The sequence below is a fragment of the Musca autumnalis genome, unplaced genomic scaffold (assembly GCF_047663935.1).
Source record: "Musca autumnalis isolate F117 unplaced genomic scaffold, ASM4766393v1 scaffold_5, whole genome shotgun sequence".
NCBI classification, from domain to species: Eukaryota; Metazoa; Arthropoda; class Insecta; order Diptera; family Muscidae; genus Musca; species Musca autumnalis.
In genome coordinates, this window is record NW_027412088.1 from 211,105,660 (window position 1) to 211,245,203 (window position 139,544).

At 34.4% G+C, this 139,544-nt stretch overlaps 2 protein-coding genes across 3 annotated transcripts; one reads left to right on the plus strand and one right to left on the minus strand.

The window, feature by feature from the left end:
- Window positions 1-19,876: 19,876 nt before the first annotated feature.
- Window positions 19,877-62,744, plus strand: gsb-n (paired box protein gooseberry-neuro). Its single transcript, XM_073955054.1, has 5 exons — window positions 19,877-20,628; window positions 28,497-28,810; window positions 39,916-40,027; window positions 61,152-61,736; window positions 61,809-62,744. The coding sequence occupies exons 1-5, from the start codon at window positions 20,565-20,567 to the stop codon at window positions 62,129-62,131; spliced, it is 1,398 nt and encodes a 465-aa protein (XP_073811155.1). The 5' UTR covers window positions 19,877-20,564; the 3' UTR covers window positions 62,132-62,744.
- An 8,977-nt stretch (window positions 62,745-71,721) lies between these two features.
- Window positions 71,722-100,606, minus strand: Nplp1 (Neuropeptide-like precursor 1). Of its 2 annotated transcripts, none has more exons than XM_073989348.1 (6): window positions 100,482-100,606; window positions 99,951-100,249; window positions 81,868-81,981; window positions 80,873-81,530; window positions 80,302-80,633; window positions 71,722-73,270 (listed from the first exon to the last, which is right to left on the minus strand). In XM_073989348.1, the coding sequence occupies exons 2-6, from the start codon at window positions 100,050-100,052 to the stop codon at window positions 72,953-72,955; spliced, it is 1,524 nt and encodes a 507-aa protein (XP_073845449.1). In that variant the 5' UTR covers window positions 100,053-100,249; window positions 100,482-100,606; the 3' UTR covers window positions 71,722-72,952. The 2 variants fall into 2 exon arrangements, with proteins under 2 accessions (XP_073845449.1, XP_073845450.1); XM_073989349.1 differs by having other exon boundaries at window positions 72,825-73,270; window positions 80,296-80,633.
- Between the last annotated feature and the right edge of the window lie 38,938 nt (window positions 100,607-139,544).

Below are 139,544 nucleotides of genomic sequence, written 5' to 3' on the forward strand. Positions count from 1 at the left end.
GTAGTCTTCCCTCTCTTGGCTTGGAGGAGCAACAGCAATAGCATTTGAGGGTAGTATAACTAATGCCACCATTGACGATGTGCCGAATGCATTGTTGACACAAATGTTGTTATTTATGAAAATGTTGAAAAATTATTGAAACTTTGTCCAAAAGTGATTAATAGAATTTGGCAATCTGTGTGTATTTCGGAACTACTGCAAATCAGACAAAATGGCAATTACCAATAGCAACCCTATGAAAAAGAAAGGTATGGATCAAGCCATTATCAGCTGCTTAAAAAATTTAATTTTACATAGCAATGGAGGTACAGGAAAAGCGACCAGCAAAATTTGACTTGAAGATGGGCATGGTCTGTTAGACGATGGACATTGTATTTCAGTTGTAACATTTATTACATTTTTCGTTTTTCAATATACATACATATATGTAGATTTATTAGGGTTCTGACTGTTTGGCCCTTTTTCTCAAAAATGATTCATTCCATTTAAGTATTAAAAACGGTTACGCACAAACTACTTTCAATTTGTATATTTTCGAAAGGAATTTTCATTAAATGAATTTTATAAAGTACTCAATTAACTTCCTTGTTATAAGGAAATGGAAAATTTTCGAAAATCGTAATATGCACTTTAATTGAAATACATATGTATATATTTATGGTGTAATAACTTCTGCAATCATACATACATATGTTCTAATTTTTTGTAAGTATGTATATATTTGACCACTTGTCATTGTCAAAATGATTACATGTGCATGTGTGGCTCATTGTATACAAATGTATGTACATTAGGGTTATAAATTTTCTGCATTTTTTGTAATTATCAAAAATACCACCACATAGCCGTATGGAGCATGGACAAATTTAAGAAATGCATTATAATTTTTCCACTACCGGAAACCTTTTACCGCACCGATTGAATGGAAGTTTGTCATTGCAGTTTTTTCTTATATGTTTTCCATTATAATAGCATATCGTTATTAAATAAGCTATTTATTTATTGAAATTAAATATAATCTTCAATATCGCAAAATTCTATATACGTCCAATACATCAATTTCGTCAAATCGTGTTAATTTTAAGGTAAATGTTTTTTAAACAAACATTTATTTATATACATATGCTTATATAAATAAATGTTTGTTCAAAAAACTAAAATCAAAATTTTTCTTTATAAAAATTTTCAAAAAGCATTTAGAAATCTTAGTCAATGCGGAAACTTTTTTTACCGAATCGAAATAAAACACGCGTTTTCGTTATCAGGACAATATTCCGCACTTGTACTGGCGTGGTATTATTTTGGTTATAGCCCTAATGTACATACATACATTGTATATAGTATTTGAATTGAATAATGCCAATATACATATGTATGAATGTATGTTTACAAATATTCCAAAAATACCTCTCCTTAAATAAATTTGTTTGTGTGTTTCATTTCCAAGTCTATCACTATCGCTCTATTTAAAAACACATTTAGAAGTTTTACCATCATAATTATTGTGCGGAAATGTATTAAGTCAAGCAAAACCGAAGCCCGAAATGCGAATGAAATACCGAAATACCATGTTCTCAAATGACATGATCGCCACAAAGACGAAGCTTTTAATGGAACATTTCCAACAGCAGGCTCGGCAATAAAACATTCAAATTACTCAACACACAGTGACGCCAATTTCATTGTTTAAATCGCTGTGTTTAACGAAGTGGCGGCTCTAAGAAGGGCTCTTGGCATTTATATTTTGAATAGACTTAGTGTGAATGTTTCGTGTGGACCAAACAAGGAGTGGGATTGCCATGTGTGGGAAAACAGTGTATGGACAAATAAAAAAGTTGGTAAAAATACTGTATGTTTAGAAAAAGTTGAAATATACATACATGTATTTAAATGAATTTTGGTTTCTTCCAGAACATGCAGAATTTAAAAGTTATAGAATTTTTACAGGTTTTTCTTTATAAATTTAAAAAGGTTTACAAATTTGTGCGTACGGTAACTTAGACATCTATTTTTTTATTTTTTAAATACGTTACAAACCGATTCACTAGTCTTCCCAGAAATATACTATTAAAGTAATAATTCACATTTTAGATTCTAGCTTAGAAAACTCATTGGCAACTCTGTCGCACAGCGACATGATGTCTGCAAAAGTCGTTCTCATAGGAATTCCCCATATTCGTAAATAATCGAAGATGAGAAAAGAATGCCGGCACAAACATTTGTGAAAGACATTTTTTATAACTTTTAAAGTTCATAAAAATCATCCAGAGAATATTTTCGCATTTGTGTTTATTTATGTATGTCGTGTGAACATGCCGCATGTGCCACCACAGACTGTAGAAGACTGAAAGCAATTATACCCTGATCCAATATAACATGTAACGAAATCTTAATGTGAGAACTTAACAAATGAAAGGGTAAAGTTCGAAACAGTAAATGTTATTACACTGCGAAAAATATTGTTCTATCTAAATTTTTTTCTCGATGGAGGCTGTTCTCGGGGGATGCTGTAACCCCTAGACTGCGCGTCGCAAGTGGCGGATGGTGAATGCTTCCCATATGGGTGGTAGGATGGAAATCAATATGTATTATCTAGTCAGCAGCCCTGGCAACAGAATAGGGTGCTGTGGCCTAATCTGCTGCTCATCTTAAACTACTATAATTGATGAAACCATATTGTTTAAAGGAATGAAATTTATGATCAGACTGAAATTTATGATCAGACTTTTAAATTGGTCATTAATCATGATCAAATATGATGTATTTATAACATAGAAGGAACCTAGCAGACATCAGGTGTAACCAGGAACTCTACATTATCTTTATTCTTCTTTATTTCCAATTAACTCCTTGGGGAGCATAGGGCCTTTACAAAGTTTTTTCAAGTTATTCTATCATTCGCAATAAGTTTAATTTCATTCCAGCTATTGCCGCTGTTCTCCAGGCTTCATCTCCAAGTGGTCTTTGGCCGACCCTTCCTTCTGTGCCCCTGGGGGTTCCAATCTAGGGCTTGGCTACATATCTCATCTTGTTCTTTTCGCAATGTGTGGCCAATCCATTGCCACTTCCTTCTTTTTATTATTACGGGAATAGGTTCTATATCATACTATATCTACATTAAAATATTGTTAATATCGTCTGAAACTCAGCCTCAAGCGTAATATATATTTTACACAATATTTAAACATTAAAGACCATCAGAACCGTACTATTCGTCCGATCATATGGTCAATATTTTTTTATTTTTAAAATATTGGCCTTAAAACATAACTTGCGTGGAAGCTGTGCCTACATATATAATAATAATAATTGTTCCACAAACATCTCATACGGGACGAGGGAGACTTCTCTCATATCAATCAGTGTACCCGATTCATATTAGCTCAATGATATGGGACCTACAGTTTATCGCCAAGTCTGAACGGCGTGTCTAAGAAACCACTTCGTAGAGAAGTTTTACATGGCTGAAATACTCAGGAAATATCGCCAACATTACTGAGGGTATTTTGCCACCGTTGAAAAGTGTTTTGATGTTGCCTGGCCGGGGAATCGAACCCACGACCTTATGTGTGCAAGGCGGGTGTGCATACCCTTGTAACACGGTGGCACCCAAGCTGTGCCTATATTTATGTTAAAAAAGGTGTAAAAATTGGTTGAAGCCAACGTGTCTTTTGTTGCTTTCTCTCGATTTTTCTGTCAAAGTAAAAGTAGAAGCCAACTAAATAAGGATCATATCACTAATGTATAACTTTTCAAAAATTAAACTGCGTCTACCATTAGATTATGCTGACGGATTTTTAGTGTTTTTATCTTTTCTTCTACGTTCATTCCGCAAACTAGTTTTTTTAAAAAATTATGTGTTATTTCATATATGTATGTGTCGTGAATGTAGCCTACACAGCTTCACAGAAATCTGTATCCAAGTACATACATGTTTCTAAAAATCAAATTTTTCGGGCCTAATTTTTACAATTGTTATTCGATTTTCTCGTACTTTATTGCAAATTTTTATTTTTTCGTTCCGTATCTAATAAGTCCTTTTTCGTGAAAATCCATCTATAAAGACGCGAGATATGAGAAATTACCAAGTAGGAAAATCACCTATCATTGTTCTTGAAATTGTCGCGGTTTCTGCGGTTCGTTTCCACTGCAATGAAAAAAAACTAGTACAACATCTTCGTTTTTGCGGAAACAGAGATTTAAAAACTTCGCAGATAAGCTACATTCATTTTAAACCAAAAATAGTAGGTAATGCTACATCCACTGTTCTTGATTGATCGCCTTGAAATAGATATATATCGATGTAGATTTTCATGGTGACACTGAAACCGGATGCGGACAAATATTGTATGCAATTTTCGCAAATTAGCGATGTTTCCCAATGCTACATCTTAGCGTACAAATTATATTTCGAAAAATTGTGTATATATTTTTAAAAGATATGGTCTTGCTGTACAAGAAAATCACACGCGGAGAAAATGATTTTGATAATTACCCCAATTACACATATTTTTATAATGTATATAACTTAAGCGGTTTATTTGAACTCTAGTTCCGTTTAAGAAGCATACTGTTTTACCTCTTCAATCCAATAACTTTCCTTAATTGGAAACCTTCTACGTGAATGCAAATAAAGCAAAATCCGCACATTTTCTTGGGAGTTTCAAGTTGTTCCAATACCTTGATCTCTAGAATGCATGTGAAAACAATTTTTGCAAACCAAAATTATTTTTTGTTACCCAAATATGAGCTTATTTTGGCTAAAACATCCTAACTATATATAATTGTTCCACAAACATCCCAGGTGGGACAGGGGAGACTTCTCTAATATCAATGAGTGCACCCCGATTCATATTAGCTCAATGATATGGGACCTACTGTTTATCGCAGAGTCCGAACGGTGTGTCTAAGACACCACTTGTAGAGAAGTTGTACAAGGCTGAAATACTCAGAAAATGTCGCCAACATTACTGAGGGGTATTTTGCCACCATTGAAAAGTGTTTGATGTTGACTGGCCGGGGAATCGAACCCACCACCTTTAGCGTGCAAGGCGGGTGTGCATACCATTGCATCACGGTGGCACCCAAAAAACAAAACATCCTAACTATTATCCCGATTATTATAATTTTGGTCTCATTTAACTCCCCGTCAAATTTGGATTTAAAACTAATTTTTTTGTAATTTTTGGCGGGTAAGTGGACCTATTTTTAAACAAAAAAATTCGGTTTATATTTAAAATTTTGTCCATTTTTTGAAAATTCTGCGAATACTGAGTAACATTTCACAAATATTATGCAATCTACTATCTGACGTCCCTTCGACAATCTGAATACACTGTGCAAAATTTTCAATGCAATTTTGTGCAAACAACTTCTACAGCGGATTTTATGAAGGTACAGACCCAATCGCCAAAAACCCTATTTGGGATTTATGTTGTTAGATCGGGTTTAGATTTTAGGGCTAAGTATTGACTAAGTATTGACTTTTTAGAGTAAATCGAGGCAATATCTCTGAAACCAATTCGAATCATGTTTAAACCTCTGAAGCAAACTTGTAGATAAGATAATGAAGGAAATATTTGGAGAAATAATCACCTCGAAAAACTGCATTGGTTGCCTCAAAATGCAAAATATATCTAAAAATTCCTTTATTTCGCATATCTCGCACCATATCTTCAAAACTGCTAAATTTTTCCTTCACTTTTCTTTGAAAGAAATATCCGCTTAAGTATAATTCACAACACTTCAGAACATTCCATTCTTGTAAAAAGCCTCTATCATGCTTTTCCTGGCACATTTTTCAAAGGAAATTTGATAAATATATGAACAATGCATTAATATCTCAAATATGAAAATAAACAGGTATTGTGAACATTGTTCGAAATATGAAATTATGATATGAAGTCCAGCCTAAACTACATAAAGTAAGTATTTCAGCGTTTCAGAATGTTCTGAAGAATTGCTGAACACATTGTTTGGAAAAAATTTACGAAAGGTTACTTGGTTCAACTCCCAATAGTTTAGCTGCTATTGCCCATAATTCCATTAATTATGTAAACTTGCATATATTTTATAGATTTTGATGCGATAAATGTAGTTTTTCCTAGTTCTTCTTGACACGTAAGTTCTCCTACTTTAGGACTACAATATTGCTGAATACCGCGAAGTAAAACTTTATTAGTTTCTGAGATAAAGCCCCGATCAGTTGAAAAAGGGGTCATTTTACTCCGTTTTGGATGAGGCTAAAATCCAAACCCGATATAACAACACGAAACCCAACTAGGGTTTTTGCAGTCTCTGTGTCTACTTACATTAGAATGTCCATTAGAAGTTGTTTGCATTTTCAGTGTTGCACAGTGATATGTTAACACGTGCCACTGGGGCCTCAATGTTTCCATAGTAATTTGTATGTGACCAAAGGTGAATTTTCAATTTTCCAATCGATGAGAAAATTTTACCAGTTCATTGCTGCGGCTAGAAAACGAATTATACAAATCATTATTTTCATAGTAACCTGTATGGGGCCAAAGGCGAATTTTCACCAACTCGCTCTACAGGCCACATGTATTGTCTAATCAATGAAAAAATGTTGTGGCTAAAAAAAATTACCTAAAATTGGCCAGATATCGTATTGGAGCAATATGAAAATTTTACCCAATTTTCATAAATTTTTGTAGCATTGGTTTTTTAGCCACGACAATAACCTGGTAAAATTTTCTCATCGATTGGGCAATAAATATGGTCTGTAGAGCGCATTCGTGAAAATTCGCCTTTGGTCCCATACAAATTACTAAGAAAACTTTGAGGTCCCAGTGCACGTGTTAACATATTCCGATTATCCTCAAATTTTGGCAATTTTAAAATCTAACAAAACTAAACATTTTTTAAAACCACCCTAGTACATACATACACATGTGTATGTATGTAACAAGGGATATTTATTCTCTGTTCCAGAGCCTGCAAGAATCTACACATTTTTACTACAATAACAATTTTTCCTTCATGTTAACGAAAAAATAGTAAAAATTAGTAGATTCTTGCGGTGCTGGAACAGACCATTAATTTCTATTGGCAAATGAAAAAACAAAAGGAACGTATTGGTTAAAAAATTGTTATTCCTGCAACTCTGACAATGCCTTGAGAGGCTCGTAAAAATGTCATTTCAAAGAGACATCCCAGTCCAACGAATGATGAATTTAAAATTAAAGGAACACAACTCTAAAATCCCAATGACACGTGTACGGTCAGTCGAAGTTAGCCAGCCTACTCTTAGTGGACCATCGAGTTCGTCACTTCTTCCACAAATACGAATTGGGAAAAGAAATGAAATTAACAAAACAATAAAGCGACGTAAACAACAATAAGTTTTGTGTTCGCCAAACAAAGATCAAACGGCATGTGCCGCCATTTCATTGCAAAGATGAAGACCAGCTATTGCCAAACCTTGGATAAGGCTTATTAACTGTTTTGCATGCTGTTGGTCTCACAGTCGACAGAAAGCCAACACATCTCATCGTACTTCACAGATCAGCATAGCCAAAAACGAACGAATAACCAATACATCAACCAGGCAATGTGCAATGATTGTGTCTGAGGGTTTCTATCATTCCATTCCATTTCATCTTCGTCATCACAACAATAATGAGATTTCAAAGATAAGTGATCTGCAGAGATATGAACGTATCAACCAAGTACGCATTTGCCACCCAACTCCAAAGGGGTAGAGGTGAGACCAGAAGACACCCTATTTTTTACGTCGACTTGCCATTAGTTGCAAATAAATTGAGTTTTTGGTACTTAATTTAAGCGAAACAGTCATTACATTTGTTTCCTAAAAAAGAAGCATAAAAACGCCATGGCGGAATTTTTCAAATGGCATTTTTGTGTGAGATCTCAACTGAAATGAAATGAAACAAGGCGGTGTCATCAAAGTTGGCGGCACAACATTTACGACCAATAATTGTGAGAAAACAGCACTTAAACGCCGTCTACGCTTTGTATTCAAATCGAATTCATAGTTGTTCTATTTAGACAGCTACGCTTGTTAACAGCTTTCTTCTGGATGGCAATTGTAGAAGGAAAAGTAATGAGAGAGATTGATTTGTTATCCATTTTAAGATAGAATATTTAAATTGTAGAAGGACAATTTAATTTATGATTTACATACATATGTGTGTACATTGTACATATTTAATAACTGCAGATCAATTAAGACTAAGCAAGGTTCGAAGCAGTGTTCGCACCACTCAATTCCATTGAGTGAGGTTAGTTTCTATGCCGTTCACTGGAAAGGAATGCCCAACACACTATTCCTCGATCGTTGCATAAAATAAACCACACTTCACTTGCTTGCCCAGGAACCCTTGCCTTGACGGGAATTATAAAATTCCGAATAAGAAATATAAAATCCGTTAATGCCATCAATCGCTTGTCAACAAGTAGCCAGATTCCCGTAACTGTCATTCTTTAAAAAATCAAAACAATCGCCCCACTGCAAAAGAAACTAGTAGCTGGAATTAACAGTTCCCAAACAAAGATGTTTATTCAAAATACTTGTCGTTAGACAATCCTCATTCATCGTTTCCCCTTAAATTTGTCCACTGAGCCGCAATTGCCAGGGGACAAATGTACAGCCGAAGGAGTGAAGCAACAATACTCGCACATATGACTGATGGGTCTCTGTAGATTAGAAATTAACACGAATGCAAAATAAAATATTTTCACTCCTTCATGGTAAAATATTTTAATCAGCCCAAGAGGAAGTCTCAAAGGACCTGTGCGTCCAGTGAATGAATGGACATTTGACAAGAACAATGACTGACCACAGGGGTGCCAGTGACAGTCAAAGGGCACTAGTGATAGCAATAAACTACAATAAAAACATGTCCATCAAGTACAACAACTACTCTACCCATATACATAAGTAGTCTGCCATGTCCTCACTGTTTCTCCTGACCATTCAGTAGTCATAAATATAACATTTTACTTGTAACAACAAAATCCAGCTCTCGTTAAACGACAATAAACCCCACGATATTACACTTCAGTGACAAGCATTTCGCACGTTGATGCTCTTCCTACCAACTCTTCTTCTCAGAAATATTTGTCAATGTGTCGAAATTTTCGATTGCTTTATGGTGGTGCTAAAGAGTTCGTCAATGCATCCTCTGAAATGTAATATTTCGTAGTCGATTTTATGACTGTCCTTTGTGGAGGCAGAAAGGTTTCGTCTCCAATTACATAGCTTTATTCCATAAAATTTATCACCGCACTAAATCACTGGCACATCCCCGCTGAAGGCTGGACACTTTGTGTCGGCATTTTTGCTTGAGAAACCAGCCAACAAGTCATTCATGATGAACCCAAAAGTGAAGCACATTCCCACTCACATACGTACGTATGTATGAATGCGAAAAGTGTGATTTTGATTTTCTTGCCCTCAACATAATGAACCTGCTTAGCACTTCATTCACAGTTTTTCCAAGTTTATAGAATTCTATTATCGATGATTATCAGGGGATCAAGTCGTTCTCTTTAATGTTACACAATATGCTGAACTTTATTGAAGTCCTTTCCGATGAAACAACAAAAGAAATACAGGCGTATTAAAAGAGCCTTCACAGCGTACAAACATATCTACGATAAAGCAACACATTGCTAATATGTATATGCGGATTCTAAGTGATTCAAAAGTACTACACCATAAATTTTGTCATTTCAATACTGAAGTTGGGCATTTAGTTGTTCGATGTTTACTTATTTTCATCGGTCTAATCTTAACGAGATTATAGAGAAATGAGATGCTATTGTTTAACCCGTTGGACACCGATATTGTTTGTCACATTCGTAATACATGAGTCTGGGCAGACCCATATAATTATTTATATTTTTTAGTAAACTTAATTAACATTTTCGTATAAAAAGTTACAGAATATGTTTAAAGGATCCTAGCCTTACATAAATAATCCTTATTTGTCAAAAAACATACCGAAAAACAATAAATTTAATTAATTTCATCAAGATAGTAAAAACGGACATATGTATGCCTATGATGTAGCGATTCGTATTTTTCTTATCTATGCTCGAAAATCCTATTTATATATAATTTTGATGCACTATATTTTATTTTGGGGTATTATTCAGAATGAATAGTGTCTATTTTATAAGTTTACAGCTTATTGATGTGTAACAACGATAATATCAATAGGTAAATGAAGGCATATGTATATCCATCCTAAGGATTTTCTTCTAATTCATATGGAGAATTCTATATTTGAACCATTCCACAAAAAGAGCATAAAGGCTATGTAATGGGTTTCATTTGTCCAGTTATGTGTATAATTATCTGAAATAAATGTGTAACCCTATTTGCAAGGGATTTTTTAGGTTGTGGTACATTCAATGATTTCAAACCCATCTCCTATTTTTGCGACCTTTTATGTGCAATTTTGAAGACATGGCAGGGAGAAATGCGACAAATTTCATAAAAGGGTATTCATGTTGTCCAATAATGAAGAAAACATCCAATTTTAAGAAAAGTTTCGGAAATTTTTAATAAAAATAAATTTGGGTCTGGCCAGACTCAAAATAAATAGTAGGAGAATCTCAAGTTCCGTTGTATGCCCTACAGTTATGCTGACCTACCGGCCTTTTAGCAGTATTGGGCATGTTTCTCGGGTCCCTAGTGTCTAATATAGTACTAACGTCTAATTAACTACAATTAACTGATCAATTTAGTAGTGTTTCATTCCTAAGTAAAGCAAACTCAGGTTTTCAGAAGATTTTTGCACAATCGATGCGATATAAAAACATTGAAAGCTCTGTATTCAAATTTTCAAAAAGCTGTCATATTCTACTGTAGTGGTAGAGTATCACTGTAGGACTTACAACGGAACTTGAGGTTGTCCTACTATTTATTTTTGGTGGGAATATGAAATGGACCATAATTTGTGAGAATATTTACTCAAAAGTAAAGTCCTTAAATGTAAGGCTAAAGGATTATTACATGTTTCAAAAGGTCTATAGTCCCAAAAATAAGGATTCCTTCATGAAATTCCGGCTTATCAAACAGGACAAGTTGAAACTCGATCAAGATCGCCCCACGTTAAAACTTTAGAGCTTTTTGAGCATTTCATGGGTTCAGAATTCATAAACACGACATAACACCAGGATTTTTGTCGCTACAGTAGTTGTATTTATAGATGACCAATTATTTTGGGTTTTACGATCCAGTGCACGGTGGATTTGTCACTATAAGAAATATAACTGCCATTAAAACTAATTAATATCCTCTTGAGGATCTTAAATACAGTTTAAGTTACATATTGTTCAAAAATATCAAGAATTTTTTACACTGTTCCACAAGGGTTCTCCTTTGCATACTTACTTTTGCTATATAAAATTTTGACTTTTTTGGATTGGAACCGAACATTTTCTTATGTATGTAAATACTTCACATTGCCTTCGTGTCTATCAAATAAAGCTAAGTGTGTGTTGTTTTCAGCAGGTTATCATGCATTTCATCCCTACTACATTTCGGTTTCAATGCTGCATACTAACTTTTGCGACAGACTGTACCCTTTCTAACCTAAAGGCTGAGGGTATAAACAAGTGAGCCGGGGGCCGACTATGTGATACCCTACACCACTACCCCTGTGTATATGCTTTCCGCGGTAAACTTTTTTTGGGAGATACTAAAGGTATCAGCCAACCGAGGCTTTTATACCAGACGAATTAGCCCTAACTGAACCAAAATAATTACATAACTCTCTAAATCGAGGTATTTTCATAAATGTACATCGATTACTTCAAAGATATACACAGTCATTTTACTCAAATGCACAATTTTTGGGTGTAAATTGCAAGATATTGTTTTATATTTTTATATGAGAATGTAGATCCGACTAAAGACTACCCACATATTGTCATTAACCAGAATAAACATCTTAAAAAATTATAGTTTTTGCAATTTTTTCGTCTATACTTTCTTTTGTCTATGGTCCTATAGAAAATTCGAAGAACTGAGTCAATAACATCGTCGAAATCTATATTAATTTAAAGATGAAAGGGAGCACTCTGAAAAGTATGAGTAGAAAAGAAGTTGCACGAAATTTAAAGTTGTTGTTATTGTTTCATGTTTAATGTTTTTCTTCGACGGTCTACTATAATTATCCGGTTCTCCTCATAGGAATAGACCAACAGAAGCGGAGATATCCACCATAGAAATAAAATTCCACAAATTGGGATACGTGAGCGTCTTCTTCTATACCTCTCGTATTTGGGAGCAATTTAAAGCTCAGAATGTCTTCTGTAATATTGGTTAGTTTCGTTGATATGCGCCCAACCAAAGCTGGGTTACAGTTGTTGCAGTTTTTACAATTTAAAGCAAGAAATATTATGTATAACCGACATTTGCGATATCTCCCTTGTTTGACCACCTACACCAACCTACTTTGCATCAAGGTGAGACATTCTACTTTTCTACTAGAGGCGGATATATTCGCATAAAAATAAAACGTTGAATTTTTCTCCAAAGATTTTTTTGTCCATTCCAACCTCTGAATATTATCCGACAATCACGAAAATCCATAGACTTTTTCCCGATCAATATTGCGACCTGTAGCGAGATTACAAGGTTTAGAAGGACAGACAGACAGATATATAAATATAGGTCTACGACCATTATTTCGATGTGTTACAAACTTTTGGGTCAAAACAAATTTATAATGATGTAAATATTGTTTACTAGTATGTGCCCGCTGCTTCGTCCACCAAATTTGGTACTTTTAGTACCCATAAGTACGAATTTTCAAAACTACCTTAATCCTAAACTCACTCCAACAGTAATCGATCACCTAAATCCAAGTTGTCCATAGCAAATGTAACAAGCCATTTTCTGACTCATTTTAAATGGAATGCCAAATTGTATCTTCATCCGCTTTGTTCAAAATTTACGTAACAACTTGAAATATTTGTCCTCAAGATTTTGATGACTAGGAATCTTTAACATATGTACATGTTCATGAAACATGTTAACATGTTTTCTGTAGGTTCACCGATACTTTATTTTGAAATTTGTTATCGATTGATAGTTTTTTCTATCGACGAGACTAAAGTCCAGTTTAAGTCACGCTCGAGGAGTTTTCAGCAGATTAATCACATATTGCTCTGATTGAAACGATTTATTTTTATACCCTCAGCATTTATGCTAACGAGGGTTATACACATTCATACGGGCAAAATTTTCTTCATCGAAATAATGGTTTTAGACCCCAAGTATGTTTGGACGAAATGTGTTTCAGACAATTTGGAGTTGATTTAGCAATGTCCGTCCGTCTGTCTGTCTGGCTGGAGCGCACGATAACTCTCGAACGGATCAAACGATTCCGTCCGAAATTTAGCTTCCGGTACGTCCCCCACAAAAGTTCGGAAATGTTCGGAAACTGTGTGCGCACGATAACTCTTGAAGGAAGTAACCGATTTGGTCTATACTTTGTACATCGTGAAATTTCTACCAGGCTTAGATGAGGTTCCAATATGGACTCAATCGGTCCACTCCTTCGGATACCTCCGACACAAAATTTCGAAGTTCGAAGGTAAGCCATATCGGTCCACTCCTTCAGGTACCTCCCCCACAAAAGTTCAAAAATGTTCGGAAAAATTGTGCGCAAAATTGTGATGGGAGTTACCGATTTGGTCCATACTTTACACATCCTAAAATATATACCAGATATAGAGCAGGTTCAAATATGGACTATATTTGTCCACTCCTTCGGGTACCTCAAACACAAAATTTTGGATAAATTCACTTTAAGACCTACTTTCGAATCACTTTGATTTTGGTTGAAGCAACTTGCATTCGCTGACTCAATTACGGCAGGAAAAGTCCATTCTTATTGAGAAAACAGCCCGAAATTTTTAAAAGCCCCTATGGCACCATATTTAGTGGCTGGAGGGCTCGAATCGAATACTGCATACGTTCACACTTTGGATATTGCAATATTTCTTCGAATATTAGATGAAATTCGAAGGTGGTGCTTATAGGTCCACTCCTTCCGGTACCTCCCCCACAAAAGTTCGAAAATATTCGGTAAAATGGTACGAGCGATTTATCATAGACGTAGCAACCGATTTGGTCCAAACTTTGGATCTCTAAATATTGTCGAAACATAGTTTATGTTCAAATTTGGGCCGTATCTGTCCAATCCTTGTGGTACTACCCACACAAATGTTCAAAATTTTTGTGTGGTTCGAGGATCCTTTGGACATTTTTACCGAAGGTTTTCCTAGTGGCCCTGTATACAGCGATATTATGTTTTTTGTGGACCTACTGTTTATCGCCGAGTCCGAAGACACCACTTTGTAGAGAAGTTTTACATGGCTGAAATACTCAGGAAATGTCGCCAACATTACTGAGGTGTATTTTGCCACCGTTGAAAATTAGATGTTGCCTGGCCGGGGAATCGAACCCACGACCTTCTTCGTGCAAGACGGGTGTGCATACCATTGCACCACGGTGGCACCCACGGTGACAATGAATGATAATCATTAGACAGCGGAATTTTATGCAACCCCTATTTTTGGTTCGTTTCATGTCAAATGTTGGGACTGGGCATATTTTTGGCTTCTGATTACTTTGCAATCGAAACATATGACATATGCAAAATTTATGCATTTTACATATCTTCTTATGAAACAAATATTTCAATAATAGGTACAAAAATGTTTGTGTGTACAATTTTTCTGTTTAAAATTCTCTTCAGGCAAGTCAATAAAATAGAGAAATGTATAACCACACCCACAACCTTCAAAATACCGAAAATCGGGAGTTATCGTTCTATGGGGGCTATATGAAGGCCTGAACCTAAGCCGACAAATTTTAGGTGGAAAGTTTTTTACTCCCAAGGAAGACTTAATACCAAATTTCAGCCATTTCGAAGGGATATTGAGGGCACAACCTTCAAAATACCGAAAATCGGGAGGTACCATTCTATGGGGGCTATATGAAGACGTGGACCTATACCGATAAATTTCAGTTGAAGTGTTTTATACCTACAACGAAGACAAAATGCCAAATTTCAGTCATTTCGGTGGGATATTGAGGCCACAACCTTCAAAATACCAAAAATCGGGAGGTACCATTCTATGGAGGCTATATGAAGACGTGGACCTATACCGATAAATTTCAGGTGGAAAGTTTTATACTTCCAACGAAGACTTACTACCAAATTTCAGCCATTTCGGAGGGATATTGTGGGCACAACCTTCAAAATAGCAGAAATCGGGAGGTACCGTTCTATAGGGGCTATATGAAGACGTGTATCTATTTTATTTGATTGGTAGCTTTGGATGCATTCATGGCATAGGTTAACTTTAAAAAAGTGTTGATGTGTGCATAAAATGTATTCCGACAAATTTCATGTGGAAAGTTTTATACCCACAACGAACACAAAATGCCAAATCTCAGTCATTTCGGTGGGATATTGAGGCCACAACCTTCAAAATACCGAATATCGGTACACGCAGAAAAAAACGGCCTCTCTAACATATGTCCCAAACATATGTTGCAGCAAACAAATACATGTTTGCAACAGTCCCAAACATAACGTATGTTTGGGTCCTGCAACCAAATATATGTTTGGGTGTAAACAAATTATATGTTTGGGTGCAAACAAATTTATGTTTGGGTGCAAACAAATTATATGTTTGGGTGCAAACAATTTAAATGTTTGGGTGCAAACAATTTAAATGTTTGGGTGCAAACAAATACAAACCCAAAAGCCACAAAAAAAAAAAAACACATGCACCAGTGGGCCATTACTGAGAGCAAGGGAGCGTAAATTTCAATGTAAAACACTTTGAAATGTATTCTCTGTTGCTCTCAGTAAGAGCTCACTTGATATCTCCATAATATACACACAAATGGTGGTGTTTTTGTTTATTGAAAGGCACAACACATACCCAATAGAAAATCGAGTCTTCGATGAGATTTTCATCGACGATTCGTTGACGAATGTTCCGAAATTGTCATGTACGACAACTTGCATGACCATGTCTTGCATTGTGTCTTGGCAACAAGCCGAAAAATGTTCAAAGTGTGCTTTGAAACAATTGTATATATATTTATTCAGATATACAATTTTTGATTTGTAATAAATATAAAATTATAAAGTCACAAAATTAGGAAACCGCCTTACCGATTAAACAATTTTTATTTATACAACCTGAATTATGTAGAAAACGGTAAGTTGGAATAAATAGAATTAAATACTTTAAAATTAATTGTAGTTATTTATTGAATAGGTGCATTTAGGTTGAAGAACATTGAAAATTCCAACGAAGCAATTGACCATGTACCTTTTTTCATGTGATACGTGAAAAATGTTGCAACTTTTGATACTTTTTTAGGAAAAAAACAGAGTTGTATGTTTCGCTGATATCACGAAATGAGATGACTTCATTTTTGTATGCGAAATCATGATCAATTTTGCTTGATTCCGCGAAATCATGAAACGACGCCGAATATAAACCAAGCATTAGTTAGACATTACAGTATTTATTTAACATTTTTTTTTTTTTTAATTTTGTGCCAAAAATCAAAACACACGTTTTTTATCTCATGCTGACTTCTGACAAACTTTACATTTCGTTGTACCTAAAGTCGGCATGAGCAAAATAGCCGACTTTTTTTCTATCTGTTCTTTTGAATATTCCCTACCATCAAAACAAAAATTTTATTGAAAATTTGTTCATTTTAATATAATTACAGACATTAGATATGTTCAATAACTTCGCAAGTAGAAAGTATTTGCAAGTTCTTGCAACTACTTCTCATTTATATTTTATTGAACAAGTTTGTTATCGAACAGCATTTTGTAAAAGTTTGTACAAACTTTTGTGTTATCGAACAGACCTATTATTGTGTTGACGTATTCACAATTGTTTTCTTAAGAGACAAGCCTTTTTGTTTGTGTTGAAAAACCCCTACCAACAAAAAGTTAAATCCCGATATAATAAATAAATAAATGGACTTTCCTCAATGAAATTTTAGACAGAGTTTGTAGACAATATTGCTGAATCATTTTTAAGCTTACCTTCATATTTTGTTGTAGTAATTTTTAGTTATTTCCATTCAAATACGGAAAATGCCGACTACTGGCACATGCCGGACTTAGGAGAATTTGCCCTATGAAGTGTTTGACGATATTATAAATAAATTATAAGGGCGAAACCTATTTTCAAATTGAAAACAACAACAAATACATGTATTTTGTTTTTGTATTTTTGAACGCACACGCAACACGCAGAGCTATAGGTTTCGCCCTAATATAAATTTAAAATTAAAGACAAATGAGCTTTACTTAACCCTGCGTTTACACATGACAGGACAGTAGAGTTCATGTATTGATTGTCAAAAACCCAAAACTTGCCTGTGTTAACCCGACTGTCTATGACAAAATGATGGATAGCTGGAAGACAGCCGACAAATGTATGTAGGTATGTGTTAGTAAATCAGAGTTGTATTTGAAGACAAATTGTCTAGTGTAAACGCCTAGTAAGTCTAAAACTTGATATTTTTCTCTAATGTTGTAGTGGGAGCTTTGGATGCATTCATGGCATGGGAGCTTTGGATGCATTCATGGTTAGGTTAATTTTAAAAAAGTGTTGATGTGTGTCGAGGGATATCTGGGGCTCAATTCTGTTTCTATGAAAATGTGAAATGAAAACTTTTATAAAGGAGAAAACTGTCAAATAAAAAAAATTATAAAGGAAATAATAAAATTTTTCATTTCAAATTTTCATAGAACAAGAATCCAGCCCCTGGTCAGACTTCCACCACATGAATTCCGATTATGTTCCAATATGTTGAAAATACCGTTTGCCGAGGAAGGTCCAATGAAAACAAATTATCCACACTATATTACCTCTTGAATATTAAGAATATTTGGGTTACATTGTATCTATAAATGATCTTAGCTATTAATGCTCGTTGATTGAATACCTATGTATAGTATCTTGTAATTTGAAACGCTTCGTAAACATGTTGACAAAAAACAATTCTGTGATGGGACACTCTACTGTACAAATAGACAACAGACCAAACACGCCAGCTTCTTAAATCTATAAATGGGTCCAATAAAAAAGTTCGCCTTAGTATGACTGAAGGTTTAAAACATGGTAGGGTAAGTGCACCAGTAGTCGGCACTTTAAGGATTCTCGTATCTTCAGCCGTATGTCATTCCGAGTCTAAATATCCAATCAAATTAAATTTAAGTTGTTATGATTCGTTATTTTGTGTAGTTTTAGATTATATAAACAATTTTTTTGATTATTTCTGTTCAACATGCAAAAAATACAATTTTAGTGAAATACTGCTTTTTCACCAGTAGTCGGCACCATTCTCCAATAGTCGGCATGATATGATCCAGTAGTCGGCATGTTATATTTAAATAAAGAAAAAATGCATACTTTACATTTTTTCTTAAATATTTGAAAGAACTATAGCTTAAGCATTAGTTATTTATACATTTCTAGACGTTTCTATTGATTTTACTTGAAAAAATAAGGAAATTTAAACATATTGTTTAAATAAGTTAGTTCGTACCAGTAGTCGGCACCTATTACCCAATTGTCGGCACCCCACAACGTACGTACTTCAAATCATGGCTAATATTGCTTAAAATCGCTAAAGTTCCTTTCAAATTGAAACTATTTTTTTTATTAATTAGCCTTTAAAGTATTTCTTTAGCATTTTTTATAATTTTTAGCTAAAAGTAATCGATAAAAATCAATGTTTATAACCCCATGCCGACTTCAGGCAAATTTTATATTTTTTTGTCCCTAAAGTCGGCATCAGCAAAAATTGCACAATTATAAATATTTTTTAAAAATTTCTTTTTCTGAAGTGTTCTTTTAACTGTTCTCTACCTATATAACAAAAATGTTGTGGAAAATTTCTTCATTTTAAAATAATTACAGAGCTTATAAGGTTAACATCTCCACAATTTTTTTCTTAAGAAACATGCATTTTCGGTTGAGGTGAAAAACCCTCACTGACAAAAACTTAAATTTCGATATAATAATTGGTCCTAGCTCAATGAAATTTTATATAAAGTTAGCTGACAATATTGTTGAAGAATTTTTAAGATGATTTTCCTATTTTGTTTTCTTAATTTTTAGTTATTTGAGTTCAAATTCAAAAGGTGCCGACTACTGGTACATGCCGACATTAGGTGCACTTACCCTACGTACGTTCGTAAAATGTGCACTGCCTACACACGATGTATTTACAAAGATAGATAAGCATTACAAACATACTTACATATGTATGTACATATGCAAGTATGTTTCACTAAACATACATACATCAAGTTGGCAGCTATTGTTGTAATACAATGGGGACCCAAATAGCAAGGACGGCAGCCCAGTTCCTGACAGCTGCTTCGTTAGCATTCGCATTTTTATGTTGATCTTTAATAGAAAAAACGTACTCCAGTTGATGACGATGATGAGGATGGATGTACGCAGACGGACAATTTCACGACGGCAAAAGAAGAAATAACAGTGGTGTGAAATAGTTGCAGTGGTTCACCACAGCACTACAGCTCGATAAAACATACCAAAAAGGCTAATAAAACACCCTTTCCAAACAGACCAATCAGAAATCGTTCCGTGATCCACACACACTGCACTGGATGCACACAAAAACTCACTCACCCCATAAATGCACCGTAATCAATAAAGTGTAGGAAACCCCAAAGGTATGAGTGAGATAGAAGATCCCAAGAGTATAGTGTAACTCTTCGCTGCTGGGAGAGAAAGACAAGCTTTGATCGTTGCCATTGCTCGCAACCACCACAACTCAGAAAAAATAAAAGCACAAACGGGTTTGATATCAAATGACGCCCCTTTTCTGAGCTCCGAGAGAGTATTACTGCAGCTCCACGCTCTACTTCGCACAGCGGGTAATCTCGCGTATTCAGTACTCCCAGCGATTTCGTGGCTTCCAATCAAACATTTTAACCAGTTTGTATAGTGGCTATTGTGATCTTGCCGCATCTTTATTAATTCGTGCTCGCGCGCTCTTTAGTTGATAACCAAGTGTCGTGCTGTTTTGATTGAACTAAATTGTCGCGTTTTAACGATAAGAAAACATCCAAACGGAAACAGGAAAATATACCCCGAACATATGAAGTATACGAAGAACAAACGATTTATGGATATCGATTAATTTTATTAGTGGTGTAACAACCGTCGGTACGCGCAACCGAATAAGCTTGTGTCAAAGCAGATTGCGTTTCCGTAAATGCAAACATACATATAAAAAAGCAGGAATAGGCTACCGACAAAAGTGTTTGAAAAAAATATATATTTTTTTAATAAACTAAAAAAAAAAATAAAAAGTTCAACTCTCATTTTTGTTCTATGTGATAAAGTGCAATATTTCAAATTTTAGCTTAAGAAACAAACAAAAATTTCTCGATTGTCGATTTCTGTCAACGGTTATTGCATAGTTTCCTTCCTGTCAGACATCGACCCAATTCCGGGGGCACACACATTTTAATATGGATATGACTGGTGCGAATTCTCTTAATATGAGGCCGCTATTTGCTGGCTATCCTTTTCAAGGTAAGAAGTCTCAACAACATTATAACATTTCCTGTAGCAAGAATGAATGAACTATTGCCTATTAATGACTAAAATAACGTTTATTCTATTTACAATGTTTTTATACCCTCCACCATAATATAGAGGGTATAATTAAATTTGTCATTCTGTTTGTAACACATCGAAATATTCATCGGAGACCCTATAAAGTATATATACTCTTGATCAGGGTAAAATTCTTAGTCGATATAACCGTCCGTCCGTCCGTCTGTTGAAATCAAGATACAGCTCGCAACTTTTAAGATAGGGCTTTGTAATTTGGTATGGAAGTTTCTATTACTCCTAGGATGTTTGGTATTGCAAATGGGCTATATCGGTCCACGTTTTCATATAGCCCCCATAGAACGGTACCACCCGATTTTCGGTATTTTGAAGGTTAATTATCACACCAAAATGGCTGAAATTTGGTACTTAGTCTTCGTTGGGGGTATAAAACTTTCCCACGGAAACTTGTCGGTATAGGTCCAAGCCTTCATATAGCCCCCATAGAATGGCACCTCCCGATTTTCGGTATTTCAAAGGTTGTGGCCACAATATTCCACCGAAATGGCTGAAATTTGGTACATAGTCTCCGTTGAAGGTACAAAACCTTCCTATAAAAATATAAAATAACGTTATTAAAATGTATTCACAATATTACTATAAAAGCTTTAAATAAGATTAATTATATACCTATGTTATATGAGTTCCCTTTTTAAGGGCTATATAATATTTGTACATATTAGTAAAACTTTTTTGGTTTATTTATAGTTTGTAAATATTGTATATAAAATGAAGAAAACTAAACTACTACAAAAAAGTACAAAACCTACCTTCAGAAATTTGTAGGGTCCACGCCTTCATATAGCCCCCATAGAACGTTACCTCCCGATATTCGGTATTTTGAAGGTTGTGGCCACAATAATTCACCGAAATAGCTGAAATTTGGTACTAAGTCTTCTTTTGGGGGTATAAAACTTTCCCCCAGAAATTTGTCGGTATAGGTGCACGCCTTCATATAGCCTCCATAGAACGGTACCTCCCGATTTTCGGTCTTTTGAAGGTTGTGGCCACAATAATCCACCGAAATGGCTGAAATTTGGTATTTCGTCTTCATTTGGGATATAAAACTTTCCATGTGAAATTCGTCGGCATAAGGGGTTATTCAACTTTCTCCTCTTAATTTGTCGGAATAGGTCCATGGCTTCATATAGCCCCTATAGAACGGTACCTCCCAATTTTCGGGATTTTGAAGGTTGTGGCCTCAATAATCCACCGAAATAGCAGAAATTTGGTATTTAGTCTTCGTTAGTGGTATAAAACTTTCCCCCAGAAATTTGTCGGTACAGGTCCATGTCTTAATATAGCCCCCAATACAACTCGTGGTGGACGGTATAACAAGTCCGGCCCGGTCGAACTTAACGCCGTTCTTACTTGTTTAAGTATAAAAATGTCATGCACAAACCACTTTGAAAAAAATTAAAAAATACTATGCAATGAAAAAAAAAATTCTCAAAAATTATTAAATTGACATGATACATACAGTCCCGGCCAAAACTAAAGCACACCTCAGTACAGTTTTAAATTTTCTTAAAAATATATATCATTTAAAAATGTACTTAGGGGGTGCTTTAGTTTTGGCCGACACTGTATATTAAATGAAATTATATATGATATATATATGTTGTTGTTGTTGTTGTAGCAGCATATAATGCTGGGTTGGCAGCCGCTGGCCGAAACACTTTTGGTTTCGGGTCAATCCGGTACGTAAGAACCCGCTGCCGTGGGATTGTATGATATATATGTAATTATATGATGATAAATTTAGTGAGAAACATTTGCTCCGTTCCAGAACCTGCAAGAAGCTCCTAATTTTTACTACGATAATATTTTTCCTTAATGTTATGGAACAAAATAATAAAAATTAGTGGATTTTTGCAGTTCTGGAACAGACCAATTAGGTGTGTGCCTAATGTATATACATTAGGGTTATGACCTTTTTACAACCTCGTATCCCTGTATAATATTTTGGTGAAGTATTTCCTAAGATTACATAAAATCTTAATTATAAAGTGAATATAGAGTGAATCGATAAAAAATCCCACACTATGGACAGTCATTTGAAAACTTTTCTATATGAGTTTTTTTTTGACCAACTTTTACAGTCACTATAAGCTGATATATAACTGAAAATTAGCTTTGGAGCCACACGGCATAACCGGTATATCCTTTTGGTTCATATAAATATATACATTACAATACAATCTCGATAATACGGGCAATGCGATAATCCGGACTCTAGATTTTTTGCATTGTAGATTCTGTAATCCGGGCATCACATATTTTTCTTACCTCGATAATCCGGACATATAATATTTTTTTACTGTCTATAGCATTAGATTCTTATTCATTTCATTGACGTTTTTGTTGTTAACAACAGCAATTGGAGTATAAATACGAAAAATTAAGTTTTTCAGAGTTTTCGGTTCAAATTTCGACTTTCGAGCTAGCTAGCAACTGTTGACTCAGTTATACAGTCGATATGAAACTAACTATCTGAATCTCTTTAATGATTTTCTACCATTCAAACATTGATGGCTTACTAGACTAGTTTGCTGAAAAGCCGATATTGCGTGATCCTTTCCTCTAAAGGAAATAGTTAATTAGCCCTCCGATTTGTAAGAAAGTCCCTAGGGATCATGTAATGTATTCCAAGGATATTTTACCTAGAAATGTTAAAAACATTTAAAGTGTTGGGATTTTTATTGGGATTTAAATCTGAACAAGGAAACGAGTAGAGACCTTGCATAGAAATTCCAATAAATTATTAACAAATCGTATAGCTCCTTTATATTCTTTCTTTGATATTCAAAATCGCCAGTAACTACGGATTGTTGTATTGCATTCTCGTAATTATGCAACCAATAGGTTTAAATTCCATTTTTCTTATTCGTAGTTCAAACGCAAGTCTATAATATTTTTAGTAAAAATATCTCTTTTTGGTTTCGACGACTAGGTGAAGTCATTTGCTGATGTACATAGAACTGGTTAGAATATACATATTTATGATCATGAAATAAGTGAATTTGAATTCGCAATAGAACGAGTCGTAGGAGGCTCAAGTTCCATAGACACGGGAAATGAATATATGTATATACATAGGCAACGAAGTTTATATCCTTAACAAAACACAGTGAATAAATATACACCAATTGTGGAGTTTTGTATTTAAAAAGAGAATTCTATGAAGTATTATTGAAGCCTTTTTCTTATCTAGACAGGACACTAGGTTGTCTTGATAAGAAAACGGATTCAAAAATAGTTCATTCATATCTGCAATAATGTTTGTATAAATAGAAGTTATCAAACTCAGCCTTTGTCTTCTAGCCATTCACATCCGATATGCCTGATGAGCTGAATTAAACCATCAGCGAAACGATCGTAGCATATTGGTTTGGTGTGTGGGACTTCGCTAGAATTCAATTTTTCTATACAAAACTCCTTGACTCGATTAATTAAATTAATCGTGTTGTGTCCGAATTATCGAGATTGTACTGCATATCATTTTATATAATATATAATTTTATTTCATATATCATATCAATTAAGAGTGTTTTGTGCGGGAACTTTTTCAATATTTCACAGGAAATGATTTTTTTTAGAAAAAAGGTCAAGAAGTCATAGTCCTAATATACCCCTACATACATTAGGGTGTCCCAAAAAAAAACAAATTTTCATTTATTATATTATACCCTCCATAGTAATTTGTATACATAGGCCAGTAGCGAATTTTCACAATATATTTGTACAGGTCACATTTATTGCCCAATCGATTTCAACATTTTACCAGTTCATAATTGTGCCAATCGAATCTTATACCAAGTTTACACTTGCGCTCCAAAATCCACTGGATTTCACGAAATCCTGAAATACACCCCGGTGTTTACACTTATTTTTTGTTAATTTCAAACATATTAAAATAATCAAGGTAGATGCATATGCGCAGCTGATCGAACATGAACTTCCAAACAATTTCTTGTAAATTGAATTAGACATCAAAAATATACGACAATATAGAACTTTACTGCTTTATTTCGAAAATTATCTATATATCGTATTAATTTTGTATAGTACTAACAAATGAAAAAATAATTTTATCGTTGAGACATCTTAATAATAAATTTTAATAGATAAAATTTGTGTTCAGAACTTGCAATATATTACTACTTGCAGCTTTAGTGCTCAAAATGCGTTCCCGTACTCCGAAATCTAGCAAGACTTGCACTTCTCTTTAAACAAAAATAGGGCCGAATAACACCCTCTTCTCCTGTTTTCTGCCATACAATTTTGGCCTAGTAGACACTTGCAGCATGTTCATTGGCATTTAATACGATAACTGATAGGTTAATTTTTATATTTCTGCTGGAGTTTTTGCAATTTCCACCATTTTTCCGTTCTCGTAATTTTTAAGAAATTTGTATTGGCAAGCAATTTTTCATAATTCGCACTTTTTTCTAACATTACCATTAAAAAAGTAAGGGAACACAATGAAAAATAGCATTGTAAAAAAATAATTTAATATTTTTCCTCATTGTTTACAAATGTTTATACTAAAATTTTTTGTTGCAGCAATTACAAAATAACCAGATATTTCGCGCGACATGCCCTTGTTAAAATAAGGGGGGGGAAAGGAGGTTTGTAATGAGGATTTTTGCTGGGATATTCTATTCTAACTGTACTTTAAAATTAGCCAATAAAAAAATTCCGATTTTGTAAAATTTGTATGTGGCCATAACCTCTTAATTGATGAAAAATGAGAGATAATTGTGATGAAAATTTCTGTTTTTTTTTTAATTTGTCGGTCGACCTATTTAAGACAATATTGGATGTATAAAGAAGGAAGTAGTCCACGTAGTACAACAGTAATAACCAAAACCTATAACTACATGCAATGCAAGTTGTCAAATAAATGTTTTCGAAATGTAATAGAGACTCCAAAATCCAATTCAATCTTTCGGTAAATACTTGAAAATCATGACACTTTATGACATTTATCCTTAATAAGGATTAAGTACTAACAAGGGTTACCATATGGACCAATGTAGACAGTGTATTATAGATTTCAAACCTGGAATTTCTGAAAAAGTAAAACGTTTTATGAGTTTTTAGTACACGGGGATGGACTGCCATTAATTACAATAAATATTACGTACAGAATAACTCTATCGGTAGGGTTGTCAGATCGACAAACAATTCTGTTTCTATGAAAATGTGAAATGAAAACTTTTATAAAGGAGAAAACTGTCAAATCAAAAAAATGAATTCTTTTTCATTTCAAATTTTCATAGATCAAGAATCCAGCCCCAGGCCCCAGAAATTCCCGGTTTGAATAGCATTCTGTTTACATCTAATAGGATGTGGTACTCGGTATTCGATACCTAATATTGTTGATACTTGTTAGTAGTTAATCCTTATTAAGAAAAAAATCATTATAGGTAATTCACTATAGGTAATTTGCCCTGTTTTTGATGCAAAAATTAATAAAGGCGGAATTGAAGGATTTTTTAACTTTTTAAATTATATATGTGTAAAAGTGAGATAAAACAAAGATTTCTACAGATAATTTCGAATATAACGAACAACGGTTATACACGCAGAGAAAAAATATTTTTCGCTTTTGTTGGAACAAAAATATATGTTTTGGTTCCAAAAATGTATTTGTTTTGTTCAAACATTGTAATCCAAATCCAAAAATACCATCTTTTGTTCCAAACATAGAAAACAAAAACAACTTTCGAATTTCCGCAATATTGTTAAAATCGTTAACAATACCGATTGTAGGAACTATCATAATCTAATTTTGTTTACAAAAAGTATTGTCAATACAGAAAACCAGCCCAGAAATTTTTGATTTGAGTGCATATACTTCTCATATACACTTTTCGCATAACTTGGATATAAATGTCGCGTATAATATTGCAATCATTGATGAACACAATACATGGTTTGCTGCATTGGCTGACAACAAAGACAAGAAAAAGCCACAAGAACCCACCACAACATAAGGAATAATTAAACACCATAACAAACATGAAAAGGAAAGAAGAATGAAACAAAACAGAAACAAATAAAAACAAGAGTCTCACAAGTACATACACACAAAAACAAAGGTAAAGACAGCATGTCATACAAACACACCACAACTCACCAAAATTGTTTTTTCAACACGGCATCGAATAGCGAGAGAAGAGAAACAAATTTTCGAAGAAAAGAGAGAAATATTGTTCAGTTGACACAAACTATTTTTGGATTTACAATACTACATGAGGAATCCAACAATATGTTAACAATACATATTTTGCTCTTGGAATATTGTTGGATCAAACATATTTTTTTCTCTGCGTGTAAGCAACCACGTATATTACGAACAAAGCTATTCCTTCCAAAGCCATTTTCACTAGTTTTCTTATACACAACAAACTGTTGAAAACAATCACGGTAGTAAGTAACGAAAATGTTCTCCCCGCGAGTAGATTTTCAAAGGAATTTTTATTAAAATTTTGTATATTTTTTCCGAATATATGTTAATAAAGACGAGTTTAGTACTCCTTTAAATCGTATCAATGATTAATATGTAAAGAGAGGAAAAATAAAGCTTACTACTGCCGCGCCGTTTATAGATAACGGCGGATATAACGAACAGTTTGTCGCCATTACTTATTTTACTTGCAATGACATTTTAAATAACAGTATTTTTATATTAATTATTTATTTCCTCAAACCAAACTTCTACAATTTTAAGACTTTTTATTGAGAAGTAACCTAACTACATCTGATAAATATTAAAAAACGGGAAAAATCGGGTTTTGAAACCTAGTAATACCAATGCAGAAGACTTTCAAACACGGTCAATTTAGTAATTGAGTTTAAGAAAAATAAAATATTTATTTCTGACTTTTTATATTTTTTGATCGCTACGCAAAATGTTTAAGCTATTTTATGTATTAAATAAATTCCACTCGCTATTGCCAATATATTCCATTTTACATATATTTTTATTTGGTTATTTTTCTGCGGTTTTAAACACATTGAAATATGTCTTTTAATTTATTTATTTTTAGTTTTTCCTCGAAATTCTCATTTTGACTGCAATTTAAGTCGCGATAATAGCGCTATTTTGAAAAATATCATTCATACTAATACATGTTGACATGTTCTTTTTTAATGCCAACTAAAAATTATTATTATTATTATTAAAAGTTGCAGAATCGAGGTTTTGCCTCAAAAACTGGGCAAATTATGTATTGAAAAATTGGGTTATTTTGAAGCCTCCATTACATCTGAGAACACACCCACCATTTTGCTGGTTTTGTGTTGTTACTGTAAGTAACATACAAATATGGCCTAAATTTTGAATATCATAGTCCCTGGTTTTATGTAAAGATTCAGATATTGGTACATATATTTCTTAGTTCTTAATTGTGTACATATATATGTATGTATGTAAGGACTTTGGCGAATTTCTTAGCTCCACATACATATTTGTAAATATACCTATATCTGAATTTCAACAGAATTTTTTAAATGGCACAGACTACACTATATACACTATTGATTAGTAATGAACATGCATACATAATATGTATATATTATATTCATGCTCCTTTGTACGAGTTATAATCGCATATGCGTGCATCGATCGTAGTGCAACGATTGTAGTTTACCCGCCTTCCACATATTCTTATGTGCGAAACAATACAGCCACAGGCGTTACAAGTCATTAAATTCACTTCTTCGATATCGTTTTTGATCATAAACAATATATATCTTTTTTTTTTGTACTTTTTCAGGTCAGGGCCGCGTGAATCAGCTTGGAGGAGTTTTTATCAATGGCCGACCTCTCCCCAACCACATACGATTAAAAATTGTCGAAATGGCTGGCAGTGGAATTCGACCATGTGTTATTTCTAGGCAGTTAAGAGTATCCCATGGCTGTGTCTCAAAGATTCTGAATCGATATCAAGAGACAGGTTCTATTAGACCCGGAGTAATAGGTGGTTCCAAACCCAAAGTGACATCACCTGAAATTGAAGCGCGTATTAAAGAAATGTGCAAAGCAAACCCCGGCCTTTTTAGTTGGGAGATAAGAGAGAAACTAATAAAGGTGAGTACAAGAAAAACAAACGCAAGACTGAATGGGTGTTCCATTCTGTCGCACCAACAACAAACGCATCAACGAAACTCTTTGTTGTCCATTGTCAACTTCCGATTTCCTAAAAGTCACGTGTTACCACCTAACATGGATAACTTCCGTTTATTGTTACCCATACACCCCCCATGGACTTTGTTTACAATGTTAGGGTCAAAACTGCACCTTTTTGCAGTTGGAAATTCAAATCAAAATGCATTTAATTGACAATAGAATTCAGACACAATTTGGTCGGAAAGATAAATAAATGAGAGAGTGATTCGCCACCCAAACCGTTAAGAAAGCGATTATGAATGGCGACAAGGTGCAACTCCAAATGTCACATTAGAACGCTAAGCATAACTTCCGCCTTGGCACGATCTTTTCTTTTAACTGTTCCGATCGTGCTCTCTACTCTCTTTTTTGCAGTCATTGATTTCATTGCATCTTCTTCTGTCTCTGCGTGCATGTCCAATGCTGTTTATTGTTGTTGACACCTTGAAATACATAGCTGACCATGAGCAAGATATTACAATGTGGTGTATCCGTACATAGGAACAAACCCTCATTTTGTAACAACAAATCTGTAGCATAGATTCATTCATAAATGTTTAGTGTGTCATCCTTTCGTATTGTCATCGATTCGATGTTAGCTTATTTCGGTTTGTTGTGTGTGTAACATGTCGTTGGCCCGAGAGATATAAGAAACTTGCCGCCTTATTTTGATTTGGTTTCCTAAATAAGCGTGTCTTTGGCATTGTTGTTTGCTTTATATGTTGAATTTTCCATAGCCAGACTCTTCGACGCCCAAGAAAGCTGAAACGATACGAGGTTGGTATATTAATGATAGATCATTCATTAAAGTTTATGTTTGCACGGGGACTGTGTAGTCCATCCTTTTCAACTCTAAATTCAGTATTTGGAGCCCAGTGTCATAAATCGCCAAAGTGACAAAAAGTTGAGACATTTGTTCGATAAGAATTCAATACGCTTTTACGTCATACATATTCCATTGTACCATAAGTACACTGTCTAGTAATGGCTCAATAAAAATAATCATTTACTCATAATTGATTACTTTGAGTAAATAATATGATTGTCACATATCACTGAGTTACAGTTCCAATGAACAAGCACAACTACCTAATCTGGACGACCCAGACGATGTTGCAGCTTATACACATACATACATACGTAGGTAAAACACATCGACAGACCTACCATCTCTCATTCTTTTTTTTTTTGTATGTACATACGTATATTTTATTGTGGCTGCTTTTGTTTTTGTTCATCGATAGATGGGACGAACGCAGCCTCCAGGGTGCGCTTCACGGTTAATTAGAATATGAAAAACGATAGCAGGCAGCAACATTATCCATTGAAGTTGGACATTGTATGTTTTGCATTTAAACTTATCTTGGATATTCTGCCTACAGAGATTATTTGTGATGTCCATGTCCATAGTTTAAATACATAGTTAATATTTTGAAAGAGAATTATAATATGTAAATGTATTTGTGGCTTAGAGTACTAACATATTCGCAGTTGATTCCAATATAGTCAATTCCGTTCGTTGCCTAACACTTTGTCGACCAAAACGTACAGAAAAACACACAGTTGTTCAGATATTATTGATTGAAAAACCAGTAAGAAAAGGATCAAAGTCGGGCGGGGCCGACTATATGATACCCTACACCACTGTGAATATGTAAAATATAAATCGGAGAAAATCTGGGAAAATCGTTAAAATACCTAAAATCGGGAGGTACCGTTATATGGGGGCTACAAAAAACATGGACCTATCTTAACAATTTTAAGTGGCGAAATTTCGTGGCCACTGGGAACCACATATGTAAAATTTCAGCTAGTTCAAGCAAAAAATGTGGCTAAGATCCCTAAAATACCTTAAATCGGGAGGTATCGTTATATGGGGACTAACCGAACCGTGGACCTATCTTGACAATTTTTAGTGGAGCAATTTCGCGGCCATTGAGAACCTCAAATGTAAAATTTCAGCTAGTTTGGGCAAAAAATGTGGATAAGATCCATAAAATACCTTAAATCGGGAGGTATCGTTATATGGGGACTATACCGAACCGTGGACCTATCTTGACAATTTTTAGTGGAGCAATTTCGCGGCCATTGGGAACCTCACATGTAAAATTTCAGCTGGTTTGGGCAACAAATGCGGCTAAGATCCTTAAAATACCTTAAATCGGGAGGTACCGTTATTTGGGGGCTATACCAAAACTTGGACCGATATAGCCCATCTTCGAACTTGATCTTCCGACGGCTAAAAAAATGGTATTCCCCAATTTTCAGCGAAATCGGTCAACAAATGCGACCTGTATGTTGCGAATGGACGGACGGACGGACATGCATAAATCGACTCAGAAAGTGATTCTATGTATATCCCTAGAAGGAACTATGGGTCTATCTCGCTTCCTTTTGTATGTTACTTACAAATGCACTACCACATAATACCCCTTACCACATAGTGGTGTAGGGTATAACAATCGAAAAAGAATTGCTGGTGCGGTATTTTCATAAATACATACATCGATCGATTAATTGAAATTCTAGTTGTACATATATTGACGGCTGTTGCTATATTTTTATATTTGGCCACTATTGACAACCTACATACTGATTTAATGTTCTACTGCTCTTCTTCTTAGCAGGTTTCAAATTTATAATACAACGAATAGAACTAGACATACATTTTTTACTCGTGGCTATTTGATGCAGTCGTAAAGTTGACATTGAAACGTAATTATTCTGAGTAATGTTTGGACCAAAATAAAAACGAATGCAAATCTATCTATATACATATGTATATAAAATAGAAAAACGTACAAACACGTTTGTTTGTTTGTGCCTTATAGACTCAAAAACCGCTAAACGGATCTTGCCGAAAATTTCAGAGTATGTTACAGCATCGCCTGAAATTAAAATAGGTTAAATAAATGTTTGATATTCCGCCTTCATCAGGAGATATAGTATCAGAATCGGAGGTATCTCCAAACAAAAATTTTGTATGCGAATATTTATAGAATGGTAACAGATATAGCCTCCAACTTTGGTCGAACTAAGTGGGAAGTACATACACGTCATCTCTTATAAAATATGCGGGGTGGGGTCAGGGGGAGAAACTTTCCCCTTTGAGCTACTTATATCAAATATCATCTATTTTAATTTTGTATGTTAATATCTATAGAATTTTAACAGATATAGTCTCCAAATTTTGCCCAATTTAGTGGGAAGTAAGTACACGTCATCTCCTACAAAACAAGCGGAGTGGTGTCAGAAGGAGCAACTCTCCCCTTTGAGCTGCAAATACGAAATATCATATATTTTAACCACTAAAAACTTGAAAGGCTTTCAACTCATAAAATGTTATGCTTAATCCAATCTAATGTTTCAGGAGAAAAAAGTGCCGGGGGTAATAACCCCAAATTACCTCAAATTAAAAAAAATTATATTTTTGCTTTATTATCGTATTGAGAATTGTCACATGTAAGAGTCATCACCATATTACAGTGCATAATGTCATTAAATTAAAAAAGCGGTTGGTCACATGGGGAAGGTTCCCATAATGGATGCAAATAATAAGTATAGTATATGAGATTTATTATACCCTACACCACTATGTGGTAAGGGGTATTATGTGTTAGTGCATTTGTATGTAACATACAAAAGGAAGCGAGATAGACCCATAGTTCCTTCTAGGGATATACATAGAATCACTTTCTGAGTCGATTTATGCATGTCCGTCCGTCCGTCCGTTCGCAACATACAGGTCGCATTTGTTGATCGATTTCGCTGAAAATTGGGGAATACCATTTTTTTAGCCGTCGAAAGATCAAGTTCGAAGATGGGCTATATCGGTCCAAGTTTTGGTATAGCCACCATATAACGGTACCTCCCGATTTAAGGTATTTTAAGGATCTTAGCCGCATTTGTTGCCCAAACCAGCTGAAATTTTACATTTGAGGTTCCCAATGGCCGCGAAATTGCTCCACTAAAAATTGTCAAGATAGGTCCACGGTTCGGTATAGTCCCCATATAACGATACCTTCCGATTTAAGGTATTTTAGGGATCTTAGCCACATTTTTTGCTTGAACTAGCTGAAATTTTACATATGTGGTTCCCAGTGGCCACGAAATTTCGCCACTTAAAATTGTTAAGATAGGTCCATGTTTTTTTGTAGCCCCCATATAACGGTACCTCCCGATTTTAGGTATTTTAACGATTTTCCCCAAATATATATATATGTTCTACCCCAACTATGAATAAGACATGGCGTGGCGTTGGGGCTAAGTACTTTCATCATTAAGCTAAGCATTTGCGTATTGGGATGTATACTAATTATTCCATTTTTACATATTTCGACTGGTGTAGGGTATTACATAGTCGGCCCCGCCCGACTTTGGTCTTTTCCTACTGGTTTTTTGTTTCAGAAATGTCAATCTTATATCAATGTATGGAGAAGGGAATTTCAACGGACATTTGTAGGTACGACCAGGAAACACAAATATTGTAAATCGATGTTTTTTTTTATTCAAAGGGTTTGGAGGTTATGTTTTTAACAATTGTTAGGAAAATATAAAGCAGACATTTCTGTTTCATTATTTCAAAGAAAAACTTGGATGTTAGTATAAGTCTTCATAATAGTACGCATAGGGCATAGATGGGGCAGTAATGTCATAAATCATTCCTGAAGTGAAAATAACCATTACAAGAGAGAGTTATCCTGGCAACAAATTACGACGCCACAATGGGTTGAAGTATCAACATGGAAAATGTTCTACTATAGGATAATATATGAAAATATACTTACTTACTTACTTACTCATTGTTAAAGTACTCAAATTTAGTGTCACTCCTACTTAAACTTAAATAACAATAAGCTTAAAATACATACTCGTATGTTCTACTTTTAAAACAGCTCCATATGGTTTTTTTGTCCGGCCTTGGAATCGGACCCGGACATACATGGTGCAAGGCGGACGTGCTTACCAATTGCACCAAGGTGACATTCATCTAGATTGTATTAGAAGATTTTAATTCTAAAAATGAAAGGGGGAATATGTTACATCCAGATTAAATCATATCGGACGTGTTGTGTATGACGTTTTGACTGTCACAAAATTAAGTAAACAAGGCTCACACCACACAGTGGGAAAAAATGCAGATCTAGGGTGCAGAAATTAAAAGTCGATGTTTTATTGTATGTTTATCCATATTTATGATAAGAATATCTTTAGATTGACAATTTAGTTAATTCATTGATATATTTGGCCGATTTGGATTATTTATATATTTTTTTGATATAACTCCTATAGGGCGGTGCCTCCCGATTTACGTAATTTTGATGATGTTAACCCCATTATCCAGCTGAAATGGCTGAATTTTGGTATTTAGTCTTTGTTGGGGGTATAAAATATTCCGACAGAGAATTGTCGGTACAGGTCCACTTTTTGATATAGCCCCCAAAGAAAGGTATCCAAACGAAAAGGCTGAAATCTGATTTGAATATATGTACATAATATATGGTGGAGGGTGTAATAAAAGTTCAAAATCACCCCATTCTTCACTTTTGGGTAATAAAAACTTGTATTTAACAGTTTGTTTGGCGACGCATCACTGCATTAAATTTTCTACTTCCACCCGTATCGTTGGAACCGTAGGACGGACTTTTTCACTTTCTAATATCTTATCTGCTACGCCGTGATCAATTCCTAGTGTTATTTGATCTTATTTATCAAAAATTTCCCATAATCGTAGTTTTATTTCAACCAAACTTAAAAAATAGCTTAGTTCCCGAATTGGAATGTTTCCTAAAAATTGCTATAATACCAAAAGTCGCAGGAAAAAATTTAAGACATTATTCTAGAAAAGATACATAAAAAATTAAAAAAATACTTAAAGCTAAACTCCACTAATTTCCAAACCAAACCCCTATTTTAATTGAAGAATTTAGAAAAAATGGGCCTTACATTTATTTACTCCGAAACATCTAAATTAAAATAACTTATGGGTTACAAAACTATTTATGTAATTTATTTAAATACCATTACGGTATATCAAAAATACAAAATATTCCGCAATAATATATTCACAGAATTCTCACGTCTATCGCAATTTTACAGCTAAAAAAGGTCATCGTTAACATTGTAAAAATATCAATTTTAAATGTACCGTTATTCCGATTTGACTAACTATTTCTACTTATTATATATGCCATTGAGTACAGTCAACACTGTAGTTTAATACTGTACTAGCGTTTCATAGTTTCTTCAAGTACATTTTTTGATTTTCTGCGCGCTAGATAGGTATTTTTTAGATTGTTATACTTTTTTCTCCTATTCTGGTCCACAGATGCAGAGTTCTTATATTCTAGAAAGTTGTTATTGAGATCTAACGAACATTTTTCTAGTTGGTTGTTTGCTTCAAATTTGATCGGTTTGATATCTACAGACAAAAATCCGAGAAAAAACCATAATGGAAATTGGACCTTGACGATTTTAACCTTAAAAATGAGGTCGAATGAATTTTATGTGTTCACAATTATTATTCTTTAGGACGAGAGCTAAAACTTTTTCTTTACGAGTAATCTCAAATCCAAGCGTTTTAGAAGATATGTGCATGATAAAATGATCCCTCAGGTCTCTGTGGGCCCATAACCGCGAAAGTTGAAGTGATAGGAGAAAACGCCGGGAGACGTGTCTTCTCATTTTTGGTCTTCTATCACGCTGTGGTTTCAGAATGTGGTTAATAAACCATGACTCAAAACATTACGCCCAGTGTTATATATGTAGGTACATATACGTATAGAGGATTTCATTAACTAGAGCTCCTCTCCAGAACAGGCAGGAAGGAATCTACATTTTATACAAAATACAATATTTTTAATGTTAAATGATAGACTTGAATACTAAGAACCGAATGGGGATTATTTTCACTTATTCGCATTTATGCGTGGAAACGAAAACGAGCAAGAAGAAAATGCTATGTATCATCCCTGTATCATATTTTGATGAGTTTTTACCTAAGATCACATAAAATCTTATTTATAAAGTGATTCTATAAATTCTATAAAAAACACACAAAAAGAATGTAAAATTTGTATTTGTCAAAACTTTGGTCATTTTTTAAGTCAGTGTAAGCATACCTACATATATAAATATTTTTTAGTCATTAATAGGCAATAGTTCATTCATTTTTGAGAAAAAGGTCGAAAAGTCATAACCCCAATGTACATACATATTTATTCACATACAGTTTGTCGTAAATTTTAGTATGCAACACTGAAACCAAAATACCAAAATGTACATACATACATATGTTCCCACAACATCCCCGAAGGGACAAGGGAGACTTCTCTCATATCAATGAGTGCACGCCGATTCATATTGGCTCAATAATATGGGACCTACTTGTTATCGCCGAGTCCGAACGGCGTGTCTTACGACACCACTTGTAGAGAAGTTTTTCATGGCTGAAATACTCAGGAAATGTCGCCAGCATTACTGAGGGGGATTTTGCCACCGTTGTAAATTTGATGTTGCTTGGCCTGGAATTCGAACCGCAGACCTTCTGAGTGCAAGGCGGACGTGCTAACCATTGCACCACGGTGGCCCCCAAATGTATTAGGTGACCCCCAAAATGTATTAGGGACAAAAACACTATAACTTGTTGAAAACAACAAACAAATAGTTTTATTTGATAGACACGAATGTAGTCTTTGGCGATAACAATTAAGAGTGTGTAATATTTGCATACATAAGAAAATGTACGGTTCGAATCCCGAAAAGCCCAAAATTTATATCGCAAAAGTAAGTATACACCGGAAACCCCTTGTACAACTGTGTACAAATTTTTTGATATTTTTGAACAAAATATATCTACATCTGTATTTAAGATCCCCATGAGATATTAACTAGTTTAAATGACACTTATAGTGACAAATCCACCGTACACTGGATCGTAAAAGCCAAAATAATTGGCCATCTATGAATACAATCCTGGTGCTATGTCCTGTTTATGAATTCTAGAGACATTACATGACGGAATCCCTTATTTTTGGCCCCATTGTCCTTTTGAAACATATAGTAATACTTAATCCTTACACTTAAGGACTTTCCTTTCAGTTAATTTTCTCACAAATTGTGATCCTTTTCATATTCCGTCAAAAAATAAATAGTAGGAAAATCATAATTTCCGTTTTGTGCCCTACATTTGCACTGATCTACCGGCATTTTAGCAGTATCTGATATGCTTTTCGTGTCCCTAGTGTCTAATGTACTACTAATGTCTAACGCACTACGTTTAACTGATCCATTTAGTTGTAGTTTGGTCCTAAGTGAAGCGAACTCATCTTTTCAGAAGATTTTTGCACAATCGATGCGTTATAAAAGCCTTGAAAGCTCTGTTTTAAACTTTCCAAAGAGTTATTATATCCTACTGTGGTGGTGGAGTAACACTGTAGGGCACAAAACGGAGCTTGAGATTCTCCTACTATTTCACAAGAGAATCAAATATCACAATTTGTGAGAAAATTAACTCAAAAGAAAAGTCCTTAAGTGTAAGGATTAAGGATTATTACATGTTTCAAAGGGACAATTGGCCCAAAAAATAAGGAATTCCTTCGAGAAATTTCCGTTTTGTCAAACAGGGCAAGCTGAAACTCGATCAAGATCAACCCGTATTAAAAACATTTCAAGGCTCCAAAATTCATAAACATGCCATAACACCAGGAGTTTTGTCGCTAAAGTGGTTGTATTCATAGATGACCAATTATTCTAGATTTTACGATCCAATGTACCATGGATTTGTCACTATAAGTACTAACAGTGTCATTTAAACTAATTAATATCCTCCTGAGGATCTTAAATACATATTTAGTTATATTTTGTTCAAAAATATCAAGATTTTTTTTCACAGTTCCACAAGGGTTCTACGGTGCATACTTACGTTTGCAATAAAAATTTTGGAGTTTTTGGAAATCGAACCGTACATTTTCTTATGTATGCAAATATTGCACATTTTTCATTGTTATCACTGAAGACTACCTTCGTGTCTATCAAATAAAACAAATTGTTTATTGTTTTCGAAAAGTAATAGTGTTTTTTACCCCTAATACATTTTGATTTCCATGCTGCATACTTACTTTTGCCACAGACTGTACATATTTACATGTGTGTGTGTACCAATGTTACTTTAGCAGTAACTGTCATTATTTTTATTTGTGTAGTTAACTTCAGCTTATCATGTGGCACTATGGTACTTCAACTTCTCTGGCTCGTTGGCTGCCTGCCAGTTGTTTGTGTGTCATATGTAAGACGAATGAATTTAAGTATGTATACGTATGTATGATATGCTGCATACTCGTTTATGAATGCACGAATAGATGGAGCAATGGAAAAGGTAATGTGGTGGTCTCAGTCCAAGTGACAGCTTATCTTGTATTCTGACAAGATAGGTTTTAGTGTGTGTTTTGTAAATTCCATTTTCTGGTTTGAATTTAACAGATATCTTCAAATAAAAAGCCCTGTGTGAGTATCTGAATTAGGAGTGCGTGCATGTACATGTAACATTTTGTGTTCAACAAATTCAATTGAAATTTAATTAATTAGTTGACAGTTGGATTGACGCTGCGCCCAGTGTGAGTGATTGTTAATGCTCTAGTATTTCTTTCCCTCTTTTGAAGATTTCAAGAGTTACCTTTGGAGAAAACTCAGATATAAGAAAAGAAAATTGGCTACATTGAACTTGTAAGCTATGACATGGCGCAGAGACTTGTTTGTATTCTAACACAACAGGTTAAATTGGAGCAGGAAAAAATTAGTTGTTGCACAAGCATCCGCAACTTTATTGATTTTTGGATGGTTTTTTTGTTGTATGCCTCTGGTAGTGATTTAACTAGTTGTGGACGGCCTACCTTTTTACTATGGCCGATTCTTCTCATTTTTAAAAGTTCTGCAATGCTTTGACTTTTGGTAGATTTGCCGAGTGGTCAAGGTCAAAAATCGAAATATCATTTACAATGTTGCCGAAAAAAGTTTTACAGATGAATTGTGATGGCACCAAACAAAACATAATTTCTTCTTACTACAGTAAATAGCCATACATATGTATGTAGATATGAAAATACATATCGTTCAGTTACTTAAAGTGTGTCACAACTCAAAAATTTGAAAAGCTTAAAACCAAAAAGGTATAAGAGGATCAATCATCGTAATATATTTTATGTGGTCATGAGTAGAAATACCCCTGTACCGCAAAGTTTCTCGTAGTTATCTCCATTGTCAACGATTTTGCAGCAATTTTATTGCGAAAAAGAACATTTATACCCGGTTATTGGTCGTAGGGTTAAATCAGCCTTATACAAGTGCTACAAGAACATATCCCTCATTTACTCAAAGAGTGACACATTTCAAAAAATTCAGTTTCGAGAAAAACTATTGAATTTTGACATCCCAACATAAAAATATTGTTACACAAAAACTAAATTAACTTCTTAGACCATATTTTGTAAACAGCTAGTCAGATATCAGTGCTAAATTTCTGTACATGATCAATCATGGTTTGAGGTGTTCTTGTGCTACAAAAACTCAAAAAACTTTTTTGTTGAATTATGCCAAGCTCGTAGTAAAAGAGCTGTAACTCGTTTAGTTTTAGAGATATCAACATGTAAATTGGACACAAGATAAAACAGAAGTCGTATAGAAATTGCTAACTCAGAAAACGCATTTTTTGAGTTATAACAGTCTTTGAGTAAATGAGCGATATATGTATGTACCTATGCTTGACTTAATATTGTTTGATGTGTTTAGTACTCCATAAATCGAACTGTTTAATGAGCTCTAACTCATCGAGTTCTCGCAATATGAACATGAAGTTTTGACGCAATTTAATGTAGGAATTAGCAATTCTTAAATGAAAAATAATGCATTTCATGAGTTGGGGCACTCTACATCAATATATGCCTATATATACATACATTAAATGCATGTGAATAATTATTTTGTATTAAACGTTTATGTTAATTTTAAAATCTTCTCTTGTCTATCCACAGGAAGGCTTCACCGATCCGCCCTCTACTTCATCGATTAGTCGTCTGTTACGGGGCAATGATCGCAGTAGCGATGATGGTCGCAAAGATTACAGCATCCACGGTATATTAGGCGGTAAGTTTCCAAAGCTAGAAATTAAAACACGACTCAACGACCAGCCAACTAGGAATAAAAATTGGTCTTAATTAATTGAAACACCTTCCACAACATCTCTTAGTAGTAAACCATATTGAACACCCGTGTACAGTCACTTGTTTGTCCCATGTGCACATAGAAAGGGCGACGACAATGCCAGCATAAAAAGGGGTCCCGAAAATCGAAAATGTTGAAATCACTTTTATTGATCAAATTATAGATCATTTATTTGATAATTTGAAAATCATCATCAAATCATTTGTTGCACAAATCAACAGCCGGCGGCACTTTTCCTTTGATCGTCTTAACGAATATCAGACCAACAAATCAACGACCGTAGTTTACCACCAAACTAAGCCGCATGCATGTTGAAAACAGAGCGGGAAACAACAACAACATAGTTGAAGGTTCAAAAAAAAAAATGTACAAAAGACATTAAATCGGATCATAGTCCATAGGTGTTTGTGTTTTCATTTTCCCCTTCTGGTTCTCATCGAATGCTAGACGCGGACAAACAAACTGTAACATTTAGCTCAACTATGCCGTCCGTGGTTGACCATCCAAAGCAAGTGTCGATGATGACACCTTAGAAAACGGATGAAGATAATGAGTCGTGTATTTCTTTCTCCTTTCTTCTGCTGCTGTTGTTGTAGCTGCTGCTATCAACTAATAAGCCGAATTTCAAAAATCCCACTGTAAATGTATACCCACATCCCTCGTCTTGGTTCGACATCTCGAAAGAAGGCTAATTCTATAAATATGCAAAGTCATGCGATAAACGATCTGTAAAAATGTTGTTTTTCGCCCCTCTCTATTCTCTCTCCGACCACTTCAAAGTAGAAATTCCAAACAAACCAGAACTGAACCGATGAAACACTTTGTTTGGGGCAAAACAACGGCATCGGACACAACATAAAGAAACGATCGTGTAAAAGTGTTAATGACCAAAAGCGCTCGTTATTGTTGAGAAAATTGAGTAGAAAATTGTGTTAAAATTATAACAAAAACCCAGAAAACCAAGTGGAAAAAACTATAACAAAAACGTTATCGATATAAAAAGCGTCTGTAGAGATTTCAAATCAGTGTCAAGGCAATCTAGACGATCATCATATCGATCATTAATTACCCCACACGGAATAAAAAGCAAATTAATGCCAAAGGATTCGGCTAGATCATAGATTGAAGTTTTCGTATTGTATGCAACATCAAAAGGAACCGATCGATGGCCGTGCAGTTGCTGGTGCTATGGTCAGGTCAACAAATAGAAAAGAAAAACAAAAACAAAGTCGACAAGTGAATGTGTTTTGCAAATAATGCTATTTTCTCACACACATTCAACCGTAGTGCACTAACTAATATGCAATGTTATGGGAAAATTGTACGCAAGGTCAGGCCATTGACACAGGATAGTGTCAAGGATGTTACTAGTGGTCGATGCAGACAAATGGTATTGTCCAAATAGTTTGTATTTATCTCTTTGTGTCGCATGAATGGCACAGTGAATGAATGAATGAATAGGCAAACTACCTCTTGTTGGTGACAATATTTTGACAATTCAAAATACTGAATGTCGGCAAATGACCTTGCCGGCATGTTTGTAGTCAATGTTTCATGTTTGTTGTTTGCGGAATCTACCGTGGGCTGTGAATTGACAAATAATCCAATAAATTGTTCATAAATCTAATTAGCATCGCTAGACACATCCATAACGCGTTAAAATTAGTGTTTTCAGTTAACTCTACTTTGGACAGGGCATGATCCTTCATTCAGGTCATTTTCCTTTTCAACCCCATATCTTGTTCGAGTTGTGCAAGATAAAAGCAGCAATCCAAAGTCTTTTAATTTATTTAAATTTCCGAAACTTTTATACACTTTTAACGCATAGTATTTAGTGTTTCGATATTCTTAGAGTTGTGTAGTTCCGGAACGAACTAGTTCCAAGGAACTATTACGTACAAGAAACTATAGGAACTACATATGTCCAGCTCTTGCATTCATATAGTTCATTTAGTTTATATAGTTCCTTTAATTCTCCTTCCTTTAATACCACCACTCCGATATTTTTCGTTCGTTTCGTTTATTATTCAGATGCTGCCACATTGTTAAATAAACGTAAATCACATGAATGTAATGGGAAAAGGAACTAGAAAGATCGATCCGCTCCGGGAACTAGATTGCCCACAGAGTTCTATTCTATTTTACACACAGAGTTCATCCCAACCGTAAGAGTACAGTTGGACGTGTAAACTATCGTCTATAATGTGGAGTGTGAAAACTAATAGCCTGTTTATACTATAGCTTTTTGCCGTGTTAACCTTCATTATTAGAATTTATATGACGTGAACGCAATGGTGTTGACATTTGAAACCTAGTGGGTTTATTAAATCCAGTTATATATAAACGTACTGTAACATTACTTTTGATAGGTTAAGTCAGTTTTGGAGTATGTATTGCCATATGTTTACACAACACTCTGAAAATAGTTGAATACGTTTAATATCAAGCGTTCCAATGTTCGCCGGATAAAAAAGTTTAACAGCCCAAATGTTTAAAATAATAAAAAGAAGACTTTACTCTAAAAGCTGCTCTTGTTGTAGATATGCGCCCAAGCATTAAGAGCAGGAACGCTATTGAAAATATTTTAACGTTATATAACTGCCAAATCGAATAATAAATACACCTGGCGAGAATTCGACAAATCCAATAATAGGCAAAATAGACGACATACATATGTTGTGTTACAGAACCTGCATAGCGCTATCTAGTACATTTTTTCCAATTTTTTTTCTTGAAATGCGTTCCCGTACTCATTAGTAGTACAAAACTAGCCCTTCTCTTTAAACAAAAATGGCCCGAATGACGTTCTCTTGTTTTCTGCAAGACCAATTGAGCTGAGAGCATGATTGCTGGAATCTGACTGACACGTGTTCGCAATATGCGCCATGTGCAGGGCAAAAATAGATTTAGGGTGTTATATTAATTTGTTGACATTTTTAACCTCGTCAGAGGTAAGCCAACAAGATCCTAATAAATATTTATATCATATTACACTTTACTACTCTTGTGAAAGTTCGCATACAGACACAAATACTTCAAGACAGACTCCTCGGACACATTTCAAAAAGATATTTTGTCAAAAAAACATTGAAAAGAACAAACATTGGAGTCCGTTAGGCCACAGATCCCTTTTTATACCCTCCACCATAATATGGAGGGTATATTAAGTCTGTCATTCCGTTTGTAACTCATCGAAATAATCATTTGCGACCCTATAAAGTAAATATATTCTTTATCAGCGTAAAATTCTAAGTCGATTTAGCCCTGTCGGTCCGTCCGTCCGTTGTAATCACACTATTTCCTAATGAGTCGAGCAACACGTCTGAAATTTTTTACACATGTGTTTTTGGTCTGAACTTAGATCAAGTTCGAAGATGGCTATATCGGTCCACGATTTGGTTTGGTATAGCCCCTTTACAACGATACCGCGCGATTTCAGCTATTTTGACGTTTTTAGCTACATTTTCAGACCGAGTTAGCTATAATTTGACATTTAGGGTTTCCAATGACCAAGAAACTTCTCCACCAAAAATTATGGGCATAGGTCCACTTATAAATCTATATTAGCTCAGAGTCTTTCATGGTGGAGGGTATAAAAAGTTCAGACCGGCCGAACTTATTACAAACTTCATCGTGAGAATTGATATTTGGACCAAAAGAAAGTCTTTTCATTACATATAAGTATTGTACGGGAGACAATATTGAATAATATTAACATTGTAGGTTTCACTAACGCCATAATGTCCGACTCTAAAGTATAATACAACATAATTGAAATACTTAACGATATACGAGCATATTCACAGTGACATTATTGTTGTTTTTTATGCGTTTCGAATTCGATAATATCAAATAGTATTGGTGGATAGTTACTCCATTCAATAACAAAATTCCTTGGATAATATTAAAAAATGTCGTAAGAAGCAAAACTCCTTTTTTCAGTCCAACTAGTTTTAACACATCTGTATATCTTGGAGAAGTTTAATTAATTTACACCAAGCAAAGACTTAAAATGAATATAACCTAGATACACTATCACACTGTAAATGGAAGTATAGACAACAAATATTCCTCCAAAACTGAAAAACACTTTGGCTATCATAACAGCAAAGTGACCGCTAATTTGTTATTGTTTCCAGTGTCTACTTGTAACGCTTCACATGTTTCTAAGAATTTAAACTTTTATTCATTTGAAATTCAAACTCTGTAATTGTCTAAATGTTCAAATTGTACCTGGTTGCTTAAATAACTGTCACGGCAATGCTTGGTCCATGTTCCATGCTTTGTTTCTGGTCATGTTAATTTCTTTGTTCGCCGCCACCGCAACAAAAACGGATTACATTGATTGATGACAATACCTTCGGCTTCCACAACAATTGACAGAGAACACTTCAAATATGACTGTCTGTACATATATGTATGTATGTGTATGAATGTAGTACACGTTTCCCTGCCGAATCTAAATAAGTGGGGTATTTATTGATGTTCAGTGAGTCCAAATATGATATACCCTTCCATGCTAGATTAGAGTTATTGGGAGTAAAGATTTTATTAATTTGTATTACCCTTACAGTTGGGTTTTCAATGTAACTTCTGATGATAATAACTCCTAGTTAAATTGCTTGATATTGGTAGTCGTTCTCAATACTCGTAGATGGAATGTTTCATAGAATAGATTCAGAGAATGCTAGCCTTCTTAGAGTTTTTTTCGAAGAAGCCGAGGGCGCGTCAAAATTTGGGTTCATAAAGAGCTAACAAACTTCCCATAACTACGAATAGTTTTTAACACTGCAACAGAAACCATTTAATTTAACAATAACAAGTAAAAAAGTATCAGTCGGCTTTGCCGACAGAGATATACGTACCCTCAGCCTGTGTGAATTGAAACAGTTCTTTTTCATAAAAACGTATGTATTTGGGGGGTTTTCAGAATTTTGGGCGTATGAACTTGCCGACAAAAATATGGATTTGGATTAAAGCTCACGGAGGAGGTACCTAAAGGAATGGACCGACATAGTTCATTTTGGAAGTGGGTCTTAGTTTGGGAGTCATTCCTCTCTATAAATATCGCGCCTACAAAAAATTTCCAAAGGATCCTCGAACGAGCACTTAAACAAAAATGTTGAACATTTGTGTGGGTGGTACCCCAAGCAGTGGTCCGCATTTCCAAAGTTTGGACCAGAAACTACACTTGCTGGCCGAAGGGGTTTTTTACCGCTTTCGGATCATTTTCTCAAGTATTGTCGACTTGCCACTCAAAACATTTGTACCATCGTAATATGGACCTTGAGTTTAACCTGTTACAAGGAAAAATCAGCGCTTTTCCGAAATTTTGTGTTGGAGGTACCCAAACGAGTTGATCTCATAGAAATATCACGGTGTGCAAAGAATGGACCAAATCGGTTACTGCCTTCGAGGGTTATCGTGCACACAACTTTAACGAAAATCTTGAACGGTTGTGGGGGAGGTACCCAAAGAAGTAGACCAATATGGCCCAATATAGAACATGATTTAAGTCTGCACAAAATATTACGACTGTCATTTTTGGATCAAATTGGTTTATTCGTTGGGGAGTTATCATGCGCTGCATCCATTACTCATGATGCCGGGTTTTTACAGCTTTCAGGCCATTTTCTTAGGAAGTATGGACTTGCCCCTGAAAAAACATGTACCGTCGTGATGGGGGCAGCAAATACAATTTGTTACAACAAAAATCAAAGCGCTTCGAGATCAGCTCCTAAACTGAACTTTTCCGAAATTTTGTAGGGAGGTACCCGATGGAGTTGGACAAAATATTACGAAAGCCAAATTTTGGACCAAATCGGTTCATCTGTTCGAGAGTTATCGTGCGCACCTGCCAGCCAGACAGACAGACGGACTTTGCTAAATCGACTCCAAATTGTCTGAAACGGGTTTCGTCCAAACATACTTGGGGTCTAAAACCATTATTTCGATGAGGCACATTTTGCCCGTATGAAAGTGTATATGTATACCCTCGTTAGCATAAATGCTGAGGGTATAAACAGAAATGATTAGCTATAGACCGGCGCGGTGTTCTAAATTTACATAGAACAATTGTGTCCATCTGATAGGTACTAGGAATACGTTTTCTGACAAATAAAAAAATCATTTTAGAGTTGCAACAAACATAATACGGAACCAACTGAGCCAACAAACATCATGAAGGGTTACTTGAATTGCGACCCATTATTGAAACATTGAAACGGTAAGCAGGTACAGCAACAACAATCAATTCATGGTGTGCTCCCACAATAAAACAACGGCTGTCCGTCTGTATTTCTAGCAATTTTGTAACTCTGAAATGTGGTAAAGTTTATCTCTTTGTGTTGTTGATGGTGTTGTAATTCGTTAAAGCCATTTCTTAGAAATTCTAAAACAAAAACATGCCAGTTTAAACACCAACAGTGGCAATGGTAAAGGTCACAACATACTTCCCGAGTAAAAGTTCCAACCTCAAATTTGTAATCAATATTGAATTGACATAAAACACCAATCAATGAAGCCAGCTGAGGCAACAGTAAACCACAATTTCCAATCAACCAGGCATCCATCTATCACGTATAAAATTGTCAGTAATTAATTGATCACAATATTAAATAACAAAATTTGTTTAAAAAAACGGTTGCCGCTTTTTGTCCAGTGGACGTTTCCCAATGTATTTTTCCAAATGAAAGATTTTTTCTTTCTGTGTTCTGCACACACATTTGTTGGAACCTTCTCACGATTATGCTTAATGAACAAATATTTAGGCACGCTCCTAAGACTCTATCTCCCGAACAGTAGTTCGGCATTTGACTTTTGAACGATGTCCAAATTATGGTAATTACTATGTGGCCTCCACTGCACTATTATCGGATTTGAATTATTTACATATGTTGTTGTAGGAAAAGCAAATGTACCGCCAATGTATCTAACAATGCGGACAAAGACGTTTGTAATTTAATATGGCATTAATAAATCGATACCTGTTACTGGTTGTGTCCACCTATAAAAAGTATCCGCATTTAAACACCCTTTTCAACACCTCTTTAGCAAACTAATCGGAGCTTCTTATTAATAAAACACGCAGCTCAAACTAATTTATACGCATTTCGAAATAGACTCAAACAGGTATAGATACATACATATGTAATTATGTGCTATGGCTTTATTAATTCTCATACATATAAACACAAACGCGTACGCACATATGTATGTACACTAGAGTTGTGACTTTTTTACAACCTCATATCCCTGTATCATATTTTGCTGTGTGTTTACCTATGATAAGATAAAATCTTGATTATAGGTGATTCAACGAAAACCCCTTCCGCAAAAAATGATTTTAAAATTTGAAGCATTGTGGCGTTTTTTTTTATTGGGATAGCGTTTGCAATTTTGTTTTTTCAAAATAGTCTGGCTTAATCCCATTGTTGTTGTTTTAATATTTTAAAACAACTATTTTATTAGTGGAAAACTTTTATTTTTTAAAATTTCTATTTATCAACACTTTGAATCATTTTTTGAAGTCAGTTTAAGCAGATATATAACTGGAAACAAGCTTTAGAGCCACACGACATAACCAAAATTACATAACCGTTTGTTTCTCACTAATTTCATCATTATATCATTAGATATACATATATCATCATAAATATATAAATTTATTTCATATATCATATCAATTAAAAATGGTTTGTGCGTGACCTTATTCTATATTTAAGTCATTAATAGAAAAAAAGAAATCATTATACCCTATACCACAATGTGGAAAAGGGTATAATAAGTTTGTTTTCCCAAAAATTCATGTAACGCCGCGAAATATTCGTCGTAGACCCCTCATGTGGTATACCAAACTTCATATCTCGACGAGATAAAGCGATTTAGCGATGTGTGTCCGTCCGTCCGTCCGTCCGTCTGTCCGTCCATTAAAAATTGTAATCAAGCTAGAGGCCGCAATTATGGACCGATTGTCACGAATTTTAGTATGGAGGTCGGGTTTGGACCAGAATAGAACTGATTAGTTTTTGGCGATGATCGTGAAATGTTAAAGGGATGAAATGGACCAAAAACAAAATTTTTGCTCGATTTTGTAGCCGCTCTGTAGGTCGCAATAATAGTCCGATCGGCGCGAAATTTTAAACGTAGTTTTGGTTTGAGATGAAGAAGTAGCGTGCAAGTCAACGGTATGATCGGATAATATTTAGCGGGTTAAATTGATCAAAACTTTTGTGTGAAAATTGGTAAAATTTCTAATGCACATCTTATAACAGCTAGCCCGGAAAGCTAGTGCACAGGGATAGTGGTATAGGGTATCACATGGTCGGCCCCGTCCGACTATAGTCTGTTCTTACTTGTTTTTAGAGATTTTTTTAATTTCAAAGTGTTTTTTTTTCACAAAAATATAATTTCAAAGTGGTTTATGCGGAACGTTTTTAATACTTAAATGGAATAAATGTTAAGTTAGTCATTTATTGGCAAAAGTTCATTCATTCCTGTTACATGAAATCATGTCATGAAAAAAGTCAAAAAGCCATAACCCTAACGTACACACGTATGCGCGTGAATATTCATATGAACAAAATATGCAAACTAATAAAGTTCGTCGCTTTGACTAAATCCAATAAATCCGTTCGTATATATCGATTAATATGTCATAAATAGTTTTATTATGTATTTAACACAGTTCAGCTACTGTTTACTCTTATAGTACGTTTACATACATATATCCGGATAAGTCCAATGCGTTTCAAATGTCAATTTCATTACACATACGTCAAATCCTCATGAAGAAGGTTTACCCAATAATATAAACAGGATTTTATATTTCAACATTGATGGCCACCCTACAGTTATTTAGAGTTTACACCAACCTGTTAAGACATGACATCACTTCTAAAAAGAACGTGAAAACTATTTTAGCATTATGTTGGGCAAATGGTACATTCAAAGACACGAAGCTAATAAGACTGGACAAAATGCATGGTACAAAAAAATTGTTTATGAAAAAACGTATAGAGACATTACCCTTAACAGAAACAATGCAAACTGCACTAATGCCTGATTTAGACTATGCTGGATTTAGCAAATCCAGTGGATTTAAGTTGTCATTTTCATACAACACATGTCAAATAAAGCCAGATAATTGCTAAATCCAGCGTAGTCTAAATGAACTTTAAGATAACTTTAACCCGCTATCAAGGAGGAAAGTTTCATGTAATAGTAGAGTCAGAAACTAAATTTACGGGTTCAAGGATCTCTTCCACTGCAATACATATAATATCATGTTATTTAATTGCCATTACTTGAACTTTTAAATATTTTGACTTTGATAGCTTTACCTAGAATTCTTCTAGACTGTCAATAATCTGGCTAAAAGCTTCAAAATAATATAAATCAGGAGGTACTGCTATATGGATGCTATATCATAACGTGTAACTATAACGGTAACATTCTGGAAGCTAGTTTTGCAGCACTAACGAAGACTAAATAGACATTTCGGTCATTTCGATAATGTGGCTAAAACCTTCAAAATTTCGTATATTGGGAGGATCTGTTCTATGGGAGCTATATCAAAACGTGGACCTGCACCGACCCTTTTCTGTGGGAATATTTTAATCCCCCCAACGAAGACTAAATACCAAATTATATAAATTTCGGTTGAATTATGTGGTACAAACCTTGAAAATTAAGATGTACTGTTCTATGGACGCGGTGCGCCTTAACTAACTTTTAAAGAAAAGTGCTTAAACTGGGAGATTTTTGCGGAAAAACAAAAAACCCAATGATACCAAAGGAATTTTCGTCTACCATGGACTCCAACAAAACTGAATTAATGTATAAAAATCCCTGCAAATTTTTCGTATAGCACAATGCAATTCTGTGCAGCCTAGATTTTAAATTTAAAACACAATAATTATAGCAAAAATTAGCAATCAAATTCGAAGATTTAAGCAGGTACCAAAAAAAAAAAATAGTTATAATTCAGACTGAGTTCGAGAGAAGACGTGTATTGAAAAAAATTGCAAAACAAATTCTAATCATGTCATATCTTTGAATATTCCGAAGAGGACGACAATTGCAAGGTGTCTAAATGCTGTTAAATATTGCGGTAATTTGTTTTAGTTCTTGTTTGTTTTTCACCTTTTGAACTGTGCGACCTGACCAAAAGTCAAACCCACCTTATGTGGGCAAACAATGCTACGACGAACAATAGATCTAAAATGCCGACAGAATCAAGTAAAAAACTACCAAATCACTTGAGCTAATTAATAAATTTTGAAAGAAAGAAATATGCCAGTAAAGGTAATGACGGAGATTAAGGGAACCTACAATAAAATAAAAAGGCGAAAAGGAAAACACGGGCGGCGCAGACAAAACGGAACCTTTTGTTCCCGGACGAGAACAACAAACACAGACAACTCCCATTTCTAACAAGGACTGAAATCTCGTAACATTTACCCCCATAACAATGCAACACATACACATTATGAGACATTCACACAGCATTGCTGTGCAGTAACAGGTTGCAATTGCAGTCAATTGGCTGTCCAATGTACACATTGTCATTGTCGTTCCCTCAATGCTGCCTTTTGTTATTTTTATGTTTTTTACATAGAGCACTGAAGGAAAGATCTCAAGGATCTGCAATGAGACTCAAAGACGCCTCCTAAGATCGTTCTGTGTTTTTTTGCACATACCATTGCGGCAGCTATTTGATGTTTCCTTTGATTTGAAGGCGTACATTTACTTATACTTTGACCTTTTTATTTTGTATCAATCCTTGACCTTTTGCGGAGAAAATACCGACGGTGATTGCGCAAAAATCATGTTTTGAACACCTCGTTATGTGTATCCGTTGTGTGCGTTCGCCCACCACCTCTCTCCCATTATTGCTTCCAGTATGAAGGAAAATGAAAGAAAGTCGTAATATGCACACACCTTTGCAATGCCTGTTCAACGATGCCTTTCCGATGTACAAATTGTACGTTTGCCCCACTCTTTTATGGCCGTCGATTTAAAGTGTCAACCGAACAAAAGCCATGTCGACTTTATATTCGAGTTTTAGTGTGTTATACAAATGTACCTCCACTTTGCGGCATCTTTAGTTCTCGGCAGGGAGTCCTGTACGGTCGTTTTCATCTCTTTGTCTCTGTCGGTATTTTCTCATTTTGTGGGGCCACCGTTGCACTCAATGGGGATTGCTGTGACTGGGAACAAAGCAGTTGATGTGGGTTTCTATTTTTTATGTTGATTTAATGTGAGGTTTGATTAGTTAAAAAATAGTTTATTAATTTTTAATATATATTTTTTTGGTAGGGTGAAGAATACTTTTTGTGTTCGCAGGTCATTGCGCTGGAAATAAACCATTCCCAGTTCCTTCATTGAACACCGCCAAGTGTCAGAGAACCTCAGATACGACAACGTTTGTTCATGTTGAAAAATTATGATTTCATCTTGTGTGCTATTGAAGGGCATATAATTCCAATATCTTTTTTCTTCCAAAAACAAATACAAATAGTTCTTACCCTGTTTATGTTAAAGGCTGAAATGAATAGGAAATGCAAGAGTGTATTTTCGATGGACTCATAATTCAACAGCCTAAGGAAATCTCTTTAATAATTTCCAAAATTTTACATAATCAGCATCCTGCGATATCTTGTCGTTTTACGCTATAGATTCGCTCATTCAATTTCAATTGGATTCTGTCATAAATTAATCTCGAAACTGGTTACAATTTATCTTCGTGCAGAAAAAACTCGCATATGATATTCTGCGAATATTGACAATTGACATTTAGAGAACGCGAAATAAGTATATCTTAGCCCTTTTCGTAGACCTACGCAAGTTGATCTGAATCTATTTGACACAAACCACGCCAGGTTTTGTGCTTTAAATTAATGTGAATTTCTATGACCAATCAAACTCATTCTACTCACTATTTCAACGACGTGAAACCTTCGAAAACGTTATGGACTGAACCTAAATTTTACTCAAATAACTCACAAACAACTTCCTCGAAACATACACATAAGTGCATATGGATATTTCATTTGGCCCATTGCATTTATGTGTGTGTTTGTGGAGGCGTAGGTGGTTGCTGGCTGCCGCGGTTTGGTGATTTTTGAGAGTTGTTGTCCTACTTGGTATTGCGTATTGTCATTAACATGTTTGTAACTCTATTCCAACTGTCAACTGCCTCTCGAAACAAACAATAGCGGCACCATTCATGTCACCTCTTGAACATACGATTGTGGCCACGACTCGAACTGAAGTTGTCAAATTAAACATATTTAACACCCTTATTGATAGCCACCGACGAGACGTGCTTCCCAGGAATGTCTGCTTATACCAAACCAAGTCTGATGTCCTCAACTATGGTGGGCCGTTCTAAATTTGTCAGAGCATATTCGAGATTATGTATAATTTTATTAATGGCGGCGGTAATCTTTTGACAGATTTGTCATGGTAAAGTAGTTCTTATTACAATTCGGCTTTTGGAATATTCATCATTATGTTGTATCCGGATTCCTCCTTCAACATTCTTTGTAGCTATTATTAGGTTACCATAAATAAAGTATACGACAATTGTGGAATCGCTAATAAGGAGACACTTCGTACTTTATAGTTGTGAACCGTGGGAACATAAAAAAAAATCAACAGTCTTTACTTTATCGCTTAACATTTTTTTATAATGAAACTCATAATACATTTATTGCGTCATGTAAATCCCTTTTTATTACTCCTTTCTCAGTGAATTTTCAATATGTACGGGATGTGATCTTGAGAAGTTTTTGTAATGTTTGGTATTGACCGGGTTATTTGCTTGATTTATGCTTATGTCTAAGTCGAGCCATTTTTTGTCAGACTCCAACCCCAGCCCCATTTTTCACGACTCCGACTACAACTCCGCTGGAGACTATGAAAGTAATTTCTACAACATTAACTAAAAAATATTTACTATACAGTTGGGGTTTTCGTAACATATTCATAAAATGTCAATTGTTAGAAACTTTGTCTACCATTTAAAAAAGAATCCAATAAAAACCTACGTTAACTTCGACTGGACCGAAATTTGCAGATTCTCCCCTGTGAGAAAACCGTTAAGCTTTCAAAATATATCAAATAGTGGAGACTATAATTACAATTTCTACAATTTCTGTACCAAATTCGAAAGAACTACTTAGTTTTAAGAAGCAATCGGAGATAAATAAGTTCTTCTAATCTAGGAGACAAAATGCGATATTTTCCTTTCGGTCTTGTATGACTCCAAAATTCAAAAGACATTCTCATAAAATACCCGTAATTCTTCAATTGCCCTGCAAAAGGTCTTCCAAATACGTGTCTCCTGCATCCGTCAGAGTCGTAGCTGCAGACATAAAAAGTAGCGCTCAAAAATTAAATCTATTGTCTCAAAAAGTACTATAATTGGTATTGGCCAAATGTTACCCATAACGCAATATCCGTTACTTTTTCTGCGCTTTAAACTAAAACTTATTTGTTGTTTCTGTATTTCAAATAAGTAATTCTAAGCCAAAACAACTGTATTTTTCCTCACGTTTATAGATAACTTTTTTGTTTGGGTGTTCAGTACACCATGTTTTGACTTTGGGAAATCATGCAATCAAATCATACTTGAAATTTATATACTCGAATTGTAAACTATAACCTGATTTAAAGTCCTACGACGAGTGGTGCTCATTCAACTGATTAAAGAATCAGGCAGCACTCATTGATGGGAAATAGTTTAGTGAATACACATCAGAAACAAGTGTGAATAGCTACATACATAGTATTGTATACTAACTCTTATAGATGATTATGGGGAAAGATCCAGTTAAATGCCCTAAAATTATATGAAACAAGCACGATTTTGTAAAAAAATCTCACTATTTTAAATGAATTTCATTCATAGTGGATTGTGAGAAATGTGAGAATATGAATTGAGAGGACTTGAATAAAAACACTCAGAGTATCAATACAATTTCAGGCGTTTTAACGGATTTCCGAAACGGAATAACAAAAAACTCATGTCGTATCTCTATACGATATGAATGCTTCATTACAGGTAATATGAAGATGAGAGAATTAATCTTTCTCTTCGTTTCAATAGAAAGAATACCATGTCATGACAAATAATATTTAATGTTATGCTAAAGCGGAAATCGACATTTTGAAATAAGTTCGTTCATGCGATGGAATTGGTTGTAGTATCGTTTCCGTTTTTAAAGAATGTCCTGCCTGTTTTCACGCTGATTGCCGTAGGTTTGTGTGTGGTTAGATTTCCTTTCGTTTTTTTTTTTTGTGGTTTGAGAAACCCATAAATTAATTGAGTATCCTTCCGGCATTTAACGATGACGGTTGCACAATATAACAAAAGGGTGACAAATAGGCAAGTGTCTTCTAATTCGTGTCCTTTTGTGGCTTACGAAAACAATAGCGCGTCTTTACCTGATTTAATGAAGGTAACCAATTATAGCAATGGTACTTATTCTATTTACAAAAGCCTTATCGAGAAGAATACTGCACATATGACTTCATATCTTATTGATACAATTCAAACATTATTCACAATTCATTTTGGTAGTAAGTTATAATTTAATGTAATAAATAAATATTAAGGCAAATACTTTCATTAAAATACGACAAATAACTTAAATTTGTCCACCAACAACTTAACTTGGAGCCTAAAGTTCATTTCGTACGGACAGTAGGGAGAATACTTACTTACAATTACCACCACTGACCTTTCGTAGCTTTTCTAAGATCGGCTGGAATCCATGTTCTCAAAGTACGTGTAGCTGTTGGCGACTTCCTGGAATTCCTGGAAGCTTCGGTGCTTTATTTGTGATTTTGTTACTTATCCACATTCTTCTTTTAATTACGGGCCAGCATGCGCACGGAATACGCATTAAACAGGTAATCTGTCGATACAGGTATAATTATTTTGACAAAATCTACATTTGTCGTAAAAGGCATATAATTATTGTCAGTATTCATAGAACGGGGTTTCTCTTTGACCTCTCAGCTATGAAAAAAAAAATTATGGACCACAGAAATTCTAGCTTCCTTTCTGTTTGGGTAAGCGGATGTTCAAATAGGGAGGCAAAAGCAAAACGGCATAAGTATTTTGAAACGTCATGATTATTTTACTTTTGGTACTTAATCGTACTTTTTGGTACCAAAATTAATTGTTTTAGCTAAATTATTAACACTTAAGTAAAAATACATTTGATAGTCATAGATTTTAAACTCGTATAGGGAATGTTGGTGTCAAACTTTGTAACGAAATATAAAATAACAGTTTAGGCAATAAAGATAACTAAAGATCAGATATTACTGCAGTTATCTGTTTATTTTTTAACGAATGAACATCAAAGTACTGAAAACGCTGCAAAAATGCATCATGTAGGCAGAAAATGTGGATTTGCAGAGGTTGATCTTCAATAAATATAACAGAATTTAATATGTAACCCTACTTTTGCATAAAAAAATCCACAATTTCTTAACAAGTTAGATTTAAAAAGAAGCTCTCTATTAAAAATTGAACCTCAAGACATTAGAAAAAAAAAATAATTTGAAGTCATATTTTGCTTTTCCACTCGGTTCAGAACGCATATCCACAAAAAATGCCCATTCGATTTCCAAAAAAAAATCATTTACCCTACCCAATCATTATGGCAGAGCATATTGTAGACAGATAAATGTATATTTGAACATAATTCATCTCATTCGTGAAACTTGAGCCAAATAGTTGGAATCTTTGTGAAATAAATGTCATTCTGATGTTATTTCCATGCATAAATGCTCCCAGATATCATAATTATCTTATCCACCCTTTAAAATACTGGCATATTTTCTTTTTATCGTTAATGGACTGTAATTAATATTTTGACATATTAAACTATCTTTCATAACAACATGGCGGAAAACATATCGAAGTGTTACGTATTCATTGGCAGAATATTCCTCCTATGGTAAGGCTGAATTTTATAGAGCAGGTTGGCAGCGAATTTCTGTTTCATACTTTAAATTATTTTCTTTAAATATCTTATTTGTAAGATAGAAAATGTTCTTAGTCTCATGAAAATGTTGAAATCCACAAAATATTACGAAATAATGGGAGAAAACCATCGAAAATGGTATTTAAGGATAAATCTCTTGAATGCCCCTATAACCTTGAAATATCGATCAGTAAATGTTTCCATAATAATACAAATGTTTATGAAATATATTCCTTTCACCGTAAATGATAATAACACTGTTCAACACTGAAATGCAAACAACTTCTTTTGGGCATTTTCAGAATGTACAAGGTGGCGCAAAAGTAATCTTCCGAAGTTTTTTGGCTGTAATTTAAAAAAAAAAAAAATGAAAAACTTTGATTTTTCTTGTGGATTATTTTTATTTGGTCTTTTAATTTTTTTTTTTTTACATCAAGTCGAGAATATGATATCAGATAAATGGCCGCCGTCACAGTTTATTGTGATTTGAGCCCTTTTTATGGCATTTTACATCACTTTGGCCAAAGCTTCCGGCGATAGGTCCTAATATTCTTGGCGGATATTGTCTTTAAGAGCTGAAAGAGTCTGAGGCTTGTTGACATAAACCCGCGACTTCAAAAAGCCCCACAAAAAGAAGTCTGGAGCGCCTCATCACTCATGATTTTTGATGAAAAATCATCTTCCTCTTGGTCGAGATTAAGGATGGATTGATCGTATGTTAGACGCGATTGGCGGTCAGCGTTCAACAGCTGATGCACCGTCTGGACTTTGTACGGAAACATCTTCAAATATCGTACCAAAATTCGCTGTAAAGACAGTCAACTGATACGCATTTGCGTGGCACGTCGTCTGGTCTATGTCGAAGGCGCTTCCGTGACATCCTCGGCTACATCAGCAATATTCTCTGCAGAACGGATACTCCGGGGTCTGCCATGCCTGGCAGCATCTCGTGTTGTGCCAGTCTCTTCGAAGCGAGCGGCTAAACGTCTGCGACGAAATTCACGTTGTGCCAAAGTCACCGTCCGATTATTGGTCAAATAGTCACCAATATTCCGCGGTCTGGAACAGTGTAGCGTAACATTGTTTATCAACGTGTATTTCGCATGTGTTTACTACACAAATGTCAAAACAGAACTGACATTAGGGGCCAATCGCAAAAATTATAGCATTTTCTGATAGGAGTATTACTTTTGCTCCACCTTGTACATATTGAGACTACAAAACTCCTAGTTGGGTTTTGTGTTTTTAGATCGGGTTTGGATTTTATGGCCTCACCTATACCGGACTAAAACGACCCTTTTTCATTGATCTCAGAAACTAATAAGAATTTTGAGTTGGGGTAGTCCTAAAGTAGTAGAACTAGGAAAAACCGCACCTAGCGCATCAAAATTAATAAAATATAGGAAACTTAACAAAATTTCTGGAATTATGGTCAGTAACAGCCAAACTATTGAGAGTTGAACTAAGTAACCTTTCGCAAAAAAAATCCAAATAATGTGCGCAGCAATTCTTCAGAACATTCTGAAACTGTAAAACACTTATTTCATGCCGTTTAGGCGGTATTTTATACCATACATTTCCAACAAAGTTCACACAGGCTGTTTATGCTCATATTGAAATTTCAATACACTGTCGATATACATATTTATCAAATTGTCGTTGGAAAATATGTTAGACACAACGCGAGAGACATTTTACAACAAAGATATGTTTTAAAGAGTTGTGTATTACATTCCAGCAAATATTTTTGCCAAAGATAACATTAAGAAAAATTTAAATGTTTTGGATATAACACCACACCAACAAATTGTATACATGAGTACACATTTACAAAACCATCTGCTTGTATCAACACTACTTCTCAACTTTGATTCTCATTCCAAATTTCAAGCTTTTAGGTCTATCCATAATATCAAATTGTACTAAATTTAGTACATTTCAGTAATTTACGTACACATATAGTTCGAGTCTTTAAAAACAGTTCGAACGTACATCCTATATTCCATCAATGACGCTCATTCCAAATTTCAGAATTCTAGCTCTACTGATTCGCCAAATACAAATAGTGCCATATTTAGTACTTTTCGTACCCTTCTAGAACGAATTTCCAAAAACCGAGCCTTATCGATCACCCTCGCCCAAAGACTAACCACCACCCAAAATGTCAGTATTCTAGCTTCAGCCGTTTCGTCTGGGCGTTGATTATTAGCAGCCACACAAATTACACCATTTTTAGTACATTTTAGTACTTTTCACACCCTTCTAGGTCGAATTTCCAAAAATCCAGTCTTATCGATCACCTTCACCTCAAGACTAACCACCTCCCAAAAATTAAAGATTCAAGCTTCAGCCGTTTCGTCTGAGCCGTGTAGATCTGTTAGTCATCATCACTCAACTCTTTTATATATACAGATTACGGAATTTGTAGATATATTACAAAATTTGAGACATTAAATGAGGTTATTCGTGCTCATTATTTTTCCAAATATTTTCTTCTTGTTCTTATCTACAAGTTTTTGAGGATGTCATGGAAAGATTCGTATTGCTTTCAAAGATATAGCCCCGATTTGCTTTAAAAAGTCAATATTTAACCATGTTTAGGTAGAGCCTTAAAATCCGAACCCGATCTAACAAAACAAAACCCAAATATGGCTTTTGCCTATTGGGTCTGTACTTCCGTAAAAACCACATTAGAAGTTGTTTGCACAAAATTACCTTGAAAATGTTGCACAGTGTAATCAAAGGCATAAATAAGTCATTTTTCATTGTTGAGATCTAAAATAATAGAACACATTTGTCAAAATGCTTATGCCACGCAGTGAAATTTTTTTTCGTTACAAAAGTACATGAGTACATTTATTACCTAATAGGTAGTTTACACTATCTATCAATGTCATATGACACGAAATAAAAACATTCCATATATACCTACGCAGGCAATGTGAAGACGTAATTTTATCGCAATTTTGCTGGTGTGGACGCACAAAGTAAATGGCGTAAGGAAAATCCCCAATATTGAACATATTAGCGACTATATAACGATGGAAAATTTCATGCCATATGACATTTACATACAGTGTAAACTACCCCTAAGTTGTAAAAATGTATTACTAAATTAAAGTACTTTAGTAACTAGATATTTATAAAAAACCAAAACAAGTAAAAAAGTGTCAGACGGCTTTGCCGAAAGATGTATACCCTCAGCCAATGTAAAGCGAAACTTTTACCTCCGGACAGATCGAATGCATTTAAGTTCTCTTCAGAATTTTGTGGCCCGTTTTGGACATTTGAACTTGCCGACAAAAATGTGGATTAGGAATTAACTGCACTAAGACACAAATGTTGAAATTTTGTAGGACAGGTACCCTTAGGGAGGACCCATATGGACCATTTTAGAAGTTAAACTAAATTTTGATAAAATATTAGGAGATCCAAAGTTTGGACAAAATTGGTTGCCCTATTCAAGTGACATCGTCCTAGCATTTAGTGACATTTTTTTAAATATTTGGGAGAAGTATCGAAAGTTGTGCGCCGGTATTGCCCATGAAACTAAGTTTGGATATAATATGACCAAGACCAAATGTCGTGCTCTCCGACAGCCACATATGGTGACATAGGGGTTTTTTACACCTTTCAGGCTGTTTTCCCAAGAAATATGGACTTGCCCCTGAAAAAACTTTTACCGTCGTAATGGAGGTAGCGAATGCAAATCGCTTCAACAAAAATCAAAGTGATTCGAGAGCAGGTCTTAAAATGAACTTATCCGAAATTTTGTGTGAGAGGTACCAGAAGGAGTAGACAAATATAGTCCATATTCGAACGTGATCTATATCTGGTAGAAATATTAGGATGTGCAAAGTATAGATTACATCGGTCACTCCCTTCAAGAGTTATCGTGCGCAAATTTTTTCCGAACATTTTTGAAGTTTTGTGGGGGAGTTACCTGAAGGAGTGCACCGATATAGCCCATCTTCGAATTTAAACTGTGCTTTGAAGGCTAAATTTTGGACCGAATCGACAAATCCGTTCGAGAGTTATCTTGCGCTCCAACCACTTCACAAGGTGTCATAGGGGCTTTTTGCACCTTTCCGGCCATTTCCTCAGGAAGTATAGACTTCCCCTGATGAAACTTGTACCGTCGTATGGGGGGGGGGGGGGAGTGAATACAAGTTGCTGCAACAAAAATCAAAGCAATTCGAGTGCAGGTCCTAAACTGAACTTATCCGAAATTTTGTGTGGGTGGTACCCGAAAGAGTGGGCCGATTGAATCCATATTGGAACCTCATCTAAGTCTGGTAGAAGTTTCACGATGTGCAAAGTATGGACCAAATCGGTTACTCCCTTCAAGAGTTATCATGCCCACAAATTTTCCGAACATTTTCAAACTTTTGTGGGGGAGGTACCGGAAGGAGTGGACCGATATAGCTCATCTTCGAACTTAAACTAAGTTTGGACAAAAGATTACGAAAGCCAAAATTTGAATCGAATCGGTTCATCCGTTCGAGAGTTATCGTGCGCACCAGCCAGCCAGACAGACAGACGGACAGACAAACTTGTCAAATAATTATGGGAATGAATGTACATGCTCATTTACTCAAAAACGCGTTTTATTTCTTTTTATTTTCTTTACTTTTTCACGGTTTGTATGCTTGAGAACTGGTCGCTTTATGGATTGAAGCATTGTTGCTACACCGTATTGATATATTTAATTCAAAATAATTCAAATATAGCGATTTGCCCATATAATATACATATTATACTTATGTAGAATGGTCTGATATGCAAGTTTATATCCAACGACTTGCGGTCGTAATGAAAAAATAAAAGAAATAACTGCAATAGAAAACTTACATGCAATCGGTCAGGGTACTTTTTAACGGTAGGAGAAAAATCTCAACTTATTTCATAATATTTGTTCATGGTCTACACGGCTATTTAGTGGTATTTTATATATTTTCAAAAAATGCAAAAAAAAATGCAACCCTAATTAACATATGTGGTTCTACTAATGACTTTTTGTTTATGTTTTACATTTATTTCAGGGAGAGATTCTGATATTAGTGATACCGAATCTGAGCCGGGTATACCTTTAAAGCGCAAACAACGGAGATCTCGGACAACCTTTTCCGCCGACCAATTGGAAGCTTTGGAAAGAGCATTTGCTCGCACTCAATATCCAGATGTATATACTCGTGAAGAATTGGCCCAAACCACACAGCTGACAGAGGCTCGAATACAAGTTTGGTTTAGCAATCGAAGGGCGAGGCTGCGCAAGCATTCTGGAGGCGCTAATATGAATAGTGCGCCCAATAGTACAGGTGTAGCAACGTCGGCTGGAACAACTGCCAGTGGCGCGGGTGCTCTATCGTTTGGTTCTTTGGCCATGGGATCAATGGGTTATAGTCCAGCTGCAGGTAGTACAGCCTCAAGTACGGGTATGAACGAACAGCATAGTGTACATGTGGCGGCAGCAGCGGCTGCGGCTCACCATCCTGCTCACCAACATCATCATCACCATCATACGCAAATGGGGGGCTACGATTTAATGGCAGCACAGTCGGCTCACCAAGGATTCTCTGGAAGTTTTCATAATACACACTTTCCCCCACAAAATTACTATCATCAAGGTAGGTCTATAGCGAAAAAAGTAATAAAAACTATTCTGTAACATAAATATTTTGTCTTTATTTTTTGCGCAGACTATTCCAAGCTTTCGATAGATGATTTCTCTAAACTAACGGCCGAAAGTGTTTCGAAGATGTCACCATCGCTTCATCTCAACGATAATTATCCTAAATTGGAAAATCCTTCGAATTGGTCTCAAGCAGCAGCCTATCAAACGGCAGCAGCTGCTGCCAATTACTCAGCTGCCCATCATGCCCAACTCAACGAATATGCGGCTGCGGCTGGCACTTTGACGCATAACAGTGTTTCCACCGCCACTGCAGCGGCTACCGCCGCTGTTCCGACAACATATCAACATATACCACATACCCAAAGCGATGCAAAATATTGGTCATGAAATTCATTTTACCCGAATTCAATTCGAGATTAACCATTTAAAGTAACGTTTACATAGGATCCATTATTATGATTAATTTGACATATGTATATGAAAATGTGTCCAATAGGTCAAATTAAACATGTATGTTTATGTGTTTGTATGTAAACGTAGCTTAACATAGAAGAAAATCAAATCGTTCCTACTTTTCCTACCATCATCCCTTTCCATGGACTACCTTAATGTTGATGACATATGACATAAAACGAAGACCAACGAAGGATAAGTAAAGAAGAGAGAATATGGAAGATTTAAGCCAAAAAAGAGAGCTAGGTGATTCACGTTCTATGTATGAAGATAAGACTGAACCCAGATTTCAATATAGAAATATAAACGTGTTGAGAAATAGGTCATGCCAAGTGCTGCCACTCGCTAGACATAGTCCGAATCACGACGGCTGTTGTCCAAAGTTAAATATTTGTATGTAATTATGTATATCCATATTTAATGGAGTCCTTAGATTTCCGATTCAGAACTAGTTATGTAATTAGCATGTATGTACATATATACGGACCTTTTTATAAATTGTAGAGAAAATGAGATAATTAAAAATAAATCAATATATATAAAGATATAACAACTAAGAAAGTTTTCATTTCTATTATGCTAGAACTACATTTGTATCATGGTACAAATACACAGGTAGCCGCATCGGCAATTGTTGGTAACATAAGGTGTCAAAATTTGACATCAATTCAATGCAGTTGACACATTATGTTACCATCAGCTGGCATGATAATGCTACCTGTATTATTGTACCATGATTTGTATGAATACATACACTCCGGTTCATCTGAATAGAACCAACCAATATTTGTCTACAAATACCGTTATATCTGACGAAAGGAGAGGAATTGTAAATTATAATTTTGTGGACATGTAGAGTATATAGTAGCCGATATTTTCAATACCTAACATGTTTCACATATGCGTTATAACGGTACTTTTTACTCGCTTTATGAAAAAATGTCAAAATATTAGCATTTTTGAATTGTTCACCAGGATAGAACCACCGTAAGAATTAACACAAATCCTTTGTTAGATGTGGTAAACTTTAACAAAAAACTATTTATAATTATAAATAAAGGCCGTTAGTGTTGATTGTCAACAAATATTGTGCAAAAATTTGTATTAGGGTCTTGAAATTTGATGAAAATCTTTATGAAGAAATCGGTAGAAACAATTTATAAAGACAAAATTTTATACTGAATTAAGTTCAAAATTTTCAATACTAAATTTTCTATACTACAATAAAACTACAAAAAAGTCACATCTGATAGGTTTATGAGTCCGAAACAGAGGAAATATGGTAAAGATAATTCAAAATTCTACCTTTCCAATCCAAAATTTGATATTTTATTTCAGGAAAGTGAATGCAAATCGATGGGTTCCACCCAGTTTCGTTGGCTGTGGACATCTACAGGTCCAAAAAATAAAGAAAATCCCACCGCCGAACGCTTCATGTCGACATCAAGTCCTTGGAATTTCAAAAGGTTCTAAGACATTTGATGTGAAGAAACAGCTTAACGATAGGGAAATGCAGACGTTAATTTTTTCGAAAGGAAAGGGTTTAATTTTGATATTTATGATGTTCACACATCCTTTTCTCATAGTATAAGTACCGCAAAAATATTTCTGATCCGTTATTACACAAAAATAGCGCCTATATTTCTGTGCTTTCCTTGCCATGCGATATCTTTAAATCAAAGCCCTTGATGTTGACATGAAGCGTTCGGCGGTGGGATTTTCTTTATTTTTTGGACCTGTAGATGTTCACAGCCAACGAAACTGGCTGGAACCCATCGATTTGCATTCACTTTCCTGAGATAAAATATCAATTTTTGGATTCGAAAGGTAGAAATTTGAGTTATCTTTACCATATTTCCTCTGTTTCGGACTCATAAACCTATCAAATGTGGCTTTTTTGTAATTTTATTGTAGTATAGAAAATTTTGAACATAAATATAAAATTTTGACTTTATAAATTATTTCTACCGATTTCTTCATAAAAATATTGTTTGGTGCTCTAAGCCTCAATTTTTATCAAATTTCAAGACCCTAATACAAATTTTTGCACAATATTTGTTGGCAATCATCACTAACGGCATTTATTTATAATTATAAATAGTTTTATGTTAAAGTTTACCACATCTAACAAAGGATTTGTGTAAATTTTAAGGGTGGTTCTATCCTGGTGAACCATTAAAACATGCTAATATTTTGACATTTTTCATAAAGCGAGTAAAAAGTACCGTTATAACGCAACAAGTTAGGTATTGAAAATATCTGCTACTATATACTCTACATGTCCACAAAATTATAATTTACAATTCCTCTCCTTTCGTCAGATATAACGGTATTTGTAGACAAATATTTGCTGGTTCTATTCAGATGAATCGGAGTGTATGTATGTGTAAATCATCAAAGGCATCCCAATTCTTCGGGTAACTGGGGAATAACTAGCAATTTTGCTGGCTACTGGTAAACACAACTAGTTACCACCCAATCTACTCTCAGTGCTATAGACTGGTGAATTTAACATGGCGATGTCATAGGAGGGGCAATTGTCTTTTCATTGCATTAAAATTAACCAGTCAATTCGGTAGTCGAAAAATTACAGTCAAAATGACTAGTAAGTTGAAGTCAGATAAATGGGTAAATGCATATATACATTAGCCACTCTATATTTTATTACATGGCGTGCAAAAATTTTACAAAGGACAATATAATCTTGTATACATATAAAAATGATAGGTTCATCTTGATCCTTGATACTGGAACTTGTGTGTGACTACTTGACACAGCGACTTATGTTTATTTGGTTTTTGGGGTGTCTTTCTCGTGTGTCATTCAAATCACTGAAATAAAATGTATAAAAATTTAATGAAATGACGCGATAATGAATTGTGTCAAAATATGTATCAATATTTACCACAGATATATTATAAATATTCTTCTAAAATTATTCGTTCTTTCTATTAGCCGTAACATGTTCTTTTTTGTATCTTCAATTTTTGCACAACAAAAGCACCAAAATACTTTTTTTAATTATGAATAAACAACATGACATTTCCTATTTTGTAAACCAGTAAGGAAAGTATCAAAGTCGGGAGGGGCCGACTATATGATACCCTACACCACTGTGAATATGTAAAATATAAATCGGACCTATATCCAGATCTTAACCGATTTCGATATGATTTGGCACATTTATTTCCAGACCGAGTTCAGTCATACATTCCAAATATCATTGAAATCGGACTTATATAGCGTGTTTGGTGCAGCAAATACGCGAAATCGGCCGAAAATATATATGGGAACTATATCCAAATCTAAACCGATTTCGATATAATCTGGGACACGTATTTCTAGATCGAATTCAGTCAAACATTCCAAATTTCATCAAAATCGGACGTATATAGCGTGATTGGTGCAGCAAATACGTGAAATCGGGCGAAAATATAAATGGGAGCTATATCCAAATCTGAACCGATTTTCACCAAAAGCAATAGCGTTCTTCCTATGGCTAAAAAAATTGTAGTCCCCAATTTTCAGCTGAATCAGACAAAAAATGCGACCTGTACGTTGCGAACAAAAATACATGGACGGACGGACAGACGGACGGACATGCATAAATCGACTCAAAAAGTAATTATATGTATATCCCCAAAGGGAACTATGGGTCTATTTCGTTTCCTTTCTTATGTTACATACAAATGCACAAAGACATAATACCCCTTACCACAGTGTGGTGTAGGGTATAAAAAAGAAATAATGTTGAAAAGTGATTACAAGAGAGAAACATTGTCGATTACACTATCCATCGGTAGACTATAAAATAGTCAATATATATTACACACCGCATTACCTTTAACTACATAGTGAATTGACATGATAGGCAAGGAAGCCCATTTCCAGTTATAAAAGCAGGCTATTTTGTGTGTAATTTATGGGTATAAAGTAACTAGGATCAATGAGTAACTAGTTACATAACTATGTCAAAGTAGACAATTGCTATTTATTGAACAACTGCGATTTTATAGCATTATAACAGTGCCGCTCTGACTTAGCAAAGCATTACCTACAAATATATTTAAGTATAAGTAGCATAGAATATGTGGTAGAATTTTCAAGTAAATCGGAACAAAATTGATTGAGGTATGATCTTAAAAAGGGGAGAAACGCGTTTTTTCTCGAAATGGGATCTTTAAAAAAGGTGTCAACACTATATACGAGAATTCATATATTTTTTATAGTGAACATCGTCAACCGCTTTAATAATAAACTGGTTTTCGTAGACGATTATTTGCCACATAGCTATGTACTAATTTTTATACCCTCAGCATTTATGCAAACGAGGGTATATACACTTCCTTACGGGCAAAATGTGCCTCATCCAAATATTGGTTTTAGACCCCAAGTTTGTTTGGACGAAATCTGTTGCAGACAACGGATCAATCGATTCGGTCCAAAATTTGGCTTTCGTAATATTTTGTCCAAACTTAGTTTAATTTCCACTTCTTCCGGTACCTCCCCCACAAAAGTTCAGAACATTTGTGCGCACGATAACTCTTGAAGGGAGTAATCGATTTGGTCCATACTTTGCACATGAATTTCCAATATGGTCTCAATCGGTCCACTCCTTCAGAAAAGTTCAGTTAAGGGTCTGCTCTCGAATCGCTTTATTATACCCTACACCACTATGTGGGGAGGGTATTATAAGTTGGTTTTGGCCAAAAAGTTTGTAACGCATCGAAATAATGGTCGTAGACCCATACTTATATATATCAAAATGAATGTCTCGACGAGCTGAGTCGATCTGGCTTTGTGTGTCCGTCCGTCAGTCCGTCCGTCTGTCCGTCTGTCCATCTAAACCTTGTAAGAAGCCTATTGTTTTTGGTGATGGTCGGATAATAATTAGGGGTCGGAATAAGCATAAAAGTTATTTGGAGAAAAAGTCTACATTTTATTCCAAAGCAAATATCTCAGCGTCTATAAGGGGTATATAAAAAGCAAAACTTGGCAATGAAAGTAGAAAATATCACCTTTGAAACGATGTAACGTAGGTTGTCCTAAGTGGTCACACAACGAAGATATCACAATAGTCGCTAATAGAACCCAACTTTTCATTTTTGCAATTTTAATAATAATGACGGATGTCACACCTTTGGTCGGGACCTTCTAAAAGCAAAGCCTGACTAAGAAAATAGAAAATCCCATCTTTAAAATTATGCAAATTAAGTTGGCGTAGGTATTCAAATAATAGAGATATCGCAATAGTCGTTAATGCATCCCTTTTTTCCACTTTTTCTGCAATCACACTACAAGTCGGAATTTTGATCGGATCATCACGAAATTTTCTCACCGAGATAGAAGCCTATTGATGTTGGTGATGTCGAGAGTAGTCAAATATAAAACTAAATATTAATTAGATTGGTTCAGTTCGCCTCCGTAAAAGAAATGTTTTCGAGTGAAAAGATTATGCACAGGGGTAGTAGTGTAGGGTATCACATAGTCGGGCTCGTACCGACTATAGCCTTTTCTCACTTGTTTTTGTTGTAACAACTTGTATTCACTGTCCCCTATCAGTTTCATCAGGGGCAAGTCTATAACTCTAGAACGGATCTGCCGATTCGGTCCAAAATGTTGCCCTCGTAATATTTTGTCTAAACTTAGTTTAAGTTCGAAGATGAGCCATATCGGTCCACTCCTTTAGGTACCTCCTCAACAAAAGTTCGGAAATGTTGGGGAAAATTGTGTTCACGATAACTCTCGAAGGCAGTACCCGATGTGGTCTATACTTTTCACATCGTAATATCTACACGGGACATAGATCAGGTTCGAATATGGACTATATACGTAAACTCCTTTGAGTAACTCCCACACAAAATGTGGAGTAGTGCAGCTTAAGCCATGCCTGTCCACTCCTTCAGGTACCTTCCTCCACAAAAATTCAAAAATGTTCGGAAAAATTGTTCGTACGATAACTCTTGAAGGGAGTGGCCGAATTGGTCTATACATTACACATCCTAATATATCTACCAGATATAGATCAGTTTCAAATATGGACTATATTTGTCCACTCCATCCGGTAACTCCCACACAAAATTTCAGATATGTTCACTTTAAGACCTTATATCGAATCACTTTGATTTTTGTTGAAGCAACTTGCATTCGCTGCCTCAATTACGATGATAAAAGTTTTTTAGGGGCAAGTCCATACTTCTTGAGCAAACAGCCCGAAGGGTGTAAAAACCCCCTATGGAACCATACATATGTTGTGGCTGGAGATCCACATCCATAACGGTTAATGTCGGTGCATTCCTCTTACTATCTCGTCCGCAAAACTTTTGATCTTTAATCCTAATCAACAATTTCGTCGGTTCAAACAACCAAAATGTTTAAAACCCCCTAAATACATACGTATTTTGGGAAAAAATTGTTTCAATATACACAGGCTGAGGGTATATCTCTGTCGGCAAAGCCGACTGATACTTTTTTACTTGTTTCAGGACAAGTCCATACTTCCTGAGAAAATTGTCCGAAAGCTGTGTAGTGGCTGGAGCGCACTGTAACTCTCGAACGGATCAGCCGACTCGGTCCAAAATTTGGCCTTCGAATTCCATTGATTTTTGTTGTAACAACTTGTATTTCGTGGACAAGTCCTTACTTCTTGAGGAAAATGCCCAAGAGCTCCAAAAAGCCTGCCGGCACCAACTAAACTGGGTAATACGTAAGATAAAAAACTGGGACCTAATTACGACATTCGATTCGATCGAGTATTTGCTCGTGAATGAAAAAATCGAACTATGTAAACCTATGTGTTCTTCAAAGAAAAAAATGTAAATCGTTGAATAACACTTTGATTAATAATTTCGGAACGAAGTTGTACTAGAAAACCGTACGAAATTATATATTTCTGTAAAACTTTTTGACATTGTTGTAGCAAATTGCTACTGCATCTACCTTAGTAAATGTACGGTTGACGGTGCGAATAAGTTTTATAGTTCGATTTTTTCTTTCTCGAGCAAATACTCGATCGAATCGAATGTCTTAATTAGGCCCCTGATTTGGTCCAAATGTTGTACATTGTATTATACGTACGTCATAAGTATCGTTTGTTACTTCTTTTATTTAGGACCAAGGCGGAGGGTATATCTCTGTCGGCCAAGCCGACTGATACTTTTTTACTTGTTTTTGGTAAAGTTAGTGTCATCGGAAAGAAATTATTGTCGTTTCAAAAACATTTTTGTTTACATTTGATTAAATATAAAACTTTAGGGTCAATACACAGTAGCAAAGTAGACTTCTTAGCAAATCGACTTTCTGTGATATACCAAATCACACCAAACATTGTTGATCTTTCTTTAGTTAAATTTACCCTCGAAGTTTTGGTTCTAAATATCTGTGCGTAACGCCGAAGGGTTCGTCTTCTAATGCAAAAACACGAAACACATTCGTCAATTTCTTCATAAAAGGAGATACATAATTATTTTCCTCCTCTGAAATAGCTTCTGATTATATATTACACAGTAGATTGTTATCATATTGAACGATACCTTCGAATCCTTCGCTAGGACATGATATCTACATTTGTTAGAATATGAAAAAATGCATGTGATTGTGAATGACTTACTTTAATTTCAAAAATACTGTTACATAACTGCAACTGTTTATTTTTACTATTTTCTCAATATCATAAAGGAAAACTTGTTATCGTAGTAAAAATTAGTATCTTCTTGCCGGTTCTGGAACAATCCAACTTTTTGTACATTTTGAAGTAATAATTACAATTTCATGAGTTTCGAAGTTTTAAACCGGGAAATTATTACACACATATGTATGTTTATCCGTAGTCGATATATTCTTTAATAACAACGAATGATAAATAAAACCTAGAGATAATCAGAAAGAAGAATCACCAGGTTATATCATAATAAACCATATACAGTGGTGTTGAGCTAGTTAGGTACACTAAATTTATTTCTATATATACTTCAAACATTCACGTCAGATATTTAAAGATTTTTTTGAAATATAATTTGTATATAAGGGATTGGTATAAACACTCAACTCCTCATATGCAAAATTTATTTCATACAAATCTTCAAATATTTGAAATGAAATCGAGTAAATATAACAATCAATCTAAAAACCAAGATAGCAGAAGCAGCATCTTTGCCGCAAAATAAAATAAACTTTACTAAAGTTCAGACCGCCCTCGTCTACAAATTTAACTTAGTGTCTCATTTAACTTCCCAGCAAAATGATCGATACCAAAGATGCTATTCAATCATGGGAGAAAGTGATCTGGCATGACATCTTTGCTTTGACATGTCGTTTCCACTAATGCTTTGGCATGCCATTTTCACCAACCCTTTGCGATGACATTATCATTACGACGAGAGTTTTAACAACGTTGGTTGTGATTTCGAGTCTCCGACAACATCAAGCCTATTGTAAATAATTAATCTTATATATTTAGAAAATGTGTATAAATAAGAACACAAAATTCATCTTTATTGGATCGATGGAATGGGTTGAAATACTGATGAAAATATCGGATCTTTCACGACTTCCTTTGCATTGGTTCAAATGCTAATGAAAAGATCGGATCTTTCACGACTTCATTTGAACCAATGCAAAAGATGCCATGAAATCACGTCACCGCATGGAACCCCTTCCTTCAAATTTTGCTGGGTTACACCACCAGTTTTTCTCAGTTTCTGGTTACTTCTTCATCAAAGTTCGGTTTTAAAACTACTCTGTAGATTTAGAAAACCTACGAATCCATACGCATGTATCAGAACTTGTACATACTATGTATGTATGTATGTGATACCTCATCACGTTCGATCTGACCGAACATTTTCATTTATTACCTCTGTATCCGACATCCACCACTTTTCGGAAATGAACAAGTCTTGCCATCTCTTCTGTATTTTATGTAGTTTTATTAAGTGAAACATTGACATTGAATTTATTTAAATAAATGTACATACATTACATACTTATTGTCTCATCTCAGTAATTGATTTCTAGACTTTAGTGGTTTCTATTATTTGGTTTGATTTAATTCGTATTGACAACATCAGACTTACAATTATGTTTTTATGTTCTGTTTTTTTTTTTTAATATTTTTAATCGACTTTTACAGTTTCCACTTTTTTGTTTAAATTTGTATATATATGTATATAATATTTTATATAATAAAGACAATAATTATAATAGTAGATTTGTATATAAATTAGTTGGGAATGTTATGATATTTGACGCATAATAAAATACAATATTATTTGTATATATCTATGTATTTATTTGTAAAACAACGAAATGAACATTTCAAATGCTAAATATTTATTTGTTATGAGGAATATGTTTGTTTGTGTGTTATTGTCCTTTTTTGCATCCTTGTTGACACCTTACAGAAAACCATCAACCAATACACTTACGTATGCCTGAACATATCTATGTATTGGGATGGTGCTTCTATGTAAGACGTTTCTCATTGGCGATTTATTGTCATTGCAAATTATTCTATGTTTCAATGGTTTTTATGTTGTTTTCTTTTCCATCATTAAATATGCACTAAGAAAATTATTGTCTTTGTTTCTAAGCAGTACCTAATATATTTATTTTAAATATTCGGAATTCAATTTGGGATTTGTATGTTTCTTTTTTTTTTCTTTAAAAATATACAATACGACATACATTAAAATAATTTTGTATTCATAACATTTTATGTAACTTTAGTCATTTTGGTAGTTTTTTTTTTAATTTTCAGCGAAATTGCACGAGCAACAATTTATTGTCAATTAGTTATTATTGTCAAGCTTGTTCTTATTTTATAAGATAGAGTTTTTAGGACCTGTTAGGGAAACCTTTTAATATTTGAAAATAAAAAAAGAAGAAGGAAAAAGTATGAGGTATGCCTTAGGTTTTGCACGATAGAAAGTACTGGGTTTTATCAAAAGAGTGTGAAGTGGTATCTTCAAGTTTAGGAAATCACAATTTAAGCAAATGTGCGGCTTATAAATATTGTATAATATTTTTTCAAGTACATTGAACTGTTCTAATCATTTTGCTAAAGTACCATCTCCCGGTATTGTCCTGGTTTTCTCTTTCATACACACATATCGCTCATTTGCTCAAACAGTGTCATAATTAAATGGAATCGACAACGTACTTTATGTTGGTTATAGAAAAAAAAAACTTTGTATAGAACTAAGGAAAACTCAGACTTGTTTGTTAATGTTTGCCAAACTTCAAGTAAATGAGGTAAAGTCATTGAATTCTCAAGTTATCAACATAAAATATTGACGCAATACGATGTAGAACGTGTAGAAAAAAATTGAAAAAAAAATGAAATCGAAAAATGCATTTTTGAGTTAGGACTCTCTTTGACTAAATTAGTGACATGTGTGTGTGTGTGCTTACTATGATCAAGTCCGATTCATATTTAAAGCAAGAGTTGTAAAAATACCGCTTATCTGTAGACCTTGGCATACCCGTCTACTCAAAAAAAATGTATAAAGGTGTTTGTTTGCGTGTATAACTATGTATTAGTATTTGTATATTTATGTGATATTATTGTCCAGATATGTCGTAATTAATTGGTAATTAATTAAGATATGATTAAATGTTGATATAATTGTTTCTTGTTTTCATTTTCTTTTAATTTGTTTGCGAGTTATTTTTCAACTTTATAATTTGTTTGTTTAATTAGTTTAGTTTTTTGTTTTTTTTTTATTATTTTTGATATTCTTACTTTTGTTCACGTTTCTAGTATCGCGTTAGGTTGTTAAGGTCATTGCGTCGAAAACTGCGGCGATTCATGGCCGTTATACGTGGTGGCGTACCCCAGGAGTGAAAAGGTGCAGATACTGCTGCCTGGCGTCTGAGGTTGCGAGGATAGTAGGCTGATGGTAGGTCATTGGTGGAGATGCTTCTATGGTGTTCCATCGACTGCATGTACAAGGGCCAGCGACCACGCATTCCGGCGGCACCCCAGTTCACCATTGGGCGGTAGGGGAAGAAACAGCGTTTACAAACGGCTGCGATGGGTTGACGCAGTCGCTCTGGTGGGGGGTAATACTCGACCTTTAACATGACACACCGAAAAGCAGAGATGAGGCGAAGCGTTCAAGTAATAAACAACAAAGTGGAAAATGTTAATTAATTGGTATCGTTTAGTTGGCCATCATGCACAGAACAAAAAATAAATAAATATACAGCACAGTTTAAATTAACTTTTACAAATGAAAAACGTACTAATTACATCTCTTGTACATACATACACAGTCATTGCATACACATTACAGTTTCAATATCGAATTGTGTTGTGTCGTCTCTGTTTCCGCACGTTTTACCTTAAAAAATCGGGCTGTGAATCAAACACACATACTCAGCTACATCAACATACAACGACGGTTAGTACGAATACAAACTCTTACAGTCTTACATTCAACCAAGAACGCCGAGCTAACAAATTAATTAACTAGTTGTTCATTGTTTAAACAAATGAATTTTACAGAATGAAGCTGGTGGTATAACCATTTGATTGAACATGACATTGCATTTTGAAATTCCGATTCAAAAACGATATTCTATGTTTTATATTTGTCTCCCATTTCAACAAAAATATAAATTTAAGTATATCTTTTCGAACTTAGAAAAAGGTTTGCACTACTCCAAGAAGTATTGAATTTCAAGCACTATCTCAGAATATAATATAAATACGAGAAAATGTTCAAAGTTGCTATTACATGAAAGAAAAAATATACCTTATAGGTAACAAGACCAAGTGGATGATGAAGATGATATACGAAAATATTGTAATTTATTTATGTTCTAAATAAACCCACAAAAATATATGACAATCGGTTTATTAGTTTTCGAGCTAAAGTTGGCACCGATTTCAAAATGTCTTTTCGAGAAAAACACGTTTTTAGTTTCTATGCTATTTACAGAACATAATTAATTATTCCCTTCCACCGCTAATATCTTAGGCAATATTGTTCCGATCTATCACTTATTCTCTGCTTCTTATATTTTAAAATAAGCCAATATGAAAATTTCCGATTTTCTCAAATTTACAAGTGGGAGTCACCCCTAATTATGGTCATACACAGTTCATCAGTTTATATAGCCGACATCTGTTCGTGAATAGCAAAACTTCTCTACTTATTTTCAATAGCCCACTAGATGTCGCCAGGAATGTTTATGACTGGTTTTGAACTTTACTAACACAATCAATTTTCAGTGTTGGCATGGAATCGGAGAGGATCAGAGTAACTGTTCAACTTGTTCAACTGTTCCTTCTGTTCTTAATTTAACAACAAATTAACGACGAATTATATTTTGGGGTTAAATATAAATTAACAAAATCAATTCGAAAGATGCCACGAATAAAGTATTGATGCATACCAACATGCAAATATAAACAACCGATTAATAAAGTGAGTTTTAATGGCTGATTTCCGAAATGTAAGTTATTTAGAAATATCTGAATTATTGTGTTTCATTTGACAAATGTTGTGCTATTTGAATTTGAGAATTAAATAATATCAATGTTCTTGAAGATGTTATATCATCTTATGTTATCTTGTTGTTATGTCTTTTTTCTATATTTATTACAGTTTATTAAAGGTTTACAGTCGAACTTCTTTTATACGCCCATATTTCCTTATAACGAATTGTACTCTATAAAGAATATAACTTGAAAACACAACTTCTAAGCGGCCATTTTCACCTATTTTAGACTGTATATAATGAACTTTCCTATAAGATATAATTCTCTAAAACTACTTTTTTGTAAAGAACAAGGAAAAATTCTCCCATAAAATAACACATATCTCTCTCACTTTTTAAATTATACTCTCAAGTATTAAAAACAAAACAGAAATGGAGAAATGGTATCAAAAAGCCTTTTCGTCCCAAAATAATGTTATGTCTGTTCGACTAGTAAAATATAATTGCAAAAACTTTTTTCTCTAAAATCACTCTCTTGTACTGAACAATTTTGTTATAGAACAGCAATTTGTAAAAGGTTGTACCAATTTTTGAGTTATTGTCTACTCCCCACCTAACACGGTTTCAAGCATGGAGCAATGCATAATGTGAAGCGATAAGGCAGTTGATTTCACACAATCTGTAAAATTCATTGTTATTTTAAATTATGACAGATTGAAATATTTTCAATCAAAATAGGCTAGTTGTAGTATTATCTGTTTCACCTTATTAACTGTAACATGGTTTCAAATAATTGTTCAAAATATCAAGCACTACTACCAAGTCAGGTTTATAAAAGTTAGAAGTGACAATCAGCTGTAGTTCTACATTTTTCGTAAATTTGCTTTTTCAAAATGTAATAGGGTCTACTCATGAAATTGTAATAAAAATGACCTACCACAGTTCGGAATGCTTTATTTTTACATTTTGATTCAAATTTGTTTTATTTTAGAGGATTTTCAAAATGTATTTGAGTTTCTCCTGATGGCTTTACCTAATTAACTGCGTGTTGCGTGTGCGTTCAAAAAAAACAAAACCAAAATACATGTATATGTTTTTGTTGTCAATTTGAAATACATGTATTTTGTTTTTGTTTTTTTCTAACGCCGCGCAACACGCAATTAATTAGGTAAAGCCTTGAGAAAGAAAATTTTTAGAACGAACCTATTATTCAATGTTTTCTTTGACATTTAATTTTCAATAACAACAATGTTGTTTTTGTAAATTTGTTAGTTCTTGTATTTCATGCATCTACCTTATATGAATGTGCCTTGACCACTACAAAAGACTAAAGGCCGGAACTCAAGCAGCTCGTTTCTTGCTTTTCAAATGTCAAAATTATTTCTTCACGACGCCGCTTTTTTGGTATATTCGAATAAGATTTCTAAAGTTAAAAAATTGTTAACTTCGGCACCTGAAATCTTGCTTCGTTGAAGGATGTTCTATTGAAAACAGTGCAATTTAATTTCTCGCTTTCACGCCGAACAAACAAAAATTAATTAAAAATCCATTTAGTTTCTACTTTAATAGGCCTTTATGAATTAATTTACATGATGCAGTTCCCAAATTAACTCAAGCACGGGAATTAAACGTCAAAAGTAAAACAAGTGATCATTGCTTTAAAAAGGACTGGATTCCCAATTACAGTTATACGAACAAGTGCTATTGAAGAAAACAATACTTCTTTGAGAGAAATATGATCAGAATACGTAAAAAAAAATAATATTGAAGTTTTTACGATTGAAGACTAGGTTAACATTGATTGCAACGCTTTAACTATGGATTATTCCACGAATCAGGAAATTCAAGAAGACATTTTGACAACTCAATGTCATAGATCAAATACAAAATTAACAGCAAAAGTCTATGCTAAAATAATATAAAAAAAAAGCTTATCAAATGTTTTTTTTTTATATTTAGAATCGCAGGATGATAATCGGACATAGATGGATACATTTCTGAATTGCCGTCTGTACTTTAACATAATAAGAAATCGAATCAGTGTCCCTGATCATATTTGTTCTTCCCTCACTCGTTGCGAAGGCTTCTTGATAAAGAAAAGTGACAAAATCAAACATAAATGGCAACCACTTTCTATTACACGACCAAAAAAATCAAACTTTTGTTTATATTCTCAGGCTTTTGCACGTAGATCAAACCACTATTTTAACGCCATATCATTACATATATATCACTTTATATCATATATAACTTTATTCCATATATTTTATCAATTAAAAGTTGTTTGTGCGGGACCTTTTTCAATATTTAAATGGAATAAAAGTTATTTTAGTTATTAATAGGTAAAAGGCCATTAATTCGTGCAACAGGAAATTACCTTTTTCATTTCATATTATTTTTCCAAAAAAAAAAAAAATATGAACTAATAGGAATGAACGTTATTTTTGGCATTAATAAGCAACAGTTGAGAAAATAGGTCAAAAAGTCATAACCCTAACATACATGTTTTGCTAACCCTCAGTGTATTTGAGTTGCATTAGAAAGCAATACAATCGTATTATTCCAACTGCCACACCTGGGGTAGATGTTCTTGGGCCACACCACCACCAACCAGCTACATATATCACATCGAGAAGTCTGTGCAACTTTAAACAACCATCAATACACTGTAGGGATATAAATTTTCTGTATTTTTCCAAATATCAAAAATACCACAACATAGCCGTACAGAGAACTTGGAAACATATTAAGAAATGCATTATCTCATTTTCCCTACCGGTGCGGAAACTTTTTTCAGCGAACCGAACTAAAACACGCGTTTTCGTTATCATTTTCTGAGTTACCGACAATTATTGGTAAAATTATAATGCTTATAATTTCGGTAATTACCGATGTTTTTCGGTAAGTTAGCGACGAATAAAAAGCAGTCGTAAAGTTCTACCGATAGCAAGAATGTTCTCAACTTTTATTTGAATTGTTCATACATAATTTTGTGTTTTAATATTATCGATTTTGTCGGTAACTCAAAATATGAGTTAGAGAATCGCACTACAGGACAATATTCCGCACATGGTATTGGCGTGAGATTTTTTTTTAGTTATAGCCCTAATATACAGACAGGTAAAGGACGTAAATTCCAAGTAAAAAAGAAAACACCTAAAGTGCAATAACAACAGCAGAAAGAAAAACAGGAAAAAGCACGAAAGCCATTATGACACTAACGCTACAGGCAATGTCAAAAGTTTGCAACAAAAATGAATTGAATATTTCCAAGTTTAGACAAGTTGAGTCTGAGCCTCAAAGCCTAATGGCTATTCTAATTTTTCGCAACGTAGCTGCTGGAAACCATCAAAAACACTCAAATTACAATTTGCAAGCATTTGTGTATGTTCAATGGGGACTACGCTAGTTAGACACAGTTCCTTCCTATGCAACTACCAGCAAAACATGAATTTAACTTGACAAATCGATATGACAGCAAAAAGCTAGGAGAGGGCATGAGAATCGCTACAACAGCAGGCATTCTTTGTAGGAACTGTGAAAGGACCAAGTGAAAAAAAAATAAATTAAATAAATATAACAAACAGGACAATGGAACAGCTTCAGACCACGGGGGTAGAGACATAAAGGTCATTATGGAGATGCTGAATACGGCAAACAATTCGAAAAGCTAACACAAGCTGAACTGAATTGAACACCTAAATCCAAAGCGAACAAAGGAAGAATATACGCAAATAATTTACACAACGGAAATAACAATTGTTAACATTTTCCACAGATCAGAAGAGAATATAAACACACACATTGTTACAAATACAATAGCAATAGGATTTACAAAGAAATGGGATAGGCGCAAGACAAAGTCGCAGGATATAAAGAATACAGGCAAGCAACGAGTTTTTGATATACTACCATAAACCCAAGCTGCTATCGATGTGCGTGGGTGTTCATGCTACTGTATCTGTCATCTGTTGATGTCAAATAGCCGAAGTGCTATACCATAAACCCACACACATACATAAGTATGTACAAGTGTGTGAATAGAAAATATAAATTAAAGTAGGCAAACACAGTTCTATCAATCATCTGTGTATACCGGAGCAAGGAGAAAGGCAGGCGCACCATCGTCAAATGAATACCGGTGGTGCGATTCTTTAACTCATTCCTTGACTTACCGACAAAAATCGGTAAAATTATAACCCAAAATTATGAATGAAACGTTCCAAAAAAGTTAACAGCACTCTTACTATCGGTAGAACTTTGCGACTATTTTTTTGGTCGCTATATTACCAAAAATATTGTTAATTACCGAAATTATAAGTGTTATAGTTTTACCAATTTTTGTCGGTAAATCAAAAAATGAATTGCGACTTGACATCGCTTAGAAATGACTCTTCCCGTAATACTTTCTACTTCGTAAAAAACCCCCTCTGCAATACTCAGTTTACTGCACAGAAACGGAGAAAAGTGTATTTTCGCCAAATTTAGTGCACATATCCTATTTAAAATAGAGTACAAGGCACTCAAAATTTCATTAAATAATCCAACACCAACAACAATGATCCGTTTGTAAATTCAAATTCCATCCAAATTACAGCACGCCAAAAACTCTATATACATCACCGTGATAAATCCAAACTAAAAGAAATTTTAATCCGTCAAGATAAGCAACAAGATACGCCCGAACCGATGCGGAAACCGGAGAGAGACGAGTGTTTGTGTTGTCATGCTTGTTATCTAGTATATACATAAATACATACATTAATCCACTTACAGCTTATATAATAAATAAATATTCAACCCAGAAATAGGCTATGCTTAAGGCATTTACGGAACAGCCTAAAAGTAGTCAGTGAAAAGTTGCATGCGTCTAGAGTCGCTTAATGTGATAGAGTCGATGTCAAGCAAAGAGAAAGAAAGCAATGTTACAGCTACAAACTGGAATAACCGTGCGTATGTATTTTCAAATACATACAATTGAAAACAGTTACATATATTGACAAGTTTGTCAGACCGATCTTTAATATCCACAGAAGGCAAGCAGAATATCAACAGATTTTCTTCGAATATGTATAATGGGGACTGATAATCGTAGGGCAGATTGTTCTAGGAGAAAATCATTTCAGAATTTGAAGACAATTCAAAGGCATGAAATTGAGGTCAACTGACAGCGGTATGTATGCACGCAGATGAGTAGCTCAATATATAAATTACTTTATAAACAAATGCCACAGGACATCGGACTAAAGTAGACTAAAAGAAAAATTCCATGGGGTGTTCGCACGGTCTTGGTTATACGCTCACTATCTGTGGACGTTGTTCATAGCTCAAACTTGAATAATATAACATGCTAGTACTTTTGTAATAGCTTTCGCTAGGAAAGTCAGAAGGTTTACTGAATTAGAGCGAAAAGACATCTGCTGCTTAGAAATACTTTTTACATTTTTACTTCGGACTAGATTCGTTACGACTCTATCACCATGCAGGCACTTTACATTCTAAAATTTGTCAACTACCAAACAAAGCTTTCAATGTGTCTGTATGTGTAAGTGTGGTTGTGTCTGTTTTTCTATTGAGATAGGAACAATTCGATAGCAAGTAGAGAAGTAGTAGAAGAAGGAGAAAAAGATAGCACACAAATCACCGCCATTTACTCATACAAATTGCCTGGCACGTCCAGAACGACTAAAACGGCCTCCACCTACAGCACCACCACTTCCAGAGCCCATGGGGCTACGTAAAGCTCTGTACGAAGGCAGGAATCCGGAGCGATAAACGGCTCCTATATGTCGTTTGCTAGGTGTCTCATATACGTCAATGTCCTCAGTGTTATCGGCGTCCGTTATGGGTTCGGCAGCAGTTTCTGTGTCCATGTCGTTATTAACAGCTGATTCCAGTTCGACTTGGGGACTAGCTGGTGGTTCCTTCGTATCCAAACTTTGCAGAAAGTTCGCATTTTCAATGCCGAATAGTTCCGGGTCCTTGGAAGTGTCTTTATTGTTTGATGATACAATTACACAATATACAACAATAGTTGTCGCATGATTATTTTATATACACAAAGAAATCGTACGCGCTTATATATTCATATAAGAGCTATATGTAAATGCGTTATGTGTTTATGTACATAATAGTGATATAGATATGTATATATTTATATTTATGTATGTATGTATATTAGTCATATATACACATTGTCGTTCAGCAAAACAAGGCGATTGAAATACATACCCAGAAATCTTTTTTGGTTCCTTCCGAAATCTCCCCAGTCCATATCGGCATAGGTGCCATAATTCCAATAGTAAGCCAATGGATCGACATAGTTAAAGGTGGCTGGCAAATAAACAGGGGACTCGTCCTCGCCACGCTTTTGCTGGACACCATGAACGGGTGAGGCCTTCAGTGCACCGATGTTTCGTTTTTCAGCAGCATTGTTGTACATACGCTGTGAATTGTATCTGGCGACCGCAGCCATATTTCGCTTGGGCTCACTGCGGCCCAACAGACCTAAACGGGCCATTGTTGCCAAATTGCGTTTGCCATTGGGTAATTGAAAGTCACGGGCTAAGGTTCCGATATTTCGCTTTCCATAGCCCAACATTTGTCCGGAACGAGCCAGAGAGCCAATATATCGTTTATCTTCCGAACGTTGTTCTTCATCGGGTACAATTTCGGGATCGGGTGTGGGCAATTGTCCATTTTTTGCCAGAGTTGCCAAACTACGTTTTGGAGGGCCATTCAAATTGAGGAGTCCCTGTGCAGCCAATGCAGCCACAGAGCGTTTATCCTCTTCCAAGTAATCCAAATCATTATTGAGGCTTTGCTCCTCTCCCTCGTCGAGTTGCCTTTCCCTTAAAATGTTGCGCAACTGATTGCGCAGTGACGATACCTATATGAAAGACATACATACATAATAAATTGAAAGTAGCGGTAGAAAAAGTCTAGGTCTGCTTGCTGATTGAATGAGTCGACAATCAGCTGACTTAAGTAAATGTTAAATACATTTCGAATCGATAATTGTAAACTGATATTTTCTCCATGACAGCGGTTATTTGGATTTATTAAACAGTTTTCGCTTTTTTCAGCTTATTCGTTTTTGACCAAGCAATGTGAACCTTGGTTTAGGATTTATTAGACTTTCTGTTCTTATGATCGTGATTTTGTGCTTTTGACTTATTGACATTGAGGAGCGTTATGGACGTTACACTGGATTTCAAACTACTTACATGCATTTCATATTGTGGGGAAGGATTCACCAATTGATTTATTATCGATTCCAATTCACATGGCGAAACATTAGCCACATCATCGGTAGCTTTAACAGCACGTAGATGTTGGGCCTGAAATAAAACAAAAACGTAAATTAATCGAAAATGCCAAACTCTTACAAATACATAAAAATCAAGGTCTGGATAAGAACTTCGCAAATAGAATGAGTATAAAAATACAATCACTGACACGAATACACACACAAACAAACTCTTTCACAGTCTTCAAATCGAACCGTAAATCCTATCTATTCAATCTCTACTCCTTGTCATGAAGAGACGTTAATGGCACAACAACAGCCATATTATCCACGTACACACACGTTCACATATGTATGTGTGTGTGTACATTCATACAAGAAACCATGTGTTGTTATGTATCGTAGATGGTATTATTGACAATGAAGAGTTGTTGTTCTCGAGAGGGATTTACAACTGCAGCCCAAGGGACTTCGTCGTATGAGGAATGAATTGAATGGCATCGAAACCCAACATTCACTCCAAGCCTTGGTGTCCAAGGCTTATGAATGACACTAACTTGTGGTACAGCATAAATTACTGTAAAAGTATATACTTACATATGTATATCAAAGACATGAAAGACATGAAAAAATGTCACAAACCTAACAATTTTAACTCATAATAGTATTCCATATCAGTTTACAGTCCATTCCTTTAGTGGCTGAAGTCGCTATCAATGTTGTTATGATATCGTAACAACAGAGGGTAACCCCATCTATTGAAAAATGTTAACAAATGAGATTTTCTATCTTTATATATTATTTCTGTTCGATAACTGCGCAAATAAAAAAGCAGTGAACATTCTCTACAATATTTTCTTTAGTCCCATTACGATAGGACTTGTCATTTCCAAACAAAATCGTGAAAACCTAAACAACCCTAAAAATGTGAACTTTGACCGCGATTTATTTAAAAAGCGCTCTGGCGATATTTTCTTACTTTTGGATTTTTCTCATCTGTGACATTGCTGTTTCAGAATACGCAAAAACTTCCTTGGTGTTAGCGGTTATCATCTAAAGTTAGTTAATGTGCACCGTACATGACCCTGTTTTATATGGAGGCGAACAGTCAGTGCATTGTCCCAATTTGAACTTCTTTATCTCAAAAATGATAAAACCTACGAAAATATCATAAAGGTCAATCTTGTAGAGAATTTCCTTTAGTCCTATTTTAATATGACATGCGATTTCCAACCAAAGTGCGAAATTTGACCTGATTTATTTAAAAATCCCCACGGCGTTTTTTTTTTTTTATTTTTCTCATCTATGAACATTGTAGTTTCAGAATACGGAATAATTTAAGGTTTGGGCAAAATAATTTAGCATTCTTTTGCTTAAGTTCAATTTAAGGCTTGATCTCCCATATGTTTATTTCGGCTATTCTTGTGATCCCTATTGCAACCTAATTGGTGAAAATTAAGACCTTAAAGTAATACCAACTGATGTCTTCATTTGCAAACAAAACATACATACATATGTTTTCATCAAAAATAAATAACAAATATTTCCTTCTATAAAGAATATCTGTGCACAACATATTTATTTAAGCTTCGCGAAGAATATTTTATCGTTTTCTTCTTTTTGTAGATTCATCACACAAAAACTTTTGACAGCAAATGAAGACTACGGACAGAATTCGACGATTGTATAACCTTACGAAATTCGCCTTGGTTCCAATTACAGGAAAATGTTAAAATTAATGTTTCTACATATTTTATTAACTTTAAGTGGTAAGCACATTCATAGAAGGTAGAAGTGACCATTTTAATTTTTTTTTGTAAATTTAGCTTTCAAAATGTAATAGGGTCTACTCATGAAATATGAAACTTCGACATTTGTTTCCATACAATACTTCCTTTCATCCTAAACAATTAATAAAAATTACCTACGACAGTTCTGAATGCTTTATATTTACATTTTGATTCAAATTTATTCTATTTTAGAGGAGTTTCAAAATGTATTTATGTTCTTCCTGAGAAAGACAAATTTTAGAACGACCATATTATTCAATATTTTCTTTGACATTAAATTTGCAATAACAACAATGTTGCTTTTGTAAATTTGTTAGTTGTAGTAATTCATGCATCTACCTTATATAAATGTGCCTTGGTGTATGACGAATGTGAAGTTCTGATCAAAATAATTTTTTGTTTTGTTAAAAAAAAATCGTTTATATAGACACCGCAGCCATATACTGTGGACATTCATTGCATCTGCCTGAATCGAATTTTGTGAAAAACGAATACATATTTCAATATCTTTATCGGAAAATTTTAATTAGAAATTCAAAACAAGTCATTCAAAACACAGTCAACTACAGCATTCAATTTGCTATCAGAGATGAAGAAAAGCAAAAAGTCGCATAGGAATTTGGGTTTCTACTGCCATAGATGTGTGTGTGTGTGTGTGTTGGAAACAGTTGTGCTGACATCTCCAGATTTCTTTGATTTGCATGCTATTCGCCGTTTGGATGTAACACAGTGTTTTCCAAAATACATACATACATACATCCATAACTAAGTATGAGTCCTTTGGTTTCTGGTCTATGTCAGAGGACAACAATCGATTTGTATGTTAGATTGTTCTTTGCTGCATTTCGAGGACTTTCTACAAATATTATTCATCTTGTAAAATTGAGACATGCCGCTTTATTGTTTTTGCAGCACACAAATGGTTTTAAATGGCGAAATAAACACGAAGGACAACAGGAGTGGGTTGGAAATTTCAAGGTCCCACCCTCACGGTAGAGGATGTATGTTTGCGTGTATGTTTGTGTAAACATCAAAGGACTATCGAATATGTTTAACGGCCCACGCCAAGCTCAAACAAAATAGCCCACTTTAGAAGTTCAAAGTTCACAGGCTCAAGCAATGATCCATAAGTAAATCATTTAAACGAATTGTGTGTTTGCTTTCATTATCCATTTATGTATCATTTGCTAGTTGTGACAAAGCATAGTTTGACCTGCCTCCGTTTACTACGACGACAACGTCCATGACTCAGATCTATCACTACACTACAGTTTTGTAAAAAAGAAAAGTATTTAACAAAATGCATGCGTATGCATAAAATAGAGCTGATTACTCGGGCATTAAGGCGGCTAGTGTTTTCACTCGCCGTTGTCGTTCCTTTTTGTCCTGGGGAAAATGCAAATGAGCCGTGGCTTCTAGATGGCATTTCTCCGTAAATTGAAACATTATACCCGACCACATTAAAATGCTGCGTATTGCCATTTTGTACTTATTTAGCAAATATGTTTTTATACAAGGACTAAAACGACGTGCTCATCATCATCCAAGCCATTCGTCAGCAATGTTTTCATTTCGGTCTGTGTACATTTATTCATATGCTGTCGTCTGTCCCCTTCTGTCCATCAATGCCAACAATGACGATGCTTATGATGCTACGATGGCCAAAGTAAATGGCTATATTGCCGTTTAACAGTACAACATCCAAGGGTGCGGATGTGTAGCATTTTGCTTGACTACTTGTTCTTTCATTCGTCACCCTGCCCCACTACACTTAGGAATGGCGATATTTTCGACAGCAAATTTAATATTCCAGTCGAACACACATTCAATTTCTTTCAAGCCTGTCTACGTGGGCGATTCTTTTGTAATACAGTTTCCGTTTCTCAAACTCCGCTCCATCCCGAGTCTACTTATGAAAAATGTGATATTCTTCGTGACGTCTGTACACAGCCTCAAGATTATTTTGGTCAGAACAATGGGAAAATTGAAAGCAACAACTCTTTTGCGCTTTCTAAGCCTAGGGTACACACAGGGTTTAGTGTAAACATTGGAAATATGCCAATTAAATTATGCGGGATAATTTCGGCGAGTGCAATATAATAACAAAAAGTCGATGTAATGGGGTTTATACTGAAGATGTAAATTCTGTGATAAGAACGGTTTTCGTCTGGCGCATAAACTTGTGTTGGGCGCTTTGCCTATCAGAATCTAAACAGCTTCTCAACAATAGCCGAAACTAAGTAGCGTTGTATTTAATGAAATTAAAGAAATCATATCTGGCATATGCTACAGCGGTTATTAATTTTGCCTATTCATGAAACTGCAATAACACTGTGCAAAACTGAAAATTCAGACAACTTCTAATGGACATTTTCTGAAAGTACATACTGAGACTACAAAAACCCCACTTGGGTTTCGTGTTGTTAGTTCTTTGGATTTTATAGTCTCATCTAAACCGGGCTAAAACGACCCTTTTTTCCACTGATCGTGGCTTTATCTCAGAAACTAATAAGAATTTTACTTCGCGTTCATCAGCAATATTGTAGCCCCTAAAGTAGAAGAAAGTTTACATAGTTTCTGGAATTATGGTCAGTAGTAACTAAACTATTGGAGTTGAACCAAGTAACCTCTAGCAAAAATTGTCCCAAATAATGTGCTCAGCAATTCTTTAGAATATTCTCAAACTCTAAAATACTTATTTTATGTCGTTTAGGCTGTATTTCATATCATACTTTCTAAAAAATATATTTCAAACAATGTTCACAATACCTATTTATTTTCATATTTGGGATTTCAATGCATTGTTAATATATTTATCAAATTTCCTTTGAAAGGGAATGTTTTAAAGAGTTGTGAATTGCATTCCAGCGGATATTTCTTTCAAAGAAAATTTAGCTAAAAATGTAACAGTTTTGGAGATATGGTGAGAGATATACGAAATAAAGGAATTTTTAGATATATTAAGCTTTTTGAGACTACAACTGCAGTTTTGAAAGTCGATTATTTCTCCAAATATTTTTTTATGCTCTTATCTACAAGTTTGCTGCAGAGGCTTAAACAAGAATCGAATTGGTTTCAGAGATAAATGCCTCGATATGCTCTAAAAAGTCGATATTTAGCCATGTTTAGACGAGGCCATAAAATCGAAGCCAGATTTAAAAACACAAGCCCCAAATAGGGTTTTTGTGGATTAGGTCTGTACATTCATAAAATCAGCAGTAGAAGTTGTTTGCAAAATTGCCTTGAAAATGTTACACAGTGTAACCTAAAAGTTTGGCCATTTTTTATCATGTTTCCCTCTAAAAATTAGAAAATTTTTACAAGTTTTTGTGAATGGGAATACACATTAGTTCCGTGCTAGTACTATCTTAATAGTAAAACAAGTAAGAAAAGCGTTAAGTTCGGTCGGGCCGAACTTTTTATACCCTCCACCACAAATTTCAGCCATTTCGGTGGATTAATGTGGCCACAACCTTCAAAATACCACAATTCGGAAGGTACCGTTCTACGGGGGCTATATGATGGCTTGGACCTACACCTAAAAATTTCTGGGGGAAAGTTTTATACGCCTAAAGAAGACTAAATACCAAATTTCAGCCATCTCGGTGTGATAATGAGGCTAAAACCTTCAAAATATCGAAAATCGGGAGTTATCGTATTATGGGGGCTATATCAACACGTGGGCCTATATAAACATTTTATGGTATAACTGTTTCTTAGCCTCTGAAAAGACAAAATACAAAGTTACAACCGATTCTTTGGTCCACTGGGTCTAATACATTCAAAATATATTAAAATGACGCGTACTTTATATGGGTCCTTATATGGGGGCTATACCAAAACGTAAAGCTATATAACCCAACTTTAATAGGATTATTTTTTGGCCTCTGAAGACAAAAAGTACCAAATATTACAAACAATTCGGTGGTAAAATGGGCCAAATATCTTAACAATTCCTTAAAACGACGGCGCGTCACGCGTCATTTTGTATGGGGGCTATACGAAAGCGTGGACCTACATAGCCCGCTTTCAATACCAAAAGTCCTACGTAAATTTAACATATTTTCCCAAAATTTCATCAACCTACGTCAATCCGTTCGGACGCTAGAGTGATTTCCACAGACGGACGGACATGGCTATATCGATGTAGAATTGCACGCTGATCAAGAATATATACACTTTGTGGGATCTACAATGGTTAATTCGAGTAGTTACAAACGTAGTGACAAACTTAATATACCCCCATCCTATGGTGGAGGGTATAACAAGTAAGAAAGACAAGAAGTAAACACAGTACTTCTGACGTCTTTTTTGGGTGTTTGGGCTATTTTCTCAGAAAGTAGGGACTTGCCCCCGAAAAGTACCCAACATGTTGCCAAAAATTTAAAACGATCCCAGACGAGTCCTTAAACTGCCCTCTTTCCAGACTTTGTGTGGGTGGTACCCGAAAGAATGATCCGATGTAGTCAATATTCTGACATAATCAGTGATTGTAATAAATAATAAATTGTAAAACGTTTGCACCAAATTGGTTTCTCTCTTCGAGTGTTTTCTTATGTACTATCCAGTTTAGTTAGTGCCGGAAGTATGGACTTGCACCCGAAAAAATTGCGCCTTCGTAACAAGGCCCGCAAGAAGAACTTATTGTGAAAAAATTAAAAACGATCCAAGGCGAGCTGTTAAAATGCACTTTTTTCGAAATTTTGCCTGGAAGTAATATTGCCATATGCAATGTTATGACCAATACGGTTACTACCTTCGAGAGTTATCGTAGGTACAATTTTAGCGAAAATGTATAAGCTTTTGGGGGCGAGGTACCCCTACGATACCCAAAATTTGAACCAAATCGGTAGATCCGTTCGAGAGTTATCGTGTGCACCAGACACACAGACGGACGGACATGATTAAATCAACTCCAACTAATGACGTAGGAATAAAACTTACCATAGTATTTGTGAACATTAAAAAATGGGATTACCAAGCAGGACTATAGGAAAAGTTTGTAGTTTCAATTAACTGACATAATTTCGTATATGAATTTATCTAATGAAGTGCGATATATATACTAGTTCCCAAGCGTTGCCCTCGTCTGCCACAAAAACAACATTCAATACGCCTGAAGATCGGCTTAACCACCCGTAAAACGTAGCGTAATGGTTGAATGCGTGGGACTTCGGTAGACTCCTAATTTTTTAATGTATATAATAGGTCTAATAAGCTCAACTCGAAAGAGAATTAATTAAATATCACTATAAATGACCTTCGCCTTAATAAGGCAAAAATAAAAAATAAGGTTACACAGGAGGCGAATTTAGGCACCTGGGTAATTGCATCATGCTTGCAAGTGATTACTGAGAACAGCAAACACTTTCTAGTTCTCAGTGAAGAACTGCCAAAATTTTGTATAAACAGGCAACCAAAGATTCGAAGTCTATGAAAAAATATTTTCTTTATAAAAATTTTCATTTGAAAATTATTTCCTTGGAAAGGTTTTCGTTGTACAAGAATTGAAACCCAGGTTGGCTGATTATAAGGTTTATTGTCAAAAAATATTATTCCGATTGGAAATTCGAAGGATCTCAAATCACAAAAGTATAGTTTAGATATTGTTTAGTTCAGTTTAGATATTGCAGGCAATATTCACAAAAAAACCGGCAAACAATTCTCAACAAATATGAAGTAACCAGACAAATGTAATAAATCAAAAGTTGACCTAGTCGTTCGAAGAATTTTATTTGACACATCATTGAGTGTCAATAAAACATCTTAACGAAAATTATTTGCGCAGATATACATAATCGCTTCTTCTTCGGGTGGTTTCCTATACATTTGCTCAAACATACTGTTTCCATAAAATTACAATCAATTCAAACATTTCTAACTTCCCTAATTCGGGATGAGTTAACATTCCAAATAAAATCCAAATTTTCTTAAATGGAAAGTTGCCAGACAACAAAGATATTGTATGGAATTCCTTTAGGGTCAGGTTTTATAGGCATATGGTAGTATTCAAAATAGTTTTGCAATTGTTGAAGTTGAGGTTTACCATTTAATAAATTGCGAACTGTAAATATATTTTATGAAATATGAATTTATTTCTGTTAATTGATGTGTTTTAGCCACGATCTCATAATATCGACCATAAAACATAATTTACGTGGAAGCTGTGGTGGGGGTAATACAAAAAATGGGTAAAAATTTTTTAAAGTAAACAATTCTTTTTGTATTCTTTCTTGATTTCTGGCCAAAGCACTCCACATTCAGACCTGTGCTTAAAGAAAGAATTAAAAATACGCCTTGGGCAACAGGGTTATAATGTATGATATTTCGATATAAACACTGCATCACACAAAAATCGATGATGACATTTTGACATAAATGTAATACTTTATATGCGATTATAATATTTGCCTAAAAGGTATGTCATAAATTACAGAAATTCTGGAGTAATATCCATATTTATCCCAAAATAGAATGTAGTGGCACATCCGCAGTTCTTGACGAATTTGTCTAAAATATGTTATATTGACGTATTTGTAATTGGCGGTCACTGAAATCGGATGCACCTTATAATCATATGCACATCGCGGAATTTTTGTCCACTTCAAGGTTTTTTGAATAGTAAGATGCAACTGATCACACACATTGGCCGCTGAATGAAACATGGGAAAATCTTTACATATTGATAGAGATGCACTCGCTATATCCGAAAAGCGCATGCACTTCAACTGATTTTAACGAATTCGCGAATTACACGTTTTTTAATTTGTATGTTTTTTCTTTGATTGTAATTTCAATAATATTTAATTATATTGCTTATCACAGTAAGCAAATATACTTTCACGGCGATGAACTAGTTTCCTTGAATATGTTTTAGCAAAATACTTCAGCATTAGTATCAAAATTTAGCGAAATAGTAGAATAACTACCAACAATTTTTCTCCGATTTTTTGTATTAAACCAAAACGTATATTTTTGAAATAATATTCCAACAAAAAGTTTTCCTCGTTTGTTGTTGCTGTAATATGCAAGTTAAAAACCCAATCTTTATAATTTTGTTGTGACATTTTTCTACGCGTTATCTAGATTGTGTACGTATTTTTAATTTATTTTTGTAGAGATTTATATTGACTCCGAGTTAGAATAAATAAAATTTACTCCAAGATTCTTCATTATTTTTTATTTTCCGCGAAAATAAGAACAAACTTAGGAAACTCTTTTAACGATTTTTACTTATATTTTCTTATTACAACCCAAAGGGAATTTTTAAATACTTTTTCTTTACAAGAGAATAAAACCCCCCATAACTTTTGGATGCAGCATTCAATTTTGTGAACGCGAACCGATTTGAAACCACGATTTTTTCTTAACCCATTTACCAAAAATCGGAGTTATCCTTGCAAATTTTTCTTTTGATTTTTTCCAATGGAATTATAAAAGAAATTTGAAATTTACCATATACATGTGTACGTACAAGTTCAAGTTATCTATGTGTGTGTGTGTTGACAACATGTGTCGCATAATAAGCAGCATTCCATTTTTGGGGTGCCTATGCATTGTAAAAAGGATACGCCAGAGTTTTCAGTGTACATTCCCCTAAAGAGGGACAACATTCTGTGCCACTAAATTATTTGTGACGGTTAATGATTTAACATTTAAGTGTCTATGTGCGAGTGTGTGTAGGTGTGCTTTCTGGTGGGCGAGAGTCAACAAAAGTCTGAGTATTTGTGTGGGAACTCAAGAGCTCAATTAAATGCTTAATAATCAAGAAATGAAAATATTTGATGTTGTCCTTAGGCACCAACAGAACATCACATATGAACAGTATTGGAAAAAAAGTTTAGGCACATCCTAATCCGTGTAACAAATATGTATGTATTTACAGATGTTAATGTTTACCTTTGACGGATAAACCCATTTATAAATCTCCCATTAAATAGTGAAATACTACGTTTGTTCTATGAAATACATGCATACTTCCACTCCCATTTTAAAAAGCTGAGGCCTTTGCGTCACTGTATATGAAGTTTCCATGAGTATGTACGTGCCCCAAGACTCACTTTTGTGCCTTATCCTTTCATTTCAGCAAGGTCGGTGTTTGGGAACAGCTGTCAACTACACCTGTTGCAATCAAAGGACGAGAATTAAATTCTTAACGGGACAATTTAATTACAACTGCCCTCGGTATGAAGTGTCTGCAGACGAAGGGTTTGTGATTTGTTTAAAATAGTAGACACCAACTCAATCATTTAGTGATTAAACCGATTTAAAGTTTATGAATAAAAATAACTTAGCCATAACCTCAGCCTTCAACCTCCAAAAACCACAAGAAAACTTTTCAAATAGCACACAGGCTAAACATCAAAAGAACAAGTGCTACTCTTGGTTCAAATATTCTCAACACCAACTTTCAAATACACACAATCGCTCACATAAGTATGTATGCTCGTACATGACTCCTGGAAAGGCCCCAGCAAGGTATTTGTTTTCGCCATGGAATTCGGAAACTGAAGAAATCTGTTGTCTCTCCTTCATTCAAGCGGTAAACACTTTGTCATCGTTCGTATAAGTATTTGTAGCCTGTACTCGTATTTGCACACATTACGCTTTACAAAGTACACAAAACAAAGTTTGTATTTGCTTCTACACACATACATACATACACACACACATTGTGTGTATATTGTGACAACATAAGCTATAAATATTTCACAATTTTATCCTAAGGGTATTATTAAGGCTTAAGGAACTACAACAGCATCTCCCACTGCTAAGAAAGTAACAGAAACATGGATTTAAGTCATACAGAAAACAATATGCCGTATAGGCTGTATATTGTTTGTGGTGAGAACGATTTTTTTCAATATCTAAACCGTCATCATCGTCAGTGTAGACACATTTTAGCCACTAACCAGAACCTCATTCATAACAAGAGTCTTATCAGTGCAGAATTGAAATCGATTAGGTAGTTCCCAGCTCAGCTATAAAGTACAAGTATCCTAATGAGACAACATATAATTGCAGGATTATTATTTTTTTAGAAAAATCCATGTATATATAAACATGTTCCTACATACATACGTTTTGGTTGAATTCTTCATCCCCAGAATTAAAGCATTTCCCGCTATTTTTCACTCCTTCAATCTCACTATGAATTACGGAAATTGACGGACGTTTATACAAACGCTATCCTAATGTACGCAATACGTGTTTCTCTGAGGAGGGTCCCATTCGTTTACTATTTTATGGGAATTGATACTCGTTCATTTGTCTTATTGGCGTTCATCGTGGTGGTTAAAACTGTCACGTTCGTTTGAAAACCAACATGGACACAAGCTACAATTGCTCCCACAGAGTATATTGCTGTATACATTAACTTACGGAGTCGAACGAAAAGAGAACAAAAGGTAACCACGTAATAACCATTCCCGATGCCAATGACCACAGGTCGCCCTTTCATTCGTTGAATGTAACTTTTCACCATTGGCATTTATGTAGTTTTACTTAAATTAAATGAGCAAAATAGAAAGTAGAAATGTAACCGAATAAGCGTTTAACAATCTCACGTTCAATAGCCAACAACCAGAATCCGCAGCAAGCATTGGAAGTGGTTAGAAAGAATTGACCAAAACCTTCCAGTTTGTAGTCTAAGAACGAAGTCAATGCAGCTCTTTTTGGGTCTGCGTCCCCAGATATAGCCATTGAAATTTATTTCAGTTTCTTTTTTCAGTGTAATCATTTTAAACATCAGCTGCAATGTTAATGCGGTTATAAAGTTCAAACCATGCTGGTGAAATCACTTCCAATAAACCAATATAATAATACTATTTGTTGTCAATGGCAACTAGCAATCGTTCCCCCATTAAGGATTTAAGATTCGCAATTGAAATTTGCACTTAATCCGTTATGCTGTTGTATTGTGTTGTTGTCGAACCAAAGAGGGCGATTATGTCTCCGCCAATCGTTTTATCATTTCACCTTATTTTAACGTCAATAGCAGTGTGAATACAGATGAGTAATATTGACAGGAAACACCCTCTCGATACAAAGGTAAAGGGAGGTTTTAATTGCATCCTCCATCAAACCCACATTGAAGCACGGTAAGTAACAATCGTACCGCAGTGCGTATGCAAGGGTAAGTGCATGGCATTTATTGTGTACAGAAGGATGCCATTTCAAACTGATTCCACTTAAAATTAATTGTAAAAAATATTTTCACCTTTAGACGCATCACATACGGATGATGCTGAACCCACATGCATGCTATATTTGTTTTTCATGGGCAATTTGTTGTTTTTCATGGGCAATTCAAACAAATATGCTGCAGGTACGGGTCTATGTTAAAGTAAGCGTTTCAAGAATAAACTATTTGATTGTAGGTTTCAACTTTTTTTCCGGCACAAAAGAGTCCGGAGTGATGGACTAAAATTAACTGTGAGGTCAAAAATAAAATGAAGCACTATGGAGCAGACTAAATTTATAGACATATAATCATGTTGACTGTTGCATTTATAATTTGAATGGTTTTCCAATAGATTTCATTAAGGACAATGAAATGTCTTGTCCAGACTTCATGTTCTTTCTGAAATGAATAGGAATATAAGAATATAAGGACTTTCTTCGCACAGCAATTCACAATTCATTTCTTCCAAACGAATGCACCCCAAAACACTACCAATCGTGGTAATTAGTACGTCCTAAACGACGACGCAAAAGGTAATAACCAAGGTATACAACAGTTCATCCGATAAGTTCAGCGGATTATTGAGTTTGCCGTCAAAATTACTTATTTTGATTAAATCACAATAGTTTAAAACTACGAAGCTTATAGTCAAAAGTAGTCTTCTAGCCAATTTATAATATCGCTTTATGCCGGGTTAACCTTCCTTGTGAGGATTATTTGATGTATACACAATGAAATCAACAGTCGAAAGCCAGTGGATTTATTGCATCCGATTATATGTACACGTACTATTATTGCCCGACCTGATATATTACTTGGTAATAACCAGCATTTTAGTCTTGCAATACAAATTTTCGCAGCATGCCCGAAGCATGTTTCGAATGTTTGAAGATTCATTTGTTTGTGTTTTTGACACTTCAATTGTGTCTGCTACAGAGTGACTGTTCTTTGTGCGACTGAAAATAAAAGCAATCAAGCATCGGCTTGTATTAACAATCCCATTAACAATAATTGAAGTCTATTATTTCCGAATTGAATTTGGTTTTATGGGTCCTGCAGTAGAACCTTTGTCAATTCGAAGAGCAATCATGAGCAATAGACTCATTAATAAACTCAATATCAAATGAAATGGTAGATGCCATAGCAACAGTGAATGATGTGGGCTGGCAGAATTACACAAGATATGTTGGTACTTGCTTGTGCAGGTCCATAGGTTCCTCAAAAATGTCCCCTTGAATTATAATATTTATATTTCATAAAAATAAATGTACGTATGTAATTTAGCACCAGTAGAAGACAATTGAAAATGTTGAAAAACTCTCTCTTTTTTTTTTTTTTGAACTACAGTGTATTACGGGCTTCGTTGAAATTCACTTGCTTCAACGTTCACAATCACACACATGCATGCATCCAAAGGTACGGAATCCACAAAGAATAATACATCTTGACATTTCATTTTAATACCATCGCCTCCAGCTCATACGGCATACACATTTCGTGTATGGCAGTCTGAACCACATTGAAATAACTGAGGAGTCATGGTTGGCCGGCTTTATTTGGTCTAAATCGTTTCACTTAACAACGAAACAATAACTCAATGCTAGGGAAAGAACTGTTCAAATCAATGTTCACTTATGGACACACACAGTCACAGACACTTGTTGTTGTTGTGTGTGTATGTATTCACTCATATACATAAAGGAGAGCCAACACATCCATACACTTAACATAAATGGAGGCATTTGTGTCAGTGTTGCCGAATGACACATACATTTGTACTTACACATCTACATACACGTGTATACGTTAGTGTGTGTGTCCTATTCAAACAAATAATAATAATAAAAAACACTGTTGCCTTTTTTGGGTAAACATTTGCAAACACACAAGCATACATCTATGTATATGTATCTGCTTATTTAGAGCTCTGTCCGCATTTCTCAGTTGTTTTCCTTTTTCGTTGGGGAAGTAAGCTTGTTGCGATCGATACCCACCACAACCACCACCAAATCTAAAAGGACTTGCCAGGCAATACCAGCATCTAACAAAGATAAATTATTATTTCAAAAATCTTGCTCCCATACACACCCAACTGGCAACTGGCAGTGGGTGTGGGTATTTGTATTCGAGTAGTAAACACAACAATATTTGTTAACATTCGGGAATGCGTTTCATTATAACCAGGAAGAGCAAGAAGCTGACTTCCATCTACAAATAAAAACGTAATTGATGGTCCTTGGTGCGATGTGGTTAGGCATTCAGTATTTTCCTGTCTAGAATGTTGCCTGAATCAGGGTGGCAAAATTATCAACAGCTCAGCAGCCACGGCAGCGACAAACGAAGAACAATAGCAACAAAATTTCTTATGATTATTATTTTTGCTAATTTTTACTTTTGACGTTGTTGCTGCTGTTGTTTGCTACTTCACATCAATTTATTTGCCTTCAGATTTCAAAACTTTTCTCATTTGAACAATAGATTAACTTTATTTATTAATTGAATATTTCACAAAAAACATTCCAATGGCTAGATTCATAATTAAGAGATGAAAAAAACTATTCATTTAAATTGCACAATTATGACTATTATACCGCCCATTATTAACGGTCGTGTAAACTATCTACGAGTACATGTGGGCAATTTAATATATATAAGTGTGACAAAAACAAGTAAGTATGGGTTCTAGTTATTCGGAGCCGGCAACACCACACCAAAACATTTAGCCTTCCCAAGAACAAACAAACTATAAAAAACTTGAAGATTTGCTTTTGAATAGGTTTCCCGAGGAATTAAAATGCATCGGACATTTAAGGTTCATATTCGAAAAAATAAAGTAAATACTTAGCTACACTTCGACGTATATTTACTATCGGTCGGGTGCACGGGTTATCGTTAACCGGTCATCAAAAATTTTTGTAGAAACCATTTTTTAGCCACAACAATGAACTGGCAAAGTTTTTTTTTTGTGAAAATTCACCTTTGGTCCCATACAAATTAATATGGAAATAGAGATGCCTCTGGTGGCGCGGGTAAACGTTAACCGATCGTCATAAAATTGCATATATAAGGTTTTCGGATCAAATGGAAAAAATTAGGGCTAGGCGTTTCAAAAAAAATGTCGTTTTTTCGGCCCGCCCTAATGTTCATACTTCTATGAACACAGCTGTAATGATGCCACACGGCGTATGATAACCATAATTTATAAATTACAATAATTATCATACGTTCCATATGACAGCAAAACACATTTTACATACACAAAGCCACATCATCCATGAATAATGCGCATATTTAAATTATTGTAATAGCAAAGGAATTTTAATAGTTTAACAGGCATGCTTGGGAACGATATGGTAGACGTCCACGTTGCCAGCACCGCCCTTCGGAATAACATCCATGGTAAATGTTTACTGTGGTATTTGTAATTTGTCGGGATTTAGAAAATGTTCAACCTGTGTAAATTATTGTTGCAAAAATGTTAACGTTAAGTGGTTGTAATAACTGTATAGTCAAATAAAAATAATACTTTTTCTGCACATTCCTTTGGAATACTACTTACAATTAATTTCATCTCACTGTAATACTCGTATTTTTACGCAATTTTCGAATTCCATTATATGGAACTAAAGTCGATGTTAGTCCATATTTACATTAGGCAATTTTGCTTGCGGCAATTGTCAATTTGTCGATGAGAGAGGGTGTTGAGAGACAAAGGGTTACCATATGCCTCACCTCTCTCTCCATCAAACTGACAATTGACGCAAGGTAAATTGCCTAATATAAATATGGACTTAATGTGAAATGATACAATATGTAGTTGGAAACGTTTGTGATGTACAGGTCGATTAGCAACCCAATCATATTTGCCTGGAGTATTTTTTCAAAGTTATCAAATGCAATTAGTTCGACTGCTTCGAAATAATATACTAACACATACATACTTATGTTCCCACAAACAGCTTCTATGGGTCAAGGGTGACTTCTCTCATATCAATGAGTACACCCCAATTCATATTATCTCAGTGATATGGGACCTACTTTTACAGCCGAGTCGGAACGGTGCGTCTTAAGACTCCACTTGTAGAGAAGTTTTACATGGCAGAAATACTCAGGAATTGTCGCCTACATTACGCTGAGGGGTATTTTTTTACCGTTGAAAGTGTGATGTTGCCTGGTCTGGGAATCGGACCCAGGCATTCAGTGTGTTAAATGGGTGTTCCTACCATTGCAGCACTGTGGCACCCAACAATACACTAATATATTTGAAAAAGGTAGATGGACAAGCGTATTGTTTATTGTGTCAATTAGAAAGGCCTCTGCTTAAAATCATATTAAGTGCAAGGAAGAGAAGATGTTCACTGCATAAACAATATTCCAACTGAGTGGATGCTGATATAATTTTCCATATCACAGTTAGTCATTGTTCCCATGAAGCGCAACAAAGAAACCAAGTCATCTTTTCGTGTTTCGCATCATGTCGGAATGCAAACGAATAGCAGCTATTCATGCTGTACACATGGCTGACAACGTCGACGGCGACGATGATAATGTCAGTATCGAAAGTGAACAAAGCAATCAAAAAGAAAAGCAATTCATGCCAAATCATGTAGGTGCCAATAAGGACACAATGCTATTCATATAAAATGCTAGAAAATTGATGGGAAACAGAAAAAAGTCCTAATATTGTTCATAAGCTAGGCATAACAAAAAAAATTAAGTTTGTATAAGTCTTTAAAATGGAGGCAATTATTATTAATTGAGCTCAGATAGAATCTCAGCAAAATCACAAAGACCACAAAAAGATATTTCTATTTAATTGCTATTTTCATTAAAAATAAGAAATAAAGTGTGTATTTATATTAGTATATGGAGGATAGAACAAGGACAAATAAATTAAAATCACGTAATAGAATTCTTATTGCAGTTATCGACAAGGGGCCAAGAAAAATTGTTTTTTATCTCATAGCTGATAATAATGTCAGAAAGCAATGAAGCTAGTCAAAAGCGAAAACATTTAAGTGTTTCCCTTTCTTCCACATAGTACCCTTAGAAGGTAATAAGAAAATAATAGTCCAAGTCCTCTGTGCCAATGAGATAAGTGTACACAAGGCAATTCTTTATCAGTGCAGACATACCTATCTCACCCTCTTGAAATTCCTGCTGCATAACGGTTATTTTAAGGAATGTTCGTTAATGTTTTCCGGATTGAAAATTAACGAGAAAATTGCCCGGAGACATTGAAGTTTTCTCATTGCAATTTTACAGAACAAATTATTTGGAAAATGTTTAAAATGCCATTTATACAAACAGGTATGGAGGTGAGGGGGGAGGAAAACATTTAATATTATATATAAAACCATTTCAGCGGGGAACATTTCTAACCGGAGCAAAGTGAAGGTTGTTCCAGCCCGCAACAAAGACATGTTGCTACAGGAGGATATTGATCGATTGTGGACATTTCGCCAGATTTATCGCACGTTCGGGTCTATTTAGAATACATACATGTACTATATGTATGTGCATTAACGACAATGAAGTACATATGCAATTAATGTTACAAAAGGGAAAGTCAACGGAAATGTCATCCAAAATTACATTGCGGCATTGAGAGGAAAACTCGGTGGTAATTTTGGAAAATCTATTTGTTAAACTACATAAATGTGTAAAAAAGGTGTAATACATACATATGCATATAGAATGTCAAATTCTAAAATTCAACAAACTGACATGATATCTTAATTTAATGGATAAAGTTCACTTTACTGGGAGTAACATTACACCGCATCTGACCTTAGTTGATTGAGTGTGGGTCAAATTCACACCCACTAATCTTGCGCAATCACTAAGTTGTTACTTGGCACATGATGCCAGATACTTTCACGATTTTTAACGGATCATCTTTGATTTGCAATGACTAAATATAGCAGGACTTATTCAAAATACGTAATCGATGAGTTTATATCCTGCTTTACTGTTATTAAAAAACGCTAATATTTCTTTTAAAAGTAATTCAGTAATCTTCTGTCTTCTCTTTTGTTTTGTGAAAAGACAATTGGCAAAAATTTAATTGGCTCTGGTGGTACTTACCACGTTCAAAAGCAAACCGAACAACAGCCATAATTTGATAACGGCCAAGGGATGCTGTCGGAAGAGCTTCCTTTGTTCCTTTAGCTGCTGCATTGCAGGCATTTCTTCTTGTCGTGTGGCTAGCGGTGATACTGCTGCTGTTGCTGTGACCACCAATTCTTCTTCAGTTCCGGTTGTACGAATCCCTCGTATGCTTCGTTCTGTACGTTTGGCAGCACCACTTATGACGTTGCTGATGATGGGTTATCCTTTTGTTCGAAAACTAAACGGCCACTTTGCACAATGAGCAGCTTTTATCACTAAATTAAATGGAAATATTTACTTTTAGCACCACTCAATTTAAAGACAATCTTATCAAAAAATAAATAAATGAAAAACTGGATAACATAACACTAGCAATGGACTCCATTCAGCAGGAGTTCCAACAGGCAAAGATGCTGGCTAAAGCAACAACTACTACCATTATTGCTGCTTAAACTTAAACAAAGTAACAAACACACACACACACACACAAATTAACACACAACTCACAATTTAGTTTGCTTCTGAAGTGCAAATGTTCACCAGGGTGTTGAAATGGTAAAATTTCAACAAGTCGTTGCTTCTCCTTTCTCTACTGCTTTGGCAGCAAAGTCGTTGTTAATACTAAATGCTCGCTTCAGGATAACGGTCCTTTTATAGTTGTGACTCTCTTTCGGCTGCTGCGAAATACTAGTGGTCTAGAAGAGGAAGATTTGTTGTTGGCTGCTGTTGAATCGTTATGTGAGAAGCTCTTCTCTTGGGAACGTACATTGGAGCTTTTTCGGTTTCATTTGCTCGACTCGGGATTTTGTTTACAAACGGATAACAGCAGAATGTCCTGTAAAAAGTGTATTGTGAACTGTTGCTGGAATAGCGCCACCGCCTTCGCTTCAAATTGCCAATGTCGATGTATGTGTGTTTGTGTACCATTATGACGTCACACGCGACACGATTCAGACGGCAAAGTGTAACGGATATCCTTAATGATGTGCCACTGAAATAAAAGAGTCACACAGTAAATTGATACCACTCGCAAAGTGCGAAAAAATCCTATCGACAATTCTGACTGATGTCATTAGAAATTCAAAATTCCTGAAACTGTGGTTCATGACCAACTGCAGGAAGATAACAACCTACCAAGATATTATGACCGAATGTGCTCTAACGTAACTTTCAAATTGATGACCTCGGACATAACTCTCAAAATTGAATGGGGCTTATGTCCGCTTTGTGTTCACGGACATTACTGTAAACAAATAACGGCAATTAATATAAACCAAATACAATTTTTACACGTACCCAAATTTTGAATCAATATTTGAATCAATTATAAAACCTGATAATGTCATATCTAATGAAGCCGTATCTAAATGGCATATTAATTTTTGTCGTGTTTTTTTTTTTTATTTTGAAACGTATCAACGACGCACATCGAGGTGTTGGTGTACGCATATTTTGCAGCACACACTATCTGTCTGGCTGGCTGGTGCGCACGATAAATCTTGAATGGATCAAGTGATTCGAACCAAATTTTGGGTGTCGTAATATTTTGACCAAACTTAGTTTCAGTTCGAAGATGGGCCATATCGGTCCATTCCTTGGGTACCTTCACCACAAAAGTTCAAAATTTATCCGAACGATAATTCTAGATGGGAGCTATCGATGTGGTCCAAACTTTGCACATCGTATTATTCCTTCTAGATATAGATCGGTTTCGAATGTGGAGTATATTGGTCCACTCCTTCGGATACTTCCCATACAAAATTTGTTTAAAGTGAAGTTTAGGAGTTGCTCTCGGATCGTTTTGAACTTTGTTTCAGTAAGTTGTCCTTGCGGCTCCCTTTACGACGGTACAATTTTGCGCAAATCCATACTTCCTGAGATAAGAAACTCTGACGGCACCAACAAAAATGGCAAATCCGCAAGATAATTTTCGCAGGAGTTTCTGATTGGCGCAGACCTTGCACATTATATTATTTTATCCTGTCATATATCAGGTTGGAAAATTGGCTATATCGGTCCACTCCCACACATAATTCGAAAAAAAAGTGAAGTTTAGGAGCTCCTCTCGCATCGTTTTGTTTCTTTTTTCAGTAGGATGTTCTAGCGGCTTCATTTTCAACGGTACAATTTTTTCCGGAGTAAGTCAACACTTCCTGAGATACTGGCCCAAAAGCTCCAAAACCCTGCCTACTAAAATGACTTTTTCAAAAATTTCTTCCAAACTTTGTCTAACGTAATTTAATATTTCAAATCCTTTATGAAGAAGTTTGTTTACTAACAATTGGTATGTTCCTTTACTTTAAAACATGATAACAGTGGCAAAAAATGGTAAGAGTGGTGAACTGGTCTCATATAAATGGTATTTTTGTTAAAGTAAAGGAACGCTTTGCAGGTTAAAAATGGTAAGAAATGGTAACCTCAGGCAGGTAAAGGAACAGAGCTAATGTCTGGTATATGTCAATTTGGTATGTATATTGGTCAGTGGCTGAGGGTATATCTAAGTTAGCACAGCTGACTGATACTTTCTTACTTGTTTTTTTTTTTTTTTTTTTTTTTTTTTGCTAAAATAGTCAACATTTTTCGTCATTTACCATACAAACATAAAAGCACAATAAAACGGCTTTTTCATCTATAATAATAGCTCTGTTCCTTTACGTGCAAGAATCTTCAAGTTTTAAAACTTTTTACTCGAAAAGCGTTCCTTTACTTCAGACACCATACAATTCATATGGAACCAGATTACAACTTTTGCCGGTTTTACCACTTTCAAAAGTAAAGGAACAGACCAAATATCAACATTGGTCAACAAAACACTCATCATAAATGACGGTAGTTGCGTCATTTATTCTAAACACCGCACGAAAACACCATACTATTATAAGCAACCCTGCTTTTTATCACAAACTACCGAAAAATCCAACTGTTTTATGTTGTTGTTGTATGATAGAGAAGACAAAAAATACTCAAACAATAAAAAAATAAAAATAAATGATTGAAAAAATTTTGCAAATTTTTGCAAAATTATGTTTTTTGTTTTTGAATTAAGTCAAATTAGTTGACAATAATTTGTGTTGTGAAATTCTTATTTTTCTGAATTGAAATTATTGTGTACGTGTGCATGTGTGATTGTGTACGTGTGTATGTGTGCGTATGTATATGTAATATCCCGGTTATACTAGTGAAGGTTAACCCACTAGGTTTAATATATCCAGTTGGTTAATCTTTCCTGGTTACACTTATGTACCTTTTCGAGGATATAAATTGTCAGCTGATATTTGTTTACGTATACATACAAAATCATAAGCAAAATATCACATAAATTAAAAAATATAAAATAAATAAAATGGAAACTATTGATATTTTAAAACAAGTATTTATTCCGTATTGTGCTTGGTTGGAAATCAATAATAAAATGCATAAATAGTGACTAAGGAAAACATTTATCGAAAATGTAAAAATTTCGTTTTTTATACTTTTACGATTACTTGTATGAGATATCGTCTTCTCTTTGCTCATATTCGTATATTGTACACGTAGGGTTACATTTTTTAACGTGGTAGTTTTTGTTAAAAATTCCCTAATGTAAAAAATCATTTTATAATTTTCGAATAACTTTAGATTTATAAAGATCATAATATCTAATACGAACAAAAGTAAAAGTCTAAAACACGACAAACTAAGTCGCAAAAACAGTTGCAACTTTTGGTACTTTTTGAGCAGAGTTGTATTTTTTTGCACAAACATCGAATACAACACTGCATTTTTGGTGGATTTGTGCCGGATTTAAAATAAACCCAGCCGTGAGAGGATTTAATTTTTGTATGGCAAATCTGGTCAGATTTGACAAGATTAAGCAAATAAATCCTCATGAAGTGGGTTAACCTGGCAAAAAGCTCTAGTGTAACCGTGCTATAAGCAAATGACGCAAAATAACAAATGTAAAAACACTTCATTTTTTAGGATTTTGTAAAACGAAATGAAAGGTTTTTAGGCTGGTTTTCAGCAAGCAATTCAATTCCACTTTTTCGTTCAAAGGCCATATGCATTTTTGGTGAAGCCGTTTAATAAATATGTATTTTATTTTTAAACAATAATAATTAGTATTTTTATACATATGATGGATGGTATATTTGTGATACCGTTAGCAACACATCAAAATATTGAAATATTAAATTTCTTTATTACATTTTTTTAATAAAACTTATATTATCGTTCATGCAATAACAAAATTGTACCAAATTTAGTACTTTTCATACACCTGGGTATAACTTTAAAAAAATTACCTTCTTATATGAACCATCTTTTCCAACTTCGAATCTCATTTTCAGATCCATCAGTTCTTCGATAAATACATAAGTACGAATTTCCGAAACCTCCTCCTAGAATTTCAAAAATTTGTGCTAACCCTTTTACACAATAAAAATTATATAAAATTCTGTACCATTTAGAATCCTACACTCCAACAGTAATCTTAATTCCAAATTTAAGTGTTCAGCTCTATACGTTCACCCAAATCCAAATTGTACCAAATTTAGTACCATTCAGTACGTTTCATGCCCATAAGCACAAATGTTCAAAATATCCTAAATCCTACATCCCGGCAGAAATCTTTATTCCAAATCTCAGGATTCCAGCTCTATCCGTTCACCCAAATCCAAATTGTAACAAATTTATTACCATTTAGTTGTTTTTCGTACACGTAAGTACGATTTTCCAAAATTACCTCAATCCTATAATCAAAAATTAATCTTAGTTTCATATTTCAGGATTATAGTTCTACCGTTCACCCAAATCCAAGTTGTAATAAATTTAGTACCGTTTAGTACATTTCGAACATATAAGTGCGACTTTCCCAAACCACCTCCATATCTGAATCCTACACTCCAACAGCAATCTTAATTCCAAATTTTAACTTTCCAGCTCTATCCCCTTGCCCAAATCCAAATTGTACCAAATTTAGTACCGTTTAGTACTTTTCGAAAATATAAGTACGAATTTCCAAAGCTTCCGCAGTCCTACACTCCGACAGTAATCTTATTTCCAAATTTCAGGATTCCAGCACTACCCGTTCACCCAAATCAATATTGTACTAAATTTAAAACTTTTCGTTTACATGAGTACACATTTACAAAACCACCTCCTTGTATCAACCATACTGTTTCGTCTGGGCCTTGATTATTAGTCGACCAGCCACACAAATTACACCATTTTTAGTACTTTTCGCACCCTTCTAGGACGAATTTCCAAAAACCCAGCCTTATCGACCCAGCCAACCTCGCCCCAAGACTAACCACCACCCAAAATTTCAGGATTCTAGCTTCAGCCGTTTGGTTTGGGCGTTGATTATTAGTCGGTCAGGCACACAAATTACACCATTTTTAGTACATTTAGTACTTTTCGCAACCTTCTAGGACGAATTTGCAAAAACCCAGCCTTATCGACCACCACCACCTCCAAGACTCACCATCACCCAAAATTTCAAGATTCTAGCTTCAGCCATTTCGTCGTGTAGATATGCCAGTCATCATCACTCAACTCTTTTATATATATATAGATATTATTTATATGTTGTACATTAAAAAATAAAGATATCGCTATTTTGACATTAAATGACTCCTTTTTTCATTTGTGCGGTGGCAACACTAATCACAAAAACATTCCTCGGTTGTCTATTTGCTGCGACGAATGGTCAGCCGAGTGCTAAATATGAAGCGTAATTGTCAAAAAAGGTTAGGTGTAAAATACTAAATAAGCAAAGATGCACAAAAATAAATATGCGTTCGTTTGCTAATTTAGCCGTGTGTGTCAATGCGGTTTTTACACGGTCTGTATTTTACATATTCATGCATAGCAACTGTCATTTTTTTCGCCCATATGTAATTCCTTCTGAACGGCAAATTTTTATTTTTTATTCCATTTCTGTTGTTTCGTTATTTATATTGCGAACAAACAAAAAATGCATATGGCGAATAACAAAATTCCTTTACAATTCCATTTGAAAAAAATTCAAAATTTTTTTTTACGAGCACATCTACGATTTTTGGTACAGAGGTAAAGGAAAAAAATCCGGTTTCAAATCTGCTCGCGTTCACGAAATTGGCCAATGCGCGCAAAAGTTATAGCGGTTTTTATTCTCATATAAAGAAAAAATATTTAAAAATATCTTTTTTGTTGTTATGAGAAAATGTATGCATAAATCGTTAACAGCATTCCATATCTATTCGTAGATGTTTAAATAGTTATTACATTTATTATTATTTTCGCGGAAAGTCAACAAATAATAAAAAAATTTTGAAGTAAATCCAAATTATCCTGTCCCAAAATCCGTACAAAGCCTCAAAAAATAAATTAAAGAATATATGCGGAATCTAGACAATGCGTAGAAAAATATGATACCAAATTTATAGAGATTGGGTACATAAATTGCATATTATAGCAACAACAAAAGAGAAAAACTTATTGTTGGAAAATATTGTTGCAAATATTTTTTTGGTTTGATTCTAAAAATTAGAAAAAAATATTTGGGAGTTCTCCAACTATTTTGCTAAAATCCCATAGAATAATGAATGTATACAGTTAAAACTTCATCAAAACATATGGTTTACCATCGCGAGAGTTTAACTGATTACTGTGATAACTTATAAGGGTAGGAAATTAAGAGTAATATTGAAATTACAATCATTCAATTAATATTATAATTAAAAAGCCTGTTTTTCGCGAATTAGTTAAAGTCGGTTGATGCGCATCCGTTTTTGGATACAGCGAATCAATCTCTGTCAAAATTTATGCATATTTCGATGTTTCACTCAGGGGCCATTGTGTGCCACCAGTTGCATCCTACACTGCAAAAAACCTTAATGTTGATAAAAGTCGCGCAATGTGCATACGATTTTGATGCGCATCCGGTTTCGTCAGCGCCTATCAAAAATACGTCCAAATATACCAATTTTAATTAGATTCTTCAAGAACCGCGGATGTGCCTCCACATTCTATTTTTGGTGAAAAACCCATATTACACGCGAATCTCTGTAATTTATGACACGCGTTTTCGCAAATATTATAATCGCGTATAAAGGATTCCATTTACGTAAAAAAATTTCAAGAAAATCGCGGTTTAGTACGCGGATTTGTCGAAATAATTTTTTGCTGCTTTTCCTATTTTCAGGGTATCTATATTCGCGGTTTTAGTGGATGGATTCGATCGCGGAAGGTCTCATTAGATCCGTCGCGTAAAAAAACTAAATTCACGCTTGGTACAAAGGAAATTGAATGGCACTTGTAAATTTTAAACGCAAAAAATAGGTTTTTTAACAAAATTCACGTATCAAATATTGGCCTTTAGACTCCAATTACTAGGATGCTGTAAGGAGCACACTCATGAGATATGCATTAAACGACGTAAAATCACGAGTTTTATAATCCTATTATGAGTTTTGAATATTATCTTGTTGCGCGTCCGAAATATTAAAACAATTCAAAAAACCCCGAAATTCCGGCTTCAAAATGTCAGCATCAATTTTAGGTGGATGCAGTGGATATATCGAAAAATGATACACTAGTATCATATTGCCCATGAAGTATTCTTTGAGTCTTTCTTTGGGCATATGTCTATAAAATGAAAGGTTAAGCCTAAAATCGGAAGGGAGCATAAAAAACTTGTTGGCTTCAACCCATTTTTACCTATTTTTCTACATTGATGCCAACACAGCTTCCACGTAAATTAATTTTAATCGTCGACCTTATGGGATTCCTCCTAAAACACTTCAGTTTAAAGAATGTATATCATACTATATAGAATATGTTAACAGTTCGCGAATTCTGAAAGGGTGAAACTCGGATTCATCGATTGTAAAAAATTTTTGTTTTTCGCCATATGTATATTTAAATCACTGTGTTGCATTGAAATTTCTCTATGTTTCACACCATGTGTACAAAATTATAATCTCTATAAAGTGACAATCGTTATGTAAAATACAGTCCGTGTAAAAATCGCATAATGCTAATATTTTTAAATGCTGACTTTTAAGCCCTGCTCGCTTCATATTCGGTCTATGTAAGATTGGTTTTGGAGTTATGTAGTGCCACAGTTAAATACATTTAGGAAGTCATTTGCTTTTTAGGAATATTGCAATAAAATTTTTTTGAAGATTGTTTGTTTGAAGGAAGGTAAAACTGTACCATATATAGAAAGTGTAAGCGTAAAAGTAGTAGCCATACAAATAAAAAAGCAAAAGTGTTACACAAGCAATAAGTAGAGGTTCTAGTTTGACCTATATGTCCCAAATTAAATTTCGTTCTACGGTAAGTGGTACTACGGTAGGGTATTTCATGGTCGACCGCATCAAACTATAGCCTTTTTTGCTTCTTTTCTTTTTAATTAGAAAACTTTATACATCTTCTTAAAGCTAATCACAAAGAGAGTCACATTTCCACACTCACTCCCAAGTTTTGAATGGAAATTTTATCCGCTTCTCTTTACAATTCCCCTAAGAGCAAGTAACGCAAGTCACACGGCAAATACATTTATGGACATGCGTGGTAGCCACAACCCCAGCCGCACAAAAGTGCTTTGAATTCGAAACTTTTCCTGTCGTTCTGCCATTGTTTTACTGTTTTGCTTCATTACAAAAATGTTAGTTGCAAAGTGAGCTTTGCGCTCACAAGCATTCATGACATTTTCCAAGTACCAAACATGCTAGCCATTCATCCTTGCTGTGCATGCGGTATTAGCACGGATGGAATGCCGATGCAATGGTAACAATAAAACACCTGTACATACATACACACCCATTCACTGAGTTTAAAGCTGTCTGGCATGCAGGTACACACACACCCACCCAGAAAAAAGTATACGATTCCACACTTTATTTTGGAGCTGTAAATTGCGCGCTTGAAGGTCCTTTTTGGATGAATGAAAAAGTGGTGCAAACACGTGTTTACTTATAACGCCTTTCAAATATTAATTTCGAAACGGTGTAAACAACCTATTTGGGCGAATTATTGTTGACATGTATAACAGATTTACAATCTTTAAGCTTGCCTCTAAAAATTTATCGGTTAATGTAGAGAAACCTAAGGCGGTGTTATTTAAGCCCAATAGGATTCTATGTCCCGATCTTTACCTTTATTTAAAGGGTTCAAATATAGTATTTATTTTAAAGATGAGCAGTACGTGATGTCGTTTAGTCGTCAAATTCAATCCCTCCATATTCTTTATTTGACCACATAACTGCAATGATATGTATGTGGCACAATATGTTCGATAGCGGATTGCTGTTGGTAAAAGCTGGTCGTGCGACCAGATCTAAAAAGTGTTGCAGCTAAATCAGCGTTGAAATAATGCTAAAATAAATATAAAAATGCCAAAAAATAATGCTAATTTAAAAAAGTCGTTTTTTATAAATATACCCTCCGCCATAGTATGGAATTTGTTTTTCCGTTTGCAGTACATTGCAATGATCAATTGCAACCCTATAAAGTATATACATATATTTTTGTTCAGGGTAAATTCTTAGTCGATTTATGCATGCTCACCTGTGGTAATGACAAAGACTGAGATAGGGCCGTGAAATTTTGGAAAGATGCATCTTTTGTTTGCAGGCATGTCAATTTTGAAGATGGAGTGTATCCGCCCATATTTTGGCAAATAGCCCCATATAACGGTTCCGGCCGATTTTGTGTATTTTACATTTTTTTAGCCCGTATTAGCTATGATTTTGTATTTAAGGTTCCAAAAAAACTTCTAAGCCGGAAATTGTGGATATAGAATCCATATAACGTTACCACCCGATTTCGGGTATTTTTATATTTTAGGTGCATTTTTTGACCAAACCGAATTAGCTGCAATTTAGCATTTAAAGTTTTCAACAAACTTCTCCATTAAAAATTTTGGACATAGGTCCACGTTTTGGCGCAGCCTCCATATTGTGGCACCGACCGGTTTCAGGTATTTTTAGTTTTTATATAAATTTGCGCATTTAGGCTTCGTAGTGATCAACAAACGTCACCGCCAAAAGATGTGGACATAGATCACCGTTTTGCAATAGGTCACATAAGATGGTACCTGCTGATTTAAGGTACTTGGGTGTCATTTGGATTCAAAGTGGTTAAAAAACTTCTTCGCCATAAATCGCGGACACATGTCCACGTTTCGGTATTGGCCCATATAACGGCATCACTGATTTCAGTTTTTTAAGGTTTTTATCTACATTTTCGGTCAAAATTGGATGTCATTTGATATTTATAGTTCTCAGTGGTCAAAAAAAAACTTTTCCATCTAAAATAGTGGCATTGGTACTTTCGTAACAGAAAAAAAACTAATTATTCCATATCAGTTCAGAATAGTTCATTGTGGAGGGCACAACAAGTTCGGCCCAGCCAAACTTAAAGCTCGGTACACATTGTCCCTTTTGAATGACAGCATTGCTCAAATAATTGGTTGTTTGCTAGTACTCAAACAAAAATGTTGAAATTTTGTGGATGAAGACCGATATGGACCATTTATGAAGTAAAACTACATTTGGACAAAATATTAGGAGATCCAAAGTTTGGACGGTTGTTCCGTTCAACAGATATAGGGCGTAGCTTTTGAGTGACATTTTTTTACTTTTGGCGACGTACCGTAAGTTGCGCACCGATAGTGCCCATCCTCGAATGTAAACAAAGCTTGGAAAAAAATATTACGAAAGGACTGAATCGGCTGATCCGTTCGAGAGTTATCGTGCGCTTCATTCAACCACTTTACATGATTCCATAGGGGTTTTTATAGCTTTGGGATTATTTGCTCAGGAAGTATGGATTTTCTCCCTAAACAACTTGTACCGTCGTCAAAGTGATTCGAGAGAATTTTTTTTTTGAAATTTTTTGCGTCTTTTTGATCAGAGGCTGAGGATATACATACATATCTCCGTCACCACAGCCTACTGATACTTCCTTACTTGTTTTTATGCCCTCAGCATTTATACTAACGAGGGTATATACACTTTCATACGGGCAAAATGTGCCTCATCGAAATAATGGTTTTGGACGAAATGTGTTTCAGACAATTTGGAGTCGATTTAGCAATGTCCGTCCGTCTGTCTGTCTGGCTGGCTTGTGCGCACGATAACTCTCGAACGGATGAACCGATTTGGTCCAAAATTTGGCTTTCACAATATTTTGTCCAAACTTGGTTTAAGTTCGAAGATGGGTTATATCGGTCCACTCCTTTACAAAAGTTCAAAAATATTCGGAAAAATTGTGCGCATAACTCTTGAAGGGAAGGACCGATTTTGTCCATACTTTACATATGCTAATATATCTACCAGGTATAGATCAGGTTTGAATATGGACTATATTTGCCCATTCCTTCGGGTACCTCCCACACAAAATTTCGGATAAGTTCACTTAAAGACCTGCTCTTGACTAACTTTGATTTCTGTTGACGCAACTTGCAATCGCTGTCTCAATTACAACGGTAAACATTTTGTCAGCGGCAAGTCCATACTTCTTTGGAAAACATCCCGAAAGTTGTAAAAAAAACTATGGCACCATATGTGGTAGCTGGAGTGCACAATAACTCTCGAACTGATAAACCGATTTGGTCCAAAATTTGGCCTTCGTCATATTTTGTCCAAACTTAGTTTAACATTTAAAATGGCCCATATCGGTACTCTCTTTAGGATACCTCCCGACAAAAGTTCAATATTTGTGTCCAAGTGCAGTTTAGGGTCTGTTCGAAGATCCTTTGCGAATTTATACCGATGATGTTTTTTGTAGTCCTGTTTACAGCCATATATGTTTTCCGTGGCCAGGCCATGCTTCCTGGCATACTGGTCCATCAGGTGTACGATAACCCACTGAAATGACTAGTGGGCGCGATATCTATCGAAAAGATATGACTCTCAAAATAAGATCCACTTGCGTAATGCACTATGTCGGTTCATTCCCTCCTCCGCAAAACTTTTGAACTTTAATCCTAATCCACAGTTTTGTCGGCAAGTTCAAATGTCCAAAAAGTGCTACAAAATTCTGAAAAGGCTCTAAATACACTCGATCTGTACGTAGATGAAAGTTCCAATTCACTTATGCTGAGGGTATATCTCTGTCGGCAAAGCCGACTGATACTTTTTTACTTGTTATATACAGTACCAGCCAAAACTTAAGCACCCCCACAGTACTTTCTTGTAAATAATAATTTTTTAAGAAAACAAAGTTAGAAACTTATTTGTTATTTTTCTTTTTATTTATTTATTTATTCTTTAGTTTTAGTTCGGCTCTAGATCCTTTTGAATAAAACAAATATTGATTTTTTATATGTTTTATATGTGTATTTATTTACCGATATTTCGATCGTCTCCGACGATCATCATCAGGAATTTATTTTATCTTTAAGTAAAACAAAAGGCATTGTTACATGAATATAAACAAAAACAACAACTCATAATTTCTTTTTAATTGTTAAGTGGATTGCAATTTACACTGTCTGTTCTCCATCACAGGTGATTTCCAACAAAACCATTTTCTCTTTTGATATTTTTGAATTGTATTTCTATAAATCTGCGCACAGTGTTCTGTGGCAGTCTTCCCTGCCCTACCCCTTGGCGAACAATGCCAAACCTTTTCACTAATAAATTAGTTGTTTTAAATATTAAAACAACAACAATGGGATTTTGAAAAATCAAAATTGTAACAGCTATCCCAATAAAAAAACGCCAACAATGTTCTATTAGCACGAGTTTTTAAAATTTTAGGAGGAGGTTTCGGAAATCCTACTTATGTATTTATATGTGAATTACTATTCGAAGAACTGATGGAGCTGAAAATGAGATTCGAAGTTGGAATAAATGGTTCATATATTTATTTATTTAGCGTATTCCATCAGGAACATAAGCCGTTTACATAGAATCTCCAACTCTGTCTATCTGATGCGATATATCTTAATTCATTAAAAGTTTTTCCGGTTTCTGTAAAAATTGTACGTCTCCACGTTTTCCTTGGCCTTCCGCGGCCTCTGTATCCTTGGGGATTCCATTCAAGAGTTGCGTGTGATATTTCGTTGTATGGTCTTCTCAGAGTATGCCCCAGCCAGCAGTATTTTCTTCTTTTGATCTGCAGATTGATGTCTTCTTGTTCCGCTATTTCTAATAGGTTTTCATTCGATATGGTTCTAGGCCACCATATTCTGAGGATGTTTCGTAGGCATCTATTTGTGAAGGTTTGCAGTTTGCGTTTTATTTCTTCGTTTACAGTCCATGTTTCTGACCCGTAAAGTAATACGGATTTGATGCAGGCATTGTATATGTGTATCTTTGTTTTAGGTGATATGGCACTGGATTTCCATATATTCTTTAGGTTGAAATAAGCTACTCTCGCCTTAGCCACGCGAGATGATACGTCGTTAATTGCGCCTCCGTCGCTAGTTATGATGCTTCCAAGGTAGCTAAACTCACTGATATTTTGGATTGGGAGGTTGTTGAGATAGAATGCGGTTTGATTGGCATTCCCCTTTATGACCATAGATTTGGTCTTGTCTGCATTGATTCGGAGTTCATATAAGTAGGTAATTTTTTAAGGTTAACCCAGGTGTACGAAAAGTACTAAATTTGGTATAATTTTGTTATTGCATGAAAGACAATATAATTTTTTTTATATGCCTATAAATTCTGAAATTTGGTATGCGGGTCGCTGATGGCTGAAATGGTATGGAAATGTCCACTATAAGGCTACAGAAAGTACTAAATGGTACTAACATTGGTCTTGGGTTTCTTTGTTTACAAGAATGTTTTACCTTCTGAGGACAGAAAGCACTTAGCCGAAATAAAATTTAATATTGATTAAAATTGCTATTAGTGCAATAAAATTTTCAGTGTTCGCCATTTCCATATTAAATATTGTTTATTTTTATATCCTTTCCGCCTACGAAGTGGAGGGCACTTTGCTAGTATATATTACAGGGTCTCTGGCGAATGTTCCGATGTGTTACAAACGAATTGACAAAGTTAATTATACCCTCCATCTTATAGTGGAAGGTATAAATAAAGGATTTTTTATAAATCTGGGGATACCATAGGGTAAATAGGGTATTTCCAAAACATCGATTAATTTTTCGAAGTTACAAAATGTATGCATAATTATCGTCAATTCAGTATTAATACTAGATAAATAAATATGTAGATAGATTACTAACTTTTACATGGAAAATCCGAACAACGGGCCAGCGAGGCGGACCCGGGTCAGCTAGTTGTTACATATAATAACGAGAATGTAATACAAAAATCCATAGTTATGGGTGATTTTGAATATCAAAGAAAGAAAATAAAAGGAGTCATACGATTTTTAATGATAATAATAATAATAATTAAGCTATTAATTTAAATGTTTTCAGCATTTCTAGGTAAAATATGCTTTAAAGGCATTACATGTTCCCAAGGGGGCTTTGTTATAAATTGGAGGGCTAATGAATTAATTCTTTTATAGAAAAGGTATACGCAACATCGCATGGAAATAGACAACTCACCTCTTCGGATTATCGAGATAAGAAAAATATGTGGTGTCCGGATTACAGAGTCTATAATGTAAAAAATTCTAGAGTCCGGATTACGGCGATGTCGGGATTAACGAGACTATACTGTCATTCATACTGTATTTCTTCGACAGGGAATCGTGAAATTTGTCGTTTAGTCACAAATCGAAAGAAAACATAAAACCAACAAGGAAAGAATCAAATGGGCGAATTATATGATACCCTACACCACTTTGAATATGTAAAATATATGTGTACACGCAGAAAAATTTATGTTAGAAATATGTTTGGATCCAAACAAATATATGTTTGGGACCGGTTGCAAACAAATATATGTTTGGATCCAAACATAATATGTTTGGGTCCAAACAAATATATGTTTGCAACATTTTATAACATATCTCAATTTGATATGTTTGGGTAAAACATATTTTTTATGTTAGAACATTTTTTTCATGGGTGGAGAGAGGATGTTTGTCAACGAGAGTAATAACAGTGCTCTCGCGGCTGTGGAATACTGTTTTATAATAAAGAGTTGTGTGTATTGTATAATACAATGGATGGCAAATTGCGACTCATGTATTTTTTACACTTTTGTGTATGAGCCCGAGCATTTCTACCCAACAGTGGTATAATAAAAGACGTAGAAGCGAAGAAGGGGGCTTTGGTGGCATGTATGCGTCAAACTCGTGTGTTTCTTGTTTTGTTGTTGTTAACCAACTTAGCAGCAGACGAAGAAGAAAAGAAATGATATGAATTATATTTTTTTCTTTCTTCAGTGTTTTAGTTGCCTTTGTAGAGTCAAGACGGTAAAGTGAGTGAATAAATCAGTGTTTTGTGTTTTCTTAAAGAAATTGTGCTGTTTAGTAAATTAAATGCCCAATACATTTTATAATTGAATCGGAAAGTTGAATGGAATTATTTTATTGGACAAGGAAGAAATCGCATTTAATATTGGTAATTACATACATACTTATGTATATTTGAAATATGGCATATCCATATTTATTTATTACATTACATAATCATTTGATTCTAGATGCCGATTCCCCGCTGATGATTTCAACTATGAGGACAATTTGTTTTATTTCACAACTAAGGAGAAGCGTTCAACTACGTTTCTATATATTTTTGCTTTTTAAAAGTGTGCCTATTTACAAATTATTTCAATCTGTTTTTCTTTTATTAAAGTGTGTTATGTATTTCTTTGGAATTTTGTATGTACCTATGTGTTTGTTGTTCTTTTGCCTTTTAATAAAAAACCACAACATTTGTGTGTATACTATAGAGATAGCCAGTGAGTTCTTACTGAGAGCAAGTGAGCACACATTTTAAAGTGTTTTACATTGAATTTTACGCTCCCTTGCTCTCAGTAAGCGCCCACTGGTGCATGTGTTTGTTTCTTTTTTTGTGCCTTTTGGGTTTGTATTTGTTTGCACCCAAACATATAAAATGTTTGCATCCAAACATAAAATTGTTTCCACCCAAACATATCTTTGTTTGCACCCAAACATATATATCTTCGCACCCAAACATAAATATGTTTGCACCCAAACATATATATGTTTCCACCCAAACATATACTTGTTTGCAGACCCAAACATATATTATGTTTGGGACTGTTGCAAACATATATATGTTTGCTGCAAAATATGTTTGGGACATATGTTGGAGAGGCCGTTTTTTTTTTGCGTGCATGGAAACTATATCGAAATCTCTACCGATTTAAATATAATTTTGCTCTTTTATTTCTAGTCCAAACTCCGTCACATATTCCAAATTTTATCGAAATCGGACAGCGTATTTGGTACAGCAAATATGTGAAATCGGCCGAAAATATACGGTAAAAACAAAAAATCTTTTACAATTGATGAATCCGAGTTTCACCCTTTCAGAATTCGCGAACTGTTAACATATTCTATTTAGTATGACTGAAATTCGTTAAAATAAAGTGTTTTAGGAGGGATCCCATAATGTCGACCATTAAAATTAATTCACGTGGAAGCTGTGCACAGTGGAAAAAAATACCGATCTAGCGCGCCAAAAGTCAAAAAAATCACATACGCCAATTTAAAAATGATTGTTGCAGTATTAATCTAAGGTGTCCACAGAATGCAACGGCATTTAAAATAATTTGTTTTGCGTCAGTCTAAGCAGAATAACGGTCCGTTTTTGGTTGACATTTTTTGAACTAGTTTTCATAATATAGTTTAGTAGTAAATTTGTGATCGTCGCATGCTCTCTTCCTACAAAGTAATTTTAAAGCTTTATTGAATTTAACATTTCGTGAAGCAGGTGATTTAAAAAATGTTGAATATAAGATGTTATTTATTGCAACTCGGATTTTACTCTTAAAACATGTGACATCAGATTTTTTTCCAAATTGAGCACTTTGTCAAAGCTATTATTAAGGAGTGTCGCGGGATGGCGCGTAGATTTTTTATTTTATTTTTAGTACATATAGTTCTTAACTAATTTGTAAAATTTTAGCTGCAACAAACTGCAACATTTTATTTTATTACTATTTTTATTAATATCATTTTTTATATAAAAATGCTGAAATTAGAGCGGTACCTTTCTATGGGGACCATATCCATGCGTGTACCTGTGCCGAAAATTCTCCGTCGGAATAGTTTATACCACCAACGAAGACTAAATGTCAACTTTCAGCTATATCGGTTGGATAATATGTCTAAAACCTCCAAAATTACCGAAATCGGTGGTACCGGTCTATGGGGGCTATATGAAAACATGGTCCTATACCGAAAATGTTTATAGGAGTGTATGCATAACCCCCACGGAGACTAAATACCAAATCCTAGCCGTTTCGGTTGGATAATGTGGTACAAATCTTTAAAATACCGAAAATCGATAGGTACCATTCTACGGTAAAAATACAAATTGACCAAATGTATTAATAAAAGAAGTAAAATTGTCAAATTATAGCTGTTCGTATCGAATTTATGGACAAACATACAATAAAACATAGACTTTTACTTTTGGCGCGCTAAATCGGTACTTTTTTCCACTGTGCTGTGTTAGTATCAATGTAGAAAAATGGGTTAAAGCCAACAAGTTGTTTTACGCTCCCTTACGATTTCTGGTTTAACATTAAATTTTATAGGACAATGCCCAAAGAAAGACCCAAAGAACACTCCATGGGCCACATGATACTAGTGCATTTTTCGATATATCCAATGCATCCATCTAAAATTGATGCTGACATTTTGAAACAGGAATTTCGGGGTTTTTTGATTTTTTTTTAATAATCCGGACGCGCAACAATACAATATTCAAAACACAAATAGGATTACAGATCTCGTGATTTTACATCGTTTAATGTACATACATCTCATGAGTGTGCTCCGTACAGCATGCCAGTAAAAATTCGGATCCGTTAGTCTTTATGTAACACATTACAAAGTTATGTAAACAAAAACAACTACTTATATTACCCCTTACGGTGGCACAGAGCGTGTGTGTCCGACTACAAATCAGAGGATTGTGTATTGAACGCTCACCGCCGGCCGAGTGGTGTTTAGGTGCAATTTGTTTTCAATTTCAACACAGTTCATATTTTTATTTTATTTCGCCCCTTACTGGATTTGAACACACGAACTTCTGTTTTGTAGCCGAACACACTACATACTAGGCCACGCACACGAATATTAAGGGTTGTTTCAATGTTTACATGTGCCCCACCAAGTGTTCATTGTTTTTTTTTTGTTTTTAACAAAAATGTACCCGCCCGGCTGTGAGCGTTGAACGCACAACACTCTGATTTGTAGTCGGATACACTAGCTCTGTGCCACCGTAGTCATAACATAGTAAGGAGTGATTTCAGTAGTTATTTTTGTTTACATTACTTTGTAATGGGTTACATAATGACTAACCGACGTATTGACTAATTGACGTATTTTTGATGGGTACTACGGGAATCGAATGCGCATCAAAATCGTTTGCATATTGCGTGACTTTTACCCACTTTATGGTTTTTTGCATTGTGCGATGCAACTGACGGCACACTTTGGCCGCTGCGTGAAACATCGAAATATGCGTAAATACTGAAAGAGATAGATTCGCTAAATCCGAAAGCGGATGTGCATCAACTTATTTTAACTAATTCGCGAATAACAGGATTTTTAATTTTCATATTTTTTGAATGATTGTAGGTTGAATATTACTCTTAATTTACAATCCTTAAAATTTATCACAGTAAGCATTTAAGCTTTCGCCATGATAAACCATATTTCTTGATGAAGTTTTAGCAGTATACATTAATTAGTGTATGGGAGTTTAGCGAAATAGTTGGAGAACTCCCATATACTTTTTTCTAGGTTTTGTAATCGAACCAAAACATACATTTGAAATGATATTTCAACAATAAGTGTTTTTCTCTTTTGTTGTTGCTATAATATGCAATTTATATACCCAATTTCTATAAATTCGGTTTCATACTTTTCTACGAATTGTCTAGATTCTGTAGATATTTTTAATTTATTTTTTAGAGGTTTGTACGGACTAATCCAGGATAATCTGGATTTACTTCAAGATTTTTTTTATTTATTGATTTTTCGCGAAAATAAAAATAAATTGGGTACATATTTAAACATATACGAATAGATTTGAAATGCTATTAGCAATGTATGCCTAAATTTTCTCATAAAAATAAATAAGACATTTTTGAATATTTTTTCCTTGCTGTTGTTGTTTATTGTTGACCTGACTATTTTTAATATTGATGTTGTATTTGTTTCGGCTGAAGGTCATTAAAAATCAGTGTTTTTTTTCCTTTAATGAGAATAAAAGCCGCTATAACTTTTGCGAGCATCATTTTGTGAACGCCAAAATCGTTGATGTGCTCGCAAAAAAATAAAAAAAATTGTAAAAGAAATTTGTTTTTTACCATATATGGGAGCTGTATCCGCATCTGAACCGATTTGGATATAATTTAGCACATTTATTTCAAGACCGAATTCAGTCACAAATTCCATTTTATATCTTCGACACAAAAATGGGTATGAAGAATGTATTTACGCAGGTTTTTACTTCATTCGATCGACAATATAAAAACACGAAATAGGTAAATAATCACCCGTTTACATACTATGGCCTATTATTACATCCTTTCTGTAGTTAAATTTTGGCCGGTATCGGACAGATAACCCTTTTTTTGTTCTTACATGTTTCCTTTAATAATAAGTGTCAGATAAATTGAAAGGGGTTTTGTGTTTCTTTTAAAAATTAAAGTGCGCGCGAGAGTATGCTTCACCAAAAACAAGAAAAATTTGAGAGCAAATCCAAATCAAGCAATCAGATTTGAGTAAATTTGATGTGTATAGTCGTTTTTGCTTGATATTGCCATATTTTTACAAAATGTAACATTTAAGCTCTGTTCCTTTACGTGCAAGAATCTTCAACTTTTACCATTTTTACTCGAAAAGTGTTTCTTTATTTGATGTAAGCATACAATTGTTATGAGAGCAGTTCACAACTTTTGTTAATTTTGCCACTTTTACCATTTTTAATAGTAAAGGAACAGACCATTATTTCAAATGGCAGATGTAATAATAAATCTCTGGCAGTGATAACTTTATTCCCTACTTATCTTTAAGTAAGGTATAACAAAAATGGACTTTAAAGACAAGATGTAAGAACGGGCCTAAGAAAGTCGTACAGCAATTATAAAGACAAAATATTTATTAATATCATTAATTCGATTCGATTTAGAATATTTTTGACTGGTTTTGTACAACTGTAGTATAAAATATGTACTTGTTTTGAAAATTTCTACTATAAGGGTGTTTGGAAGTATAAATCGTCTGGAGTCATTTTCAGCTATACAACCACTATAGACGATCTATTGTTCAAGCTTGGACTACAGTCTAGCGAACCAATGTTATTTAAACAATAATTTAATACTAGTGGCCGCAAATATTAAGCTTTTTTACTGGAAGTCAGAGTTTTGACAGAAAGAACAATGCTACCTTAACCAAAACATCATTCTTTAGGTAGTTCTTCTTTTAACTGTAAAATCTCATAGTTCGATTTGCAATGTCTTTAAAAAAATAATAAAACAAAGATTCAAATTTGAAAGATAAGCCCCGCGCCCTCGCATATACACTGATGCGTTATGTTCTATTATTCGTGTACTAGCAAAATACCCGCTACCTTGTACGCGGAAAAGGAATAATATACGAATAAACAATAGCGGTATTCACTCATGTTGGTAAAGTGGCATTGTAGATCTTGTACATCTTGTTAATATTGTAGATCTACAACTGTTACAACACCACAACAACAAAATACATGAAAGTTTAATTTACCACAGGGTTGTTAATTTACTCGACCTAAAAGTCTTGTAAACATTTCATTGTACTTTACAAGGGTGTAGAACAGCTGATTGTTCTGCCGTCATTTTGTTGTGAATTTTATTTTATGTAGGAGTTTTGTTTTTTTTTGGTAGAAAATGGGAAAAGAATGGAGGCCAAGAAAAAATCAAGTTTTTATGAAAAAAGTGTAATAAAACTGAAACTAAAATATAGACTGACGGTGATGTTAAGATGTTTGGATTTGTTTACGATATTCACAAAAAAAGACTTTCACACTTCGTTGTAAAAACCCCTGGTACATATAGTACATTAACAAGAGTTGTAAATCTACCCCAATGAGTGAATACCGCTAATATATAATATGGTGAACAGTGAAATGTTGATGTACTTATACCTTTTTGAATTGATATTTAATTTCATTTAAGTACTGTTGTAAACGTTTTGTTCGAATTTCAACAAAGACCTCTACACTTCAACAGCGACCTACATTTTAAATTCCATTCCATGTTTTATTAGAACGGAACGGATTAGATTTTTATGCACATTTTCCAACCGAACTTTGGAATTTGTGATATCAAAATGTAGAAAACCTTTATTCAAAAGATGTTACCCTATATAACAGTTTATTTTTGAGACATTTTATTTTAGGCATTTTTGTTCTCAGGGTGTAAAAACCTTCTTGTAAAACATTAGCCGCATAGATTTTCCTTTTTCAAATGAACTTACTATAACGTTCAGAATAGATAACAAAAATAAAAAAATTCAGGACCTTAGCTCAAATTTCACAGTTTTAACTCTACTTGTTCACCCAATGCCAATGGTATTACATGCAGGAACCTTTCATACATTTAAAGGTGGATTTTAATAAACATTCTGATCCTCATCCTCTGATCTCAACAGTGATTCTCATAACAAATTTCATTTATCGGTTCACTCAATACCAGTGCTTCAATATTTAGTATTATTTAATACTTCTAGTACACTTATTGTACGACCACCTCTAACAACGAACCTGACAAATAAATAATAAATCGGAATTCCACTTCTATTCCTTAGCCTAATACCAAACTTATTGCAAATTTGTACTTTTCACACACTACGAGCACACCCAACGTCAACACAACGTAAAATTTAATAACATTTCCTATTTCTCAATAAATCAGCCAGACCTCAGCCTAATTTCAGAATTTGTATGCATTTCAAAAATCCTTATCTAAACACCAACACAAACCCCCATACAACAATTCGAAATTCCATTTATATCCCTTCATGCAACACCAAACTGGTACCAAATTTAGTACTTGTAATATGTATAAGTTTCAAAAATTACTTCCTTATATCCAAACCGCGATTTAATATTTTTCGTATACATACCTTCCAAAACTTCCTCTCTATCTCCACTGTAAACGCCACTGCTATACTAATACCGAATTTCCAAATGACAGCTCTACCCCTTTGTACAATAATAATTTGAACCAAATTCTGTGCCAGTTTCATATAATTCATAATTTTCGTACACTTATTGTACGTATGTATATCCACAACTACATTCATATCTCAGCCTTACACACAAACAGCGGCTATAACACCAAATTTCCGAATTCCTCTATTCATAATACAATTAATACTTTTCGTATGAAAGTACGAATTTCAGTTACTATCTCCAACAGTAATTCCGAATTTTTAAGGATTCCACCTCTATCCGTTACCCAATTCTAAATTTTACCAAATTTAGTACCATTTCGTAACCACAACTACGAACTTCCAAAACTATTCCAGTCCTACACTCCAACAGTAATCTAACTTCCAAAATTCAGGATTCCAGCTATCTCCGTTCACCCAAATCCAAATTATACAATATTTAGTACCATTTATAACTTTTCGCACACATAGGTACGAATATTCAAAACCACCTCAAACCTTCACTCCAACAGTAATCTTAATTTCAAATATTAGGATTCCAGCTCTATCTGTTCACCCAAATCCAAATTGAACCAAATATAGCTCCATTTAGTACTTTTTGTACCCATAAGTACGAATTTCCAAAATACCTCAATCCTACACTCCATAAGTAATTTTAATTATAAATTTCAGGATTCCATCTGTTCACCCAAATCCAAATCGTACCAAACTTAGTACCATTTACTACTTTCCGTACACATAAGAACGAATTTCCAAAACTTCCTTAAACCTGCACTCCATAATATAATATATAATTGTTCCACAAACATCCCATACGGGACAATTCTACACTTCAAAAGTAAACTTAATTCCAAATTTCAGGATTCCAGCTCTATCCGTTCACCCAAATCCAAATTGTACCAAATTTAGTACCATTAATTACTTCTCGTACACATAAGTACGAACTTCAAAAACCATTTCCTTATCATAACACCTCTTCCCAAACTTGATTCCCATACCAAATTTCAAGATTCTAGCTGTAACCGTCCAAAATATACAATTGGTACAAAATTTAGTAACTTTTAGTACACTTATAGGTCGAATTTCCAAAAACCCTTTTGTACATCTTTCTAACTCTCTATCAGTGACCTTTATTCCAAATTTCAGAGTTCTAGCTCTTCCCGTTTGCCTAATACAAAGGGTAGCATATTTAGTACCTTTTAGTACTTTTCGTACCCTTCTAGGTCGAATTTCCAAAAACCCAGCCTTATCTCACCCCAACACAGCGACAGCAACCCACAGTCAACATTTCAGCTTTCTAGCTTTAGCGGCTTCGTCTAGGCGATGATATGTCAGTCACTCACTCACTAAGCTCTTTTATATATATTGATTAAACAAGAAACGATTTGTGGACTTTTTCTCAATATAAGGTCAGGTTCCGCACAGACTCATTTTGCGCTTCGTGTTTTATACTATCCACAGGAAAATATTGTTTATTTAATTTTGTAATTATTTTAAATATTTCATATGTGTTTTTTTTCTTAGTATTAGATAGCGTTGCAGTTTTAATTTTCCATATTTGCTGAATCTATAATTGTTTTTGTAAAGTTGATAAATTATTTTCTCATGCGGTTTCATAAAAATAATTTATATTTTATTTTAACGCTTCTTTCCCATTAAATCTGATTCAAGGTTCCAGAATTGAACCTATCAATTGTAAAGAAGCGCTGATGTTACACTAAATCGATCGTAGGATTTAAGAATAAACAAAAACATATATACTAGGATTAATTATATTAACAAATACTTTGTCTTTATAATTTCTGTACGATTTTTATTGGTGCTAAAATTCTTAGTATTTTAGATAATTTTATTTTTTTACCAATGCAAACGGGTTGATTATTTTATTATTTCGTGTTTCTAAATTGTCGACCGAATTCACTAAAAAGCTGCGTAAATACTATCTTCATATCCCTTTTTGTGTCGGAGATATAAGTCAATTAAATAAATTTAGTTAGCTGTACGACTTGGATCCACTATAAATTGTAGCTTTGTTCCTTTACTTTTTTAATGGTAAGGGTGGTAAAAGAGAAAAGTGTCAAAATTTCTCAAAATTGCTCTCTCATGAACATTTTTACCTGAAAAGTAAAGGAACAGAAAAATGGTAGATCTGACAGCAATGTCGAAAAGAAACATAAAAAATCAATTTTCGTCTTTTATTTCACAGTTTTTAATTTAGTTTTGTCAGCGTTCGACTTTTGCTCCTTTGTTCGTCCATTTTCTTTTTTATTGTGAAATAATCGTCAAACAAAAGTCGAAAAATCAGTTCTGCCATTTTTTTACCTGCAGAAATTTTGTTGGTAGCCTGTGGTAGAAGAGAAAGCCACTTTCGCTCTCTCTCCACTCTCACTCTCTTTAAAATTGCTTCCAGTTTTGTCACTTTTCGGGGTTAAGGAACGCTTTGCAGGTTAAAAATTGTAACAAATGGTAAAAATGGTAACACAGCTAGTGTGTTTGGTGCAGCAAATAAGTGAAATCGGCCGAAAATATACACAGAAAAAAACAAATTCATAGAATTTATGAATAGTGTTCAAAAATTGTTTCCAATGTTCAGATTTTTACATTACATGAACCAAATTCATAGAGCAAAAATACTGTTTTCTTTTTTGAATGAAACATAAACGTGGGATATACGACTATTCTCTTTTGCAAAAAAAAAAAAAATTGAACCAATTCATTCATTTCAAAATAATCTTCTTTAAAGCAAGAAAAAGTTACCTTTATTCAAAACTCTGTTTATATTTTTTATAAATTTATTTTTTCTATAAAATTTTTTATTTTTTTATTTTATTTTGAAATTATTTTTTTATTTAATTTTGTAATTATTGTTCTTTAAACGTTTTTCTTCTAATTGATTTTTCCTAATGAATTATGTATGTATGCATCTTGTAAATCAGAACAATGTGAACCATATGTACATACATTTTGAGTCCATCAGCACTAGCTTGATTTATTAGATGTTGCATTTATATTAAGGAAATTGGACGTAGGCGTCCAGACAACTGGAAAAACAGTTGTAAATTTAGTAAAATTATGAATGAAAATCGTCGATTTTTTTTCCGTTCACATATTCTGTTTTTGTTTTGTTGCAACCCAGTACTGTTGTCTTCTTTGTTATTTGAAATAGTTTTGTTTTCATTTGTTCAAAAATGTTCATGTTTGCTGTCTACGAAAATTACCAGACAGTGCCGAGGCAACTAGTCAAATGTTTGTATGTATTAGTAAATCAGTGTTGTATTTGAAGACAGTCTGTCTTGTGAATGGTGAATGTAGGTGAAACTAGAAAATTTAGTTTTCGAAATAACTATACCTTTCGTCTGCTCCGTCGGAAAAGGTCGTAAGTCCCTTTCAATAAATTTTTCAGGAGGAAGAAAAAAGATTCCAGCGCTTTCTGTATTAAAGATTTTATTATGGTGGTAAAGGCAGTATTTTTCGTTTAGTTATTCTGCATCAATACCTGTACCTTGTTTGAAAAAATTCCGTCGCATTTGAGAGATAATTGGATGTCTTTGGACTTACGACCTTTTCCTTGTACAGTTTTGTATTTTTGTAGGGACTTACGACCTTTTCCTACAATTTACGGACGTTTTTAAAATAAAATATTTATACTTTACAAAACAATGTGGAAAGGGTATTATAAGTTTGTTTTGCCCAATATTCGTGTAACATCGCGAAGTATTCGTCGTAGACCCCCTCCCCTTACCATTTTTTCATATCTTGACGAGATAAAGCGATCTAGCTATGTGTGTCCGTCCATCTATTAACAATTGTAATAAAACTACGAGCCTCAATTTTGGACAGATCGCCACGAAATTTTGTGGAGAGGTCGGGTTCCGACCAGAAGTGACCCCATTAGATGTTGGCTATGATCGAAAGGTGTGAAATGGACCAAACCCACAATTTTTACCCGACTTTGTAGCTGTCCTGTAGATCGCAGTAATATTCCGATCGGAGCGAAATTTTAAGAATGATTTGAGTTTAACAAATTATTAGCGGGTTTAATGGACCAAAACTTTTGTGTGAAATCGTATATATAAAAGACAATGTGTGTATGTTTGTATGTTCCACATAGACTCAAAAACGGCTGAACCATTTTTTTTTTTTTTTGAAAATTTCAGAGAATATACAAGGAACAACCGAGGTGAAAATAGGCTTTATATTTTTTGAATTTCGGAGGGGGCGGGGGCAGGCCCTATTTTTCAAAAAACGCTTTTTTGTAAAAGTTATGAAAGTATCGGTCAGAAAATGAATTTGCGAGGCAACGGTTGTTGAATCTCCAACCCTAAGTACTTATTCCATGTAATTTTCAGATTATGCACAGGGATGTCCCTTGGTTTAAGTAGGCTATATATGTATTTTGTTGAATTTCGGAGTAGCGGGTTACACCTGTGCCCTATTTTTTAATTGCGCTATATATAAAACTTACGAACGATTCCGTTTCCCCAATCCTGGGTACATATTTAAGCAATAAGACCCGACCAGAGTAAAATTCTAAGTCGGTATAAACATGACCGTCTGTCCGTCTTTTGAAATTAAGATACAGCTCGCAATTTTTAAGATAGATCTTCGTGATTTTTTATAGAAGTTTCTATTACTTCTAGGATGTTTGGTATTGACGTCATCAGAGCTTTCAGAATCACCCTTAAAACCATAGGGAACTAGACCCATGCCACCATCGTCTAATTCCTTTCCAAATTCATACTGCTCTTTGTTAGCAAAAATCATGATGCCTTCTTAGTTTAATATCACTTCAATCAATTATTATTTTAGAATCATTTAATAATATAAACATTGCACTTACCCGTCCGTTAGAAGGTATTACTTTATTGAATTCAGAATACAAACTAATCTCGTTATGTGAATAAATGTCCCTAGAGAAACCACAAATTACCATTTGGTAAAGTTAAGTAAGATATACGACAGTAAAACAGTAAAAATTTTGATTTTTAAAAAAAAAAAAATCAATATATGAGGTATTTGAACACATACAGCATCCCAATTTGTATCAATGAAAATGCTAGAAGTCCATCTTTAATAATTAGTTCGCTTATAGGAAAATAGATTTCAAATGTAAATTTTCGTTGCAATATAGAATTTATCACATTTTTGTTCAAAAGTTTGGTCTACAGTATCCGCCAAAATTCATCCGATTATCATCCAAAGGTGTAGGCTAGTTCTTTACATTGTACCCCAACCATGGATGACGTTAAACATTATATCTGAACTACATTAGCTGTAGTATTCTTTTAAAGTATACATTTTCCTGTGGACTTACGACCTTTTCGTAATCAAATTTGTGCAAAACATATAGAAAAACGCGACATACTACAATTTTCTTAGCATCATACGACGTGTTTTGACTTGTACTATCATCCTGTAACAAAAACGCGATTTCCAAAAAAGTGGACTTACGACCTTTTCCGACGGAGCAGACGCTTTGCTTTTGCTTCAAAACAAAAAAAAAAAAAACAAATTTGAAAAACGCACAAGAGTTTGGACGTGTTTCATTCGCACTCATTCTTCTTTCGACATACAGAAACTGGCTGTTATTTTTGAAAAACATTCATTCTTTTGCAAAAATAGTATTGTGTACATGAATACAAAAATGTGTCCATTCACTTTAAAAGAGGTGCGTTCAAATTATGGACAAAAAATTATGAATGGAATTAGTAAAAAATTCATACTTTTAGTTTGTCTGTGTATATGGGACCAATATCCAAATCTGACCCCATTTCGATATAATTTGGCACATTTATTTCTAGACCGAATTCCAAATTTCATCGAAATCGGTCATATACATATAACACGTTTGAAGCGGCAAATACCTGAAATCATTCGAAAATACATATGAGAGCTATATCCAAATCTGAACCGATTTTCACCAAAAGAAATAGCGTTCTTACTTCCTATGACTAAAAGAATGATCTTTTTAAGTCGAATCGGATAATACATGCGACGTTGCGATTGGACGGACCGTGTAGGGTATAAAAACATGTTTGCTTCAACCCATAACCCATACATAAATATAGCCACAGCCTCCATGCAAATTAACTTCTTGGGCCAATATTTTGGCCGCCTTCAAAATATTTAATTTCTATAAATAGTGTAAACTTGACTTCAGGTACGTTAAATTTCAAAAGTCGGTTATGTTCTGAGACACACCTCACCTCTCACTTTACGCCTCAAGAAATTTGTTCACCCCATTTAAGCTTATTTTTCGAGAATTTAATGGACTCTTCGTCTTTCATACCCTAATGAATCTTAGCCCCAAGAAAAATAGGAGTAAGTGGGGTAGACAAAATGCATGAGGCGTAAAGTGAGATAACATACCCATACCCAATATTTGATAAATATCGGCCAAAAATACCAGTTTTCGCCATTTATATTACTTTAATATAGGATATCGTTTGACATTCAATCTAACAGTTGGAAAGTTCTGAAAACATTCTCTGAACAAATACGTTTTTATAGAGTTTTCAAAACTTACCAAGCTTTAATTGTTCACAACATTTTATTTTTGGAATTGCCGTCTAATATTATGTCATTGATTGCAAATAAATAATCAATATCTTCAAAGGAATGGGAATCTGGACAAATGTCTTTAGAATCTTTCAAAGGGCCATTAACAAATCTTTAAGGCGAAAACACAATGGATTTTGTTGCTTATTTTTTCCGCCTCGCTTCAAAGTGGAAAAGTGAAATTGTACTGTTTTTAATAGGGCAGACCACAATGAAGCGAGGCTTCAGGCCACAAAGTTGAAAATTGTTGAACTTTTGAATTCTTCGCCTGGCTTAATTTTTGACATTTCGTTTCGACATTCAATTTGATATAAACACGTGTTCAATCTGAAAACTAGAATTTGGCTGTAATTTTTATGTTCCGTACTAATTATTTACGAACAATTTATATTAAAAAATTGAATTTTATTTGATATATTGAAAAAATTATGTTTATAGCACCCATGAATTTTACGCATCGATGTGTGATACCAAGAACTAAGCGGCATAGTGAAGGAAAAAGCTAAGCAGGAAAATTAAGCTAGTCGACTGACAATGAATAAACATATTTGAAATATTTATATTTCTAGAAATAGAAATTTAGAAATATTTATAAAAAGTAAGTTGTCGACTAATATTTCAAATTCGCGGGATTCTACTGTTAAGAAATATTGGCTTGTCGCACTGCTCCTGCCATTGAAATCAAGATGCATACCCCCATTATTATAAGTCTTCTTTTGTTAATTGTTGGATTTTACGAACAGATTTAACTTAAAGTTAAAAGTGATCATTAAATTTCAAGGATGATCTTCTTACCATTAACTTTAAATGTGAAACTGATAATTTAACCCACTTATAGCCACTGGTCGTTTAAACGCCACCAAAAATGGTTGCAAAAATTGACGTAAAACTTGGATATTTTTGCACATTTTTGTGGAGTTTTTTCAATTTTGGTATAGTATTATATGTTATCTGTCATTCCGTGCTCATAAAGCTTTATCTGGCCTATGAATCTCCACGCAATTGGACTAAAACGCATGCAATTCAAAAAAAAATCGAAATTTTTGTAATTTTCGACTTTTGATGAAATATTTAAATATGCGATAAAAATTTAAACATAAATGTTATACCCCGGTTACACTTAACCGGATTAACCCAGTGGGTTTGGATTTCAAATGTCAATTCCATAGCGCAAACGTCAAATAAATCCTCTCTTAGTGGGTTAACCCGGCAAAAAACTCTAGTGTAAACGTACTATTACATTCATATAAAGTCAGGGATTTGTTAGGAGTATAATAAGAGTATTTTCGCAATCAAAAACCCAGGAATTGGCATGGAAGAATACACCTATATTACCCTTCAAAGTTTTCCGGACTTTAAAAAGAAGACCCGATTGCAGGAAAACTATACGTTTTAGAAAAAAGGTTATTTTTTAAAAAATGCTTAAAAAGTCTCAAAAATATTATTTTCATCTATAATTTAAAGTTTTCTCGCAAAAAAAATTTCGGCGCCAAATAGGTTAATGCCTCCAAATTGGTCTATTTTGCATTTTCAAATCCATCCAATAGTAAAAGAAAACATATAACAATGGACCATAGTGTGTTTGCGGGTATATTAATTTAACAATTTTGTCTGCGATTATTTATTTTTTTAAAAATTGATGTGACCGCGACATTTTACTTCTAAAACAAGCAAGAAGAAGAAACTTATGACCGTTGCCATGCCCATGACATTAAAAATATTCTAGGCGATTTCAATGCCACAAATGGAAAGGAGAATATCTTTGGCCTAACCATTCACTCAGCGTATGGTTTTTTATGTCTTTTCTTTTTTACCAAAAGAGAGTAACAACAAAATAGCACTAAGTATTACGAACCAATCAAACAAGCGATGCAGAAGCATCCAATTCTCAAGAAATACAAGGGTAAGCTGTGTCAAATTAATCACATGTCCATATGAGAGCAAATATTTCATGGCCCGTAATATCCACAGTCTCGTTTCAAATCCATCCAATAGTAAAAGAAAACATATAATAATGGTCCATAGTGTGTTTTGCGGGTTTATTAATTTAACGATTTTGTCTGCGATTATTTAACTTTTTAAAAATTGACGTGACCGCGATATTTTACTTCTAAGACAACCAATGAGGACCAAAAGCGAAATTTTCATAGTGGCTGACTACCGAAACGTGATAAAACTGCGTTGTTTCAGTTTTTGCTTTTGATGATTATTTTGTGTGTATTCTGCGTTTCAAATGCACAACAGTGATGTCTTGGAGTGCAATACTTCACATCAATTCTGTATCACTGCGATATGGATGATTACTTCAGACATTTAGAAAGCAACTGACGTTTCGGAAGTCATACAGGTATTGGATAATTTTTTTCAAAAAGTACATTTAACAATATGTGAGGTCTCCCATCCCCTCAAATTCCCGTTATGAAAAATAGCTTATATCACACCTAACAATCCTACACACCAATTTACATCAAATCCGATCTGGCCGTTTCAAAGGAGTTTAATTTCGAATAGGTATGGTAACACCATGTGTCATCATACAACACTGTACAGCATTGCCATAAGTTGTCATTGCCATTCGCACCACCCATTTGTAGTTATACGTTAACCGTCACCGTTCAAAATGTGGCTATATATTATGGCTGTATTAACAGAATAATGTATTAATGTCTATGCCATATCTCTCTCGCTGTATGATTTGCTTTAGGCAAAAAGCAATTGTTACGAATTCACTTGGCTTCGATGTTCAAATACACGTTAAGGTTTTGTCAGAAAATATTCAAACCATTGAATTTAATTAAACACAGAACAAGTATGACACATATTAACATTGTCCATTTTGTTTCGGAATCAAGCTTATGTCGAGTATTCATTCTAATATGAGTTATTGACAAAAATTAATTAGTTTGTGTGTCATTCATGCAAACGTGGCCGGCTGGTTTGATTGTCGACGGTTATGTCATGCAAGCAATTGCAATGAATGCACCAACTCGTCATGCTTGTTCATTACTTGTGAATGTTCGTTCTATTTGCTCTTGAAAAGCCGGTTTATTTCTCAATGCCAATGTGTACAGTGAACGGAGTTTTAAAAAATATGTATGTCAATATACATACATATGTAAACTATTTACCCTATAAAACATAGTAGGTATATGGTAAGGATATTATTCCTTCCAACGGCATTTTCTTTTTGTTAAAAAAGGTGGTAATTTTTCTTAGAAAGATGATGCTACTCAGCTAAAATTTGGGAGCCACATGAGTCGAATAACTCGTTAGAAAGTTACCTTCTGCATTACCAGTAACCCTAAAAATAATATGTCACTTCTTAAAAATTTTACAAGTCAGAACTACTTACTTTACTCCTTACTAAGTAATGAGAACGGTGACTTAAGAGCGTGTGGGTCCGATTACAAAACAGAAAGTTGTATGTTCAACGCTCGCCGGCGGCAAAAAAATTTTTGTGAGCAAAGTTAGGAAGAGTTTGTAGTGCATATGCAAGCGTTTAAACAAACCTTAACCCAAGCACTGCGGAAGATTTTAGAAAAAAATTATTACTTTATCCTGCTTTGAGGGCATGAAGAGGAACTCGAATGACCGAATCATAAGAACAAAACGACAGCGGGATTCCTTTACAGTTAGAAAAATACTAATATTAATATAAATATGTTCAATTTGTGAATTTGTAATTCTATAAACGAACGAATTACTCAACTCACTGCTCCTCACTAAAATTAAACATAGCGAAGAAGAATGGGAAGAGATCAAACCAAACTCTATCGCTATTACCCTCTCCTCAAAAAAAGAGCAAGGATAGCGTCTAACAAAATGAAGAAATTGATGTTGCTTAAAATTTTTTATTTTTTTATCTAAATTTACCTGAATTTTGCAAATTTTAAGTCAAGAAACTAATGTAAAAATATAAAAGACAACAAAATCATTTTCATTAATTTACCCTTAGTCCCGGTCCACACTAGAGTGATTTAATTGAAAAAATTGCATGAAATTATGCGTCTCTAGATCGAGCTCCATGGTAGAGTAAAATCATAAAATTGCTGTAGTGGGGAATTCGATTTAAGAACACCTAATTTCATGAAATTTTTTAATGAAATTCACGCTAGTGTGGACCGTGACTTAGCAATCGCAGTTTTAATGAAAGAAACTGAAGTGGATACTTTTGACTGTGACTCACTGTACATAGAAACATAGGTTTGATGCTGGGTTGGCAGCCACTGGCCGAAATACTAAGGTTTCGGGACAATTCGATAGGAAAGAACCCTCTCCCGTGGGATTGGATTGCCGTTATTTGGCAATATATTTTTTGCTGGATATTGTCCGACAATGTGCTTTTCTATTTTTAAACGGTTTTATTTAACTCAGCCTGTTTGTTTTATTCTTGGGTCAAATTTAGTACATCAAATTTCACCCTCTTCCTGTCAACCGATTAACCTGAAATTTTGTATACACTTTGGACTTTGGGGGCAATACAATTATGTTTATTCATTATCACTATAAATTCAAGATGGCGGCCGCTACAAAATGGCGGATAACGTAGGTTTTATCAATTCCATCAATATGGGTATCAAATGAAAGTGCTCAACCAGTAGAATACAATGTACTATATAAAATTAAAATCCAAGATGGCGGCCCCTACAAAATGGCGAATAACTTACAGCGAATCACATTAAAAGTATCCACATCAATTTCTTTTATTAAAACTGCTATTGCGAAGAGATAATTAATAATGCCGACTTCATTATTTTTTCTTTGCATTATTTTTATATGTCTTGACCTAAATATTATAAAATAAAATTAACGAAATTCTAATGAATTTAGATAATAAATTAAAAATTGTTAATATCATCGATTTTTATCTCACAGTGAAAATATCCACTCCAAAAGTAAAAATTGTAAACATCACCGATTTTTATCTCACAGTGAAAAGTATCCACTCTAAAAGTTTTATGAAACCATAAAGCTGTAAACAGATACAACGTTTGGGTAAAATTTTGTGTCGTATTGGCCGTTTTTACACTGTTGGGCATGATGCCGAAAAATTCAAATTCATTTGAAATATATGCCGGCAAACAGATAAACGCTGGACTTTGGTATCGTCGTCGCCCTGTTGTTGTTGTTTTTTTCTCGACGCCCAACGCAAAACTTTAATCAAACGTTGTATCTGTTTTCAGCTTAAGGATTTCTTAGCGATTTAGCATTCGGTATGACATCCTTGGTTATCCTATACAGCTTTTAGACATTTTGTCAAATATTGTTGTTAGAGTGGACACTTTTCACCGTGAGATAAAAATCGGTGATGTTTACAATTTTTACTTTTGGAGTGGATACTTTTCACTGTGAGATAAAACTTACCTGAATTTCCTTAATTTGATTTTTAAATGGTTTTATTTAGCTCACCCCGTTTGTTTTATTCTTGGGTCAAATTTAGTAATTCAAATTTCACCCTCTTCCTGTCAACCGATTAATCTGAAATGTTTGGATTTGGACTTTGGATTTTGGTGACAATACAATTATGTTTATTCATTATCATTATAAATTCAAGATGGCCGCCGCTACAAAATGGCGGAAAATTTATGTTTTATTAATCCCATCAATATGGGTATCAAATGAAAGGGCTCAACAAGCAGAATACAATATACTATAAAAAATTGAAATCCAAGATGGCGGCCGCTACAAAATGGCGGATAAAGTAGGTTTTATCAATCCCATCAATATGGGTATCAAATGAAAGTGCTCAACCAGTAGAATACAATGACCTATATAAAATTAAAATCCAAGATGGCGGCCTCTACAAAATGACGGATAACTTAGGTTTTATCAACCCCATCAACATGGGTATCAAATGAAAGGTCTCAACAAGTAGAATACAATTTACTATGCAAAATTGAAATCTAAGATGGTCGCCGCTACCAAATGGCTGATAACAATTGTTTATCAATCCGATCAATATGGGTATCAAATAAAAGGGCTTGACAAGAAGAATATAGTGCACTATACAACCCCAATATTTAAGATGGGCGCAGCCACTAAATGGCGCTATAGGCTACATCAACGAAATCGTTTGGCCTCAATTTCGTCGAACTCAGATGTATGCAACAGATGTACCTTCCGTCCGAATTGATTTCGCAAGAGACGGAGTACATCTTATACACCCGAAAGCCATACAGTTTCCAGCTTAATACAAATACGGGACGGCTGAAAGAAGAATATTGCTTTTAATACTATCATTGGCTTCTACAATACGTAAAATGCAGGGCAACACTGTGGATCACGCAGTCGTATACTTAGGTGCGAAACAGTTTGAAAAAGGTCAAGCCTACGTGGCTCTTAGTAGAGTAAGATCTTTGCAGGGACTACGTATAGAGGAGTTGGACTGCAATAAACTAACGGATAAGAAACCTTGCAATTATGAAGCACTAAATGAATTAAACGGAATGCGAAATAAAAACTAAAAACTAGAAAATAAAAATTGGAAAAAAAAACTTTTTAAGTTAAACGGTTTTATGTTAAACATACATTGCAATGTTTAAGATAAATGTACTAAAAACCAAAAAATAATAAAATAGATACAGTCGTGGGAATTATAAACATATGCATAGACTAGACTAAAATAAAACCGTGGGGCACCTCAATTGTCTACAGTCGTTGATTAAAATGTTTGTTTTGTAATGTTACACTATAATTAGGCAGTTATCAACCGACAACGATGGATGTGTGATACGTAGGGCTAGAATGTGGAAACAAGCTAGCAAGCTCGATTATAAGCGAGTTTTAGGGTTTCATAGTGGTGATAAACTAGTTGAAACATCTCTTTTATTTACATGGAGTATATAACTATTGGAATTTCTATGAGCAAGAAAATAGTAAGTAATTTCCTCACCGTCTGCGGGCTAACTGCCTAACGACGAATTAAACAATTCATCTATCGCACATTAAATCGATAATTTGTATACAATTGACGTGCCCCACGGTTTTATTTTAGTCTAGTCTATGCATATGTTTATAATTCCCACGACTGTATCTATTTTATTATTTTTTGGTTTTTAGTACATTTATCTTAAACATTGCAATGTATGTTTAACATAAAACCGTTTAACTTAAAAAGTTTTTTTTTCCAATTTTTATTCACGGTTCAAACATTTGTACATATGTATAACGGTTGACGGGATCACGTCTAATAGAGAGTAGAAAGGTCATACCAATTTTATTTTTTTCGGATACGGACGAAGATTTTTTGTATACACTGTACATACATACATAGAGTGGATCCAAGCGAAAGTCGTACAGCTAATTAAATTTATTTAATTGACTTATATCTCCGACGCAAAAGGGGTATTAAAAAAGTATTTAAGCAGCTTTATAGTCCATTCGGTCGGCAATTTAAAAACACGAAATAACAAAATAATCAACCTCGTTTACATTGTTAAACATTTAAATTAGCTAAAACACTAAGAATTTTAGCACCAACCGAAAGTCGTACAGCAATTATAAAGACAAAGTTTTTGTTAATATACAGTCAACCAAAAAAGTCTACATACACCCTATAAATCTAGAGTTTTAAGGGTAAGGAAGCATTTTTATGAAAATCCAAGTACATAGTTCTATTTCATATCCCTAATAAACAATATTACATACAACAAAAATATATTCCATAATACGAATAACGGTAAATTCTATAAAAATTAAAAAATGAATAGGGAAAAAGTGTACATACACCCAATGAAATATTAAGATTATCGTAAAATTTAAGGAATAAGCAATACAAATTTTACATTTTATTGCTTTATCGAATGTCTCTGGTTGTCTATGCTATATTTTAGACAAAATAGCAACACATTTGTGCTTTAATTGGCGTTATTTAAGGTCAGACTTCGTTAAGGCGGGCCCTTGCAGAGTTCTTTGAGTTTTTCAGTCTGGCAGTTTATGAAACCCCAGGAAATACAGTGGGACTAATTATTTTGAGATCCTAGAGCGCTTTGAAGTGGTTCTTATGGACAATATATGCTCCTGAGCTTCGCTAAATATGCGAATTCCTGAGTTTTTCATAAATTTTATAGTTTTTACAGCATTCCAAGGGTCAAATTACAAGCAAGAACCTTGGAATTACCTTGTAATACATTTTTGGACCTTAACTCAATCAGAAATGTGTAACAATATTATTCAAACCCGCTCCTAAAGTTTCCAAAGCATCAAAATAAAAGCACCACCAAAGAATGCTTGAAATTTGTATGAAATTTACACTGTTAACTAGTATGCTCTCGTATTATGATCGTTAGGGTCACTTGAAGCGCTATAAATGTCGGATACTTTTACATTGCTGATTCAATGGATGCTCGCGGATTGTACCAGACCTTATTACAAGGTAATTCGAAGGCTTCTGCAGGTAATTTACCCCTTGGAATGCTGTGAAAACTATAAAATTTATGAGAAAACTAAGGAATTCGTATATTTAGCGAAGCTCAGAAGCATATATTATCCACAAGAACAACTTCAAAGCGCTCTAGGATCTCAAAATTATTAGTCCCACTGTATTTTCTGGGGTTTCATAAACTACCAGACTGAAAAACTCAAAGAAATCTGCAAGGGCTCGCTTTAACGAGCTATACGCGAAGTCTGCCATTAAATAACGGCAATTAATCCACAAATATGTTCCTATTTTGACTAAAATATATCATAGACAACCGGAGATATTCGATAAAGCAATAAAATGTAAAATTTGTGTTGCTTATTCCATAAATTTTACGGTAATCTTAATATTTCATTGGGTGTATGTACACTTTTTCCCTATTGATTTTTTAATTTTTATAGAATTTACCGTTATTCGCATTATGGAATATATTTTTGTTGTATGTAATATTGTTTATTAGGGATATGAGACAGAACTATGTACTTGGATTTTCATAAAGAAACTTCCTTACCCTTAAAACCCGAGATTTATAGGGTGTATGTTGACTTTTTTGGTTGACTGTAAATACTCCTTGAGCATATTCCTGGTTTCAGTTGAATTGTGCAATCGATTTAGAATATTTTAGCCGGTTATGTACAACTCTAGTATAAAATATGTTGCCGCTTGTTTTGAAAAGCCCTCATATAAAGATGTTGGGAAGAACAGGTCATCTGGAGAAGTTTTCCAGCTTTACAACCACTATAGATAATTTATTGTTTATGATTGGACTACAGTCTAGCGAAACAATGTTATTGAAACCATTAATAAATACCAGTGACCGCAAATATTAAGTTTTTATGCTTGAAGTCAGAGTTTTGGCAGAGAGAACAATGCATACATTGGCCAATACACCAGGTAGTAAAAACTGCATTAACTGTAAAATCGATTCGCATTGACTTAAAAAAAAAACCATAAAATATATTCATATCTGAAAGATAAGCCCCACACCCTCACTAATATACTGATGCGTTATCATTCGTGTATTAGACAAGAAGCGATAAGTGGGACTCTTTCGCTATATAAGGTCTGGATCCACACAGAACTTGTTGCATATATAAATTTACACTAAGTCTAATAAATCGTATGCCTTCCTTGGTACTGTTTTGATATTCTAAAGCAGTGTTCACCAGCGAGCCCTTACTGAGAACAAGTGAGCGTAACTTTCAATGTAAAACACACAGTAATGTATGCTCACTTCCTCTCAGTAAGGGCTCGCTAGTGAACACTGTTCTAAAGCTTGCTCTTCGATAACATTTATGTATAGCGGTTTTAAACATTTTTATCGCCAATTGACAACTTATTTATGGGATATAAACTTGACTGTATATTGAAAAAATAAGCTTCCAAATATTTTTCTCAATCGACCATTTGTAATTCGAATTATTCCATTTGTAATTCGTATTATTCCATTTGAAATTCGAATTATTCCAATTGTAATTCGAATTATTCCATTTGAAATTCGAATTATTCTATTTGTAATTCGAATTATTCTATTTGTAATTAGTATTATTTTATTTGTAATTCGAATTGTTTTATTTGTAATTCAAATTATTCCATTTGAAATTCGAATTATTCCATTTGTAATTCGAATTATTCTATTTGTAATTTCAATTGAAATAATTCGAATTACAAATGGAGTAATTCGAATTACAAATAAAACAATTCGAATTACAAATAAAATAATTCAAATTACAAATAGAATAATTCGAATTACAAATAGAATAATTCGAATTTCAAATGGAATAATTCGAATTACAAATGGAATGTTTCGAATTACAACTGGAATGTTTTGAGTTACATGTGAAAAAGGTGTATTGTAAGGAATTACTGATGTTGCACTACACCTTTTCCACATGTAATTCGAAACATTCCAGTTGTAATTCGTAACATTTCATTTGTAATTCGATTATTCTATTTGTAATTTGAATTATTTTATTTGTAATTTGAAATTTTTTATTTGTAATTCGAATTGTTCCATTTGTAATTCGAATTATTCTATTTGTAATTCGAATTATTCCAATTGAAATTACAAATAGAATAATCCGAATTACAAATGGAATAATTCGAATTTCAAATGGAATATTTCGAATTACAAATAAAACAATTCGAATTACAAATAAAATAATACGAATTACAAATAGAATAAATCGAATTACAAATAGAATAATTCGAATTTCAAATGGAATGATTCGAATTACAAATGGAAAGATTCGAATTTCAAATGGAATAATTCGAATTACAAATGGAATAATTCGAATAACAAATATAATAATTCGAATTACAAATAGAATAATTCG

What these genes read in the sequence shown, in the direction of transcription:
- gsb-n (XM_073955054.1), top strand. Translation starts at nt 20,565, where the DNA reads ATGGATATGACTGGTGCGAATTCTCTTAATATGAGGCCGCTATTTGCT. An exon ending in TGCTGGCTATCCTTTTCAAG is followed by an intron (nt 20,629 to 28,496) that starts GTAAGAAGTCTC and finishes GTACTTTTTCAG; the next exon opens with GTCAGGGCCGCGTGAATCAG. An exon ending in CATCCACGGTATATTAGGCG is followed by an intron (nt 40,028 to 61,151) that starts GTAAGTTTCCAA and finishes CATTTATTTCAG; the next exon opens with GGAGAGATTCTGATATTAGT.
- Nplp1 (XM_073989348.1), bottom strand. Translation starts at nt 100,052, where the DNA reads ATGCCTGCAATGCAGCAGCTAAAGGAACAAAGGAAGCTCTTCCGACAG. An exon ending in CCCCACAATATGAAATGCAT is followed by an intron (nt 81,531 to 81,867) that starts GTAAGTAGTTTG and finishes TCTTTCATATAG; the next exon opens with GTATCGTCACTGCGCAATCA. An exon ending in GAACCAAAAAAGATTTCTGG is followed by an intron (nt 80,634 to 80,872) that starts GTATGTATTTCA and finishes CAAACAATAAAG; the next exon opens with ACACTTCCAAGGACCCGGAA.